We start from the raw sequence: 121,895 nt of genomic DNA, 5'->3' as shown, positions 1-121,895 counted from the left end.
ATTTAAGACCTGTAAGTCGGTTCTATTTGATTATTAGTAAATTGTAAAAGGCAATAAACAAAATAAGAGAATATCGTAAGAACAATTACTATAGATATTAGTGAGCCTGTTATTGTTCCCTTTCCTCTTTTAGATCCTCTTACATAAAAATTAAACTAACTTTGAAATAAATCTAAGCTTGTAAATTCCATAAATTTTAATATTTTTTATTTTCTAAAATGAATTTCTTTGTTTTTATTTTTTTTATCACTTTTTTTAATTATAATTTTTAATAAAAAGTATTTAAGTTCTTAATTATTTAAAAACAAAATAAATAATTAAATTTATTTTGAGATAAGGATTAAATTATTTAAAATTTTTTGACTCAGTTTTAAATACTGAATGTATGATCTATCTTTATTATCTATTTCAAATAATATTTTTTTGACTCTATGTTAGATATCTATTTTTAATAATCGTATTTTTCAAAACAAAATTTTTAATAATTGTATTTTTCAAAACAAAGCACATCAAATTTATTTATATAAATTATTATATTTCATTAATTATTTTTACAAAAATTATTTTATCTATAATATTTAACATTAAATTTTATCTATTATTATTAAGAAATATCAAAAATAGCCAATTTATTTATTAAAGCTCATTATCAAATATTTTTATTATTTAATTAAAGGATAAATGTAAAAAATAAATGGCAAAAAGCTCTTTACATTAATATTTTAATATATATAATAAATTTAAATTTTATTTATTTATTTAAATAATTTTTTTTAAAAAATACAAAATTATAGAAAACCGCATCAAAAAATACTTAGAATAGCTCTTATAATTAATAAATCACAAATAATAAAACATTTTTAATTTTTTATAGATTTAACATATTAAGATTTACCTTATTATGATTTTGTAAAACTAGATAGAATCAATTTTTAGAATAGGTTACTAATCTTTTTATTTTTTTGAGTTATTTTTTGAAATTTAATTAAGATTACAGACGACTACCTTCATAACCCCTATTTTAAGAAGATAAATAAATTTTAATTGCAAAACCAAAGATTCAAGAATATTTTTTAAAAGAAAAAGTAATTGCTTTAATATTTTAAAAAAGTAGTATTTATTAATCTGAATTTATTTTATTTAATGTGATCTTTAAGAAAAATAAAATAAATAAATAATTGTCACCTTAATTCCACTATTAATGCAGTTAACCTAGAGAATTTTACAAGTTAAGAAACTAAAACTTTGATACATTCTTCATCAAAATCGCTGATTCAATAAATAAATATAAATATAATTTTATTTGTCTTATGTTGAATAGTTGTGAATAATAAATAAATAAATCTTTGATTTATTAAATTTTAATATATTTTTTTAATTTGATAGTTATAAATTTACTAGAAAGTGAACTTTAAAGTAGATAATTTTGAGCAATTTGCTAAAGAACCTAAAGAACTTAAACCTGATAATCCGATTTATTTTTTTCTATTTATTTATTAAGTAATAAAAATTATATTAATTTTAAATAAAAAAGTAAATTTAAATTATTTTAAACTTAATTTTTAATTGATAGAAAATAAAAAAAATAGCATTAAATTCTAAAAATTCTTTTACATTCTGTAAAAAAATTAATATAATAATAAATATATTATTTATATTGGAATAAAAAAACTATTTTATATGTCTACTGAAATAAATATCTAAAATTTCTTCTAAAAAAAATTCATCTTGTATATTCTTAAGTTTTATATATTGTTGAACGATTTAATGTAATTTTTATAAAATAGGTTGGTTATCCTGCATAAGAGTATTACTAATTTTGTTATAATATTTGATAGTATTTCAAATTATTTTATCAATTTAATTTATTATTTTTTTGATGTTAATTTTTATCAAAATTTTTATATTTATTAAAATATAGAAATATTTTTTTAGAATATTTAGAAAATTAACTAAAAAATAAGATTTTAAGACTAATTTATATTAATATCACGGTGAATACTTTACTCTAACCAAAATAATAATCTAATATCTGTATTTTTTGAAGCAAAACATCAATATTTTATTACTTTTGATAAAATTAAAAGAAAAACGAACTTAAATATTCTTTAAATTTCTACTTTTTCAATTTGAAAACGTTAGTTATCTTATGAATTAAAAAACCTCTTGATTTGAGAGAAATATTAAGTTATTAATTATCAAAAAAATTTCTTAAATTTTTCATATTTATTGTAAAAAAATTTTAATAATTCTTATTTATCATAGAATAAATTAATAATAAGTTTTTAATCAAAAGCATCTATCGAGCTTTTTTTTTAACAATTTTTTTCAAAATAAATTGATAATTTTTTGTAACTTAATATATTTTTAACCACGGTTTTTCTTTTAAAATCAATAATATAATAATTTTTCAATCAAATTATGTATTTATGAAAGATATTTCAATATTTAAAAAACACATTTTTATTTTTAAAAATCTAAATTATAGTAAAAATAAAAAATTAATATTTCTTTAAAGTAATTAAATAATTATAACAATAAGTAAAATTTATAAAAAAAGTGAATAATTTTTATTTGAGGTTTATTATAAAAAATAAAAAATGCCTTCAGCATTAAATCAATCACCAAAGCTACCACAACTACCACAGCTACGACAGCTTCCACAAGAATCACAACTGTCTCCTTCATTACCACCTTAATCATTATTATTATTGTTTTTACTTTTGCGACAAAAAATAATATAGACAATCCCTATTTGAGATAACAGATACTGCTTGATGAAATTTTATTTCTATGAAAAAACACCTGTCTGCTAGACTAAACAAATAAAAGTGAGTATTGTTATTATTAGAATAATTAGTCCTTAAGTAGAAACTAATTTAATTTTAAAATAGCAAAAATAAATAGCTAAAGCTCCACCTATAGTTTTCAAATTAAGTACTAAACATCCAATAATAGTAGCTTTTTCTTTCATAATTATAATAATTATTATGGAATTTATAACATGCACTATCTAATTAACAAAAAATATTTCTACTGATTCTAGATACAGACAAAGAAGCTAAGTTCTAATTAATTTAAACCCAATAAAAAGTATTAATAAGGCTATTAATATTTTTTATTTTTTAGAACAAATAAAGATTAAGCTGAATAAATATGCGCAAAATTCAAGTCCAATAAATATAAATAAAAGTTCCTCTATGTTTTTTGGGGATATATTATTACTAATTTTTAAACTGGGTATATAGGTTAACAGATCAAGTACCTAAATATTAAAATTCAAATAAATGTAGGATTTTCTTTGAGTTAAATAATAATCCCTATTTTTGTTTGATGAATCAGATTACTATTATTATTAATTTTCTTATGTACTTTTATCTTAATTTGCATTAATTTATATTTCTGGTTAGTTTTTGTCTTATTATTTATGAATAGTTACTATTTCAATCATTTCTTATTTTGCATCTTGACATATGTTAAATTATTTTGAAGACATATCTTAGAAGAAATTATTTTGAATTTTATCATCACATATCCCAATTTAATATGGATGTTATCTTTCATAGGTTTGCGAAAAAGCAGCGCTTTGTTTAGAAAAATCTGAATATTTATTTTGGCTGGTTTGATTTTCAAAACCTTATGACTCTTAGTCAATTATTTTATTATTAATATTATTGTTATTATTATTACTATTCATTTGATATAAAATATGTTTTTTTAGGTATTGAAATCGATATTTTAATTAATATCGTAATTAATTCATTAAATATAATTTGATTTTTAAAGAGCTATTTTTTGACTTAAAACGAGATATTTAATATTATTTATATGATCTCACACTCGAATATAGTTTTCCAATAAATTGAGAAACTAGCTATTTTTTGACTCAAAACAAGATATTTAATATTATTTATATTATCTTACAATTGCTCGAATATCATTTTCGAATAAATTGAGAAACTGCAATAATTATTATAAATATTAGAATTATAAATTGTAATTAGATTTTCAATAACATTGTTTAGATATTAAATATTAGAATTAATTATTTTAAAATGATGCAAATAAATGAATAAATAAAATAATTTATTGTTAATTAATATGATTCAATTAAAGTGAGTTTTTATTTCAGCATGAAAGTTTATGCTTGTTGGATTCTGATATAATTAAATAAAAAATAGACAATTTAAATTTAAATATAAATTTTACTATTTTAAAGTAGAATAATGACAAGTAATTTGATCTTAATATTTCTGAATAGTTTTTAAATAAATTTTCTATTATTTAGATAGTATCATAAAAAAACAATAGAAAATATCATGAATTCGAATTAATCCGTTCTTAGAGTTGTGAAAAATTAAATATTTTAACATTTGATTTTCGAACAATAATATTAAAATATCGCATTTTCTCAAACCCTCAGATATTTCCTAATTCCAGGTATGAAAAATATTATTAAATTTTTTATTTTTCAAAATAAAATCTTTTTTCTGACTTTTTTAAGAGGAAATTTTGAGAAAATTAACATTTTAAACTTAACAGTAATATTATTTTAAATATAAATAGATTATAATAAATAAAAACTAGCTCAATTAAAAAAATGTGTAATTTTAAAACAAATAATTATAAAAGGTGATATTTTTAAAGTGTTAAACAAACAAAAAATATAAAAATAGAAATTTGGCTCAAACATCAATATTAAGTATTATTTATTTTAAATCAAATAAATTATACAATTTACCAAAAATGCTTTTGGGTTGATTGCATTTAATGTATTTTTGAATCAGCAAGATCATGCAAAATGATTTGATTAACTCTATGAAAACCATTTCAGTTAGAAAAGATACTATAAATAGGATTATAAATTAATTAGACTCACTTGGAGTTTTACCACTAGATACTGCTAAAATGACATAGTAATAACCCAAGCTTATTCCTATTTGCAAAATTAGAGATACTGTTTTACCTATTGAGCCTTTTTTGAATGTAAATATAATTCCAAAAAAAACTATCTTCATTAATGAGCTGTTAATAATGGCTATTATTACCTGCTAAATGAGCATATTATAACCTTAGAATAATATTGAAATAACTAATGTGTGTACTGTTTTTAGATAAAGCATAGTGAATCTTAATGGTCGTTAAAGGATTTCATCAAAAATGTAAAAAATACTAAAAAATTAATGAAAAATTGCTACCTTTTTCGCTTTAGGAAGTGACAAATAAACAATGATTTTTTAAGATTCATTTTCATCTTAAACTTCTTTTATTTAGGTTTATGAAGATGTTTGAGTTTTGATTTTTTCATCACTTTTAGAACTTGATTATTATTTAATTACTTGTAATTAATTAGATTCAGCCTTCTCTTTCTTCATTTAAATATTTTGTTCCTCTACTTGCTTCAAGTTTTTTCGGGTTTGCTATATTTATAGGTTGAGGAATTTTTATCTTTTTCTTTTTCTATTAAAATAACTACCTATTTTTTGATCAAATGGTTATAAAACCTATTGATTTTACTAAATTTCTGCTTATATATTTTCATGACTTTTAAGTTAATAAGCAAAAGGAGAGTTCTAGAATATATCGTTATTTATCATTTAAGAATTTTCACAAATGTTTTAGTTAATTTCATTCAATTATTATTACTACTCTTATACAATTTGTTATAATTCATTTTATTATTATTCTTGATTATGAACTTTTGAGTATTATTTTTTTACTGTTTATTTATCTAATAATTTTCCAATTATAAATAAAAAAATTTCAACCAATGTGAACATTAACAATAGCCAAAATACTATATACATATAAAAATTCTCAAAGCTTGCTATATTTAATAACCCTTATTCTCCAAATGCTGTCTACAGATTTTTATTTTTTAAGAGTAAATCATCAATATCTTCAATGATAGTTGTTGGTTTTTAGGATTCACAGAAGCACATGTAATTCTTTTAAGTAATTTTATGGATATCACAATTTGATTTGCTCCATGAGAGATTATTTTATTATATACATGTCATATTATACAACTTACTAGAATTTGTATTATCAAACTAGTAAACAATACTTGACTGGTTTAAAACTGTTTAAGAAGAAGAAGAAAAATTATAAATCTATGGTGATATTAATTCATTCTTAGAGTAAGTGAAGTTTTAACTAACATTTTTGAATTGCTATGTATACACCTAAAAATCTGAAGTATTTTCATAAATATTTTATTTATAATTATTTCTTGAAATACTAAATACACTAGTCTAATTCACAGAATTGTCATTATTTACAGTTAGAACATATTAAAATAGGTTTTTTTATGTTACTTTATCTGATAAAAGTGTGGACAAGCTGCCATCTAGAATAATTTATCCTTAGTTTGGTAAACTAACATTATTAAGCAGATTTCCTATCTAAATTGATATTTTATCGTAGGACTCAAAATCATTCTATGAGTTATTACTTTATAAACTAACACTTGAGTTTAAGATTTTAAAAGAATCTACCATATTTTAAATTTGAACATCATTATTTTATTGTAAATGACTAAGATTACTACTTTGTATGCTTGAATTAGTATTCTGTATTATTGTTTATAGTTAATCAAATATTTTATTTTTCTATGTGGAAACATTATTTTAGTATGATGAGCTAAAGAGTACTTATGATAACTAGGCAGTTACTTTGTTAGCAAAAGTAGATAAAAGAGAGAACTTAGGTATTTATAAAGACAATTGCTATATATTTTATATCAATAGGCTTATTAAATCATTCAATTGATTTGAAAGTTAATAGCTTTTACTGATGTCTTCTGCTATAATACTTAAAGTTACTAGTTAGTTAGTTATTTAAATATTTGAGCTCTATAAAGCTAATGAAGTAAGTTGATTTACCTGTTTATAATATTCGTCAGCTGATTTATTCTAAGCTTAAACTTATATTATAGAAGAGGTATTATAAACTCCTAGGTAAGAGTCCATAACCTGTGCCATAATAACTAGATTTCCTTTAGGTAGTACTGTTTAAATTGAGCTGTTTATTGTCTAATCTTATATTTGTCTTCTTAATATATTCCAAGGAGAAATTAATTCTAGATTGGCATCATCTGCACTATTGTAATAGAAGAACTAGTAAGTTAGAGGAAGATCTTCATCTATACAATTCAAGAATTAAATTTAGAAGATGGTTTCTAGGGCTATACCTTATTAGGGATTTATATTTAGAACACAATTATGAGGGGGAATATTAATTTAAATACTAATTGTAGACAAGCTTGGCATAACAAATAATGGATTATACACAGAAAATCTTATTTAAAGTGTTGGCTTTGAGGGATCTATATTCTAAAAATAGTTCCAAATTCTAAATCTAACTTGGAAATAATCAAATTTGATTGCTGCAACTGGATTATTATCATATAAAATAGCTCCTGCATAAGACAAATAATCTGATGAAATGTTTTCACCATAAACTATTTAAAAATTAAGATCATCATTCAAATTAATTTTTCTGTTAGTGCTTGTTGCTGTTTATAAAACATTTAGTGGTGGAATATCTAATTCTGTGAATATACATGTAGTGGTGAAATTTGATTGCCTATTATCTTTTTATCCAACTACAGTAATCTAAATTGCAGTGTATGGCTAAAATGTTTTAGCAGGAAAAGTAATATTACTGGCTCCTTGTGGCAATTAAATCTATTTATTCTAATAATCATAGCAAATATGGTCAATAGAGGATAGACTAAAACACTTCCAACTAAAGTTGATATTTTATGAGGAATTTTGATCATACATCTCATAATCCCTCGAATCTGTATTTAAGACCATCTTATTTTGATAGCCTAAAACAAGACTTGAGCCTCCTATAATTTGCAAATATAAATCTGTAATTTAAATATTAACTGATATATTTTGGATGGCAGTAATCTTACTATCTGAACTCAAATTCAAAATCAGCTATTTTTTAAATTGAAGAATTAAAACCAAATGAAAAATTAAAATAACATTTGAACATTTTGAAGAAATATATTTTAAATTTGAATATTAAAATTTAATATCATTTTGTTAACAATATGGGAATGTTATTCAATATTTAGAAGGTATTTTTTAAAATTATGTTTTTTATAATAAAAAATAATTTCTTTTATTGCAAAATTAATTAAAAATTTTTAGAAATATTATTTATATCTACCAAAATAAACTTTATTTGATAAATTAGTTTCAAATTTTTAATGATTGTTTCATAAAAATATTTATAAAAAATTTACACTCATATTAAATGTTTAGTTAGATGCTAAGGAGTAAGGAAGAATATCATATTGAAAGCTTGATTAATTATATTGACTTAGGCTTTGATTTTAAAGCTGACTAGAAACTAGTTGTAAATCTACAGGCTCATTAAAATAAGTTATTTGGCCTAACTCACAGATCTCAACATAAAACTAAAAGTAGAAGCTCAAACTCATAGATCTTTTTATTTTTTTAAGAATAAATAATAATTATAAATATAATTCATTCATTATAGAGAAAAATCAACCTATAAATTGGTGGATACTTAGATTGCTAATAGTTGGCTCTTATAAATTTTTATTTTTGATAAATAATGGTGAATGTTTAAGAACCAGTTTAGTTAACCTTAAGTAAATAACTAAACTGTATTGTAATATTAATGTTAGGAGGTATGTATTTAGAATTTATAATTAAAGAAGTATTTTTATTTTAGCTTGCTTTTTATAATATCTACTTTATAGCCTCTTACTGTTCGTTGCTTATAGAGCCTACTATTTGATTTAAAGTCCAATTTAGACTCATAAATTTTCTTCCTGCATCATATTAAAGATTATAAAGAGTTATATTTATAGAATTACAACTGTTTTCTATGTGATTATAGCTAAATAAAAGTTAAGGAACTCCTGGGGGATCTTAGAAAGTAGTATTTCTATAAAACACATTAATGAAATCAGTACTGTAATCTATAAACTGCAGCTTATTTGGTAAAAAAATAATAGAATTATTTTCCATTATTTTTGAAGAGTCGCCTATTTATCAAATTAAATTAAATTTAAAATAAAAATTAAATTAAATTTTTTATAAATTTAATGAGTTGAATTGAATATTTTATAAAATTAAATTACTTAAATTAACCTAAATTTAATTTCCACTTATTTGGCATTAAGAATCTAACCCAAGCATGTCTAAAGTTGATTATTCAAATATCTGTGAGCACAAAGACTAAGGTGTATTTGATATGATACTCACCAAAGGAGATCCAAAATCGATAGTAAGCGATGGAGAATAAGCACTTAACCTTGCATCAATTACGGCAATATTTTTATAGCTGCATTAGTAAAATATATCCCTTTAATCATTTTTATTTTAGCAGATACAATGATTATTTGAATCTAATATTCTTGTTTCTTTATAACAAGTCTTACATTATTTATTTAAAATCTATGATTAATCACATAGTTAACAGCTTGGGTAGCAGGGATTGCATTATAGGCTCCAATAATATTAGCATGAATCACATGTTAGTGAAGTAAAATTACTTTAAAACCCATTCGGACAAGGGTTAATACAATTTTTGTTGTAGAGAAAGCTGTTAGGGTAACAACTTAAGCAATTGTTAGAGTCCTTTCCATAACAACTTGCACAACTATTATCACATAATTCACATTATTGGAGTAATAAATTAGCAAATTAGTTGTTATTACAAGACTATACACACTATTTTGAAGCTTACTAATAATATAATCCAGAGTTACATGTTAAACAATTATATTAAGTAGGACCATCACATGTTTTACAGGTTTAATCGCAAAGGCATTGTTTTGTGGATTAATTATAATAAATTCCAATATTGCATGATAAACAACTATTAGAAGTAGGACCATCACAAGTTTTACAGGTTGGATCACAAATACATTGTTTTGTGGATTAGTTATAATAGAGTCCAATGTTGCAAGATAAACAACTATTAGATGTAGGACCATCACAAGTTTTGCAGGTTGGATCACAAATACATTGTTTTGTGGATTAGTTATAATAAAGTCCAATAATACAAGATAAACAACTATTAGAAGTTGGACCATCACATGTTTTACAGGTTGGATCACAAATACATTGTTTTGTGGATTAGTTATAATAAATTCCAATATCGCAAGATAAACAACTGTTAGATGTTGGACCATCACAAGTTTTACAGGTTGGATCACAGATACATTGTTTTGTGGATTAATTATAATAAATTCCAATATTGCAAGATAAACAACTATTAGATGTTGGACCATCACAAGTTTTGCAGGTTGGGTCACAGATACATTGTTTTGTGGATTAGTTATAATAGAGTCCAATGTTGCAAGATAAACAACTATTAGATGTTGGACCATCACAAGTTTTACAGGTTGGATCACAAATACATTGTTTTGTGGATTAGTTATAATAAAGTCCAATCATACAAGATAAGCAACTATTAGAAGTTGGACCATCACAAGTTTTACAGGTTGGATCACAAATACATTGTTTTGTGGATTAGTTATAATAAAGTCCAATATTGCAAGATAAACAACTATTAGAAGTTGGACCATCACAAGTTTTACAGGTTGGATCACAAATACATTGTTTTGTGGATTAGTTATAATAAAGTCCAATATTGCAAGATAAACAACTATTAGAAGTAGGACCATCACAAGTTTTACAGGTTGGATCGCATATACATTGTTTTGTGGATTAGTTATAATAAATTCCAATATTGCAAGATAAACAACTATTAGAACTTGGACCATCACAAGTTTTACAGGTTGGATCACAGATACATTGTTTTGTGGATTAGTTATAATAAATTCCAATATTGCAAGATAAACAACTGTTAGATGTTGGACCATCACAAGTTTTACAGGTTGGATCACAGATACATTGTTTTGTAGATTAGTTATAATAAATTCCAATATTGCAAGATAAACAATTATTAGAACTTGAACCATCACAAGTTTTACAGGTTGGATCACAAATGATGCATTATTTTAAGGTATTATCAAAATATAATCCTGGATTGCACGTTAAGCAATTACTTGAGCTAGGACCATTACAACTTGCACAGTTCTTATCACAAATTAGACACTAATTTGATGCATGCTAATAATAAAACCCAAGAGAACATTATTAGCATATTTAATTATAATCACATGAGTCACAATTATCTTAGCACTTTTTATAAATTTTAAGTTAATGTTTTTTAGTGTAAATCATATTTATAATTTTTAAAATTTTGCTTGGTTAAAATTTAAAAAATCAGCTCAGATTTTCAGAAAAATATTTTTTTAAAATTAAAATCAAAAAAAATTTATTATGCTTTTTCTAAAAATACTTATTTGGTCTATTAATAATTTTAATTTATATATTATTTATTTTTTAATTAATTAACCAAGGTTATATTATGCCTCATTATATTAATAAATTTAATAATTAAATTTACCAATTATACGCTTAGAAAAAATTAGTTAAGATAAATTTGATATTATTTATCAAAGCTCATATTAAATGGAGTTATTTTAATTGTTAAGCTATTTATATATAAGCCTGCTTAATACACAGATTAATAATTTTAAGAATAAACCTAGTTAAATTAATCAATATATCCCATAGCGCTTAGTTTACTGACATTATTTATTTCGAATATAGATTTTAAATTATCGTTTGGAGGATATTATGTATAAAGGTAATAAAGTAAAAAGTAGGAATATATCTTTCTAGTCCTAATTTATGTATAAAAATTTATAAATATCAAATTAATATCTTAAAAACAATTGTGAATTTTCTTTAATATTAAAAATAAATTAATTTGAAATATTGATTAAGAAAAGATTAATATCTTGCTAAAATAATATATGTTTTATTAATAATTTTTTTACGAGTTATATTGTATTTTTATCTCACTATTTGAAGTACAACTACTACCTGTTAAGTAGTATTGTTAGTCATATGAATATTTTTCTGAATTTAAGCAATACGTATCTTAGAAATATTATTTCATGGTGTTTTAATCAGATTGATTTGCGGGACCTCCGTAATTAATTAAGCAAAGTCTAACTTAAGTTTATAAAAATGAATTAATAATTAAATAAATAATTCATAATAAGTTTACATTGAGGATTCTAATGATCAATATTCACATTAGTTGAGCAATCGTAAATAGGAACAGCATATAAGTGTTTTATGACTAATTAATTATTGAAATAAATAATTTTTTTTACATAAAATATCAATCAAAAATTTCACTTTGTAAAATAATCAAAAGAAACATTCTGATTTTCTAAGTTTTTGTTGTTAATTTCATTTTCAGGAAATTTAGATTAATAATTTTTTTTGATTAACTAAATTTATAAGATTAATTGATCTTTTATACCATTTAAAAGTGAGTATTCTAATATTAGTTACCAAATAATAAAAAATAAACTAATGCCATTTGAATTTATCTTAGCTTAGATTTTAATTTAACTAAATAAACCCCTCTAAAACGGTTTTTAGATGTATGAATCTTAAAAATAACCATATTATTAAGTGAGATATTTATTAGAAATGTTGGAGATTTAAAAGTAGCAGTAAATAGTTGGAAGCCTTCGACTTTAAGCCGCTCATTATTTTCTATAATTACAGAGTATTTTAATTCAAATTAAGATTGTAACAAACTACTTCTACCCAAATTAAAATTAAAAGCCACTCATTATTCCAATCCTTAATCAATCAAAAAATAGTAAATTAATTTGGTTCATTATTAAGATTATTACCCATCATTTCATCTTATGGGATATCTACAAGCTTTTAAACTAGTATACATAAAACATTTTCAATAATTTATAATTTAAATTAATACTTAAAATAACATTTTAATTGCAATTATTTTCAAATAAACCGTATTAGCACCCTAATAGTCATAATATATCTATATTTTAAACCTTCTCATAAAATAATGTGTTAAAAATTGTTACAAACAAAAAAATAAATTTAAGTTATCTATATTAGCTACAAAACCATATAATTCATAGTTCTCATATATTTTGAAAAAATTAATTTTTGGTAAAGAATCTATTATCATCATTAAGAAGAAGAATTTGATGATTACAGATAAAAATCGATTTTCTGATTATTTCTTAAAACCAATCCAACCTTTAATTTTTGAAATAAAGCTGTAGCTATTACATAAAAAATAAATATATTGATTTAAATAATTTCCGCTCATTTTTAAAACATTATTTTATGATTAAAATAATTATAAATCTGCAATTAAGCATTGGTCCTAATATATTATGATAATATGCCATACATATAATTCAATTCTAGTGTTTCTTATTTTTGAGAATTAATATTGATGAATCATTCTATTATTATTACTAAAAATAATTAGATAATTACAGTTAATAATCAATTAATCTGATTATTTCTTAAAACCTAATCCTTCTTTTAATTTTTGAAAAATAAATCAATGCCTATTGTAAAACTAATCAATATATTCATTTAAATATTTTCCTTCAATTTTTAAAATATATCTTATTTTTAACACTTTTATATTATAATTCTTTTATATAATTAGTAAAATTATTAAATAATATCATTTACTTTTTGTCTTTTTATTGTTACTATCATTTTTAACTTAAAGATACAACCATATAGTTTATTTAAATTTTAAAAATATATACTTGACATAAAATCCAACGAAAGATTAATAAAAATGGAGGTAAATAAAGCATACTTATCTAATATAGTAGTAATAGGCATATTTTTTAAATTTCATAAACCTATTTAAAAATTAAAAGCTGAATAAAAAGAATTGTTATTTTTAAATTAGTAAATTAATTATTTAAAGATGATGAATAAAATAGTAGCTTAAAAAGGAATAAAAGCAATTAAACTAACTCTCCACATTAATGAAGATCAAAAAAATCTATTTTAGGCTTTATTTTGATTCCACACTAAATAAATATCCTCTATTTTTAAGCATTAATTTGAGGAAAGGCTAGAGATTTAAAAATGGCTTTAGTTATTTTTATAAACGAATAATTTTAAATGATTGATTAAGTTTTTCTAACTTTTATGCTTGAAATTAAAAAATTATTCAAACAAGAATTATTGATTAAATAGAATAAATATCCATAATTTACACAATAAAAAACCATCCAACTATTTATTAGGAGAAAATTAACATATTTATTTGGTTCTAAATTAGAGATCCAATAAAAAATTTCATATTAAGTGATATTGATATTCTAATCATAAACGCTACCCTATACCCCAGATAAGCGCTAAGGACGGAATTACTGAGTGAGCCTAAATTTTTAAATGTTTAATTTTTATTCCAGACCTTATAACTAAGCATGATAAATTTCTTTACAAAAGATAGAGATATTTTTTTATAATAATTAGATATTAAAGTATTTAAAATTTTCAAAAACTAATATATAAAAAATTTTATAATAGTTATAAAATAACAATTTTTGAGAAACTTGCCAAAAAATAAATATCACCAATAAATAAAAGAAGAAGCTGCTAAATAATCAATTTAATAATAAAAATTACAAGATTATAAGGAGTCTATGAAACTATAGTTAGAAAATAAATTTTAAAATACATTGATTAATATTGAATGAGAGATATTTAATCATGACAAAATATTAAAAAGAGTCCTAAATTTTTATTATTAGAAGATTAAACATATGTTTGTTTGTTATAATTAGCCACTCTAAAAGAATTTAAAATAGTATAGAAAAATTAATGATGTTTTTAATTATTAAACAGAGTTTACTATTATAGTTTATATATTTGTTTTTGCATTACTATCAAACATAATATACACATATATAGAGGGAGTTAAAATAATTATTTATTGATTAAATTCTTTAGTTCTACTTATTTACGTTTAAATAAAAATAAAATATGAATTCACCCTAAAAATATAATTAAGTTCATCATTAATTAAATTTATATACAATTATGCAAATTGAACTCTTTTTTCTTAATCATCTTCTATTAGAATTTAGAAGATTTAAATTTTATAGGGAGTTAGCTTTAAATCTTCTCTTAAATATTGAGAATTATTCCTACATATATATATACCTACAGTAACTGACATCTTCTTATTAATATATTTAGGTTATCACCAAATAATGTTGTTAATTCTTAAAATGCATTTTATTTATCTCTTTTCACTTTATTGATATTAAATTGGATTTCTATTATCTAAATAGGCAGTTAATCTAAATATCTCTACTGTATTATTATTTATCAAAAGATATCTAGATGCTTAGTTATACATGTATTAAATTCTCCTTGCTCTTTATACTAAGGTGGCAAATGATTTTAATTATATTTTTCAATAATTATCTACTTTTTTTAATTTAAATAAGGCTACAGATTTTAACTAATTTTTCAATTTGTTTTATTTTATTTAATAAATACTTAGTTCTTATAATATATAAAACATAATAAATAATATTTACAGGTTTCTTTAATTTAATAGTTTTATATTTTTACATAAAGATTTGAACTAACACCCTAAGACTCATTTTGTTTTTGTACAGACTATATTTAGAAATATTAATAAGTTAATTATTTTTAGAATTTAATCTATTAAAAATGTAAGAATTACTTTATTATAAATCTTTATGATATATATATTTTTTTTTGATCTATCTCTTGAACAAAATATATGATTTTTTAAGAAAAAATATAGTAATTTTTAAAGAAGTAATTTAATTTTCATTAATTTTTAGGATGAGCTTTATTAAAATTTTGAATGAATAAAAATTAAAATATTTTTTATGAAAACCATAAATTATAAAATTAATTTTGTATATTATAAAGTGAATTTATAAAATTGCTTCTTATACAATTAATATTTATTTTTATTATCTTTTCTCAGTTTTCTTCATTTTAGCTAAATTTAACTTTTTTCTTAAATATTCTTAAAACAGAGATTAATCCAATCCCTACATCTAGAATTTATAGAATTGAAGTACATACATGTTATTTGGGAAAGCAGATCTCGCAAGCTATATATTATTTAAAATTATTTTCTAAGTATCGCACTGTAAACTATACTATAGTAGTGAGCTAATAATATATATTTTTAAATATAATTTATTTATTTTTAAAAAAAAATAACACCTTTCCATCAAGTATTTAAATAACTCCATACTTTGATCTAAGTTGGAGTTAAGTAATAAAGTTATAAATTGTTTTAATAAAAACTATTATTGTTATTATATTACTTTATTTAACTCTAAAATTACTACAAGGTCTATAAATCATTATTAGGTTGTTTTTATTTCTGATCAAAAACATTAAATATATTTCTTGTGTAAATTTCTTTTATTAATTTAATAAGGCAATTTAATATATTTAGATTATTATAGATAATATTTCATTTAAACTCTAAGGACATATACATAATATTGAAGGAAAAATATAATATCTAAATAGGAATATTGATGATAAGGATCAAGGATATTGTTAAAATAGTTATAATTCTACTGACTATAATAGCATCAACTCTTTAAAATGGTATTTATTTTTAACCATTTTTGTTACAAATTTAAATAATTTAAAATAAAAAAAAGATAATTGCAATTAAGAAATAGTGGAGAATTTAATAACATAAGGGTTTTAAGTTACATGCGATTCGCAATCAAATATTATAGCAGACTGCAATCACAAGGATATGAATGATATTTAGTTGAATTTAACAAATTTAAACCTAAGAGGTGGAATTTAATTTGTTAATATCAATAACATTTAGTTTTCGCTAATTTAGATTCAAGATACATATATGAGCAATTAGTCAAATTCTATGGGTTTATTTTGTATAGATAATGGTAACATAATCACAATTTAAAACTTTATCATCAAATACACAAAGCTTTCTTATTCTGGTTAAACCTAAATGATATAGATTAAAAACATAAATATATTAACAATATAAAATTATAGTATTACTGAAAATAGTGAAACAAATGCTACATTTAATTTTTTAATTTTAGACATCTAAGATTAAATTAAGATATCTTAATTAAATGTTAATGTTTAAACAAAGTTAGGATCTGTGGATTTAGGTATTAAAAGCACTAATAGTATTGCAATAGATAATTTAAATTTAATATAATAGAATTAAGTGATTTAATTTTTATTTAGTTCTTAAAATATACAGATTGGCTAATTTGATATAAAAGTTATATCTAATACTCTTAGTTATGTAGGTTCTGCTGTAAATATTTTTTAAGACTACAAATCAATTAATATAAAGACAATAAATATAATTTAAGTTAAAGATTTATAGTTATCTCTATTTTAATTTTGTTCTACTTATCAAAGTAAAGATGCAACATAATTTAATAATATTAGTATAGACTCAATTGTAGTTTAAAATTTTTCAAGAGGGAAACAAAAAACATCTATCTAGTCTATTGAGAATGATTATGGTATATTTTTAAAATAAAAAACAAACAAATTAACATTTTAAATATTAAATAGCAGTGGGAAAGCCCGTTCTCTTTGACTTAAGTTGTACTGGCATAAGCAACGCATATAAACAAAATCTAAATATTTAAAGAATTGATGTTTATTAATATAATATCTAAAATGCTTTATTCATGGTCAGTTTCAGCAGTATAAATACAGTTATTAATCAAATTGTTTTTCATTAATAAGATTAAAAAGTATTTAATCTATGGAATTCTAATGGAATGTTCGTTTTTCAGGGTAGCTCATAAACTAATAGCTAATTAGAGATCAATAATATAGATTTCTCTTAAATAAATTTTGTAAGTGCATAGAATGGCCTCATAAGTGTGAGTTAATTTTCTTCTTTGTCGATTTCTAATGTAAATGTCAGTTCATCAGAACACCTTCAATCCTATCAAGGTGGTTTATTTACGATTAACAATGTTGATAATGTTAAAATTAGTAATATTGTTGCTACTATTTATCCATCGTGCTAATTTAAAAGCATGTTTGGAGGTTTGATTTATATAAAAACTTCGCAAAATACAGAAATCACAAATTTATCTTTTAATGATTAAAATTAATTTTCAGATGAGGTTCAACATTAAGGAACATAAGGAGGAATAATATATATTTATACTGATAATTAATCATACTTAGCTCTTTAAGAAGTTAAAGCTTAAGGTGAATTTATTTCTACTGCTGATGGAGCATTTGCATATATATCATGTATAAATGCCTTACTGGAAGATATTTTTATCTCAGAATTTACATCATTAAAAAATGGCGGAGCATTTTTCTTAGATTGTTAAGTTATATTAACTAACGTTTAGCTGATTAGAAATAAAAGCTAATTTGCAGGAGGAGCTATTTTTGGCGGATTAATTGCCTCAGCTTAAGACGTAATTATCAAAGAAAACTAATCATTATTTGGAGGAGGAATTTATTTAGCAAATATGCTTTCTTATTATTAAGATATAAAATTTGAGTCTAATTTGGGATATATTAAAGGAGATGATACATGCAAATATATTGCTGAAATAAAAATAAAGTAATTTTCTGAATATAATTAATATTTAGAACCACCATACCAAATCAGGAATTATACTTTATTATATTAAGATGATGGTGAATCGTATATAGTAAATAGTGTTTATAACGGACTGACTTATTTTGTTGTTTTCTCAATGCGTATATAAGATGAATCTGATTGGATTGAATATACATAAAATGATTTTGTTTTAGAAAATAGACTGAATGACTTAACTCCCTAAATATAAGGTGAAGATATTTTCAATCAAGCACCAATCTAATCTATATAAACGATTCCATTAGAAACAAATGAATTTTTCTATTCTTTTTCTTTTTAATATGATAGCAGCCAAACATAATTTTTTGGACTATTTTTTCCTTTTAACACTACTTAGTAACCTAAAACCTTAATTTTTACAATTTTATCAAATATTACTTCTAATTGTACTAATGGAATGATACAATAGACTTTTAAAGGTTCTCAATATTGTTAATATTGTGTTGATTCTGTTGTATATCAAAATTAAAGTAAAAAAATACCAACAAAATGCCTTTCATGCCCTAAAGATTATTTTGAATCATGCTATGCAGATTTTTCTTCACTAAAATAAGGGTTTTGGAGATAGAACCTTACAGTAGACTCTTCATAAATTTTCCCTTGCTCTATAAATAGATTTAACTGCATAGGAGGAAATTATACAGGTAATTTTTTATTAAATCACTACAAAAATTCATTAAAATATTTTTAATTTATTTTAAATCATATTTATGAAATTTAAATAAAAAATAAATTGGATGAGTTTTATTAATAAATTTTATTTAAGATATCAAAAAAAATAATTGTTAAATTTTAAATAAAAATCTAATAACTATTGAAATATAGCAAATTTAAAAAAGTTTTTCAATTAAATTTATTTAATTTTTAAAGGTGACAATATATGTGCTGAGGGGCATATTGGAGTTGAGTGCTCTGAATGTGACCTATACGATTAAATGGGAAATGGATCATTTTGCAGAAAAAACATCTACTAATGTACTTAGTGCGATGAAATTTCTGGCAATATCATAAAAAGTATCATACTTTTGGTAATCGTATTTATTGTCATATTAATTATTTTCAAAACAAACTTCAGATAGTAAAGGAATTATATTTATAAGAAGTACCTATCTGACATGAAAATAATTTATTTAGGAAAATCTTACTATAGATTAGGTTAAAGTGGTTCTTATATCAAAATTCTTTCCTTTTATTTCTAAATTATCAATATATCTTCTTATTTTTATGGAGAGAAATCATGGGCAAATATTTTTAATTTCTAATATGGATTCTATAATCCAGTGGCAGACTCTGCTTTTTCTTTTGATTGTTTTCTAGCTAAAATAAATGAAAGTACTGATTCAATTATGTATAAAAAGATAACAATAGTAACTATAGCTCCATTTTGCATAGTTTTTATTTGTTTGATTCCAAGTGTTTTGAACATGCTATTTTGCAAATCAAGTATTAAAAATTTCTAATATTCTGCTTCACTAATTATCTCTTATGGTTTTACAAATCTCTTTTGTATTCCAGTAATAGATGTGCTAACTTCAGGAATGCTCTGCCGTACTTTTAATAATGGTCAATCATATTCAATACTTGATTTTAATATTGAATGTAATGATACAGATCGACTAGTCTTTTTATTTAGTTTTGTGATTCCATTTATTTTAGTTTACTCTGTTGTTATTCCAGGAATTTTATTTTACATTCTTTACAAAAATCGTGAGAATCTTGATAAAATCAGTTTCCGCTTTTTGTTAGGTTTCTTGTATGCAGACTTTAAGCAATAGTTTTATTATTGGGAGTATTTAAGGTTTATTTTAAAATTAATATTAATCATGACAGTATATAGTTTCCTATCATTTACTTAACTAATTGGTTTTGTTTCTCTTGCAGCACTTATACTTTACTTAATATTTCTAGTAAGAAAATATCCTTATTGCACCAAAAAGCTAAACGAAATGGAAGTAAAGTCTATTGTAATAGGCAGTCTATTTTTGATAGCTTAAATGACTAATTTTTCACTGTATGAGTAAGATTTAGCTCAAAAACAAAAGAATTAAAGCATGAACTCTTATAACGTCTTCTCATAAGTCTTAATTGTTTGCACAAATATATTGTCCCTCCTATTTATAGCTTATATGGTAGGTTAGATATGTATCTCAATTCTATAACCTCATCTTTATAAACTTTAGGATTATAGATGTTATAAATTTATATAAAAATATTTAAGAGTATTAAGATTCAAGAAATACACTGAAAGAAAAAGAAAAAACATTAAGAAACTTTAAATGGTATTTAAAATAATAATTTAAAATAGTATAAATGATATTCAAATGTAGTGTTTTGTTTCATCAAAGTCTTAAAGTTGCTTTAAAGAATCTGAATCAATTTTATAACAAGAAAAATAATAGTAAAAAGATAATGATGATTAACTACTATACTAATACACATAAAAATAAAATTCTTAAGAATCTAACAGCGATTTAAATAAGTTAATATAAATTGAGGAATAATAATAAAATTATGAATTACTGCAGAAGTAAGATATTTAGTTATGACAAATTATTTAACATTAATATTATCTTATAAATTTTTGTTAAAAATAAAAGAATATATTTATGTCTTCAAAACAATAAATATTAATAATTAATATTTAGATTCATTTATTTTTAACAAATTCATATTTTATGTTTTATGATATAAAAATATTTTTTATTTTTCTAATGTTTAATTTTAAAAAATTAGATTTTTTAAAAGAATTTATTTTTTATTTAATAAAAAAATTATTTTGTTTTATATCCTATCAAAAATTTTCAATTAAATTTTTTTTATAAAATACACAAATTTCTCTTATAAATTGATTAAATTTAATTATTGCCATGTAAATCGATAGAGATAATTTTTCTTTATCTAATCCTATATATTTTTACTGAATTACCATTAGTATCTCTTCTTATTAAAAAAATTAAGTAGATCAATGAATTTATCAATATAAACCAGTAATTAATTATTTTTAGTACGAACTATATATTTTTTATAATTTTAGTTATGTTGTTTTTAAAACCTTATGAACAAACAATAAATAATTTGTAAATTTTATTTAACTATTTATTTGTTGATTAATCTTATTATATTTTCTGTAAATTTTCCAAAAAAAAAAAAGAAATATAATTTAAAAGCCTCTTTTCTTTTATTCGTTTTAAACAAAAATAAGTGATTTACCTTTCCTTTAAATAAATTTAATGTATGATGAATATAGCTATTTTGGCTTATGAATATTTAGTTTTAATTACATAGTGTTTACAGTTTTTAACAAATACTCGTGTCTGATCAAAAATTATATCCAACAAACTGATATCATGTTATTTTTTTTTATTATCAAGTAATTAATTTTTTTTAATTATCTTATTTATTTTCTGAGATGATAAATTTATATAGATAATTAAAAGATAGAAAAAGAAGTAGAAATAGAATATCAATTAATCTTTATCTTGAAAAAGTTGATGAATATAAAAAATATAAATATAATAGCTGTAATTCTACTATCTTTTATTAGATTAGCTCTCTAAGATGGTATTTTAAACTATTTTATATTAGAATATGTAAATTTATTCAATTTTTAAAAAAGATAGTTGTAATAGTTAAGTTGTAAATGCTTTAATAGGATAAGGATTTTTAGTTAAATGCGATGAATAGTTCAATATTATAGCTGATTGCAATCATTAAGATTTAACTGGTATTTGGCTGAATTTAACAAACTTTAGGATGAATGGAGGGATATAATTTGTTAATGTGAATACCATTTAATTTTCCTTAATAATTATTGAAGAAGTATACATCATTAATAATTCCAACTCTAAAAAAATAATTTAGATAGATAATGGAAAATCAATTACAGTACAAAATTTAAAAATTAAATACCAAAAATATGTTGATGTATGGAAATCATAAGAAATAAATATTTAAAATGTAAACTTTTTAACTATTTAGAATTTAGAATTTAGCATAAAAATTGATGTCAACTAATTGATTAAAATATTATTTCAAAATATCATGGATTCAATAAAAATATCTTAATTTTTAGCTAATGTTAAAAATACACAATAAACACTTTACTTAAGTTTATAAAGCAAATAAAATTTGATGATAGACTATTTAGGTTTAAATGAGGAATAAAATAGTATTCCGACGCTAATATTTGAATCTCAAAATATTTCTATTAATTAGTTTGACTTAAGTTATGTGGGAAAGTACAATCAATATAGCTCTCTTACAGTTGTTACTTTTCAAGGCTACAGTCAAGTTTATTTGAAGACTCTGAATCTTATTTAAGTAAAAGATCTGCAACAATCTTTGCTATAATTTTGCTCTTATCAAAATAGCTAAAGATCTCAATAAGTTAATGTTAAAGTTAATATTGATTAAATCAACATCTAAAAAATTTTTGTAGCATAAAAAAAGGTTTCTGCTTCATCAATATTTACTGGACTGGGTATTTATATTAATTTATCAATAAATTCATTAAAATTATTATAATTTATTGATTTATTCTTAAAAAAAATAAATAGAGATAAAACCTGTGCTATTTGATTTAAACTGTGATGATTCCACAGAATTTCTAATGCAAAATGTATAAATTAAAAGAATTGATGTATTTTCTTATAATGTCAGATACGGTTTATTATTAATCAGTAACAGCGGTTAGTCTACACTTATAGATTCAATTGTGTTTCATGACTCAAAAGATTAGAAGGTTTAAAATTTATGGAATTCTTATGGAATGTTTGTTTTTTATGATAGTTAAAATTTAGGCAGTTCCCTCTAAATCAATAATATAGAGCTTCCTTAAATTAATTACATTAGTGGGTAAAATGGAATTATAAGTGTAGATAGATATAAAAGTGTTCTTATTTCTAATATTAATATTACTTCATCACAGTATTTTCAATCATATTAAGGTGGTCTAATAACTGTTAATAATGCTAATAATGTTAGTATTTTTAATATTTCTGCTATTATTTATCCATCATGCTAATTTAAAAGTATGTTTGGAGGTTTAATTCATGTCTAGGCATCACTAAATACTAATATATCTAATTTTTACTTTAATTATTAAAATTAATTTTCTGATGAAGTGTAACATTCAGGAAATCAAGGAGGCATTCTTTATATATATGGTGGTGATCAATCAATAATTAATTTATCTCATATCTACTCATAAGGTTTACTCAGTTCTTCTGCTGATGGTGCCTTTTCATATTTACAATGTTAGAGTGCTTTATTGCAAGATATTTATGTGTCAAATTTTACTTCATTAAAAAATGGTGGAGCATTTTTCTTAGATTGTGCTATTTAAATGAATAGGGTGCTGCTTCTGGGAAATAAAAGCCTTTTTGCAGGAGGAGCTATTTTTGGAGGAAAGATTCTACCTGCTTAAGAAGTTTTTATTAAAGAGAATGAGTCATTATTTGGCGGTGGAATATATTTGATGACTAAGAAAATTATACTTGAAGGTATTATTTTTGAAAATAATTTAGCCTTGATAAAAGGTAACGACGTGTGTAAATTTATTACAGATATTAAAATCACATAAATAGCTGAATATAATTAATATTTAGAACCACCATATCAAATAAAGAAATATACTTTTAAAAATGAGTTTGATCAAGGTGATTATCAAACAGATAGAATGTATAATGGATTAACTTATTTTGCTGCTTTTTCTGTCAAATTAGAGGGTGAGCTTGACTGGATCCTTGATATAAAAAACCCGAACGTCATAATACATAATTTAAATGACCTAACACCAATAGTGATTGGGCAGGATATTTTCAACTAAATCCCAATATAAGCTACATAAACGATTCCATTAAAAATAAACAAGCTTTTTTTTTCTTTTTCTCTATAATATGAAAGTACAGAAACATAATTTTATGGACTTTTTACTCTTTTTAATACCAGTTATATAGATTATCTACCTGGATTTATTATAGAATCAAATATTACTTCCAATTGCTCTAACGGAATGATACAATAGACTTTTAAAAAATCTCAATATTGTTAATATTGCTTAGATTCTGTAATATATTAAAATAACGCAAATAAGATAGCAACCAGATGTCTTTCATGCTCAAAAGATTATTTTGATTCATGCTACGCCGACTATTCCTCATTAAAATAAGGTTTTTGGAGATAAAACCTTACCGTAGATTCATCATAAATCTTCCCTTGTTCTATAAGCAGATCTAACTGTTTAGGAGGAAATAAAACAGGTTATTTTTATTTATAATTAAATATTTTCATTATTCATAACTATTCCTTGTATTTTTTAATAAACTAAATACATCTAAAATTTTTGACAAATAAATAAATAATAATTTATTTGTAAAATCATTACTTAACTAATACCAGTTATTTGTTGAATTTTTATTAAAATCAGTTTTTTTAGTATACCATATTATATTTGAATAATTATTTAAGAACTAATAGGTCAGAAATTTTACTGCAGTTATCATTTTTAAAAATTCCTCATTATTTATGATTATTATTAGCTTCAATTAATGTTGAAATATTTTTTAAAATATAAAGGAGATTTTATATGCGCAGAAGGTCATATTGGAGTTGAGTGTTCTGAATGTGATCTGTATAATAAGTTAGGTAATGGATCATATAGTAGGAAAAATTTATCTTAATGCACTAAATGTGAGAATATTTCGAATAATATTATCAAGATTATATCCCTATTAATTTTAGTATTTATAGTAATATTAATCATTTTCAAAACAAATTTTAGATAGTAAAAAAATTACATTTACAAGAAATATTTATCAGATATGAAAATCATCTATTTAGGAAAATCATACTACAGACTAGGATAAAGCGGTTCTTATATCAAGATTCTTTCCTTTTATTTCTAAATTATCAATATTTCCTCTTATTTTAATAATGATTATGGATGGACAAAAGCTTTTAGCTTTTAGTATGGTTTATACAATCCAGTGGCAGATTCTTTCTTTTCTTTTGATTGTTTTTTATCTAAAATAAATGAAAACCCTGATTCAATCATGTACAAAAAGATGGCAATAGTAACCCTAACACCTTTTTGCATAGTTTTTATTTGCATAATTCCAAGTCTTTTGAAGAAGTTCTTTAGCAAATCAAGCATTAAAAATTTCTAATATTCTGCATCTCTAATTATCTCTTATGGTTTTACGAATCTCTTTTGCATTCCAGTAATAGACGTGCTAACTTCAGGAATGCTCTGCCGTACTTTTAATAATGGCCAATCATATTCAATACTTGATTTTAATATTGAATGTAATAATACAAATCGACTAGTCTTTTTATTTAGCTTTGTGGTTCCGTTTATTTTAGTTTACTCTATAATTATTCCAGGGATTTTGTTTTACCTTCTTTACAAAAATCGTGAGAATCTTGATAAAATCAGTTTTCGCTTTTTGTTAGGTTTCTTGTATGCTGACTTTAAGCAAAAGTTTTATTATTGGGAATATTTAAGGTTTATTTTGAAATTAATATTAATCATGACAGTATATAGTTTCCTATCATTTATTTATCTAATTGGGTTTGTTTCTCTTGCAGCACTGATACTCTATTTAATATTTCTAGTAAAAAAATATCCTTATATTACTAAAAAGCTTAATGAGATGGAAATCAAATCAATTGTAATAGGTAGTCTGTATATGATAGCTTATATGATTCATTATTCTTTACGAAAATAAGATTTAGCTCAAAAATAAAATAATCAAAGCATTGATTATTACAACACATTTTCTTAAATATTAGTAGCTTCTGCAAATTTATTGTCACTAATATTTATAGCTTATATGATAGGTTAGATATGTGTTTCAATTATGCAGCCTTTTCTTTATAAACTTTAAGATTACAAATGCTATTTATGGATATAAAAATATGTGAAAGCGCTAAGGTACAATAAATACACTGAAAAAAAGAGAAAAAATATAAAGAAAGTTTAGCTTGTCTTTAAAAAAATAATTTAGAATAATAATAATGACTTTCAATTGCAATTATCTATTTCTTCAAACACCTTAAGTGATGTTAGAAAAATAAATCTTGAGTAATATAATTAATAATTGTAGTAAAATCAATTAAGTTACAACTAGTAACATGGATATGAGGTACAACAATAGATTCATTAATCATCTTATAGTGATTTAAATTAGTTTTAAGATTAATAATAACAAAATTATGAGTAATTATCAAAATAAAATATTTAACTATGAAATAAAAAACTATAAAAAATGAAGTAATTAATTAATGTTGACCTTATATTTTTGTATAATTTATTTATTTGTTAAATTTCTTTAAAACTACATATGAAACTTATTAAATCTAAAATAAAAAGTAAATAAAAAAATAAATTCTTAAATAAAAATTTTTAAATAAGCTTAAAAAAAATTAATTTTTGAAATAAATAAATATAAATTTCATGATAAGAAATGCTTATTTATTAAAATTACTAGAAATTATTAAATAATTACCCAAAAAAAAATTTTGATTTAAAAAATATTATAACATAATCAAATAATTTTTTAATTAGCTAACATAAAAATAACCCTCCTCTCTTTTATTATATTCTTAATACTTTTTAATTAATTAAATCAATAATTTTTTAAGCACAATAAACATTTTTTTTCCAAATGCAATAAACTTTTAAGACAGTCAATATGGCAAATATGATTCTATTTATCTAAGCATTATTCAGAGTGAGTCATTTGCTCTTCATAAAATATTCTTCTTAGACAAATATAGCATTTAGGAAATTTAAGGCTTTCTTTTTAATTTGCATACACATAAAGAAGCTTCCATTCTACCATATTTGATTATCCGTTTTCTTTTACTGGATCATATGTAGTATATTTATCATTACATGCTTCAAGTATTTTGGATTATACTTTTCTCTCAACTCCATTTTCTATTTTTAAGCCAAACCAGGAATATTGACAGTTTACGAAACCACATGTAATTACTTATGGAAGTATACTACATCCTGGGCAATTTATTTTTTATGATTTATCAGCTACTATTTCTACAAAGATGTAGCCTATTTTTATGATAACTTATTTTTTAAAGTACTTGCAACTAGAATTACGGCAAATAGCTTCAATATTTAATCCATCAGTAGCTTATCTATATTTTGGTGCATGTTCAGAAAATTCTACTTCTTTTTTAGATTTTTCATTTTCAAGGTTAACAAATAGTTTTTTTTCTTCAGGACATCCACCACCTCTCAACCTAAGTACTAAATTTATAATATCCCCATCATCTATTTCATACATATCTAAAGAATAATCGTTTTCAATTTCTTTACCCTAAAAGATTAATCTCTGCTGATCTATAGGAATGCCTTCAGAATCTTAGATGTGGTATTTTAAGATCTCTACTGAATCATACAATTTACACTTCAACTAAATTTATTTTCCAGTGAGAGTTTTTATTTAAATGTTTAAAAATTTATTTTCTTATTTATGTTTTTCTAATGACTTTTATTTAGGCTACTACTATATTTCAACAGTTTTTTTTAATGTCTAAACAAGATGTACAACGCAATCTCTTTATAAATTGTAAAAATACAATTATTAGTCATCTTCTAATTATTATCCTGCATAAATTAACCTCTACTAGGTTGGGGAAATTTCAAGTTATTCTGAAATTTAGTTCTTTAACTACTCTACTTTCTGATTAAGTTTGCATTTTAGTGCTAAAGTTTACCCTGTGAGAGTTTTAATATTTATTGATATCTCACCATCTTATTAAATTGGATTAAATTTTATTTTTGCGCCTGGTTTTAAGACAAGATGTATAATACTGCCATCCTTAATCTCATAATTGTTCAAAGTAAAATTATCTTCTAGCTACCTTCCACAAAATATAAGCTTCATAAATTCACATTCTACTTCTGATAAAGAAGATAATTTTTGTTTTATTTAGTCAATAGTATTATTTCCATCAGCTCCTAGATCATATTATGCTCCTGACAAAGATTTTATTGTAAGAATCATTTCCTCATCATTGTTTAATTTGATATTTAAAGTGTCTCCTATCATCTCAGTGACGATTCTACCTTATTCTTCTGGGTAATATTTATTGTATAAATCTTTTGCTTCTTATTTTGTAAAGTTGCTTTTGATTTAAGTTTGCACATCTTTAATTTGAGCCTTGATAAAATAGTAAGAGTAGAGTTTATCTCCATTTTTCACTCCTGAATGAGCAAACGTTTCATTTTTAGAAATTAATTAATCTCCCAAATAAATGTCTGTCCTATGTGCAAAGTTAAATAATTGAATATTGTCTGTTACTTTCAAATTTAAATCCACATATATTTCTTTATCATCATAAAATATTTTATCATTTGCTACGAAAAGATTAGCTAAAGAATAAGAGGAAAATGGATTCTTCAAAGTCTAAGATTCACTCAGTAAGTAAAGCTGTTTCTCATTTATATTTAATTTTTTTGAGAGATTCTCTAGTAAATTTTTTTGCGTTGTCGCTATTGGTAATTCAAAGTGATAAGTTTCTTCTTAAAATTTAACATCAATTTCAAAAATGTATTTTTAAGGAAAAAAATAAAAAGGGAATAGATTGAAATGTGAACTGATTAACTACTCATTTTCATCTTATTTAGATAGATTTTAAATTTAATTTCTTATTCTCTCCATGCGCCAAAATTTATGGTTAAAGCTATAGACATTATTTGCTTTCTCTAATAGCTCTTTTATAGATAAGCCTTCTAATTCTTCTTGACTCAGTTAAATAGTAAAACTATCATTTGGCTCTTATAGGCATATAAAGAATTTTTTAACTTTATTCTCTTCAACTTATGGTATTTCTAATTCCATCAAAGTTTTTTTAATAACTAATTTAGTGAATTTATTTTTAAATATAGATTATAATTATTTGTAAACATTAGATTAGCTTTTGAAATGTATCTATGAAAGATAGGATGATTTATCTAGCTCTTTATGAATCCGATGAAATATAACAATAAAACATCATGCCCTTTTGAAATTAATAAACATCTTATTTAATAGAGATTTATCTTATTTATTAAGTAAATAAACAATCAAATATGTTGAGTATTCTTCACTAAATGTATAAAAAAAGTATCTTTTTATGAATATAGTAGTTTAAAAATGTATTTTTTCATATTAAAATTTAGTTTAATAATATATTATTTAATTTTTTTTTTTTATTCAATATATTTTAACCATATCTATTTCTTAGTTAAGTTTGAGGTTGTAAGACACTTTAATTTGTTTTTATAATTAATAAGCAACCCTAACCAAATCTTATATTTCAAAAATATCAATAGTGAGCGCAAAGTAAATTTGTTTCTATATTTAATTAAACAACCCTAATAAGATTTTATATTTCAAAAATGCCAACAGTACTTAGTTGATTTGTAAATTTTAATAGTAAAAAATTGCTTATTAAAAAAATAATTATAACAAATAAGAAGCATCATTTATTTTTTAAACAAAAGTAAATTTTAAAATATTACCTTAAAATCAATTGATAATTGAATTAAAATAAAGATATTATATAAATTAACAAATAATATCAATTTTTATTTTGTTTTAATAAAAAATATTTGGTTTTGTATAATACTTTAATTCAAAAGAACTTTATAAATTGTATATACCACAAGATTAAGATTATTTCTTTATTAATTATCTAAAAAAATTTCTAAAAATTAGCTTATAAATTTTTTTTTTGGTAATGTTTTTTTGAAATTATGAATATTTATTTAATGATATATGCACTAAGTAAATATTTGATAAAAGATAATTCATAAAAATCTTCATAATAACTTAATTTCTGATATGATATTAAATATTTATAAATAGAAAACTAGTTTAAATTTAAAAATATTTTATTTTCCTCTAAATTACTTTTATAGAACAATAAAATCAAACTGTAAATTAAACACTTTCAAATATATTATAATCTTCTTCATTCATTATATTCTTAATACATTGTTAATTAAATCAATAATACTTTAAACATAATAAACATTTTTTTTCTAAATGCTATAAACTTTAAAGACAGTCAATATGGTAATTGTGATTTTATTTATCCAAGCATTATTCAGAGTGAGTCATTTCCTCTTCATAAAATATTCTTCTTAGACAAATATAGCATTTAGGAAATGTAAGGGTACTTTAATTTGCAAATACATAAAGAAGCTTCCATTCTACCATATTTGATTATCCGTTTTCTTTTACTGGATCATATGTAGTATATTTATCATAACGTGCTTCAAGTATTTTGGATTATACTTTTCTCTCAACTCCATTTTCTATTTTTAAACCAAACCAGTAATATTGACAGTTTACGAAACCACATGTAATTACTTATGGAAGTATACTACATCCTGGGCAATTTATTTTTTATTAGTTATCAGCTACTATTTCTACAAAGCTGTAGCCTATTTTTATGATAACTTACTTTTTAAAGTACTTGCAACTAGAATTAAGGCAAATAGCTTCAATATTTAATCCCTTAATAGCTTGTCTATATTCTGGTGCATTTTCAGAAAATTCTACTTCTTTTTTAGATTTTTCATTTTCAAGGTTAACAAATAGTTTTTTTTCTTCAGGACATCCACCACCTCTCAACTTAAGTACCAAATGTATAATATCCCCATCATCTATTTCATACATATCTAAAGAATAATCATTTTCAATTTATTTATCCTTAAAGATTAATCTTTGCCAATCTAAAGGTAAGCCTTCATGATCTTAGATGCGGTATTTTAAGATCTCTACTGAATCATACAATTTACACTTCAACTAAAATGATTTAGCGATAGTTTTTATTTAAATGTTTATATATTTATTTTCTTATTTATGTTATTTTTATGATTATTATTTAGGCTACTACTGTATTTCTATATCTTTTTTTAATGTCTAAGCAAGATGTACAACACAATCACTTTATAAATTGTAACAATACAATTATTAGTCATCTTCTAATTATTATTCTGCATAAATTAACTTCTACTAGCTTGGGGAAATTTAAAATTATTCTTAAATTTAGTTTTTTAACTAGTATACTTTTTGATTAAGTTTGCATTTGAAGGCTAAAGTTTAACCTGTGAGAGTTTTAATTTATATTGATATCTCACTTTCTTGCAAAATTGAGTTATCTTTTATTTTTGTTGGTTTTACTAAAATTAAATTTATAGTGCTTTCATCCTTAATCTTATAATTGTTCAAAGTTAAATTATCTTCTAGCTACCTTTCACAAAATATAAGCTTCATAAATTCACATTCTACTCCTGATAAAGGTGATAATTTTTGTTTTATTTAGCCAATAGTATTATTTCCATTAGCTCCTATATCATATTATGCTCCTGATAAAGATTTGATAAAAAGCATCATTTCCACATCATTATTTAATTTGATATGTAAAGTGTCTCCTATCATCTCAGTGATGATTCTACCTTATTCTTTTGGGTAATATTTATTGTATAAATCTTTTGCTTCTTATTTTGTAAAGTTGCTTTTGATTTAAGTTTGCACATCTTTAATTTGAGCCTTGATAAAATAGTAAGAGTAGAGTTTATCTCCACTTTTCACTCCTGAATGAGCAAATGTTTCATTTTTAGAAATTAATTAATCTCCTATATAAATGTCATTTCTATGCGCAAAGTTAAATAATTCGATATTATCTATTACTTTCAAATTTAAATTTACATATATTTCTATTTCATCATAAAATATTTTATCATTAGCTACAAAAAGATTAACTTAAGAATAAGAGGAAAGTTGATTCTTCAAAGTCTAAGATTCACTCAGTAAGTAAAGCTGTTTCACATTTATTTTTAATTCGTTTGAGAGATAATATAGTAATTTTCTTTAATCTGTTGCTTTTGGTAATTCAAAGAGATAACTCTCTTCTTAAATTTAAACATTTATCTTAAAAAATTTTATAGGAACAAAATAAAAAGGGAATAGATTGAAATATGAACTGATTAACTTCTCATTTTTATCATATTCAGATACATTTTAAAATTAATTTCCTATTCTCTCCATGTGACAAAATTTATGGTTAAAGCTATAGACATTATTTGCTTTCTTTAATAGCTCTATTATGGTTATGTTCTGCAATTCTACTTGGCTCAGTTCAATAGCAAAACTGTCACTTGGCTCTTTTAGGTTTATAAAGAATTTTTTAACTTTATTCCCTTAATCTTATGGTTTTTCTGATTCCATCAAATTTTTTTTAATAACTAAATTAGTGTATTTATTTTTAAATAATGATTATAATTTTTTATACGCATCAGATTTGCTTTTGAAATGTATCTATGAAAGATAGGATGATTTTTATAGTTATCTATATATGAATCTGATGAAATATAATAACAAAATATCTATTTCTTTTATAATTAATAAATATCTTTCTTATAAGAGATTTTTCTTTTATAATTAATAAATATCTTTCTTATAAGAGATTTATCTTTTTTATTAAGTAAATAAAGAATCAAATAAGATGAGTATTCTTCTTTAAATGTATAAAAAATGTACTTTTTTATGAATTTAGTTGTTTAAAAATGTATTTTTTCATATTAAAATTTAATTTATTTTATATAATGTTTTAATTTTATATATTCAGAAATTAAATATCATCAACTGTGTTGGTCCAGACGGTGATGTTTTATTTAATTTTTATGATTTTTAGCTAACTAATTTTGTATATTCCCTGATCTGAAAATGTTTAAACTGATTCTAAAATATTGTATATTAATATATAAAATAAGATAAGTCCTCTCTCTATATTGCGCTGATAGCAAAAGAAATAAAATGGAAATTATTTTTTAATTTTAAGAGTTGCTATAATAAATATAATAAAAAATTTTGATAGTCATCAAAATAAAAGAGATAGATGATTACTTGTTTATTTTAAATATCCAATATTACTTAAAGATGTTAAGAAAAAAGATCATTTAAGAAAAGAGAGGAATATATTAAATATTCTAACATGATTATATAAAATATTAAGTATCAAAATTAACTTTCTGTATGATTTGTGTATATTTTAGAAAGCTATTAGACAAGATTTGATAATTAATAAGAATATTAAAATGTTTGAGGACAAATAGGAATTAGAAGATACTTTATGTGAAGCATTTCAAAACAATTACCTTAGGCTAGGTTTGCAAGAAATCTCTAAATATATTTATGCATTAGATGTATTATGTAAATAAAAGGCTTAAGTGAGATTAAGATAGTTAGCTTCAGTCCATTGCAGAATTTGCCTAAATATGATAAGTAAAGATGATTAAGAATAGAATTAGATTATTAAATTAAATTGTTAATGTAATGATTACTGCCATAAACTATGTTTAAAATAATTAATTCTTCAAAATAAAGATGAATTTGAAAGCATAGAAAGAATTGAGGAGATTATAAATTAAAATATTAAATGCAATTATGGATGCGTTAATAATATTTTTAGCGTCTTTATGATTAAACAAGTGCTTTCTGCCAAAGAAATCCAAATTTATTTGTTTAATTACTCTGAAAGTTAGAAGTAAAAGGTGATAAATGAATAAAAAGAGCTAGAATTAGAAAAGTAGAAATAAGTCATTAATTTTGAATGCCTAATTTGTATGGAAGATCTTGATTTAAATGTGAATGGCTATATTTTAAAGTGTGGATGCTAATTTTGTAGAGATTGTTTAAAATAAGGTATAGTAGAAGCATTAAATGGCAATATAAATTTTGTATTTGAAAATATTTTTTGTCCAATGGAGAACTGCAAAAAAGTATTAGACTTTGATGATATTAATTCTATTCTTAAAGATGACAAGCAATTGCTAGAAAAGTTAGAGTATAAAAATATCATTTCTACTTTTTAATAGGCTAAAAGAGAAAACCCAGATATATAGGAAGTACTTATAGTTTGTCCAGGAAAATATAAAATTAATAAAAATGATGATTCTAAAATAATTATAATTCCATAAGATTAAATAGAAAAATAGAGATAAGGAAAAGGTAACATTCCTTTGGAACAAAATGAGATGCTAGTCGATTGTAATTTCACTTTTATCTAAGACAAATCTGTTTAGAAACTCAGGCATAAATGTACTAAGTGCAAATACGAATTCTGTCTCAACAATTGCGACTCAACTCATGAAAATACTAGTTGTAGCAATTACCAAAAATGGAAGATTGAAAATTCTAAAGATTATAGGAAAGAGCTTGAAGCCTAAGGTTTTAGATTTTGTCCAAACGAAAATTGTTGTGTTTTAACTTTTAGAACAGACGGTTGTAATAGAATTACATGTTCGAATTGTAAGATAAGCTATTGTTATCTTTGCTATTTTTCTGCTAAAACTGCAAATGAAGTTTATGCTCATTTAAGAGAAAAGCATGGAGGTTATTGGGGCAATGCATGATCATAAAATTCAACTTATAATAAATAATAATAAAAATAAGAGTTAATTTGATTAATTTATTCTGAAAATTTGTAAATATTTGATTGTAATTATTAGTTTGTTTTTTAATTTATTGTTGAAATGAATTAATATCAAAAGATACTTTAAAGAAATTCTTTATTCACATACAACTTATTCATTAATTTATTTTTTCATTTCTGATTTATTAAAAAAGCAATAGAAATTTATATTTGTTTTTTAAATATTTTAAAAATTATATTATTTAGCAATATTTTTTATTATTCTATAAATTATTAAGAAAATACATTGATTGGTTTATTTTTTCTGAACATTTGCAAATGTTTGTAATTTTTAAGTTTATAGCTTGACTATTTGTAAAAAAGTAAATATTTCAAGCATTTCTTAATATTTGTTTCAATTCATGAGTTATTATAAAAGCAATAGCAATTTATATTTATCTTTTAAATATTTGATAAATTTATTAAAATTTGTGTTTTTATTCATAATATCTTTAATATTCCACATTATTTATCATTTGAAAAAAAATGTATATTTCTTAAGAAGCTGATATAAATATTTTGACTTCTTAATTATGTAGGAACTCTAGAATATTATTTTATCAAGTTAATTTTATATTAATCAATTATCTAGGAGGTATGTAAATTATAAATGTTTAGTGAAATAAGTAAATTAAAAAAATTAAAATTAGTTTACTTATTTTTAAGAAGTTTTTAAGATGTTAGAATATTGCAGCTTATAATTTGTCTAACTTTTTGTTTTTATTTCCACTTAACTAATATTCTGTATATCGATTATTAAAAGAATTTTAGTAAGAATTGTTTGATGATATAAATCATAAAAATTAGTTAAGCAATTTAGAATAAATCAAAACAAATCAAATGTATCAATAATAATTTTAATTAGAAGACATATTAAGCAACGTATTTAAAGGAAACTTTTTAGAACTAAATGAATTAGTATATTTACAATCAATAGATGCCATAAGCTTTCTATGTAAGTAAAAGGCTAAAGTAAAACTAAATCAGTTGACATCAGTGCTTTGTAAAATATGCCACAATATGATTAAAAAAGATGATTACTAATAAAATCAAATTTTTAAATTAAATTGTTAGTGTTGTTTTTTCTGTCATCACGCATGTTTGAGAGAACAAATTCTTCAAAATAAGGATAAATTTGAGAGCTTAGAAAAAGTTGAATAACTATTAAATGAGTGTATTTAATGTGATTAAGGTTGTGCTTCTAATCTTGTGAATATTCAAATGATTAGATAAGCGCTTTCAACTAAAGAAGTTCAAATGTATCAATTTGAATATTTCGAAGCATAATAGTAAAAAGAGAAGAAGTACCAATAAATTTTGGAATTAGAAAAGTAGAATTAAGTGATTGAATTTTAGTGTGCTATTTGTTTAGAAGAGATAGATTTAAATTAAAATGGCTACATTTTAAAATGTGGCTGTAAATTTTGTAGGAGCTGCTTAAAAGATAGTATATAAAACTCGCTGAAAGAAAATATAAATTTAGAACTAGAAAATATTTTTTGTCCAAATGGAGATTGCAAAAAAGTGCTAGATTTTGATGACATCACTTTTATCTTACAAGAGGATAAAGAAATGATAGAAAAGTTAGAATAAAAAAATATCAAATCAATGTTTGAAAGAATGAAAAGAGAGAATCCTAATTCTATGGAGGAACTTATTGTTTGTCCGGGAAAATATAAGATTTAAAAAGGAAGTGAAAAGGTTATATACATCCCTAAAGAATAAATAGAAAAATAAAGGCAAGGCAGTGCAAATATTCCTTTAGAAGATAATGAGATAATTGTAGATTGTAATTTCACTTTTATTCAAGATAGATCAGAAAAGAAACTCAGGCATAAATGCACAAAATGTAAATATGAATTTTGTCTTAATAATTGTGATTCAACTCATGATGGTTTTAGTTGTGAAAATTATTAAAAATGGAAGATGGAAAATAATAAAGATTATAGAAAAGAGCTAGAAGCATAAGGTTTTAAATTTTGTCCAAATTGTTCAATTTTAACGTAAAGAACAGGTGGATGCAATAGAATTATATGCACAAATTGCAAAATAAGTTATTGCTATCTTTGCTACTTTTCAGCCAAAACTGAAAGTGAAGTTTATGGTCATTTAAATAAAGTTCATGGAGGTTATTTTACTAATGCATGAGGTAATTATTTTAATAAAGATGAATATAAAATAAAAATTTTTGGATACTTTCATTTATAAATTAATAAATACAAAAATAATTAATTTTTGTTTGTTTTTAATTCATTTATACAAATTTAAATTATAATTGATTTCTTCTTAATTTAATTCAAATATTTAACAATTTTTGAATGGTCTTTTGATATTCAATCAATAATTTTTTTTATTCCTTTTAATAAAGTATTTCATCCATCGTCTTCTTGATGAGATTCTTTTATAATATTGGTAGAGTCATACTTAGGACCTGGCAGTTGTAATTCTTAGTTTTTAGATGTTCTCTTTCCATCTCTTGACGCTTAATTTTTAGATTACTCAAGCTTAGATTTAGCATTCGTTAGACTCATTTCACTCATTTTATATTTAAATGTATCTCTTTCTACCATGTTTTTATTATGTTATATTTCATAATCACGAATTGTTTGGTGTTATATCTTTCTATCTTCACGAATTTGACGATAAAGTACTTCATTTTCTTTATTAGCTCTCTCCATATTCTCATCATATTGTTCAATAAACTCAAGTTTTTCTTAAACTAACTTTTTACTGTTATCTGCAATGATCTTTCTTTCATGGTATTTTACTCCTAAAACTTATTCTTAATCAAGTAATTTTTGATTTTGTCTATATTTAATTTCTCTTTCAGCACCTTCTTGTTATCCTTTCCAAGCTAACTCTTCAACAACTGCAGCGTTTGCATTCATATACATTCTCTTTAGTTAAATTTCTCTATATTCCTTTGCAAGTCTGTCTTCTTCTTTCTTCTTTGCTCTCTTTTTGTCAACAACTTTTTAGTGTACTTCGAGCAATTACTCTTCTCTAATTTGCTATTTTTTCTGCTCTTCCTCCATTAGCTTCTTTTTCTTTTCTTCTCTTTCTTATTGTTTTTGCTTCTAAAGCTGTTCTCTTTTTAATTCAAAAATATTTTTTAAAAACACTCAAGCAAACAAACAAACAAATCTTGAAAATTAAATAAAATGAAAGAAAGAAAAATACCTATTTTATTTTATTGCTTCTACTTTTTATTAAAGTGAGTTTAACTTCGAGTCTTTAGTTTTCATATTTTCCTATCTTGTTTGTTCTCTTTCTATCTCCCTTTGCCTTTTTACTTGTACTAATCTTTCTCTTAACTGAACTATGCTCATTTCTTCTAACAACCCATAACCCATAGTTTCAGTAGGGTCATAACCTTTTGTTCTTACTTTGGGCTACTTTTCAGCTTCTCTGATTTATCTAATTAAATCCTCCTTTTTTTTTCTTTCTACTTCATCCTCTTCTTTCTTCTTTTATAATAAAATTTCTCTCTCTTTCTTAGATTCATCATGAATAACTTTCTTTTGTTCTTTTAACTGAAATATTTTGCAAATTTTATAAATAAATTCTTTCTCATTATTAATTTAAAAAATTACCTTTTGTATTTCGATTCCAGCGTTTTCACGTGTTGCTAAAACGCCATCAATTAATTTCTACTTTTCTTAGACTTCTTCTTCTATCTTTTTTTATCTTTCTTACTCTTTGACTTTAGAAATTTGTTTCATTTGTACAGCAGTTAATTTATTTTATTAGATTTTTTCATCATATGCTTTCATAGCTGATTCTCTTGCAAGCTCCATTTCAATTTTCTTTCTTTGCTAATATTCTATATTCTCAAGTTTTTCTTTATATTTTTGTTCTTCTTTCCAATTCTCAAACTCTGCTGAATCTCTCATGTTCCACTCTAGTTCCTTGATTCTTTTATTCTCATCATCTTATTTCTTTTAGAGGTGCTTGTCTTCCCTTAAAATAGCTGCAACGTTCATTTTAATTTCAGCAGCTTCATCAAATGTAGGAGGAGGTCTGCATTTTAATTTTTTATATTTTATCAAATAGAATACTAATAAAATTATACCTAAAGTATGTGTTATCGAATTGTAATTGTTTATTCTTTTCTTCCTCAACTTCTTTCTTTATTTTTTCAAATTTATTTGGACGGTTATCAAGTTAAAATTTGAATTAGTTCTTTGTTGCATCCTCTAACTCTTTTTGTTTCTAAAATATTAAATAAATAAAATAATTAATTTATTTATTCATAGAAAATCTATGCAAAAATATTTTAAAATATACCTATTTTTTAATTTCATCCCTTCTTTATTTTCCTTTATCAACAATTTCATTCAGATTTGTTTAAAATATTGTTTGAGGAACGGGGTTTGCTTTTACTATTTTAGGAATTTTTATTGGCTCAGGAATAGCTTTAGGCTTTGGCTTAGTCAACTTAAATGGTTAAGGAACAGTTGGCTCGAATTTCTTTTGCTATTTATCATCTCCTTTATCAGTTACTGAAAGAGTTTACTCAATAGTGTTTACCAAATCACTTTTTTTGCCTGTAGCCTTTTGAGAGAGTTGAGCAAGTAAATCTGCAACAACTGGTAGCTTTTCTTAAAGATTTTGTGTGATAATTTAATTATCTATGTAACCAGGATCATAAATTTCAATCCAGCCATCCCTGACATATTTATTTACTTTTTCAATGTCAAACAGAAACTAAAGAAAAACATTCATTTTGACAGCATCCTGCGAAAAAACCATTTTCTTAAATTCATTAAAAGGTAATTCATCTAATCTAAAACAAATCAAGTAGCCAAAAATATGATAGAGAGTTGAATCATTACGATTCGTAATGCTTGGAAAATTATTAAACAACGAGTTAGTCAACACTTTTAGGAATTCCTCATACCTAAAAGTACCATAAAATACTTGCTTAATAAAAACTATCTCCGTGTCTTCCAATTTCTTTTTATTTTTTGCAATGAATTCCTCTGAGTGGGAATCCACAGTCAAAATTACAGGATTGAATGTCTTAATGATTTGTATACAATACTCAATCAATTCCTCATATTTAACCATTTCCTTTCACTTTATTAACTGCTTAAAATAGATTTCCTTTTTGATTTAATCTTAAAGTAACTCCTAATATGACTGCGCAATGTTGTATTTTTCTATTAAAGCTCCTTTTATTTAATTTATGAAGAAACTTTGAAAGTTTTATAAAAAATAATACAAAGCATTTTGATATAAAAAAAAGAACTTAATTAATTGATTAAATAATAAAAAAATAAATGAATGAATTAATATGAATGAATTTCAATCTATATCTGTCAATCAAAATCATTTATTTTAATTAATTATTAATTTAATTAGCTAATTATTTAGTTAATTATTACCCTATATTTTGAGTTGCACTTTTTGCTCTATTCATAAATTCGTTGATTAATAAATCTTATTAATCCAAATTTAGAAGCGTTTCTACAAATAAATAAATACCTCTACATATTTAAATTATTTTTTAAAATAATTTCATATATTTACAATCTTGTTGGTTATTTATTTTCTAATAATAATAAAAATATTATAATTTTAAATCTACATTTAAATAATCTTTTTATTAACAGTATTTGTTTTTTATTTCATTCAAATATTTTTATCAATATAATTTTTCATGCAAAAATGTTTTTTAAAAACGAATTTATTTCTAATAGAATCAATCTATTATTCAAAGCAAATTAAATGTTAATAAAATTTATTTTATTTTTATATGAATTTTAATAATGTAATTCAAACAGGGTTGTAAATAAATGGTTTAATTATTATATTTTATGCTTATTTAGAGCTTACATTTAGATTGCAAAGAAGCGATAAAATTGAAGATAAAATTTTGATCCCTGCTTATATTTATTTAAAAATTTAAATAAAACAATTTATAATTTATTAGGGATTTTTTAATTTTTTAGCAATTTATTTTTTTATTCAATAAATGTTATTAAGAAATGTTTAAAACTATTCAATGAATATTTACAAAATAAAACATGCTTAAAACTATTCAATAAATATTTACAAAAAATATAGACAAGTAGAAAGAAAGTTAATTAATTTATTCGTTCATGTAAGAGTAAACTCTTTTTTAACATAACTGATAATAAATGGATTATCTATTATAAAGTCATAAGAAAAAACTCCTAATATCGATTTAGTTTAGAACATTAATTTAGCTAGATGCTTATAAAAAGCCTACCAAACAAATAGTAAAATGCAGGAGTTAAGTATAAAGGCAAAAATGAAAATTTGCAGAAGGAAATTTTATCTTTCGTTGTAATAGTTTGTGCTGGATGTTATCATGAAATTTCCAAGCAAATCCGGAATACTTTAACAGTAATAATATAATTCTTAGAAAGAATTGAGATCATAATTTTAATCAAATGCTTATATTTTTTAAATAAAAGCTTAAGGATCTTAAATATCTAAGAGAGCTCGAATCTCTTTGAACTTTTCCTAAATAGCTTTCACTCCAATAATAAAGCCATTTGACCATATTTGATTATAGACAGAAAGGCAATTTTATAAATTAAATAGAGTAGAGTTAGAACTATATTGTATGTTATTTTTAAATGTTTAGCAAACCTCTTTATCTAATATCTACCTTACAATACTTTAGTATAAGTTATAATCATACCTTCCTTAGACTTGCAAGTATTTATTTAGCCCAACTAAATCTTTGGTGGCTTAATTGGTAATATTAGACAATTTATCAAGCTATAATTTTAGCTTTTAAGTATAATCTGTCCTTTATTACGCTATTGCTTTAATTGTAAGATAATTCAATGCATATGTCTCAGGCATTAATCCCCTAAACTAGTAAATTTTTTACAATTCTTGGATATTCATATCGAATTCATTTATAAATTCTTATGACGTAAAGTAATTTGTAAAGGGAGAGATAGAAAGAAGACAAAAAATAACAAAAGTTGCTATGATTAAGCTAATGTTATATTTTTTTAAATTATTGCTATTTGATGTTGTTCTTTTTTTAGGGTGGTTTGGTCTTTTATTATGATTTACTTCATTTTTATTTATCATATTGCCATAAATTGCAATACTTTCTAGCATATTATGCTGAGAATAAGAAAAGCACTAGTCTATTTTTTCAATGAGTTTGTTGCCTTGAAAAGTACAAAATAGCTTTAATATTTCTTCTCTTTATTTCTATACAAAGTAAAACATAGGAAATGAAACTATTACAGTTAAAATGCAAATAATTTCTAAAGACACCAACGATAAAACTAAAATGTTATCAATTTAAGTAATGATTCTATTAGATTAATTCAACGTCTAATCAGTAATACCTTCAAACACCCCATAAGCATTCTCTTCATTTTCAAGTCTATTATTTTTTTTAAGTTTAATATCAAAGTTAAATTTATTTTTTAAGATTTATTTAAAATTTATTTATAAATATTTTAATTCATTAAATTTTTTAAATAAAATTAATCATTATTTTCTATAAATTATGTTTAAGAATTTAATTTATTATTCATAACAATAATATTTTTTTTAATTTGAGAAATAATTAAAAATATTATGAAAGACTGATTAAAAATTAAAAATAAATTTTTTTTAACAATAAAAATGTTTAATTTACACGTATCTTAAGAAAGCTTCTTTTTCAGTTTTAGCATAAAAATAGAGGTTCTCTGAAGTTATAATTAAAGAATAAATCTGGTAAAAATAGACTACGGAGGACATGTTTCTTTAATTAAATAGAGTTGTTGCAAGATATGTTTAAGTTAAATATTTAGCAAAGTCAATATCTTAGTCTTCTTCTTAGAATTTATAAATTTATTCTCTAAATTTTGTCACTGAAAACATTTTTTCATTGTAGTATTCCAAGCTTTTTTGATCTGAAAGCTAGGTTTATAAAATTTTCATAGAGTGTAATTCTAGTAATTCGCTGTAAGTAATCACACTTGAGAATATTTTTTTTGTTTCATCTCCTATTTAAAATTGAAATAAATTTATTTTGTATTTAATTCTTTATCATAAATGTATAAAAATTTACCTTTAACAATTAATTTGTATGAAGCTATTTCTTCTTCGAAATAATTTCTTATGCTTACGAAGAATAATGTTGTGATTGAAATAAGAATAGCAATTGCTAAGTAGCCTGCTATTAGCATAGATTTCATAGCTTTTGAAGTTTTTTTAGACTGAATTCCAGTTCTTAACATTGTTTTGAAAGAATGAAATTCTGTTTTGCCACTATTCACAGAACTAACTTCTTATTTATTGATAAAGTTCATGATATCTCTATTTCCTTCGATATCATCGTTAAATTACTTAAGCTAAGAGCCTGCCATATTACTATCACTGCTCACTTCGAGTTGTATTTCTTCCAATGTCATTTTCCTATTCTTCTTCCTTCCTTTTGGTATATCCACAAAGCTTTTCAATACATCTAACTGAGTTTTAATGTTGCTTTGAAATTTGTAATTTAATCCTTAATCTTATTCTTTATTTTTATCATTATTAGATCCTTCTTAATCAGAATCATCAAATTCATCACTATCAGTTAAAAATGAAGAAGAATTTTCACTTTTTAAATCTATTTAAATTTCATTTGTATTATTTTGTTATTCTGAATTCTTATTCTAACCATTATTATTATTATTTTCATTCACATTTTATTTTTCCTATTTGGCACCAAATGTCTGATCAGTTCCTTATTCTTTAAGTCTATTTTGAAATAAAAAAGTTTATTTTAAATAAAATAATTTAATTATTTTAATATTTACTCTTTTTATTTATATCGATTTATTTTATCAGTAGCAATATTTGCTTGAATGACTTTATTTTCAAAATCCAAATCGTTATGCTTGGAATCATTAGAGTCTTCTTTATCTTTGGTTTTCTTATTACTGTTAATTTTTTCTTCACTAGATGTAGAATGCTTTTCAGCAGCCCTTTGCTTTAAATTCTATTAATTCAATAAGTTTTATTTTTTAGGAGAAATAACTGAATCTTAAATCATATATTGTCCATGTTAATTTTGCTCTAATCCTCCTAATTTCTTTCTCTATTCATCAAAGTTATAACTATCAAAAATATCAAATTCTGTTTGCTTAAAAAAAGCAGTCAAATTATTTTTATTTTAATCTGTAAAGTTATCATGCTAAAAGCTGGTTTCAAGATGAATAACTGTGTCATTATTATTAATGCTATTCATATTCAAGTTATTTTGAGTAGTTATCAAGTGATTTTAAGTTTAATTTAGCTCCATATGATTATCTGTGGTTGATTGATATTATTGCTAGCTATCTATTAAAAAAAATTCGAGTTAATAATTTTTTATAATCAAAATTAAAATACTTTTGCTTAAGTTAATATAAATGATATCATTTTCTGTGACATTATTATTATATGTATCCAAATTATGTTACGAAATTGCTTTTTTGCTCGTGTGTTTACTCATTACATCATTTAATTGAGAATCTCCATTTTATTAACTTTCAACTTTATTTTATTTTGTAAAATTTATTTTAAATTAAAACAAAAAATTCATTTTTAAAATTATTTTAGAAAAACTTATTAAATAATTAAACCAAGTCATTAATTTTGTTACTTAAATAATAAAATTATACTATAATTTCTTATTTAAAAAGACCAGCAGCTTAAAAAACATTTTTATTCTAATTTAAAATAATACTTAAAAGCACATATTTAATATATTAATATAATATTATTGAAAATCATAAATCAATTTCTTAATCTGGTAATAAAAATGGTAGTTTAAAATCATCTATTTTTTTTTTCTCTTTTTGATAAACAATAAAGTATTGCAATTTTTCAATAATTATTTCTTGAGTAGAAAATAAAAAAAACTATTCCTGATTTTAAAATTACCTGGGTCTTAATAATTTTTCAAAATTTAATACATCGGTTTAATAGATGAGAATTTACTCTATATAATATTGTATAAAATAAATTTACTCTCTTTCATTGTGGTTTTAAGAGTCTTTTTAAAGTTCATCATGATACTCTTTCTCTAGGGACTTTATTCTTAGGCCTGTTTGTGGAAAAATGATGGCTAACGTAGAGAAATGGATTTAACACTTTTATCGTTTGTATTATTCATAATTGATTTTTACTAATCCAGTGCATTTTCGTTTAGTATATTGTTTGCAATGTCTAAATATTTTTTTCTTTCTTTTAGATTAGAAATTAGAATTTCGATTTCTTCTAAGCATTAATATTTATCTAAAATTTTTTTATGCTTTTCGATTTGTATAAAGCCTATTTTAAGAGGTGTGTATGAGTTAGATAGCCTTCCAATTCTAAATGAAATACTTAGAAATCCACATTTTCTTGATTTGATTGTCTTGGAAAAGTTTTTAAATTGTGTTAAACTGTTAAAAAAATAGCTCTAGTCATATTCAAAGACTTTTGCTTTATCTTTGACAAGAGGATAAATAAATATTGTGTTGAAGTCGAACTTCTGCATATCTACATTAGAATCTCTGATTTGTTCAATGTATCCTCCTAAAAGAGGGAGCATCTTAATAATGTCTAAGTCTCTTACTTTCTTAAAGTTACTCTCTCCGAAAATATCTTAAAAGTAAAATTTAAAAAATTTCTCTGAAATATTTGTGATCCTGCCTGTTAAATCAAAGAGTATATGCTCTGAACCCTGTTTTTATTTTATAATTAAATTGAATTTTCCATATAATAAAAATATAATTTTACTGAATTAGACATTTGGAAAAACCCACTCACTCCAAAATCATTTGAAAAAGATGGATCTAACCTGATTCTGAATTTAAGAGGAAAAATAAAGCCTGATTTCTTAACTCCAAACATTTTGATTTCTCCAGCACTAATGACTTTAAGCTATCCTCCTTCAACGAATCTGTTCAAGATTTCATCATGTATTTTGTTTATTTCATTTGGTATGAAGATATTACAGTTCTATTAAATTCAAATAAAAATATTCTACTTACACTTTTTTTTAAAATTAATTAGCGAATTCATTACTTTTCCTATGCACTCCTTTGCTTGCATGCCAAATACTCTAAATGTAGACTGACTTATTCGCTTGATTGTTCCAATAGGATCTAATAGACTTACATATATCACGCACGCTTCTTATGAGAATAAATTTATTTCTTTTTCTGGGTTTTAGTAATTCTTTTGAATTTGGATCTTTCTTGCTCTAAATTATGCCTTAATTTTTTGTTTTAGTATGAATTTTTTTGTTCACTGGTCTAAATATAAATATAAATAAATAATTTACTTCTATTTTATACTATTTAGGTTTTTTCTTCATCAGATCAAGAGTTTCGCTGTAAATTTGACTCATTTCAAAAGCTCTTTAACTATTTGGATTATACTGAAAGAGAGTCATTAAATCGTTATAAATTAATTCTTTGAATTTGATAATTTTAGTGCCAAGATCAAGTAATTTGTTTAAATTGATGTAATCTTCCATCATCATGACATACATATCTCTTAGCAGCAAAATACATGTTTTTATTCTCATTGATAATTCTTTGTAAATATCATCAAACTCCATAACTTTATTTAATTGCAATCTTTGGTTGAACACAGAAGGATTGTTGAAAAAGTTGTAAAAAGTTTGATTAGCTTTGTATTCCATCGATTTAAATATCATTTATTCTTTTATATTACTCTACTTCATCAACTAATTGATCATCGATACTACTTAAACGTACGAACTTGTTGGAACATTCACAACCTCTATCAAAAACGATAAAAAACTGAATCTTAGTTTATGAAATTCTTCACTCTGTTTTGAAATTATAAATTTAAAATGTATTTTTACTGGATATAAATAAGTTACTGATTTTAATAGCCTTGTTTTATCTGTTATAAACTCCGAAAATATTTAGGTTAAATATGAAGTTAAAAATCTATCTCTGTATTTGTGGCCATGAAGTTCTTCCCATGAAAAACCATTTTCTCTAATCAGATCATGACAAAAGCACTGCTTTCGAGCACATTAATCATAATGATTTTCATAAATACTCTCATAAAGAACACCCTTCTAAATAATTGTGTAGTCATGCATATCAAGATTTCTAAGCAGAGTAAATACATTCCTTATGTAAAGATTGAGTATTTAAGGATCTGAGTAATCTTAATATTTTTTTAAATTAATTAATTTTGAAATTTTTTACAGTTAAAATTGATAAAAAACTACAACAAATAATTTGAAAAATATTCATGAAACTTTTCATAGAATATTTTTTAATTTAATTATTTTAAATAAAGCAAACAAATAAAAATTGTAACTAACCTGTTTCTCTGAGTAATAAACTTGTTACTCTTAAGGACCTCACTATCAAGGCGAATCTGGCCAATATTGGCAAACTAACTAAAAGAGTCAGCTAAATATCACAATAATTTTATAAGGCAGGAGCCAATATAAATAGCAAAAGAATTAATGAGAGTCCCAAATGACAAAATCTGAATACAATAAATATACATTAAATGATGCGATTGTAAAAGTAGAGTCTCACAATAAAAGAATATATTTAGTAGAGTGTTAAAATTGAGTGGGCAATTAAAACTATCTTAGAATTTATAGAAGTTGCATAGAATATTGAAAACATATAAATAATGACTAGGTCCAGTTAATTCTCAAATGAATCCCTCTTAGCAAGAAAATCCTTGAGTATAAAACTGTAGCTAAATTCGTGAATAGTCTGAAAAATTGAAATAATGCTTGTAGATATCAAACAATACCAAGACAATATAAGAACGTTATCATTAAAAAGTTCATAAATGCTGACCTAAATAAAAGGTATTAATAGCAAATAAGAATACCACTTCATAAGAAAAGAACAAATTAAATCTAAAGTTTTGTATATCTACTTTCTCTTCTAAAGCAACTAAAGTAAAATAGGTCTAATAAGCAAATAAAAAATAAGGTAGCTATTCACTATAGCCTAAAATATTAAAAAATTGTAATTCACAGAAAGTTCCAAGTCATTTTTATTATTGGAATTTTATGTTTTTGTAGTGTTTTATGCATTAGTTGATTCGGTTTTATTATTAGATTAAAGCGAGAACTATAAAGGAACTAATCTAAAGTAGTGCGTTGTAGTAATTAATGTGTCAATTAGGCTATTCTCAAAATAACTTTTAAAAGATAGAACATCATCAGTAACGATTTTAGTGAATATTAAACTAATAAATTGTATTTATCTAACTAAAAGTAGAAGAATTGCAACATATTAGCTCCTGTCATATGCAAATTAAAGTAAGAAAAAGCTATTCACATAGTATTCTTTAAGATATTATTTGGTCTTCTTCATTTGTATTTGCTCAAATTTCGCTTCCTATTAAGCTACTCCTTCTACAATATTCCCGTTTAATCAGTCCGTTTTTTTACTCGGTTGTCAAATTGAAAATCTAAAATAAATAAATCACCTTTGTTTTATCTTGTCAGTATTCGTATATTAAAAAATTAAGAAATTAATTTGTGGTTAATTAAATTAATATAGAGATTTATTTTTTAAAGAAATTTAATTTACACTTACTAAACTCAAAGAACAATTTTAAATTTGTTAGTAATATTTACTAGCTCATATCTAATTTTTTTAAATAAATCAATATGATCTTCTAATTATTCAAGACAAAGTAAATAATAAATAAATAAAAGAAATGTTTTTTCGTATTTTATTACTGAAAGTCTCCTCAAAATTTTGATTTATCATAAAATTTATCAAGAAAGACAAAGAAAATATTTTATATTTTAATTTTTAAATAGAATTTATAATGCCATATTTAAATTAATTAAAATTATTTATCAATAAAAAATTTAAAAATATTCATAAAATATTTTTTATTAATATTTATTTCTAATGAAAATTTATTGTAGAAAAGTTCGATTTTATTTATTTAATTAAACAAATTTACAAACCAATCTACCTACAAATTTATTTCTTCTCAAAAATCAAATTTAAATTAAGCTAATTTTTAATTAAAAGACATTTTTAGCTAATTAACTTTGAAATTTCTCAAATTTTTAACTGATAAATAAATTTATTTGAATTTAATTTAGGAGAAATAAATATTAAATTAGCAATACATATATGCAATTTATATATAATTACAGGAAAGAAAAATTAAAATTAACTTCAGTAAATAAATTAATTATATAATTAAATTATGAGAGGGAATTTTTTTATAGTTATTAGTATATTTTAAATAGTTTTTTATTATTAATTTTAATGAAAAATTTAAATTTGTTGTGTGGAATTAAAATATTACCCTCTTTTATGATATTTATAATACTAGATTACAGGTTTAAATAGTTAAAGTGAGATGGAGTATTTAAATATAGGTTTAGATTAATTTAATTATTATGGTTTAAATATTATGAGATGGTTTATTATTATTATTTATTTCTTTAAATGTTATAGATTAATTTGGTTTAGATTTAAATATTATTTATTTATTTATTTTTAGTATTTATTATTTGATATCAATATTATGGATGACATCATTTAGCTAGTTTTATTACTATTTTACTTAATATTATATATTCTTTGTGAGCACTCTTTTATGTTTGGATGATAATTCTTATTACGATTTATAGCTTTGCTATTTTGGAGTAGAAAAGCAGAATAAATTAGCTTTTTGATTTGATTATAATATATTCTTGTGAGTATCATATAGATAGATTGATTGATTGATAATAACCTTCCTCCTTTTCCTTTTGTTCCTTCCTTATGGAGGAGGGGTCTTACTTAATAACTTAAGCTCTTTTTGAAGCTAATGTTTAATATTCAAATAATTTATTGATTGATCAATCCTCGGTTTACCATTCATCAGATTTTTTGAATTTAAATAATTTAAATTTTCAATGATTAGCTTATTTTTTTCTTTCCTTCATATTTATTTTGTTGTTTATTTATTAATTTATTTTAAAATTGCAAAAAATGGTTTGATAATAATTTAGCTATATTTTTTATTATTTTGCTAGCTAAAGACAATCATTTAGTTTTGTATTTTTTTTCATTTGTTTTGCGAAAAAAAATTTCTAACTTACTTAAATCTGAAGTTTTAGTTAATTTAGAATACCAATCCGTAATTTGTTTATTCAAGTGCAATCCAGTTGGTAAAAATTTTTAGCAAGTCCTAAAAGAGAAGGTCAACTTATTATTTGTTTATGAAGTATTTTTTGTTCATTTATTCAGTCGTTTATTCTAAGAAGATTTCATAAGATTTACAAGTAATTTTTTCATGCTTGCTGATTGTGTAGATAATTCTGCAGAGCCACTCGAGTTCTTCTTTATTTTTGGAAACTCTGTCTTTCATTTCTTCAGAGCTGCTTATAATGGAATCGTCAAGAAAGCGAAGAACTCTGTTAATTTTAATTTGTTATTTCAAATATTAGGATAATTTGCTTGAAGGTTTGTTCTAAGTTGAACAAGTGTGTCTTGTGGATTGGTCTTCAAAATATGGAGTAGAGCTAGTAGATTCACTTTGTCTTAATTTTTCTAATTTGGAGATTTCATTGTCAAGTTTATTGATTAAATCCATATTTTACTCATTTATTCTGCTCATTCTTTCCTTCTTGATCACCTTCTTGTCCTAGAATATTTTTTTAAGATATCTTTTCTTTTTGTCATTATTAGTTTCGGATCCTTCAAGGAAGATCTAAGCTCTAAGTTCTACCTTAAGCTATTCAAGGTTGGATAGTTATGGCTCTCTTTTAAGTTCAATAGGATAGCTTTGCTCTGTTTAGTCAATAACTGAGGTTTGTTATCTATTCTATTATTATTATGATAATGACATTTAGTCTTGTTCAAGATCCTTTTCTTATTGCACTGTTTAGAGTTATCTATATTCTTATGATTGATTAGTAGAGAGGGGGGACTGTTGATTGAAGTTAAGCAAGCAGTTTTTATTAGGTTTTAAATATGAGGTTTCAATTTGTGATAGAGTTGTTTTCATCAATTCGGAATCACTTCCAAGGAAATCTGGATTGTCACTAAATGCGAAATTGAAATTAAAATTTTAAAAGATACATTCACCTTTTAATTTACGATTGCTGTCACCACCAAATTTGAGTAAATTAGAATTTTTTTGGACAAGCATTTAATTTTCTTCAATTTCTTGGGTAAAAAGGTTTTTGTTTTTCTAAGCGAAAATCAAATCAGACTAATCTTAATCCATTGATAAGAATTATTATTACTAATCCTTCAGTTAATTAAATTTGTTATTTTAGCTTGGACATTTAGCTTTGCTGCTAATATCTATTTCTTCAATAAATTTTTCGTATGAGATTTCGATTTTTTCAGCGCTAAGGAGAGGAGATAGCAAGTATGATGGATTCGAAGAGGATGATGAAGAGTGATTCCTTGCTCTATTTTCAACTTAATTTTTTGTGTTAGATGATTTTTTAAAATTGTTGATAGGTATTTGCTCTTTGTGAATATTATTGCTATTTGAAATTGGATCTTAATTAAGTTTGACTCTTTTTTATAACATACCTTCAAATTAGTTTAAGCATTATTTTTATTCTTTGGAGCATTTTTATTTTGAATTTTTGTACTCTTCTTGAATCATTTCTTCTGCTTCTTCTACTTCAACCGATGCTGATTCAGTGTTAGAGAAGACGAGGCTCACATCGGTGCTGTTAGGGCAGAAACTTACATGAGATGAAAAATCTTAGTTGTTGTGAACTCTGGCGTTGTTTATTAGGCTAGAAGAATTACTAAGGTGAGAATTATAGCCTTTCATGAGATTATTTTCTTTTTTCGAGGATGAGCGAGTCGATAATTGCTAAGGATTGAGCTACTAATCCAAGATCTCACCCTTTCTGTAGTGATCTGCTAAGGAGATATCTTCATCTTGAATAGGCTAAGAGCAATAAAGGCGATTTTGCACAGGGAGTGCCTCATAAAATTGGTTATTATTATCAATATCATAATCAATAGTATTATCATCGATAGCAAAGAAATTAAGCTCCTGCTCGTTAAATTGCTATGAGGAAGCAGCAGAAGGTATGCTAGAATAAACTACAGAGGAAGCTAACGCAGCTACAAACGAACGGAAGCATGACGGCAAAGGCTTTAGATGCACGTAGACGTGCTGCATGTCTTGCAACTAAATGATGTTATTTAGATTTGAGCGTTTAATAGTTATATTTGTTTCAGTTTTACTGTTTGGAAAGGACATAGAAGTTATTACAATTCTCTTTTAAATTTCATTAATGACATCTTCATGGGAGGAAATTTTATTTGGAGATGTTGTAAGGGGGTCACAATAATAACACATTTATTTTTATTTACTGATAATGTTATTTGTATTGGGGTAGTTATAGGTTGATTTACAGGTTTTATTATAATTATAACAAGAACAGATTTGGTGTGAAGTGGAACATGACGAAGAAGTTGATATGGATGTCACAGTTTACTTTTACACTTATAAAGTAATACATTAAGAACAAAATTATAATAGCTGCATGTGATTTTGCTGGCTGCCGCTGCTGCTACTGCTGCTGTCTACTATATTTGAAAAAAATTATTCAGCAAACAGGTTGTTGTCGCCCTCGCAAAGCTGACTGGCAACGGTATTCACAAATTTATTCACGATCTCACCTAATGTAATGCGAGTAAATTTAAATTTTGAATTGGATGAGAGATGAGTAAAACTCACCAGCAATGGCTCTGTCTTCATTTTTTAGTTACAGTTGTTGCGAATGTGGAAAGCAACTCTTATGAGTTTCTTAGACTCTTTGAGTTTATTTGCAATCCCCATCTGCATTGCACATCTGTTACTACTGCTAACATTATTTGTATTTTATAAAAACAAATGTTTTTTAAGCAAGTGCAGCCCCTTTTATTAACCTGAAGTCAAGTATTAAAGAAAGGCAGCACTGCTGGGAGCATTTCTGCTCTTACACCGCAAAAAACTATTGTAGTTTAAATAATAATTGTTATGATGTGAAATAATCATTCGTTATTATTATTATTCTTTATTTTTCTTTAAATCAATTTTTTTGATAAATTTTTATATTATTTCATTCTCCTTCCTTCTCAATCACTTTTGTTATTTTGATTATTTTTTCATTCCCCAATTCTCCTCTCTTTCTCTCTTTGATATTTTGTTCTCCTTATTCCTTGTATAATTCATATCTTTAAATCAAACCTTCAATTAATCCTTTATTTATTCCTCAATCCTTTTTTCTATCCTTCTCTCCTCAATAAATCACATTCTTTCTACTCATCCATTCACTCATTTATATATTCGTTTATAATTGTTTAAATTCTTAGCGTATTTCTTCCTAAATATTTATCAAAGCAAGCATGTAGTCATGTCTCAATTAATAACCTAAAGAGTATATTATACTTTATCTATATTAACAATTCTTCTCATATTTCAAATAATAAATTCTTCATTCCTTTCACTTTTTAATAACAAATTCTTTTAATTATATATTCTAAATACTTCTTAATAAAATTTTAGCCTAAATCCATTCAATTTCAAAATTAATCTATGCTAATTTTAAATTAAAGCGATAATTGTCTATTAAATATTTTGGTTCAGCAACAAAACAAGATAATATTCATTCCGCTAAACAAGCTCATGAAATAGAATAAATGTATTTTATCAAAATTAAATATGTGCACAACCCAAGAAAATAATATATTGATCAATCAATCGATCTATAGATTGAGTGATTGATAATTTGACTGATTGATAAATTGATTAAACAATGTTAATATTATTTGAGAAAATTTGATTCTTAAATAAATAAAATTTACTTCTTCCCCTTTAAAATTTAGTTAAAAGTATTACATTCAAGTTCCAAAAAAGAAATAACATAAATAGATAAATAAATGTTTATTAATTAACAAAGATTTGATGATATACAAATAAAATTCTCTCTCTTATTTACCAGATGAGCTTTAATTTCTAAGTTTCATAAATTAATTTAAAATAAGATATATCATTCAAATTACTTTTGCGAGAAGGATATTTTAGAAAACATTTGTTTCTATTGTATAAATGTTAATAATGCATTTCTAATAAATAAACACACATTAAAATTCTATCTATATCATTTTAATTATAATATTACTAACTTAATTCCTTTTGATTGAAAATACCTATACCTAATTTAATTATAATTATTATATAGTTGCCAATTATTATCATGCTTGAATAACTATGTGAATTAACTGAATCAAAAAGTTCAGAATTTATTAGAATTTTTTTACTGACAATAATATAGAATTTAAATAATCTAATTTTTTTTAATACATCAAATCTTTGAAATAGTATAAATTTCTAAAATTAAGTCTAATAAACAAACTAAATATTTATATAGAACCAAGCTTTTTTTAATTTTTAATTTTATACTAAACAAAATTAACTATAATAAATAAATAAATAAATAAATAAATGTTTTGAAGCTTACCACCAAAAAAACCAAATTTTAAATTCTTACACAAAACCAGCCAAATTTATGCAAATTTTTTAGTCATCTAAAAAAAGTTAAATTTATTATTTTTAACATTTTCAATAATAAATAATAAATTTGTTTGACTAACTGGCTGGTGATTGAACGAAATAGAAATATCTTTAAATAAATTTTTCAGGAAGTAAAATAGCTATTTTTAATTATTACTTAATAAAAATTTAATTTTATTAATAAGAATTATTCAAAATTTAACAGAAAAATTGTAAATAAATATTATTACAAAGTTTAAAAATCTTTTATAAATAAAAAGTTTTTAATTTTTCAGATTGCCAAATTTGATTTTTCTTCTTAATTTTAACTATTTTATAATTCTATATCACTTGGATCTTTCTTTTATATTTATTAATTATCAGTTTATTGCTGTTAACTTGATGTAGATTTTGATTGTTAGCATATATGTGAGGTAATTAGTTTTTCAAACTCTTCGAACGATATTTCACCATCACTGTTTATGTCTATCTATGAAAAAATATCTTCGAATACACTTTGATATGCTGCATTTACTCTTTAGTCAGGAGACCCTAATATATTTTTGAGTTCATTAAGTGAAATACTTCCATTCTTATCGAGATCAATCAATTTGAATACTTTTTTCAAGTAATTTTAATTGGATATGAGTTCATGACTTATAGTGCTGGCAAGAAATTCATTGTAATCAATGAATCCATTTTTGTCAGTATCTATTTGATCAAAAATTTGATCCAAGTCTTATTAGTTTAGCTCAACTTCCATTTCTTCGAATCCTTGTTTGATCTCTTCTTTACTAAGAGTTCCACTGTTGTCTTTATCTAACTTTTTAAATATCAATTCCAACTCCTTTTTTTCATTATCTTCTACTAAATGAGAAGATATATACATCCAAACGGCCATTTAAAATTCATTTTCGTAAGTAAAATTTTTTAACTTTTACAGATTTTCTTTTATTTTTTCATTTTCCACATTCATATTGTAGCTATTCTAAAACCATGGGTGTCTCAACAGATCCTTAGCTGATGGTCTTTATGATTAGTTTTTATTGAGCATTTTCCTTAATAAATCAATTGCTTCTCCACTTAATATGTTGTCATCATAGCTAGGTTCCTCATCTTTATTATTTATTTAAATAAATATTAAATAAATTAATATAAAATTTAACTCTTAAGTCATACTGATTTGTTATAATCAACAAGTTGAAAAAAATGATAAAATAAAGAACATATTTTATTCTTTTCTTTTAGTTAGCAAATTATCAAAATAACTATATAAAATTAATAAAATTTTAAATTAAACTTACTTAAAATTTTATCGAAAATATCCTCAGATTTTTCATTTTCAAATTTAATTTTCGCTTGATGTAAAATATTTAGCATTTATGATTTAGTCAATTTTGGTTTCTAGTCTTTTTATTCAGCTTAAGTCTGATTAACAGTGGACTATGAATTTGAATGCTAATTTTATTGATTATTTTAGTTTTATTCTGAAGTTGAACCAGATATAGTCTGTGCACTAATTTATATAGCAGCAGAACATTCATTTTCATTTTAGCTCTGTGTATCTGCTAATTGCATATTCCTATGAAATTAAGAGAGTGAAACTTGCTAATATTCCATAAATCTATCTTAAAACTTTAAGTTACTGAAAAAAGGGAATTGCTTATTTAGCAAGCAATACATAACTACTCCTGCAGCCCATATATCGCATTTTGAATTATATTTTTACTTTTAAATTTACTCTGGAGATATATAGTAGTAAGTGCCCATAAGAGATTTGCTTTCAATATATTCTTAATTCATCAGTCCTAAATTATATGAAAAACCCCAATCAATAAGTTTAACTTTAAAATTCTACTCATTTTAAGCATTCTAATTGCTATTTTCTTAACTTGAATTTTCAGATTTTTATGTTTCACCTTATTTGATTATCATAATATTTTCACATTTAATATCGCGATGAACTATTTTCTTATCATGAGTGTAAGCTAAAGCTTCTAAAAGTTGTTTCATAATCGTAGCTGCAACTTTTTCTGAAATAGATGTGCTGTCTTTTTGGATGAAATCAATCATATCAAGTCCTTCAATATACTCCAAAACTAAAAAGATATTCTTTTGGTTTTCAAAGTACTCATAAAATTTCAAGATATTTGGGTGTGATAATATCTTAAGAGAGTTTATTTCGTTTAAAGCTTAAGACCTATCTTACTAGCTAACTTTTTTTAAACATTACATTTTAGATTAATCTTGATTTTATGTTTTTTCAACTATCCTAAAAATCTCTCCAAATCCTCCTGCTCCTAATCTTTTATCATCGGCTCTACAGTATTGCTAAGCTATATAGCCACTATTTTTAACCTAAAATGATTTTTGTAATATTTTTAATTTTAAATTTTTCTATGCTTGACTCATTAATTAGCTTTATATTTTATTGATGAATGAGTGGATCTATGAATTTTTATTTTAAAAATTTTTAGATTTTCCTAATAATCTTTATAAAATTTAATATTCAATTTTATTTGTATAAAGCGCTAATAATAATTTAATAGAAAAACCAATAGTTTATATTTATGATCGCAATCTTAAAAGTAATTTATTTAGTAATTTATTTTACTTAATGTAAACTTAAATTATAAAATTATTAGTAGATAGTGGAGACATTAATTCATTGAACTTATTATTTTTTATATAAAAAAAATATTTTAATAAAATTAACGAATAAAATATGTGAGTGAATAAATTTATATTTAATAAAAGTTGAATTTTTAAAAATAATTAAAAAACTCTTAAATATATTCTAAGAAATCTTTAAGTGTTCTCATTGAAATAAGATTAAGTAAATCTTTTGTAAATAAATGCTTAAATAATTAACTAAAAATAGTTATTTGTAATTTATCATAAGTATTTATGAAAAAAAAATGAAATTTTTATACAAATTTAGATAGTAAATTTACAACCATTAATAACGAAATACTTACACAAAACATATTTTTACAACTTTTATTTAATAAAAGATAGCAATTTAAGATATTTTTATTCATTATTCTTTCTTTTTTTTCTCTTAATCAACCTTTTATTTAGAATCAGAATAGAGATTATATTAAGACACTAACATTTCTTAAGCAATTATTGCTCCAAATTAAACACATGCTTATAAGAAAGGAAAGTGTAAGATATCTCCTTCAATGTTTTGAATAGCATTGAAGAAGAATCCAACTATATGGAAAATTCCAAGTAATCTGTTAAATGTAGGTGGTGGTCTAGTTTTCTAATCCTCAATAGTTCTTTTAAACTGCAAATAAGATCTTAAAACATAGATGACATTTAAAATGCTAGAAAATACTCCTACATAGAAATGATGAAATTACAAGAGAACAAATATCAAAGCAGCAAATCCGAATATATTAAAAATAACTGCAGATAGTTTATTTTGTTAGAAATTATAAACCAAGAACCAGAGCGCAAAAGTGATGAACTGATATATATGATTGTATATGTAGAGAGGAGGACAATTTAAAACTATAGTAAAACAAGCCCAAGAGCAAACTAAATAAGAAAGCAGCATTGAAGATTATTACTTGCAATCAATCTTTCCAGTTTTAAGATACTTAGTAAAAACATCATAATTTGCACTGCTTATTAAATAAAATATGAACATATTTGCAATTAGCGAGGGATATGGTAAGTATGAGTTTATGAAATACATTTTTATTTTTTATTTTTTTCAAATTAGATTTTTAAGATTTCAAATTCTGTTCTATTGGTTATATTTATGATTTCCCTTAATTAATTAATTGTTTTTATCTTTTCTTTTATCTTAAAATAATAAAAAGATAAAAATAATAAATGAATAAGCTAGCTATTCAATAAAAAATAAATACGTTTTTGGTCTTATTTTTTTGCTATAAATTGAAAATTTTCACAATTGTTTGTTTTTTTTAAGGGAAAATGATTGGAAGGAAGTAAATCAATTCAATATTTGATTTTTTAGCTTTTTCTCAAGTTTTTGAAATCGATTAATTTTTCAATATTTATGAATGGAGATTGTTTTTAACATAATGAATGATGATAATAATAATTGATAGAAAATTTATAAATATTTACTAGAAAAGTAAATAAATATCCTTTGTTAATTAACTTGTATATTTATTTATAAATTACAAACATTTCAATCTTTTATTTAAAGAAAGTAGATTCTAATAAAATAAAATTAAATATTCCACTCAAATTAGATGAATTTTTTATGATAAAATAATTTTCAAAAATCAACAAACAAATAATAAAATAAATGAAAATTCTTGATTTAAAAATAAAAGAAATTTTATGAGATATTAATTTTAGAGAAAAATATTTTGATGCAGAAAGAAATACGATGATAAAAGATTACAAAGGAAAGAAAGAAATAGAGTATTTATTAATTGATTATTATAAAAATATTATTTAGTACAATACTATTTGTTTATTTGTTTATTTATTTATATATTTATTTTATTTTGAACAATTAGAAAATTTATTTGGGTTTAAGCAAAAATAAATATCAAGCTTCGAGGAAGGTGTGGATTTGTTTGACGATTTCAAGATATTGGTAGTAGTCACCTGATTTCTTGTTGAATGTAATTACTGAAATGTTAGATTCTTCATTCTTTTTAATTTCAATATTAAATTCAACTAGCTCTCCGTTTTAGTCAGTCTTGCAACACTTAAGCTTATAGGTATCGTTGGAAAGAGCTATTTTTTAACTGAATTCGTTTTGGTGTTTTAACAAAGTCAAAAGAATTTAGTCAGGTTGTAAATTTAAGAAGATATCATTTTGCTTGAAGTCTTCTTGCTCATTATATGGGGCAACAAATCTCTCTACCTTTAAGTTATAAGTGGCAATCAAGTTGTCTATTTCAGCTTGGGAGCTATCTTCAACAGATCTGAATTTATTTTTGGCTGCATAAATTATGTTGTTACCTCCTTATTTAACTATTTATAGTAAAAAATTATTGATTAATTTGTGTGATTTATTTAGGTTTTATTTTATAATTAAAAAGTAATAGATTGATTTATTAATAATAATTACGCTTATCCTTGTTTTCGTTGTCGTTTGTTTCAATTGAAATTTCTTAATTGTCCTTATTTTACTTTTCAGCTTGCTTCTTTTTCTTTTCTTCGTCCATCTTTTCTACAACTTGTTTGTGTCTGGTGGCGAATGCAGCCTTGATTTCGGCATTGCTGGAGCACTTTCCCTTCATCCAAGGATGAGAAATCAACTCAGCCAAAGTAATACGATTTTAAGGTTCATAGGCAAGGATGGAGTTGATTAAGTTCATGAAATCATTTGAGAAGAAACCCTTTTCTTTGTTTCTTGAATGAGCCTCCCAGAAGGTTGAGTTACGATCAGTAATAAGTAATTTGTAATAAGGATCGCTATCAAGAGCTTTGTGGAAGGGAGGATGTCCAGTGAACATAATGAACAAAATGATACCTGCAGAGAATAAATCGACAGCTGAACCTATGTAAGCCTTTTTCTCATTGATTTCAGGAGCCATGTAGCCTTCAGTTCCCAAAGAAGATTTCAAGAAACCAGAGCCATCCTTTCCGTCTAAACGAGCAGAAAAACCAAAATCAGCAATTTTCAAGTTGAAATTTTCATCAAGAAGAATGTTTTCTGGCTTCAAATCTCTGTGACAAACATTGTTAGTATGAAGATATTGTAAACCGCTGATCAATTGCTTGAAGTAGTAGCGAGTTTGCTCTTCGGTGAATTTTCCTGAATGAAGTAAGTAATCGAAAAGTTCTCCCTTGGTGCACAATTCCAACACAATACCCATAGTGTAGTATGTTTCACCATTCTTTTTGATGTATTATTCCTTCTTTAAAATTTCTACAAGATTGACCAAATTTTCGTGCTTAAGTTAAGTTAAGTGACCAGCTTCTTGAATTAAAGCTTTGGTGTTCTTCTCTTCAGAGTGGGTTCTCTTAAAAATTTTTACAGCGTAAACCTTATTGTTGGGAGCGTAGCAGATTTTGACCTAAATATTTGAAATTTAAGATTAATTGATAAATTATTTTTTTATAACAAAAATCAGTTTGCGCCGCCATTCAAAGTTTGGCAAATAATTGATTGACTGCTTAATGATGAATAAATAAATAAAAATGCTTGCTACCTTTGCTTGATATCCCTTTCCGAGTGTTTTTCCTAAACGGTACTTACCGAATGTTTGTTCCTTTCTTTGCATTTTATTTATGACTTATTAAATTATATTGTTTTATATTCTTGTTTTCTGATAAAGAATCTATCTATTAATGAAAAAATTTTATGAGTTGATTAAGCAGAGTTTTCTGATTTAATTTATAATATATTTTTTACTTAGCTGTCTTACAGAGAATTTAAATCAGAGGAGAGAATTTAAATCAGAGGAGAGAATTTAATAAAATAGACATTATACAAACAATACAATAGATAAATACACTACTGTATTCATTCACTCGCTAATAGATTGAATTTTGTTATGTAAGAAGCAAAGCAAATAATAAATTATGATACTTTTTTTAGGTATTATATGCGTTTATAAAAAATCTTAAAAATGTCTATTCCTTCCTCAAACCAAAAACTTTTTCTTTTCTTTTTTGAATTAGAGTAAACTGGAATTTATCGGAAATAAATTCTAAAACATTTTCTAAATTACCAAATCTAGATACAATAAAAAATACATTTCTACTCCAAATCTTAAACAAATAATAAAATCAAAGCATTCAATCAGACAAAATTCATATTCGATTAAAATTACTTTGGAAAATTCGCACTGAATTTTATCTAGCTAAATAGACATACAATAAAACTTTACTAAAGAGTTTTCATACTTTAAATAGAATAAATAAACAATTTAAATTAATTCAGTAAAAATAATTTAATTATCACGAATTAAATAAATGAGTAGACACAGACTTTTTAATTAAAAATAGAGAGAAATTAAAATTATTTTATTTTAAGCTTTTTGATATTAACAATATAATTTAAAAAATTAAAAAAAAACCAATAAAATAGAAAATAAAATACAATTATTCAATAGAGTATTTTCTTAAATACTAAGGTTAGATCGAATAGATTTTTTTTGAAAATGGCAGAGTTTATATATGTATGTCTAACCTTATAAAATACTACAAAAACTGGATTTTCATATAAATTAGCATACATTTATTATTTAATCATATAATAAATATCAAATAACATCTAAAATGATTAATCTTTTCATCTTTAGAATATTTCTTTTGTAAAGCATTTGCTTATATTCATCAAATTAACTTATTAAATTAGAAAATAGATTATTAGGGAAAATTATTTTGAATGTTTGATCAAACGAATTAATTGTGGTAAAATAATGCCATAAGAGTTAATATTAAATATTTTATGTTTGAAATTGGCTAAAATTAAAGCCTTGTTATATATTAATTATTTCAAGAAAGAAATTATTTAATCAACTAGTTTCATCCTTATAAACTAAATAAAAATACTAAAAAATATTACCACGAAGTATAATAGAAAAAGATGATATTTTTATTTTTCCTTACTGAAGAAAGGAAATCACATTCTCCATCAAAGCTCATTTGGTTATTTCTTTGAATTAAAATTGAAATTAATGTATTGATTTATCATTTTAAAAGAAATTTTTACTAAAAATCAAGTTCCAAACTTTACAAATTAGTAAGATTCTTAATAGTTATTCCTAAATTTTGAACACCTAAATCATTGATCTAATTATTACTGAAGACAATTTAGTATTTTTGATTTTATTATTTGTTTAAAGTAAAATTATTTTTATGAAGAATAATATATTTACTCAAAAATTAGTTTTAGTTTGGAAACATTTGCGCATTGAGATAAAGCACTTCCTAAATCTTATGCTCCTTTTTCTTCGATTTAATTTTTACTTTTAAAAAAATTAATATAATAAAACTTTTGATTGCTAACATATAATACATACATTTTATTGTTATTGTTAAAAATTATTTTTAAGAAAATTAATATTTTAATTTAAACTGCATTTACGAGAGATTTAGAGATATATTATCAAGTTTCGTGCACATGGTAAAAAAAGATCTTAAATATTAGAGACAATCATGACCTAAACAAGAGTCCCTTTTTAAAACAAATAATATTATATTTATTATTTAAATTGGCTCAAATATCTTACGTTGATTCGAATTCAAAACTTTGAAGATTTGAAAATTTTGCAAAGGCATTACAAATAGATTCAAAATCTTATGCACAAGCTCTGCTAATTATTATGTCGCTAATTAAAAAAATAATTCATAAAAAAAGAGAAATAAATAATAAATTCTAAATTTTAGTAAGATAAATTAATAATCAATAAATATTCTCTATAAAATCTTTTTTACTTAATACAAAGACGCAAATGTGAAAGATTAATACATTTCTCTGATATTTTCCTACTTAAACTTTCTAAATCAAAACTATTTAGCTCTGTATTACGGCTTTAAACATAAAAAATATAAATAGATTTTTTAAGAATAAAATTAATAATTTTTAATTTATTAAAAAATATTACTCAACATTTGTTTCTACTTTGATAAAATATTTTATAAATAATCTTATATATAATATATTCTTATTTAATAAATCAATGTAGCAAATATAAAAAAGTTGAATTATTAAACAAAATAAATTATATTTCACAAAATTAATAAATTTTAAACATTTTTACCTCAAATCTATGTCCAATTTTTTTAAGTTCGCGGATTCTACTAATTCTATTAACTCTGGTTCTTCATTTAAGATATTATAGTTGTCACTTTTATTATATTTTTAGTCATAAATTATTTTTTGAAAAAATATTTAAAAGTTAAATAGTAAATTTAAAAAAATAAAAAATAATTCGTATTAAGCAAAATAAAAATAATTAATAAAACTAAAGTAAGATTATTTTTACCTTACGTTAATTTTCAATTCTTAGCAAAAATTACTAAAAGACATCAATTATTGTATTATATCTCTAAACTATCCACAATTACTTAGATTATTCAATAAATATTAAATTGAAATATGTTGATTTAAAAGCTATTTATTTTTCTCAAAAATATATCTGAATAAAATAAATACCTAACATTTATACTCACAGTGTATAAATTTTCGCACTATCTAATTGCATCAATTGATTGCCAAATGTTACCAATATTATTAAAACTTAAGTTTTATAAGATAATTAATTTTTAAATAAAAGAATTTATTTTTTAATTTATTAATGAATGAAATAAAAAATTTAATAAAAATAATTATTTTTGAAAGGCAAATTCAAAATATTTTTACCATAAATCCAAATTCAAAGATGTAAGATTTTGACATTTTCCTATTGCTTAGCCTAATTTTGTACACCCTTCATTACCAATTTCGTTAAGACTTAGTTTTAATTAGAAAATAAATAAAAGTTATCTTGTTTTCTATCATATATTTTATTTAAAAGAAGAAATAGTAAAAGTTATCAATGTAATTTGCTGATATTTTCATTCAAATTAAATTATTTTTCTATTTTTTCTTTTATAAAAAGTATAAATACAGACACAAACATAATTACCTCAAATTAAATTCTAATGATTTAAGATTTTATAAATTTTGTATTGCTTAGGCTATTCTTGAGCATCCTTCATCGCCAACTTAATTATTACTTTTTGTTATAAATTTCAGATATATTAATTAATGCAAAAAAAACACATTAAAAGTTAATTTTTAATAAATAATTTCCAAAAAATATTAATTACCTCAAACATAGTTATAAAGATGTAAGATTTTACATATTTTCTATAGCCAAGGATAGTTTTTAGCATCCTTTATCAGCAAGTTTATCACCTCTTAATGTTATAAATTTTAAATTTCGTTGTTCCATTATTGAATTAAGTATTTAATTTTATTAAAGCTATTTTTACTAATCAAGATGGATTTCTAAAACCTATAGATTTACACATTTTCCTAGGCCAGAAAAAAAATCAAAAGCACTTTCTTAACCAAATCTTCCCTTTCTATTATATTTTACAAAATTATTATAAAAAGCTTATCATTTTAATCATACTTGATGACTAACAAAATAATAAAAGAAAGTAATCAATTAAAAAATTTGTTTACAAAGAAAAATTGTAATAAAATTAGAAATTTGTAATTATTCTTATTAGAATTATTTATTAATTAAAAATACTGAATTAGTTAAAGTGTTATCCAGTATTCAATTTATAAAAATTACAAAGACCCTCCTCAAAATAGGAATCAAATTTCAAGCATGAAAGTCCCAAAAAAATATTTTTTAAAGGGAGTGTTAATGATAAATTATAGATTTTTAAAAAATGAAAAATCTTTTACTTTGCATCTATTTTAAGTCTTGAAAGATGAGAACAATTTTCTAAAAAAACGCTTAATCCAGGCTCAATAATGGTGTCATCTGGAATTCTAGAAATAAATTTTACTTGAAGAAAATATCAGATTATTTTAAAAAATATTTTTTACACTCCTATTACTTATATTTCTACATTTTGCAGATTTTTAATATTCTTGAAACCAGAGCTTATGTAATATCCAACTTATCTTTGAATCAGTGCTTCAATACTAAAATATAAATTTAATATTTTTATCAAATATGTTGATAAAATGTAAATTAAATACTTTTAAACATATTATTTTAAATCTATCTATTTAATTAAACATAAAATAAATAATAAATATATTTTTTACTCAAGCAAAAGCCTTAGAGATGAAAGATTGAAACACTTCTGCAAATCAAGGCTTATTTCTTCGGCATCTTCTTTATCAAGTTCATAATTTCTTTTTTAAGAATAAAATGCATATTAATATTTTAGAATTTTTAATTTCATTAAACATTTTAAAAATGAAAGAATTTATTTTCTTTCGTTTTATTTACTTTAAAAGTTTTATTTTAAAATTTTAGTAAATAAATAAATTAATATTAATCAACATATAAACAAAAAAATTATAAATTATCTAATTTAATATGAGCAAATTATCCAATCATTTTAATTTTTACTCTAAATCAGATTCACAAAACTTTTATTTTGAAAAAATTAAATATTTGATTGGATGAGTTAATTAATTTAATCAAATACTTTTTCACAATCATCAAAATATTTTTCTTTCATTTCTTATTTTTCTTGTTATTTAATTTTTAATTTGAATTGTATTTTTCTTTATTTAAAAAAAATTAATTTCAATATTTCCTTTATGAAGATTTATACCCTTTTTAAAATTATATTTGAGATCAAATAAAAAATAAATTACTTTTCTTAATCAAATCTGATGAGATGGAAATAAACCGCTAAAGAATAAATTTCTTTTTTTTATGCGTACGAAGTTAAAAATGCTTTTTAAGAATATATTTTATTAAATATAGCTAAAATAAATTTAATCTTTAATTCTTGAGATAAGTAAATAAACAATTTTGTATATAAAAATATAATGTATTTTTGCATGAATTAAATTGTAAAATTATTTGTTTTAAATTTATGAAAATACTATTTTAAGAAACATCCTTATAAAAAAATAATCCCTCAGCTAAAATTTCCTTACATTATAGAATTGAGGGTATTTATAAATAAAAAAAAATAATAAATCTATCTATTTTTTAGGTTTAAGTATTACAAAATATTATAAAATAAAACAGATTATATTAAATTATTCAAATATTTTTATTTTTATTCTTCCTTTTTTCTCCACTTTTTATCACCACTAATTAAATTTAAAGGCAACTAATCTTTATGATTTGAGAATCTTGTTTTTAACTTTCAATTATTATTTTTTATTGATTTCGTTTTGACTTTTAATAAAAATAAGTGAAATTACTAAAAAAATAAATAGAATAAAATTAATTCTTAAATAAATTTTATATTTAATATCAAATAATAAAAAAAATAATTAATAAAAAAATTATACTGTTAACATTCATTTATATAATAAAAAATATCACAATCCAAAATAAAAAAACTGTTTTACTAAAGATTAAGTGTCAAATTTAGCATGTTAGTGCACTTTAATAAACTACAACCTAAGTTTGATGAACCTTCATCATTAATTTAATTATAACTTTTTAAATATCGAAGATAAAATATATAGTTAATTAGTTAGTTAGATGTAAAAAATGAAAAAAAATATAAAAAATATAACAATCTAAAACAAGTAAATTTTTTTTACTGAAGATGAAGTGTCAAATTTTAGATATTAGTGCACTTTACTAAAACAAAACCTATTACTGATGTACCTTCATCATCAATTTAATTGTTACTTTTTAATTATTGAAGAAAAATTAAAGAGTTAATTAATTACTTAAATGGAAAAAATGATGAAAAAATATTACTAACATGAAGTTAATAAATTAGTTAATAATAAAAACAAAGGTTGGAAAATTAAATTAACAAACAAAAAATAAACAGAAAAATATTAAAAAAAAGAAAAATATATTAAATTAAAGGCTAATAAATAAATTAAAAGAGTTAGTTATATTGCTTTTAATTCATTTTTATATTAGAAAATATAACAATCCAAAAAAATAAATTTACCCAAGTAAAAGTGTCAAATTTTAGAGATTAGTGCATTTTTCTAAACCAAATGAACCTAATGCACCAGTTTAATTGTTACTTTTTAAATATTGAATAAAAATTATATGATTATTTAGTTAATTAGTAGGAGAAAATAAAGAAAAAGAATGAAATTAATTAATAATAAAAGCAAAATTTGAAATGAAAAAATACATTAAATTAACAAAAAGAAAAAAAACACGCAGTATATAAAAAAAAATATTAAATAAATAAATAAATTAAATGAGTTAATTAAATTGTTTTAAATTCATTTTAATATTAAAAATATCACAATCCAAAGGAAATAAACTGTTTTTACTTAAGATCAAGAGTCAAATCTGAGAGATTAGTGCACTTTCCTAAACCAGAGCATAATCCTGATGCACCTTCTGTGCCAATTTAATTTTAACTTTTAAATATTAAAGAAAGAATATATAGTTAATGAGAAGGAAAAAATGTAAATATATAGCAAATAACGAACAGAAAATGAGTATGTGCTTATACCTGTTTAAATCATTTTAAGCATTTTGCTTTGATTAAATTAAGAAATGAATTAATTAATCAAAAAGAAAAATAAAATTTTAAAATTAAAAAATGAATTAAATTAATAAAGAAAGAAAAAATACAAGCAGAATAAAAAATAAAATAAAAAGATTATAAATAAATAAATTGAAGAAATTAGTTTTATTTATTGCTTTTAATTAATTTTTACATTAAAAATATCACAATCTAAAACAAATAAACTGTTTTTACTGAAGATAAAGTGTTAAAATTGAGAGATTAGTCCACTTATTAAAAACAAAACCTAAGCCTAATGCACCTTTGTCACCAATTTAATTTTCACTTTTTAAATATTGTAGAAAAAATATAAAGTTAATTAGTTAGAAGTAGTTAGTTAGTTAGAAAGAAAGAAAGAAAAAAAATAAAATGAAGAATTAATTAAATAATAATAATAATAGCAAAATTTGAAAATAAAAAATGCGTTAAATTAATATAAAAAGAAAGAAAAAATACAAGCAGAATAAAAAATAAACCAAATAAAAGGCTAATAAGTTAGTTTTTTTATATTAAATTCATTTTTTTATTAAAAAATATCACAATCCAAAACAAGTAAACTATTTTTACCTAAAATTAAATGTCAAATTAGAGAGGTTAGTGCACTTTGCTAAACCAGAACCTAAACCTTATATACCTTCATCACCAATTTAATTAGACCTTTTTAAATATTGAAAATAAATATTAAATTAATTAGTTAATTACAAAAGAAAAAATTAAGTAAAAATATGAAATAATAAGAAATGAGTTAATTAATTAAATAATAATAACAAAAGTTGAAAAAATGAGTTTAATTAACAAATAAAGAAAAAACACATTCAGAATAAAAAAACAATAATAAATCAAAGAAAAAATAAGTAAGTAAATAAATAAAGAGATATTTATATTATTTTAAATTAATTTTTATATTAAAAATATCAATCCAAAACAAATAAGTTATTTTTACCCAAGATAAAGTTTTAAATTTTAGAGATTAGTGCAATTTCCTAAACCAAAACCTAAGGCTGATGCGCCTTCTGCACCAATTTAATTTTAACTTTTTAAATATTTAAGAAAAAATATCAAGAAAATTAGTTAGTAAGAAAGAAAAAATAAGGAAAAATTATGAAATATAGTAAAAGCAAGTGTTTAAAATGAAAAAATGGGTTTTATTAACAAAAAAAGAAATAACACAAGGATAATAAAAAATAAAGAAAAATAAATCAAATGAAAAGCTAATAAATGAATTAAAAGAGTTTGTTAGATGTTTAGTTTTAAATTCATTTTTATTTTCAAAAATATTACAACCAAAAACAAATAAAGTGCTTTTACTGAAGATCAAGTGTTAAATTTGAGAGATTAGTGCACTTTCCTAAACCAGAAAATAATCCTAATGCACCTTCTGCACCAATTTAGTTTTTGCCTATTTAGGTATCTCCTTTATATATAAGCATTTTGGACTCCTATATAGATCTGCTTTTTTTCTTGCCGCAAATATCTTTGAAAGCACCAAGAAGTTCATAAAGTCTGATACTTTTTTTTTAATTTTTTTGCCAAAAAAAAGATTTTAAGAAAAAAGTAATATAAACTTCAAAAATTTATAAAGGAATAAACAAATGATAAATAGAACAGTAAAAATTAAATCTATATTTTTAATTTTAAGAATACTTTCTGAGTGTATAAATACATGTAATTATGTATGAGTAAATTATTAAATGCACTAATTTAATTTTTACTTTTAAAATATTGAAGAAAAATATAAAGTTAGCTAGTTAGTGAGTAGAAAAAAATAAATAAAAATATTAAATTAATTAATTTATAATAAAAGCTGAAGTTGAAATAAACGAGTTAAGTTAACAAAGAAAGATAGAATGAAAAAAAGAAAAATAAATCATATAATAAGATAATAAATAAATTTAAAGAGTTAGTAAGTTATATTGTTTTAAATTTACTTAATTAAAATATATGACAATCCAAAACAAAAAAACGATTTTTACCTAAAATAAAGTTTCAAATTTGAGAAATTAGTGCACTTTTCTAAACCAGAACCTAAGTCTAATGAACTTTAATCACTAATTTAATTCTAACTTTTTAAATATTAAAGAAATAATAATTTTAATTAGTTAATTAAAAGGAAAAAAAAAATATCAATCCAAAACAAATAAAATTTTTTACCCAAGATAAAGTTACAAATTTGAGAGATCAATGCACTTTCCTAAACCGAGACCTAAAACTGATGCACCTTCTGCACCAATTTAATTTAAACTTTTTATAAATTGAAGAAAAAATATAAAATTAATTAAAAGTAATAAGAAAAAAATGAAGAAAAAATATATAGTTAATTTGTAAACTAGAATCAAAGAATGATGAAAAAATATCAAATAAAAAAAATGAATAATAAATAATAAAATAAAAATTGAGTTAAAATTAACTTAAATAATTAAAAAAATATTTGCATTTATAAAAATAAGTGAAAAAAGATGAACATTTCTATTAGAAAAATAATATTTTAATTAACTTGAAAATTAAATATAAAAAAATATTTATAAATTTAATATACCTCAGAGTTATATGAAGAGCCTAATGTGATTAAAGTGAAGAGTTTAAAAACTTGTTTTATTAATAGGAATAAATTTATAGAATATTTATTAATAAAAAAATAAATATTTACTTTTTCTAGATCTTTGAAATAATTAATCTATTGTATCATTTATTTATTTCTTTCTTTATTTTATAGCAATTTAAGGAAATTTAATTAATTAAAAGTTTTTTAATAAATTTATTGATTTTAATGTCAAATGAATTAGGATAAAAAGAACCAATAAATTATAATAATTATCAAATAAAATTTTTAAATTTGTTTTTAGTAAAAGAATTTCACAAAATAGTTAATCTAAAATTAATTATTAAAAATTTATATTTCTATTTAAAACATATACTTAAAAATATAGTAAGAATCTAAGAAAGGTAGTCAGTCATATGTTAATAAAATTCTAATAGTTAAAGTACCTAAATTTTAATAAAATAATTTTTATTTCATAAATTGTTCTGTTTTATTCCAGTAATAAACGGAAGGAAATATATTATCTTTCCAAAAAAAGTAGTCTTACTGTATTGAGATAATTTATAGAGTTGATTTTTTATTTTAAATTATTTGGGAAAGGGGTGATTATAAATAAAACTACTAAATAAACTATCTTGTTATTATTCGTGTATGTAGCCTCCTAGATAATATATATATAATTATTTTAAATTGTTATTTCTAAGGTAATAAACTATTTTTAGTTATTTATTTTTATGATCAAATAAGAAATTTATTTTTTTTTCTTAATTAAATCTGATAGAAAAAAAACCGCCAAAGTATGACTTTCTATTTTTGATACATATGCAAATTTAAAAATACTTTTTAAGAATATATTTTATCAAATACATCTAAAATTAATTTAATATCTTATTCAAATATAACTTATGAAGACATTAGCAAATTAATAGTTTTATGAATTAAATTTTTGATCTAATAATAAATAAATACTCTTCTTACCAAAATATTTAAATTACTCAAACAAAATATTCGAGAAATTATCACTTAAATTTTAAAATAGTTTTTCAAGGTTATTTTTAATAATATCTTAATAATTAGTTAATACTTTCCCAGTAACATTAATAATAATTATGATTATTTAGTTGTTATTTTTTATACAACGAATTCAAAATATAATAATAATTAAAAGAGGCATTTGGAGGATAAATTTCAGAAAGATTCTTTGCAATTATTGAATGTTAAAATTTCAAAGCGAAATAGTTAATTGTTAATAAATTATTTGAGTGAAGTATTTATAATTTTTGTTAGATCCCTCCAATTGCAAATAATCAAAAATAGTAAGTAATATTAAGATTAAAAGACAATAGAGGAAAGATTAAAAAATTTATTATAAAATATTGATTGATCGATAAAGATCAAAAAATTCAGACTATTATTCAATTTTAACAAATACCATTTCAAAACAAAACTTAAGTAGATTATTTATCAAATAGTAAGTTAGTTATTTAAGCAGCAAGTAGCGAGTAAGGTAGTTTGGCAATCAGGTTTTAAGCAAAAGTAGTTTAGAGTTATGGAAATGGAAGAGGATACTAGTTAAAGCGGTTATTTGGATGGCAGAGAAAGTTAATCTCGCAATTAAGGGGTATTTTAAGAATATAATTGTCTAAATTATAATTATGAATTTGGGGAAGAGAATGAAATTTAATTGTATTATTAAACCTCCTAACAGGATGAACAAAAAATGCAAGAAAGCAGCTACTCAGAATTGTACGATAACATAATAATAGCTATTATAGATGAGCACAACAAGATATAAAATTTAGCTGATTTGTATGATATAGTGTTGGTATTAATTTTAACAATTAATAATTTTTTTTGCAATAAGATTTCTAAAATAACTTAATATTAGTCTAAAATAGATGAGAGTTTGTAAGATACAGAATCATATGAAGATATTGATTTGGATGAGCTTGCAGATGAGTGTTTTAAGCAATTAAAAGTTAAATTGTATGACTCATTTTCAAAACAAATTTGGCAAGATAAAAATACACAAAATGTATCAGAATACCAAAAGATAGAATTCATTGATGATAAACTAAATGAAAGCTTTGATTTTTTCCATACAGTATCAAATCTTATAGTATATCTTGAGCAATTATAAAAGCAGTTAATGATAGGAAACAAATAGCAGAATGTAGAAATAAATATTAGATCTTTCTTTCTTTTTTTTAAATTTATTATAAAATAAAGAATAAAGAAAACTCTTCAATGTAGAATTCATCAGAAAAAGAAAATCCTACCGAGTCTATTAATCTCCGATAAAGAAAGAGTGCGGCAGCTACACCTAATTCTTCAGTGGCAAATGGGAATTATGAAGGTAAGTAAATAGGAGATAGATAAAAGCAAAAGGATAATATTGTAAATTTTAGCGAAAATAAAGCAGCATCAGCTTCAATAAGCAGTAGCAGTAGAACTACATCTAAAAGAGGAGAAACAAAGTAAAAAAATCCTCCATAGTCTTTTGGTTTATAGCAATCTTTTTGCAGTAATGAGAGTTTAGGTGTGAAAGGAAACAATTTATTAGGAGGAGATTTCAGAAACACCATATAAGGTGAATAAAAGATCTTTGTTAGATTGAATCCCTTGAATGTGCAAACTCATTAAATTTAGCTTTATTTGCAGAACTTTCCTCGACTTGAAGTTAAGTAATAATAAGCAAAAATAATATTTAAAATATTTAAAATTAAATTCATTATTTTTTTTATGTCTAATTTTACTTTTTAAAATGTTGATGTAATTATTTATTAAGATAATTTTTGATTGAAATTAATTGTTGTAATTAAATATAAAACTGCACAAAGGATAGGTACCAACTAGTGTCTTAGTTATCTCCTTGAGTATTTGCATCGTAAGTGGCTTTAGAAGCAACAGAATAATGGAATGCAGAATAATAATTGTATTTTTGGAATCTTTTTATATCCTGATAGCGAAAGCTGGCTCATCGAATTTAAAGGCCAAGAAAAGCCTAAACTAAGTGAATAATTGATGATTAATGATATTTATTAAGGTTTCAACTATCCTAAAGATCAGGTAGTCAATCTACTTTACGAAATAACAAAAGACCAACCACCTTAGCCAGCTCCTTCTATGCTGTAAGCTTCAGAATGGGAAAATCATATTTAAAATACTATGCCTTCCCCAAGATTACATATCCCGCTAAGTCCGTCACGATTAGGTGTTGATCATGAAGATAATTACCACTTTTTGTAGCAATTCAGCTAAGATTCTGATTTTAAGTTCTTTAACTACTACGAAAATCTGTTTAATGAAGACGATGATGAAGACTATGTTGTGAATGAAGACGAAGAAGAAGAGGAGGAGGAAGAAGAGGATGATGAAGACGATGAAGAAGATTTTGAAGAAGAAGAGGAAGCTATAGAAGAAGATTAAGATAAATAAGAATAAGGAACAAATACCTAAAAAGATGATTTTCAAAATTAAAATAAAAATGATTTAAATGAAAAAACATAAGAGTATTAATAAAATTAAACAAAACAAAATAATAAAATTTAGACTGAAGGAGAAGTTCAAAATAATAAATTAGGATAAGCAGAAAATTAAAATGGGAATTAAAAAAAGAAAAGCAATAAAAATAATAAAGAAGATGGACACGATCAAAGATAAAAATCTTAGAACTAATAACAAAGTAATAGAAAAAGCAACGAAAAAAAATAAAAATAGAGCAATAGCAATTTATTTTATTAAAATTAGCAAAAAATGCTCTAAGAAAATTAAGATTTAAACAATAATCAATATGGTAATTATGGTGGTAATAATGATTTAAATTATAATGAATATCAATAGAACTTGATGGATGATTGTAAAGATGCTCAATTAATGTCTAATTTTGAAATAAATAATTTCGAAAATGTAAACCAGCTAAATGATTTTTATAGTAATTAATACAAAGTATAAATGAATAATCGGTACAGAAGCTAAGAAGATGTAGACAATATTAATCAAAACGATTTATAAGAGTAACATCATCTTCATAACTCATCAATTAATATAGATAACAGCATGCTTAAGTAAAGCAGTATTAGAGGTAATAATTTGATGACTAGTGAAAACCTCAATAACATGGGAAATAACATGAGCAACATGATAGGTTTGGGTAATCTAGAGTCTTAAAATTTCCAAAAATAAATAAGTTAGACAAATTGCTATGATGGTTTCATTGACTTTAACAATGATACGAGCAATAATTTGAACAATAATAATATGAGCAATAATTTAGCTGATAGCAATAATGGTAAAAACAACAATAATAATTTGAACATTTAAAGTAATAATACAAACGACGGATTTAACAGCTTCTCCAACATAATGAATTAGATGAATCAAGAGAGCAATAACATAAGAAATGCTCAAGACCATCAGTTGGAAAATGAAAACAATGATAACAATTCAATTAGTTTGATGATTAATTAGTAGTAAAGCTTATAAAACTAAATGCAATAACAATAGATTTAAAGTAGCTTAGATAATTAGAATGCTAATCTGTTATTAAAATCCCCTTAAACAAATAGAGATAAAAAAAAAAATAAATTGTAAGATAAACAAGCTGAAAAAATAAAGAGATAAAAGCAATCTTCTACTGTAGATCAGAATCCTGATGAATAAATTATATCTTTGATTAAACCAAATCCTTACAAAGATGTAGAAATGTTTTAAAAGATGAAATCTAAAGGCAATCCCAACCAAAACTAATCTGAATAATTAGAGTACTAAATAGAGGATGGAAAATTAAATAGTCTTGACTAAGAAAATGAAAGCGAATAAAAAAAACAACAACTTAATTTACTAAAGAACAATATTCGCCCTCCTAGTTTCTAACTGAATCAAACTTAAAAGTAGAGGGATGAAAGTGAAAAAGAGCCAAAGCTGCAAAAATTTGTTAAGTAGAATAGCACTGGAGATATCAATGATGATTAATAAGGATAATCAAATTAAAAAGGATAAATAAACTAAAATAACAACCAATAAATAAATACAGAGAATATATTAAATAAATAAAATGAAAAGGCTCAACAGCAGCAATTAATCAATCTCCAGGAATAGCAACAGCTAAGTAACTGTTATAATGATAATAAAGATTAAGGAGAACGAGAAGAGGAAGAAGAAGAGTTTGATGAAGATAATGAAGATGATGATGAAGAAGAAGAAGACGAAGAGGAGGATGAAGAAGAATTTGATGAATAATACTCTAATAATAACCAAGACGAAAACAATTAATAAAATGAGAAAAAAGATTAAACTGATAAACAAAATAATTAAAATTAATACAACGAACAAAGCTAAAATCTTATTAAAAATACTTCGCCATTGCAATATAAACATAATTTTAGCAATTTCAATTTATTTAATTAAGACAGCTATCAATTCCATAACAATTAAAGCTATAACTTCAACTCATTAAATAACATATTCAACACAACTTCAAATGCTAACATTTAGAATACTTTATTCAACTAGCAGTTGCATAGCACTAATTCAAATTTAATAAATAAATCTCTTCTTAAAAGTCCCATCAACCCTTCTCAAAAGAAAGGTTATACTTTTAAACAAAATATTTTTGGAGATAAAAATTTTAATTCAAATAATTTCCAAAATGATAACAGCATTATGAATATTAATAGCATGGCTATGCGATTTGAGGATCCTTCTTCCAATTTTAAGCATTTTGATTTTCCTTTTTCAAATATGAACTATGCTAGTAATTCTAGACCATTTTTGAATGATAAATATACTAACACATTCACAATGTCTAAATTTAATTAGAATTCTAACTTGAATTCTATTCCTTTATATAAAAATTACCAGCATAGCAATTAATTGAACTTTGCTCATCATCAATTTAATCATCCCTTTAACTCTAGAAGGGATATTTTTGCAGATAAAACTCTTAGTTCTGAAATGGATAAAGATAATTTGTAAAATACTGAAAAGGCTATTAATGAAGAATTATAAAATAAAAATGAGGATAAAAATTTCCCACAAATAAATATCATAAAATCAGAAAGCACTCCTTCTTTAGGATTAAAAAACGAGTAAGACTAGAAAATTATTAAAATAGATGCTACTGAGAAGTAATTTTCAGACTAAAAGCAGTAAAACTAATCTTAATAGATAACTTAAAACGAAGCAAACAAAAGTGAAGTTATGGGATTCAGGAAGATAAATGTAATAAAAAAGGAAGATGCTTCATCAGCAGGTGGCAGTCTTCTTGGAAAAAGATTCCTCTCTGAGTAGGGAGAAATCAAAAGTTCATCAAAATAAGATCAAGGCAGCAGTGATAATCAAATTCCATTATCTGTTTTAAATACAGAAAAAATAGAAAACCTTGTAAAACAAATTGTCGGAAACTAGTAAAATTAAGATAGTGTTTAAGACAATAATAATAAGAATCAAAATGATAGCTAGTCATAGCAAGATTCACTGAAGTACTTATAAATGAATGAAAGTAATCAAGACATATTGGGTAAGAATACAAGCAACAATAATAATTCAAGCAATATTTTCAAAGTGAGGAAACTTTCAGCTAATTAAATATAGAACTAAAATTCTTTGAACCAAGTAGCCAAGCCAACAAATAACAACTCTAATAGTAATTTTAGTAAAAATGTTTAAGAAGTACATAATGCCATAACAAATTTACTAAACAACTAAAGTCTTACATCTTCTGTAAATCCAATTAATACAAATAACAGTGAATTGTCAAAAGAAAGTTTAAATTCTAATAACCACTCAAACACAGAAATTAAAGAAAACTATAAATTCCTTAAATTTTAGAATGAATTTGCTAAATATTACAGTGAAAACCTTTGCAAAACTGAAGATTAAAAAATAAACAGCTCTTTATAATCAAACAGCACATAACAGGCTCTTAAAGCTTAGTTGATGAGAATCGATTCAACAAAAGCTGTCTCAGCTATTTTAGAAAATGTTATTGCATCATAATAACTTAAGTAAACTCAGTAAACTTCTTAAACAGGATTATCGTCAACATAGAAGTTAGAAGAAAACAATAACACGTTACAAAATTCTCTTAACAATATAGAAAAGTAAAAAAGTTTAGGAGCTTCTTCAAACCAAATGGAAAGTATCAAGTAAATAATACAAGTAAAGACTGCACCAAAAATAATATCACCAAATTATTAGAGCAACTTGAGCGAAAGCAATAATAACAATAATTAATCTAATGATTAATCAAAAGATTCATCAAAGCAAGCAGCTATAAATTTATCCTAAAATTAATAATAACAATAAAATTAATAACAAGGAGTTGTTCGTACAGATCTATAATTTCTAGAGAATCTAGTCGAATTAGTAGGATTAAAGAAAAATTAAGTGTAGGGTGCTCAACAATTTATTAATTAAGTGAAAGATGTGTAAACAAATAACAGTAAATAGCAAAACAACGAAGCTTAACCTAATAAAAATGTTCTTGTCAAAAGTGTTTCAGTGGTAAGAAAATATAATAATAGCACTTCCCTCACAAATTAGCAACAAGCTAATTAAAAATCTGACGAAAGCAACAATAAAAATTCTCCAGATTCATCTATAAACCAATAAATGTAGAACGATTAAAATGTTGAAGTAGAAAATAAAATGGAATCTTCTACTATCTAAAAATGCAACAATTCAAACTCTGACTAAACTGAATGAGAGCTTTTTTAAAAATAAATGTTAATTAAAATTTGTTTAAAATTTAGTAAAATTGTGAATAAATATCACCCAATTTTAATGAAATAAAAACTTATATATAATATAATTATTTTAATTGCTAGATCAATTAAATAAAATTCAACCAACCTAACAAACAACAAACGAAGTAGTAATTTATTTATTGTCTTGTTCATATCCGAAATATCTTTTAAATGTAATTAAAAAATACATTTTAAAATTATTGTAAATTGTTCAAAACAGCTAATTCATTTTACAATAATTATTCCTTAAAACAACCCATATAGAAACAACATCAATTTCAATTAATATTTTAAATGGATTTAATCAAAACCCTTTTTTTTAAGAAATAATTAATTGAAAATTTTTATATATATTTATTTGTACTTTGATGGATGAATTGAATCTATTAAATCCTTTATTATTTATTTGACAATCTTAATTTGTTTATTCAATGTATTAATTTAAGATTATTGTTTGTTACAATGAAAATATCTATTTGATGATATATTAGCAGCTAACTTGACTTGATGTTTTATCTTTGTTTGTTTTTGCTGTATTCGAAACTTAAAGTTTTAATTAAAATATTCAAATATAATTTGTTAAAATTTTAATTATTTCAAAAAAAAAAATAAATTAATAAATTACTTAATTAAGAAGTTTGACAACCATCAAAAAAATCAAACAGCATTAGATACATATACTAAACACAATAAATATACAAAAAGGCAAAAGCATATATAAAGGATACGATTTAGGAAGCGATAATGGGAGATTTAAGTGCAAGTATTGAAGAGTTGGACGATTACATTTCATCATATTATGAAGATGATATCGATCTTAAGATTAGCACAGCTAAGAAGATTCTTCTTTTAACGTTAGATATGAAGAATATGGAACATATTGTCACCAATGGTAATAAAAATTAGTTGATTAATAAATAATAAATTATTTTGTAGTCTTCATGATAATGATTACATATTTGCTTTACTTAGATTGATGATAATTTAAGAAATTTGAATAGAATTTTAACTCATTTTTAAATAATTTGTAGATTCTTTATTAAGTTTACTGAGTCGTACATTGCAAGAAGAATACGAAAAAAGTTCTAAAAGCACTGAGCTTTGCATAAATATATTGTGCATTTTCTTCGTTCTATCTAATTATTAGGAATTCCATAGTTACCTTACCCAGCATAAGGTTGGTGATGCCACATTTAAAGTTATTGAATATCAGATTCGTCGTTTTGACTTCAGTTATGCCGCATATATGGAAATTGATCCATCTAACAAAGCTCAATAAGAAAGAGAGCTTAGAAAATTAAATTTAATGATAGCAAAGCAAGACAAATTATTCTACATTTCGTTTACTATTTTGTTGAATTTGGCAGAAGATTACTAAATCGAAAAAAAGATGAAAAACAGAAAGATTGTTTCTATTCTTGTCCGTATGCTTGAAAGAAATGATTTTCATTTGTTAATTGTCGTTTTACTCTTCCTCAGAAAGCTCTCAATTATCACCGAAAACAAAAACTAGATGGTAAAACTTAATTATTTATTGTCGTTCTATTTACTTTGAAGTTAAAAATTTTATTTTTAAAAAATAAAACTCTCAAAGTTAGAAGAAGGTATTGTAGAAAAGCTAGGTAGATTTTTCAGTTGCTAGAATAACTTGTTGCTCAAATTATCTTCAGGTCTCTTGAAAAACGTTGCATTCGACAAGTCAGCAAGAGAGCAAATTGAAAAAGAAAATTACATCCCTAAAATTATTGATCTACTCAAAGTGCCAAACTTCCGTTTTGACTCATTAGTTTTGTTGTATATTCTTTCTTTTGATGATAAAATTAGGAACACTTTTGCATACACAGATTGCATGTCACTTGTAAACAATTAAACACAATATTTTTCATTTTGATGTTCATCTTATTACTTTAAAAATAAATTGTTATGCCAAATATAAATTAAATATATATAAAAACATTATAGGTAATTAAGTTAATTGCTCATTTCCCTGAATAACTAGTAGGTAAAGAGCTCGTTGCTTTGGCTATCAACTTGGCAGCTAATTAAAAGAATGCAGAGCTTGTTTCTGAAGAAGAATTATAGGTTGTTATTGATAGAGCTTTAAAAAACGTAGACATTAATTTATTTAAGTTTATAAAAAATATTGCAATCTATTCCTAAGACTAAGAAACCCATGACTGCTTACAAGTAAATTCTTAAAATAATAATTCAAATTCAATAAATATCAAACACTCTTCTTTCTTTATTTAATTCTTCTAATCTTTCTCAAAAAAAAAAATATTTATGAGCCTTATTTAAAATTTTGAATTAAAAAGACAAAAATTTAATTCTAAAATTATGTTATTTCATTTATAAATTAAATTCATTCATTTATTTATAGTGCTTTTTAATATTTAAATTGTTGTTTAAAGAATAATTTAGGCAAATTCTTGAAGTTGATTATAAGTAAAAGTAAGATTCAAGATCCTAAAATTGAAGATTTGAAATTTGAAGTAATTGGAATACTAGCTAATGTTAAATATATGGGAGATAAATGGGAAAACTATTTAAATAATACATTTATGGAGTTTTTACATGCAAATATCTCTCAATAGATAGTTGAAGATGATATTATTTTGGAAACTGTTTAGCTCATATAATCTATTTGCAATTCACCTAAGAGTGCAGAAACCTTAGCAAGTAAAATGAATTAATTAATTCTTTTATTAAAATTAAAATTTTCAAATTAAGAAAATAAGTTTATGATTTTCATTGCCGAGCTACTAATTTCTAAGCATGAAGACGAAGAGTTTTTGTCATAAAATATATATGCTTTGTATTAGTTTTTGCATCATAAAATTGGTATCTAGTTCATATTAGAATAGCAAGAAATTCTAATGGTACTTCTCAATATAATCGGCTCAACTAATTAAGTTTTAAAATAAGTTAATGATGATGTTCTTGATATCTTAAGAGTAATTATTTATTTTATTATTTTAGTGTATTTTTTATACCTTTAAATTGTTTAAAATGTTTAGGAATACCATCCAGATCTATCAGAGAACATCAAAGAGAGAAAATATTATGAATATAACAGAGAATGGATAGAGAGTGTTGAGGAATATGACAAGAATGTTTTAGGACAAGACCGTTACGATTTTGGAGATGACATTAAGTAAACAATTTATACAAAATTCTCAAAAATTATCAAAACTTAAACAAATATTGCATCAACTAATAAATAAATAAATAAATAAATAAATAAATAAATAAATAAATAAATAAATAACCAAAAAAAGTAAAAGAATAGGTAATTTTACAAGCAAATTAAGATAGATATTATTGCAAATTCAATAAAGCAAAAATTCATCAAAATAAGAAATTAAATTTAACTAAATAAATAACTAAGCGTGTATATTTAATATGGGAATTATGCATACAAACTAAAATAATATCAGGATTATAAGTTAGATAAAGCAAAAATTGATTTAATAAGCAATATAGTTTTAAAAAAATAAATAATTTGTAAATTGATGCTATTTTATTTACTAAAATTGGCAATTTGAAACTAAAAAAAATTTTTAAATTTAAAATTAATAATTTTATTATAAAAAGTGGCGAATACTTTGGATTTTATGATAAGGATGACAACGATTTAGATCCTAGGTAATTTTATATTTAATTGAAATTAACAAATTAATTTTAAATTTTTGTAAATAGAATGTGGGATTCTGATTTAGATATGTGAAACAGACTTGAATATACATACATGCATATTTACATACATAAATTAATTAAATAATTTTAATTGTTTTATATAATAAAGTTTTTATTCATGTAAATCAATTTTAATTTAAACTATTACAAAAAATTCAAAAATTATAAAAATGCAAAAATTTAATTATTTCAAAAATAATTCAGAAAAACAACATTATTATTTTTTATTTGATTAAATTTGTTTTCTGTAAAAATTGTTTTGTTCTACTTAAATTATTAAATTTTGAATTTACAAAACTCAGACATTTTTTATGAAATGTTTTGAAAATTTGCTTTTTATATAAAATTTTTTGTTAAATTGCTTGACTTTAAAAAAATTAAATTAAAAATAAGGAGATTAATCGTTATGATACTATAAAAAGATTTATAAATCAAATATTTTGAATGTATTTTAATCAAAGAGTAAAACAAGAATGGAATTAAATAGTAGCGATAAAAGCGGTTTACCTTAGTCTTTTCCTAGCTAATAAAAGCAGTTTTTAACATCAAATATGAATATCAATGATGTTTACTTATTCTCTTCTTAAAAAAATATAGATGCAGACATTAAATGCTCTTCAAATTAAATTGAAAAAGATAATTTTCCTACAAGACCTTCTTATTTTACTATTGATGAAAAAAATAGCTCATTTACTAAAGAAATAAACCCTTCATTCAAATGCAACATACTAATTTGTAGGGGATGCTAGCTACTTTTGGGATATAAAACATTTATTTAAAAAAAGGAAAAACATTTCATGATTTTGAGTGGTTTACTCAATTATAAAATAGATCCTGAAGCTGAAGATGATCACTTTCTTTATGTGTTCTGCATGAGTTGTAATGAGTAGTTAGGAATCAAAATAAACAACAATTTCTTCATATACAATGCAATGATTTGTGAAAAAAATAGAATTATGACTGCTGCCATTATCTCCCTTAAGAAAGATTTAAATGATGAATTCGAAAAGCTTTTGAATATCATTAATTAGTAGCTTAATTTATAAATAACTATTCATCACTTTCACTTGTAAAAATCTCAACTCTAAAATTTTAAATTATAATTTAATTACGATATTTGCATAATCATTCATAAAGAAGAAGGCAGACTACTTCTTTTTGATGAAAATGGAATTTACAATCATGTTTACAGAGAATGCTTTAAAAACACTAAGGGTAATGTGTTGTTTATTTTGCTCTTGAATGACTATTTTCACTAGTAAAGCAGTTAAAAATATTTTTCCCAAAGTAAAACACACGAAAACAGCAGCTAAGATTGTGGCAGTAGTAAAGTAATCAATAATGAAAATAAATCTTAACTAAATGGGGATATATTCTCTATTTAAAATCCAATTTATGATAAAAATCTCATTAAAGATATTTCTGAGAATGGCAAACAGCCTCTCCTTCAACTACTAAGTAAAAACTAACTTGTAATGACTATTATAGAACAAATAAATATTTTACAGATAAATTTCCTAATGAATTTTGTACATAACTCACAATACAAACCGTTAGTCCCTAGTGAACTTAACTACAATCTAGGTTTTACTAAAATATACCTCAAAATCAACATTGAAAAAAGCTAAAATGCTGTCTTATCATATTTTATCTAGGAATCCCAAACAAAAAGTGAGTTTAATATTGTAATTCAGCAGTTATAGCAATAGAGTTTAAAAGTTTAAAAAATAAAAGATTCTCAAGACTCAGATACAAATCTTGAAAATTAAGTAAACGACGTTACTTATGAAAAAGAAAAAAATCAGAAATGTTCTATATTTTGAATAATAATTAATCATATTTTATTTTCTAAATAATAGATAAATGTCATATTAATTAAATATCATTTTAATGAAATTTTCTTATAAATATGTTTTAGATATTTATAATCAAATTTAATTAATTTATTCTATAAATGTAATAATAAATATCTAAATCATTTATTTCTTTACAATAAATAATTAAAAAAATGAATTACCTATTTCCTCATATGGAAAATAAAAATTAATAATTATTTTAATAGCTTAATCTAATTAATTAAGTTAATTCTAAAATGTATTCAAATAAATTGTTTAAATGAAAATTTGTATTTAATATTTTATTAATTTATAATGGTTTTAATTTTATATAGCATGTTAAATTAACTGATAATTTTATGTTTTTTAAATTTTTTATTAAAAATAATTAGAATTAATTAAGTGTAAATACCTCTAAAATTTTTTATATTATTGAGTTCATATTCTCATTATCCCTTATATCAAATTCTAGATAGTTAATATTGTATTTATAAGTACGCATTTTAAATAGAAATATTAACATTTAAAAATGAATTTTAAACTAACTTTCTTTTTTATGATATCTCTTTCTAGAAGTGAGTTTATAAATTGATATAATTAATTTTTCTTTTTATCTACTTATAAAAAATTTATTTAATTTGGATAAATTGCTATTGTATATTTTTGAAAGAAAAATATAAATGATATAATAGATTAAATACTATTACCAATTAAGTGATGTAATTATTTATTTTTTTATCAACATACTTTAAATTAATTTTTTCTAACATAAAAAGTTTTTTAACTCTTCACTTTAATCTCATTAGGTTCTCCATATTGATCTAAAGTATATTTAATTTATAATTATTATTATTATTATCATTCTCTTTTTATTTAACATTCAGTTTATTTAAAATATTATTTAATGTTTTTTATATATTTAATTTTCAATTTATTAAAAAAATAATTTTCTAATTGAAATTCTCATCAATATTTATCAAATATTTTTTATCAATTTTAACTTAATGTTAATTTCAATTTTTAATTATTTATTATTTGATATTTTTTCTTGATTTTTTGCTCTTTATGTCAGTCAATATTTTATCAAAGGAGTTATTTTATTTTTGATTATCATATTTTAAATTATAAAAACTTATTTAAAACAATAAACTTCTTTTAATTTATTTCTTTTATTTTTATTTGATTTTTTTCCTTCATTTTTTGTTATTTTAACTCATTCATTCATTATTTATTTTCAATTTTAACTTTTACTATTATTTTTAATTATTAATGAATATTTTTCTTCAATATTTATAAAGTTCCAGTTATATGTATGACGAAGATGTATCATTCTTAAGTTCTGCTTTAGCAAATTGTGTTAATCTCTCAAATTTGACACTTAACCTTTTGTAAAAAGAGTTTATTTAATTTTAATTGTGTATTTTTAATTTTAAAAACTAATTTTAAACAAACAATTAAGATCTTTTAATTTATTTCATTTATTTTTATTTTTCTTTTTATTGTGTTTGCTTTCTTTTTTTATTTACTAATTTAAATCTTTATTTTATTTTATTTATTACTTCTTCATTTTTTTCTTCTAATTAACAATTATTTATTTGTTTTTTCTTCAATATTTAAAAAGTAACAATTAAATTGGCGCAATTGGTGCATCAGGCTTAGGTTCTGCTTTAGCAAATTGCACTAATCTTTCAAATTTGACAATTAACATTAGGTAAAAATAGTTTATTTGCATTGGATTGTGATATTTTTAATTATAAAAATTAATTTTAAACAAAAAAGATCTTTTAATTTATTTGGTTTATTTTTCTTTTTCTTTTTATAATGATTGATTGATTGCTTTTTCTTTTTATTTACAAATTTAAATTTTATTTTAAATGTTTACTTTATTATAAATTAATCTTGTTATTTCTTTTTTTCTTCATTTTTTTCCTCTAATTAACTAATTTATTTTACATTTTTACTTCAAATAAAAAGGACTAATTAAATTGGCGATTAGGGTACATCAGGCTTAGGTTCTGGTTTAGCAAATTGCACTAATCTCTCAAATTTGACACTTAATCTTAAGTAAAAAGAGTTTATTTGTTTTGGATTGTGATTTTTTAATTTAAATATTAATTTAAAAAAATAAATATCTTTTAATTTATTTGATTTATTTTTCTTTTTCTTTATATTGATTGCACTTGATTGCTTTATCTCCTTTTTTTATTAATTTACCTCTTTATTTTATTTTCAATTTTCCTTTTATTATTAATTCATTTTTATTTATTTCTTCATTTTATCCTTATAATTAACTAATTAATAATATATTTGTTCTTCAATTAAAAAGTAAGAATTAAATTTCTGCGACTGGGGCATCAGGTTTAGGTTCTGCTTTAGCAAATTGCACTAATCTCTCAAATTTGACACTTAGTTTAAGGTAAAAAGAGTTTATTTGCTTTTGATTGTGATATTTTTAATTATAAAAGCTAATTTAAAACAATAAATATCTTTTAATTTATTTAATTTACTATTATAATTTTTATTTTTAATTTACTAACTTAAATTTTTGTTTTATTTTCAATTTTTACTTTATTTTTATTTATTATTTATTTTCTTCATTTTTTTCTTCTAAAAAACTAATTAATGATATATTTTTTCTTCAATTTTTAAAAAGTGACAATTAAATTGGTGATACATACATACATACTCGCACATGGTGACATGCACTCGGGATAGGGGCCCTATATATAATTACTTATACATTATTATTATACGTATACCAATTTATTTATATATAATTGTGGGTAATATATTAGAAGGGAAGGGTCACCTACACCCTAATGGCATTTCTACTAATCTTCCATGATTTGACTACGCATTATGCTCGCTTCCCATTTGTATTCCAGATCTTCTGTTCAGAATGGGGCCTCCTCTTTACCACCTATCAGATTTGGCCCTTCCCTCCTACCAAGGAGACCGCTGGTAACATTCACATTTTTACATGGAATTTTTCGAAATAAAGGGGGCGGTATAGGATTCGAACCCCCGATATCACTGCTAAGACCCTCCGACTCGCCCACTCGAGTCGCTTAGCCCTTCTTTAAATTGGTGATCAAGGTGCATCAGGCTTAAGTTCTACTTTAGCAAATTGTACTAATCTCTCAAATTTGGCAATTAACATTAGGTAAAAAGAGCTTATTTGTTTTGGGTAGTGATATTTTTAATTTTAAATAAAAACTAATTTAACAATAAAGATCCTTTAATTTATTTGATTTATTTTCTATTTATTTATATTCTGCTTGATTGCTTTTTATTTTTTCTTTGATAATTTAACTCTTTATTTTATTTTCAATTTTTACTTTTATAATTAATTAATCTAATTATTTCATATTTTTTCTTTATTACTTCATCTAATTAACTAATTAATTATAAATTTCAATATATTTTTTTTCTATATTTAAAAGTAACAATTAAATTGGTGATCAAGGTGGATCAGGCTTTGGTTCTGGTTTAGCAAATTGCACTAATCTCTCAAATTTAATAGTTGATCTTAGGTAAAAAGATTTATTTGTTTTGGATTGTGATATTTTTAATTATTAAAACTAATTTTAAACAATAAAGATTTTTTAATTTAATTGATTTATTTTTCTTTTCTTTTTATTGTGCTTACTTGCTTTTATTTCAATCTTTTTTAATTTAAATTATTAATTAATATACAACTTTTACTTCATTTTCTCCTTCTAATTAACAAATTAATTATATTTTTTTTCTTCAATATTTAAAAAGTAGCAATTAAATTGGTGCAATAGGTGCATCAGGCTTAGGTACTGCTTTAGCAAATTGCAATAATCTCTCAAATTTGACACTTGACATTAAGTAAAAAGAATTTATAAGTTTTGGATAGCAATATTTTTAATTAGAAATACTAATTTAAAACAATAAAGATCTTTTAATTTATTTGAATTATCTTTCTTTTTATTGTGCTTACTTGCTTTATTTTTTTATTTACTATTTAATTTTTTTTAAATGTTAGCTTTTATTATTAATTAATTAATCTTATTATTTCATATTTTTTCTTAATTTTTTACCTCTAATTAATTATTTTAATTATATATTTTTTCTTCATTTAAATAGTAGAAATTAAATTCGTGATGATGGTGGATCAGGCTTAGGTTTTGGTTTAGCAAATTGCACTAATCTTTCAAGTTTGACACTTGACCTTAGGTAAAAGAATTTATATGTTTTGGATTACAATATTTTTAATTATAAAAACTAATTTAAAACAATAAAGATCTTTTAATTATATGAATTATTTTTCTTTTTATCTTGCTTGCTTTCCTTTTATTCAATCTTTGTTAATTTAACTCATTATATTATTTTCAACTTTTACTTTTGTTAATAATTAATCTTATCATTTCATATTTTCTCTTAATTATATCTTTCTTATTAAAAACTTAACAATATATTTTTTCTTCAATTAAAAAGCTGGAATGAAATTGGTGATGCAGGTTCGTCAGGCTTATGTTCTGCTTTAGCAAATAGCACTACTCTCTCAAATTTGGCACTTAACTTTAAGTAAAAAGAGTTTATTTTTTTTTAATTGTGATATTCAAAAATATAAAAATTAATTTAAAACAAAAAAGATTTTTTATTGTTTAAAATTTTTTCTTCATTTTATCCTTCTAATTAATTATTTATTTTTTCTTCAATTAAAAAGTAGGAATGAAATCGGTGACGACGGTGCATAAGGCTTAGGTTCTGGTTTAGCAAAATGCATTAATCTCTCAAATTTAACACTTAACCTTAGGTAAAAAGAGTTTATTTGTTTTTGATTGCAATATTTTTAATTATAAATATTAATTTAAAACAATAAAGATCTTTTAATTTAATTTATTTATATTTCTTTTTTGTTTTTATCATGCTTTGTTGTTTTTATTTTTTCTTTGCTAATTTAAATCTTTATTTTATTTTCAATTTTTACTTTTATTATTAATTAATCTTATTATTTCATATTTTTTCTTCAATTTAAAAAGTTCTAATTCAATTGGTGCAACTGGTGCATCAGGCTTGGGTTCTACTTTGGCAAATTGCCTTAATCTCTCAAATTTAACACTTAACCTTAGGTAAATAGATTTTATTTGTTTTTGATTATGATATTTTTATTTTTAAAAACTAATTTAAAACAATCAAAATATTTTAATTTATATGATTTATTTTCATTTTCTTTTAATTATGCTTTTTTGCTTTTTTATTTACTAATTTAAGGGAGGGGGGGAGGGGTACGAATATTTTTTTTTAAATTTTAAAAATTTTAACATTGCTTAAAATTTAGCTTTTATTAATGAAATATTTTTTCTTCAATATTTAAAAAGTAACATTTAAATTGGTGATGATGGTGCATCAGGCTTAGGTTCTGTTTTAGCAAATTGCACTAATCTCTCAAATTTGGCACTTGACCTTAGGTAAAAAGAGTTTATTTATTTTGAGTTATGATATTTTTAATTATAAAAACTAATATTAAAAAATAAAGATCTTTTAATTTATTTGATTTATTTTTATTGAGCTTGTTTGCTTTTCTTTCCTTTTTTATTTACTAATTTAAATTCAATTTTATTTTCAATTTTTACTTTTATAATTAATTAATCTTATTATTTAATATTTATTCTTCTAATTAGCTAATTAATTGTATATTTTTTATTCAACATTTAAAAAGTGACTCTAAAATTAGTTATCAAGGTGCAACAGGCTTAGGTTCTGCTTTGATAAACTGCGTTAATCTCTCAAATTTGACACTTGACCTTAGGTAAGAAGAGTTTATTTATTTGGGATTGTGATATTTTTAATAATAAAAACTTATTTAAAACAATAGAGTTCTTTTAATTTATTTGAATTATTTTTCTTTTTGTTTTTATTGTGCTTGATTGATAATCTTATTTCTTTATTACTTTAACTAATTATTTTATTTTCAACTTTTGCTTTTATTATTTATTTCTTATTATTTCATATTTTTTCTTCATTTTTTCCTTCTAATTAACTAATTAAATTTATATTTTTTCTTCAATATTTAAAAAGTTACAATAAAATTGGCGAAATTGGTGCATCAGGCTTAGGTTCTGCTTTAGCAAATAGCATTAATCTTTCAAATTTGACACTTAACCTTAGGTAAAAAGAATTTATTTGTTTTGGATTGTGATATATTTAATTATAAAAAATAATTTAAAACAATAAATTCTTTTTGATTTATTTGATTTATTTTTCTTTATCTTTTTATTTTGCTTGTTTGTTTTTTCTTTTTTTACTAATTTAAATTTTTATTTAATTTTAAATATTTACTTTTATTATTAATTAATTAATCTTATTATTTTATATTTTTTCTTTATTTTTTTCTTCTAATAAACTTATTAATTTTATATTTTATCTTCAAAATTAAAAAGTGAGAATAGAATTGGTAATCAAGGCGCATCAGGCTTATGTTCTGCTTTAGCAAATTGCATTAATCTCTCAAAATTGGAACTTAAACTTTGGTAAAAAGAGTTTATTTCTTTTAGATTGCAATATTTTTATTATAAAATCTAATTTAAAACAATAAAGATTTTTAATTTATTTGATTTAGTTTTCTTTTTCTTTAATTATACTTGATTGCTTGTTCTTTTTTCTTTATTAATTTAACTCTTTATTTTATTTTATTTTCTTTACAATTTTTACTTTTATTATTTATTAATCTTACTATTTCATATTATTTTTATTCTTCAATTAAAAAGTTCTAATTACATTGGTGAAATTGGTGCATCAGGCTTAGGTTCTGGTTTAGTAAAATGCACTAATCTCTCAAATTTGACACTTAATCTTAGGTAAAAACAGTTTATTTGTTTTGGATTGTGATATTTTTAATTATAAAAACTAATTTGATTGTGCTTACTTGCTTTTTCTTCAATCTTTATTACTTTAACTCATTATTTACTTTCAACTTTTGTTTTTATTATTAATTCATCTTATTATTTAGTATTTTCTCTTCATTTTTTCCTTCTAATTAACTAATTAATTATATATTTTTTATAAATATTTAAAAAGCAGCAATAAAATTGGCGATCAAGGTACATTACTCTTAGGTTCTGCTTTAGGAAATTGCACTAATCTCACAAATTTAACTCTAAACCTTTGGTAAAAACAGCTTATTTATTTTGGATTATGATATACTTGATTATAAAAATTAATTTAAAACAATAAAGATCTTTTAATTTAATTTAATTTCTTTAAATTTCATTTTCTTTTTATTATGCTTGGTTGCTTTTATTTTTCTTTGCTAATTTAAATCTTTATTTTATTTTATTTTATTTTTAATTTTTACTTTTATTATGAATTAATTAATCTTATTATTTCATATTTGTCCTTCTAATTAATGATATATTTTTTATTCAATATTTAAAAAGTGACAACAAAATTGGTTATCAAGGTGCATCAGGCTTAGGTTCTGCTTTGACTAATTGCATTAATCTCTCAAATTTGACACTTGACCTTAGGTAAATAGAGTTTATTTATTTTGGATTGTGATATTTTTAATTATAAAAATTAATTTAAAATAATAAAAATTCCTTAACTTATTTTATTTATTTGTTTTTTTATTTTTATTGTGTAATTTACTTTTTCTATTTTTTCTAAGCTAATTTAAATTATTATTTTATTTTTAATATTTACTTTTATTATTTTTAATCTAATTATTTTTTCTTCATTTTTTCTTTCTAATTAACTATTTATTGATAAATTTTTCTTCAATATTTAAATAAAAAAAGTTCTAATGATATAGGGCCATCAAGCTTAGGTTCTAGTTTAGCAAATTGTATTAATCTCTTAAATTTGACACTTAACCTTCGGTAAAAAGAATTCATTTGTTTTGGATTGTGATATTTTAAATTATAGAAACTAATTTAAAATAATAAAGATCTTATTTTTAATTTACTTGATTTACTTTTCTTTATCTTTTTATTTTTCTAAGTTCATTTTATTTATTAATTTAAGAAATAATTTTTAATTAATTTTAAAAGTTATTTTACTTAATATTTATTTGAAATTTACATTAATTTATAATAAAAGTTATAACCGAATTAGTGGATCATTAAAATATATATGGTAAAATAAGAAGTCTATCCCATAGGGGTATTTTTGACACTCATTTTTCAAAATTTTAAATCAGGTTTTACTCCTTACTGTATTAAAATTTAATTCTTTTCTCTTTTTATTATTATTGTTAGTATGTATATATTTTTAATTTAACAAAATTTTATGTAAAGATAAAATATATTATCAGATTAATTAAATATGTGAAGATATTTTTTAGTAAAAGATACTTTATATTTAAAGATTTAATTATTCATAAAATAAACAAATGATTTACTTTTATTAAATAGAAAAAATTCAATTTTTTTCATTTCCCTAAATTCTATTTAAATCTGTATATTTATTAGCAAATAAGGGTTATTAACATTTTATTATTTTATGTATACTTTATATTCACTTTCTTTTTTGTAAATTTTTAATTATTTTCAGCAACACATGCATTCATTCATACATACATAAATAGACAAATGTGAAAATGTGCTTTGAAATAAAAAATAATTTTTATTATTTTTAGTAAAATTATTTTTGATAATTTGTTATTATTTACTTGTATTTTTATTTAATAACTACTTTTAATTTTTAAATCATTCATTAAAATCTTTACATATAGATGTAAATATTCTATAATCTATTTCACTTAGACTTTAATTATTTTAGCATCTTGATAAAAATTACTAAATATGCTGATTCTGTAGCTGTGATGATTAGGATATAGAAAACTGCTACTCGTAGTAGCTTAAATTTTGTTAATCTTTATAAGAATAAAAATAATTTTTAAAGTAAAATTAAAATAACATTCAAATTAAATAAATACCTTCAACAGATAAACAGCCACAATGACTTAAATTGGAGTTTAAATAATCAGATGAACAACCAATAAGTTGCAAAGAAGCCAACTAGTCTTTTGTTAAAATCATCATTATTGCTTTTTTCAATAAAATGATGTCTTGATATACCTATAATATGTCAAGTCCTTTATTCACTTGATTTTCGACTAGTTTTACCATTTACTAATTGATTCCCTTTGACTTTAAATATTCTTTTTTATTGCAACACCTTTTTAGTATTCAAAAATAGTCATTCATTTTTTAATTAATAAAAAAATAATTTAATTACTTGTATCCAAAAATTATTCTTCGAATTTTTTCTGAAAAATTAAAATTATTCACTAAATTGAATTTTTATAACTAATTGGAATTATTTTAATTAGTTTCTGTATTAATTTCTTTAGTCTAATTAGGTTTAATATTAGAGAACATTTTTTAGATTGAATTAACTGAAAGTGCTTTATCAGAGAAAGATAAAATATTAGACTCTGATTTCTTTAAACATTCTTAATTATCTTAAAATTGATTTGGCAAGGATTAATTTTCCACCAATAAATTAGTTTAAGATTTTCTATTAGATTTCTCAAACAAAAATTATTCTTGCTGCATAACAATTAAACTGTTTTTTGCATTCTATTTTATAGGAGAACTACTCATCGTATTAGAAACATTGTTCAAATTTTGGCAGGATCCATGATGATTTACTTTTTAATTAGAAGCTTATCTCATAAATCCAAATAATTTTTATTTTTGAAAGAAAGATGGTATTTTGTTTGTTTCGCCTTCTATTTTCTCTTCAATTTCATCCAAGCTAGACTTTTTTTCTACTTTTTTAACTTCTTTTTTTCTAGCTTCTATTTAATCTACATTTTTATTTTATAATGTTTAGCTAATACCTTGATGTAAATTCATTGATTTTAGCATTTTTAGGTAAGAGCCTGGATAAATACTTTACAAAAAAAGCATCATAAAATCTTTTTTTATTGATCTTTTTGAAATAGCTCTGCACAGAACTCCAGAAATCATTAAAAGAGTAAAAACACCGTTAACAAGAGCTAGAACTTAGGGCAGGGTTGGATATTAAATTTAAATTTCTTAATACATTTCATCAACTAAGAAGGCTACCTAGCTGTAATAGCTAACACCTGCATATGCTATACAATCGCTTCTGCTTAAAGTCTGATTTTGCAAATCATACTCTAAAGGAGAAGAAAAAGCCTCTACATCTTGAATTAACATTCCTTAGGTCACAGAAGTAACCTACTTTTAGGCTTTAAAAGTTGAAAGTATTTAAGCACTATACATTGTGTAAATAAAGAAAGTTCTATAATTAGTTTAAATTTTTCTGGTTTATGTGTTAAATTAAGAAGTGTACAATCTAAATTTTATACCTCCATCTACTGCATTTATTATATAATCTATTTCTGCTTAGCTTGCGCAATTATCTGGAACATATTTTTTTTATGCATCAATATCTAAACAACCATAAGTAAAGATCTTGATTTAAGATAATACACCTTGATTAGAATTAAGAGTGAGTGCAATATCTGATACTTTGGTAAAATCTAAGCAATAATATCCTTTCAGATTTTTACTTGAGCACTTTATAATATCAAGCGGAATCATTGTATTCTCATTCTCATCTTAATTTAAGAAATAAGCAAGAAATACAACATAAGTTTTACCATTCTCCTTTTCTAATATATCAATACTCTTGTTCAAACTGTGTTCAAATCTAAATCCAATTAAGTCTGAATTCAAATCAATTGTTATTGTTTCTTCTGTAATAAAATTTTGGGATTTGTAGTTAGGTTATATTTAATTCAGATCATATTACCTAAATAAATAGATTGAGTAAGAAACCATTGCTATAACAATTAAAATGGAAGTAAATGATCCAAAAAGGGTTCCCTTTTTATGGTGTTATCCTCCTACGTTAAAAGTGAATTAAGACGAAAATAAATCTAGTTTTGAGCAAATCATCATTTTGTTTTATTTGTTTTTGTTCGTTTATTTCTAAGTGCTTATCTGCTGTTATTATGTATAAATAAGTAGATGTTTGTTTGTTTGTTTGTCTGTTTATTGATTGATTGATGCTTAATTTTTTTATTTAATAAATAACAAAAGTTTTTTGCTTATTTTTGTTAGTTTTCAATAAAACAAAAGTATATTTTCTTTTCTTTACTTTTCTAGTGATGGTTAAGTAAGTTTTTTATGATAATTAATAAGTTTAAAATTATCAAAATATGCTTTTTAAATTAAAAGCATTTGTTTGCATTTTTTAGTTGTAAATTTAACTCTATCTAATATAAAAACTGATATATAATGTCTTATAATTAGTTATTGTTGATTAATTTGCCTAAAAAAAGTTTCGATTAAGAAGTAGAACCATTTAATTAATCACAGTTTCTTATTATAAGTTAAATTTCGTCATAAATTACTTTAGATTCTTATGAAATTTATTATTCTCTTTAGCAAGAAATCTAGTTAAGAAATTTCATCTAAAAATATTTAGGCTAAAAAAAAGATGCCTATTTCTTTTTTAAAATTTTTATAATGAATCAAAGTATTTTATTTAGGATATTTTAGTAATAGAAAAAGGATATAAAGTGAAATAAGTAGTGCTTAAAATAAGGAGGGATTTACCAATCTGATTCCTTAAAAAATTAATTCTGGAACAAAACTTTTTTTCAAAAAAATTTTTAATAAATATTTTGATGGACTTTATTTTTTGTCTTATATTTACATTATTTTATTTAAATTTTTTATATTTGTTTATATTTCTTATATAGCTATTTTTAGTAATTAAATTGATGTATCAGTACAATAAATAATATTTATTAATGTTTTTATTACACTAAAATATTTGTTTATGTATTTATCTTATCTTGAGCTTTCAATTGCTTTCAATTAACGATATATATGAAAAATTAATAGTAAAAAATTAATTAAGTTATTTATGAGGTTTCCTAACGCTTTTAAACTACTGATGCCAAATTTTTTCTATTACTTTTATGTAAATTATAATTTCGTTAAAATTATCAAAAAAAAATGATGTTTATGAGCTTGAGTTTGTTTAAAACAAACAAAAAGATACTTTTAAATAAAAAGATATCATCAAGAAAAATAGTTTTTTAGAAAATCACACATTTTATCCTTAAAATAAGGGATTAATTAATTGTTTAATCTTTTAATATCAGTTATTAATCTAACTTTATAAAAATTCTGCTAAATCTATTTTTTTTCAGTATTTAATTAACATGTATTTGAATCAATTATTTATTTTGAACAATTTTATTTTCAAATATTTTAATTTTTAATTAAACATTTTTTGAAATAAAATAATTATTTTTGAGACAAATGTTTATAATTCTATTTAATTTTTTGTGAAATTAATTTAAAAAAGCATATAATTTATTTAACAAAAACTAGGATTGTTAAAATAATACATTTAAAACTTAATTTTAGATTTATTTTTAAATTCTTAACAATTTTGATAAATTAGTATTTATATTTATAAATTAATTTATAAATAGATTGATAGAAAAATAAAAAATAAATAAACAAAGCAATATTTTAATATGTTTTACTATTAACCTATTTCTTGAATAAAAAAATAAGTTAACAAAAATTGTTTATAAAAGAATATAAATAAAAGTGACAAACACTTCAAAATATTATCTATTCAAGTATGAAATTTAAAAATTAAACTCAAAGTAATGTTTTGATAATTTCTGATGTTAAAATTAAATTTGAATTATTTGTTCTAAAATACATATTTCGAAATATCTTTTATCAGAAAAAAGATATTTTTGCTACTTAATTGAGCAAAACATTTTCAAATTATTTTATTAAACGACTTTTAAAAATTGAATAGCTTTTCACAGCTAATCATTACTTAGATCTGAGTGCATTTATTTTAATTTAACGATTGATTTCTAGTGAGAAATAGCTATATTTCTACTATTTTATTAATAAATTGGAATTTAATTGCTTTACAAATCATAATTACAGTTTACACTAACAAAATTAAAAAGCATTAATAAAAATAATCAAAAATATTTATATGCTTACTTAATACATTTAATTTTAAAGATATATTTAAGCAAAATAATAAATTCAAATTATTTCAATCTTATCTTTCTTTTTTATGAGATATTCTTATTCAATTTTAACAAAAATAAAGAATGAGTAACGAAAGAATGATTTTATGAATTTAGATATAAATTAATAAAATAAATACAAAAATATATTAAATAATAAATAGATAAAATAAGAAAATATTTTTTTTATAAGATTGTTAAATGATCGATTGATATACATGGTTTTAGTTTTAAGTTTATATTAAATTCATTGATTATTATGCTTTATTATTAAATAAATTAATCAATAATGAGCGGCCTATAAATATTGCTAACTAGAGTACTGTAAATTATCTGATGTTCTTGGAATGTGATGAATATGATTTTCTTCATCTGCATCTACTATGTTACCTATGCTGGGTTAAGGGTTGTATATTTATCCTTCTTCTTAATTTTCGTTTTGATTATGGATATCAGAGTGGCCAATTTAGATAATTTGCTAGTCAATCAAATCACCGTTTTACCTCATAATTTGCTAGAAAAGCTAATCATTATTATTAGTATTGCTATTGGTTGAAATGGAAATATCAGAATCTTCCAAGCTTTAAATTACTAGCTAACTCCTTTAAATGACTTTTGACCTACAGTTTGGACAGCTATTTTTATTTTTTAGCCAAGTATCTAAACACTCAGAATGAAACATGTGTTTACACTCCAATTCATATATAGAACTTTTATTTTCGATTTCTAAAAAGCAGATAGAGCATGTTTGGCTTGGTTAACTCTGCTTAGGCTCTAATTAGATGGCTTCAAACTATGTCTTTTTTAGAGTTTGTAGCTCAACTTCGTTCAAGCCATCTGTAGATTTTGCTCTTTATCTAATATTGTTACTGGAAATATCAACAGCTCGTCTTTAAGGATTATGACCTAAATTTCTGTCAGAAAAAATGTTGTATAATTCAAGATACTTCCAAGCTTTATAAACTTTATACATGGAGAAGCATAAGATTGAGAAGGTAATTGCAGCCAAAATTAGTAAAAATTAAGTTTTTTAAGTGTTATTATTATTATATAGAGAGTTATTAGTCGAGTTATTTTATTAGCTTTACTTTGATTAATCAATTAAATTATTATCAATGTCTTAGAGTGAACTTTTTATTTCTAGTAAAAGCATTACAGAGTAGCAGACTTTTCCAATGTCGCCGGCCAGAGGCATACTCAAAATAATGAAAAATTTACAAAAAACAAGCTAGAAGAGCAACTTTTAAAGTAATTTGTATTAGTTGTCTGAGTAAGAGAGCTAATTTATGACTAAGTAGGATAAAAAGCTGATAAATGAGTTAGAGTAATGTAGGAAATGGAATATGCAGGCTGTAGAAGTTTGTGAAAACATTTAAGTAAAGCTGACAACTTAGTAGTGTAAGCTGTAGTGTATGTAAGTAGAGAAGAACATAGAGAAAACATAAATCCAGTCTTCAGTAGAGTCTGTTAAAACAAACAGTTTTCTAGAAAAGTTGTTGACTATCATCGCGATGTTAAGCAATATGTTTAAAAGCCAAAACAAATGAAAGTAATTATAACCTTGGATATTGTAAAATAGAATGTCATCATCATCGAAAAAAAAATCTCTTTATTTTTTTTAAAAGAATAAGAAAGCACTTATCAATGTATTTAGCATAAAAGCACGAGTCAATATGTAGCTAATGTCATTTTAAAAGTTGTTTTTGACTTCATTAACGAAGAAGTATAGACCAACCAAAACTAGAAGTTATGCAAATATTGAAAATTTTTTATTCATCTTCGCTGTTTATAAATTTATAAGAAAATAGTCGTCAGGCTGCTATAAATGAGATTCAAAAGTATTCCTTATTATGAGTAGTGTCTTAGTATATAATGTATTTTATGCTTTAGAGAGAGCTTTAAAAATAATTACTTAAGTCTACTATTTTGCTATTTGGCTATATTAATGCTTTTTTGCTTATTTATTTAGAACAACTGTAAAAAGCTAAACAATTTTTTTAATACTAAATAGTATGTATGTAGTCTTAATTAAGTTTTTGTGATTATTATTTTTTTGTTTGAATTTTTTTTTATTGAAAAATGAATTATATTTTTTTAATAAATTAAATTAAAAAATAATTCACAAATCTTCATTGAATAATTAATTAATTATCCTTATTATTCTATCTATCTATCTTACGGTGTTTTTTTCATCGCTTATTTAACAAAATTTTTGATTTTCATACAAATTCCCATTTATATTAAATAGCTATTTTGGTGTTTATAAATCTATATTACTGACTTATCATTTATTACAAAGAATACAATCATTTGTTAAAAAAAATAAGCATAAAGTCTAAATAAAAATAATCTTATTTCAAGCTAAATTTACTTTTTTTCTATTTTTATGTATCTACTTTATAAAACCATCATAATAAATAGCAAAAAGAGACAAAAAGTTGTTTGATTCAAGGAGGCATAAAAAAAATATATCCGAATTTTATTCTTTAACTTAATTCAAAATTTTAATAGATAAATTTTTCAAATCCTAGAAGATCTTTAAAGAAAATAGGATAAAGAAATATTAGAAAAAATTGTTTTTAATTAAAAATAAATCATAACCACAATTTTTGGATTAACTAGTCAATTTTTGTGCATAATTTATATAAAAAGAGAGTAATTCAAAATGTTTATTAAAACGCTTAATCTTTAGTGTATATTTTCTACTAAAGAAATTTATTTCAATCATTCACTCCTTACTTCCTTCATCCTTTTATGATTTCCAAATTAATCAGATTATCTTTTTACGTGATAATTTATTCAGATTACATTAATAAATAACAAGTACTTGAGAATTATATTTTTACATCTCCAAAAAAATTTTATTAAATACAGATCAACCTTACAATAAATACGGAAATAAAGTTTTAATCAAAACTATTAATACCAAAAATAGTCATAAGATATTTAAGAAAACACTTAAAACTTAATTTGTTTTCTTAATCATTCAAAAAAAAAAATATGTTTGGAAAGGAAAATAGAGTGACTGCATTAAAAAAATTGAAATTTTTAATAAAATTGAAATTTGATTAATTTTATATGAATTTAATCTTCGTGTTATTAGCAAAATTATAAATTTATCTAAGAAAGTCTATTTTTTGAGAATAAATAAATGATTAATTTATTTGTGAAAAATGATAAAAATTTAGGTTAACTTGGAATGAATCTTTTAATAAACTAACAAATCTCATAAGAAATCAAAAAAAAATTAGTTAAATCAAGAACTCACTCATTAGATTTTACACAAAATAGAAAACCAAAATAAAAAAGTAACACTTTTCCCTTTTATTTTAATATAACCAAATTAATACTCTAAAATATTTATTTCTTTTTCAAAAGATAAATAAATTTAAATGATAAATATTATTCTAAATTTATTTAAATAATCTATATTATTTTTTAAATCAGCTTAAACCCTATAAAAATCTTTAGAAAATCAACTATTATTTCAATCTTTGAACCTATTTTTTGTCATTTGATTATGTTAATTTTTCGATGGTTTGTAATTTTTGCAAATTTGACTGATTAAAAAGTATTTTATTAGCTACGATGAAATAGATATGAATTTAATTAAAAGAAAAGGTAGCAAATGTTTAAAAATGTCTAAATATTTAATTAATATATGTATGTATATATGGAATAATATAAAATATTCAAAATAGAATTAAATTAATAACACATACTTTAAAGATATATTATATTTATTTATTTATTTGTTTGTTTATTGAATTTAATTTATAATTTGCGTTTAACTTTCATTTTTGACATAGTTATTGTAAAATTAAATTATTTTTGGTCAATAAATTAAAATTTTTGCCAAAAAGAAGTCCAATATTCCTATTGTTTTACTAGTTATTTAGTTTTTAATTAACAAAAGAAATAAATAGCATAATGTTATTTATTTAAGGTTTATTTTATTTATTTATTTATTTACTTATTTATTGGTTTTTGGTAATCAAATGATTTACTTAATAAAATGCTAAAAGCAAAAATATATTTATAAGTTATATTTATATAAATTTATTTATTTATTTGTTTGATTGATTGTTTGCTTGTAGGTATGTAGGTAGGTAGGTTGGTATATATGTAAGTAAGTTTATTATTTTGCAGAGAATAGTTCACTTTTCTTGAGCTAGCAGTTAAATATTCTATGTCTCTTTTAATAAGTTATTTATTTATTGATTGATTTAATTAGTTGGGTATTATTAAAGTAATGTAAATTTGAAGAAGTTATTGTTTTAATTATTTATGTAAGAAAGTAAGAGAAAGATGGAAAGAAGTTTATTTGTTTGTTTATTTATTTATGTATTTACTATTTTTATTATAAAATCATTTTTATTCATCAATTGATGAAATTTCGTTCATAGCAACGTTCATGCTGGAGAACTTTTTTCTTTGAAGAGGAATCAATATTTTTTTGGCTTTGACGGGCTTTTCTGTTTCTTTTTCTTTCTCCTCTTCTTCGGCAGAAAAGACTTTCTTTTGGTTTTGAATTTCTATTTATTTTTTGATGTTCTTTTGAATGCTGTTTTAATATTCGTCAAGATTAATCATAACACTCTTTTATTCCATGTAGGCTCTACTTTTACAGAGAAAAGCTCTGCGGATGTTATGGGCTTTTTCTTACTCGCATTCTTTTTAATCTTATGTACTGTGGGAGGAGCTGTAGGATAATTAGGACTGAGAGTTAGGATTTGACGATTACTGGAGAGATATTTTTTGCTTCAAAGCTTCTAAGCATTCTTCTAAATCTTTTTAGAGATTAGCAAGAGCTTTTTGGATTGAAACCTTTGATTTCTACAACTATTCTAATGCTTTATTAATAATCGATTAACTTTCATTAAATTCATTTTTTAGGGCGGAATTCATTGCCTCTTACAAGGCCTGAGCGCATTGCACTCTAAGGTAATTAATTTCAACATCTTCGTTGCTCATGTGGATTTCTTCATTTAATTCTTCATTTTCTTCCAAAATTATAACTTCCAAGTGAGCAGTTTTCTCAACATTTTATCCATGTAAATCCTTAACTTTTAGTTTTCCTGTTGCTAAAACTTAATTTTTAAAGCATTCACTAAATTTCTTAAATTATCCATACTGTTCTTTTGTGCCTTGCGAATCATTTTCGAAATTATTGTTTATAGAATCGCTTTATTAAAGATTGTTAGGGAAATTCAACTAGGAGGGAATAGTTATTTCAAGCAAAATTTGTTTAGATACTCCGAAATAAATTTAATTTAGATTAAATGAGCGATTCTTAACGATTGCGTTAACAGGAGTGAAATCAGCTGTTAAATTGACTGATTTTTTATTAAAGCTGCTTTAATTAGCAAAGTGGGATGTTTAGGAGTTATTACTATCAGATTGTAATCTATTACAGTTTTAATTAATAATATTTTGATTATTATTAATATTAGTTATAAACTAATCTGCAGAATGCTGTTCACTGCGGTGATTTACCTAATCTAAGATACTTTTAGCGATTTTTGAAGGCGATTCACTTCTAAAACTATACTTATTGCTTTAGTTAGAACTATATTTGCTAAATGATTGCTCATTAGCATTATTAAAACCACCACTGGTCTAGTTCCACATATCTCCATACACTTTAGAAATTGTAATGTTTTCAAGAAGAGCTTGGCTGCACAAAGAAAAATCGAATTCGAGCTAATTACCTACTACAGAGAAAAGTCCGCCTAGTGCGTCAGCGAAATATAAATCAGTTTTGTCAATATCCTCTATGTAGTAGAAATTACCTTCTTTGTAACTTGCAATTTCGTTCATGAGATAAGCATCGTGCTACTCACCATAACCAAATGTATTCAAGCTAAATTATATAGGAACTGATTGAATTCTGACTTTGAGCATTTCAAGACTCTTATCGCATCTGTCATCCAATCCATCGCTCAGTAGAAAGATGCTCTTCACACGCTCTTCTTTTTTCTAACCAAAGTTTATACACGAATTACTTAAATCATAATCGATAGCGTTTTGAGGTTTAATAACCTCACTTCTTGAGAGTAGATCTTTGTATTTTTCTTTATTCTCTTCAGTTTACATTTCTTACTGCATGCGCTTTTCCTTTTGAGCATGAGTATCTTTTTCATCTTCTTCACCTTCACCTGTTTCAGCAACTGTACTTATGTTAATCAAAGACGATTCTAACTACTTAATAGCCTCCATCATTCCCGCTGTGATATTTGTTAGACCCATGGGGAGGATGCTATTTAAAATTTGAGTAACTTTCTTTTTGTTTTGCTGAGTAAGATGGGAAAGAGGAAATAAATTTTAAGCACTGTTGTTAAACCCGATGAGAGCCATTCTGTCGTTCTCGTTAAGAAAATTTATAAGATTGCAGATAGTTTTCTTCAACTGATTCATCTTTTTGCCCCTCATCGATATGGACAAATCAATAACAAAAATCAAATCGAGTGGTTACCTATCAATATCGATATTACAAGAAGCTTGAGATGAAGTAGGTGTACAACTTTTAGTCAAGTCATCATCATTCTAAATATGTTAATTAGAAAGGGGCTTTTCAGTTTGAGTACGGATATCAATCATGACCGGCATAACGATATCACTTTGCTGATTAATTTAGATATAACTATGCATAGGTTTTATTTTCACCTGAAGTATATCTTTCAGATTAGTATGATTGCGGAATCCTTCTAAGTTATTCATTTAAATTTAATAAATATTTTTTTTTGCTTAATTATTCTAATTAGATATATTTTTTTTAGAGCTTTGTCAAAGTAGCCAATTATAAATGTATAGATACTCCCTTATTAAATGTAATTTCCTTTTTGATTTTAGACTTCCGTTAAATCGACTTCTACTTTAGCGCCGATAATTTTCAATATGGCCTTTTACCTTCTTTAAAATTGTTTTGACTGACACTCCAATCAATTAATTTATTTATTTATTATCTCTCTTAATGTTTAAATTAAAAATATACTATTAATTCAAATGATAGATAGATAAGCATAAAAACAAACAAGCTTATAAGTATATATACATATGTATATATTCTCTTATTCACTAATTCATGTATTTATTAAATAATTGATCATTACATACAAACAAACAAATATCAAAAACCAATCTAATTCTTTAATCAGCACTTAAGAAACTTTATAGCGAGTTACCTGATTTTTAATTTCCATTTAATCAATCGATTTTACTTTTTTTTGTTTGATTGTTTTATTCATCATATCAAAATTTTAGTTTTTGTTCTTGATTACTATTTATTTTATAATGAACTAAATAAAACAAGCAAACAAACAAACAAAAAAGTGGGGGTTATTTAATTATTTATGGGCAGCAGTCTTTCTTTCATTTTTTTGAGAGAATTAGAACTTACCTGTCCTAATTAAATATTGTTTTTGCACCTTAATTAATTTTTTTGTTAATAAAAGTAAATAAATTAACTAACTAACTATATTTCTAACTATTTTGCTTTATTTTATTAAAACAAAAAAATTCTATATGAATATTTTAATCACTTCATTTATGGGTTTACTCTGCATGGATTGTATTTCAAATGCCCTAAAGTTGATCTATCTATTTACAAAATAAATTTTCTTAATACTAAATAACTAGTTGTACTGACTGACTGGCTAATTGATATTAAATTTGCAAGTTTTACTAAGAGAGCTCGAAAGCATTTTCTTCTATAATTTACCTTTCATTTATTTATCTTGCATATAATCAATTCATTGCTATCACTCTGCAATAAACCTTTTTCTCAACTATTTTCCCATTAATTTATTAATTTTTGATTATTTGATTCGAGTAATTTATTATAACATATCTCTAATTCAAGTAAGTATTTTTTTTGCCATCAATTTTCATGGTATTCTTTCCATATTTACAATAAGTACATTAAATATTATAATCCGAATTCTACTAATAATTTAATGCGCTCTCTAATTACATTTTTTAATTTTCCTAAGACTGCAAGCAGACTATTCTTAAATAAATTTCTATGACTTAGCAAATAATAGTTAGAAAATACTTGTTTACAAAGTTCAAGATTAAAATTATCCAAAAAAATTTATTAAAAATTAAACAGTAAACTAATTTACTTATTTTAATTACATCATTAAAATAATTAGATATTTAATGTAATTCTACTAGAACCCATTATATTTTGGTATTTAAATCAACCTAGATTATCTCCTTACTTAATAATTTAATCCAGCAGGTTATTTTAAAATATTTAAAAAAATTCTAATATTTTTTTATTATTGTTGAAAAAACTTTTTTATTTAGAAATTTTAAAAATGAAATTTATTCTTTATTGTATTTTTCGGTTTTAAATCCTTTGTATTTTGGTTTTAGTTTACATAAATTAACTCGCCATCGATAAAGCACTTAAATCTGGCAAATATTTAACTAAACGAATTTTGAATATTTTTTCTACTGGGTACAATTAAATTATAATTTTTTTTCATTATAAATTAAAAAATTTTTAATTAAAATAAATCTATTCTCATAAATATCTGTCATTTGGAAAATCTAATAAACCACACCTGAATTATAAAATCAGATATGTTAATTTATTTGAACTAACTTATTTTGTTACCAGTAATAGTTTTTAATAACAACAGTTAAGCAAGATTAAACCTCAAATTTTATATCTAAATAAAGTATTTCTATTAAATTAAATCATATTTGCGTCAATTGTAAGCTTAAGTAGAAATACTTCCCTCAACAATTATAACATAAAATACTTCCTTTAAAATAATTTATAAATCTCGCTTATTATAAAATATTTATTAATTAAATTATTTAAATATTGTTGATTATTATTTTTATGGTATTTTGAATACTTCTTAAATAATTACTTCTTATATTTTTTAAAATATTTTCATGTAAAAATTTTCTTTGATATTGAGTAATTGCTAATTGAATTATCTAAATTTTTCTTTTTCTTTTCCAATTAATAGATAATAATTTCCTTTTAATTTACTGAAGAGCTTTTAAAAAAGAATCAGTATTCTAAATATCTGTAACATTCATTTGCAGGATTAAATATCTTTTGTAACAAAAGTTAAATAAAATATTTAACATTAAACATACTGGGCGACTCACTAGAAATTTCGTTTACAATTTTATAAATTGTTAAAAGTTAGAAATTTGGGTTAATTTTTTTTCTTATTTAATAAATTAGTTTAATATGACAATTTATGTGTTAAAAATATTACTAAATACTTAAACAGTTTTTATTTTGAGAGATATCATTACATTTTATCTCATGATTAAAATTAATAACTTAAGTCAATAAATTTATAAATGTAACCTTATTAAAAGTAATTTTTCTATTTGTATTTAATAAATTACTTCAAAAAATATAAACTGATTTTGAATGAAAACTAGAAAGAAGCTCTACAAAGTTAGTCATTTAAAACTTTTTAGCAACTTATCATATCTCTGATACAGATAATCTATTAAATTTGTAACTTATGACTAATATAAATTGCATGAATTATTTATAAACTATATTTCCTTAGTAATAATAAACAATATGAAAATATGTATTTTAATTGAAAAATAAAATTTAACGATGAACTGATGAGTAGTGCAATAATTTTTAAAAATAATAGTACCCTTTTTTATAAATTAGAATATATATAATCTAAGTGAAATGTATCAAATATGTTATATAGATAATTAGTTAGATTGCTAACTTATAAATTTTCAAGAAAAATTGTAAAAGAAATAAGCTTCTTTAACTTTCTCAGTGAGTTAATTATTTTATCATTTAAGATTGCAAATTAATATTTTATGTGAAAGGTTTTTTTACAAATTTAAAATAAACAAAATTAATTATTACAAATATGGAAGTTGATTCTTATCAGTTTAATAAAGAATAAAGAAAAATGATGAACTTATTTTTACAGTATGAAGCTGCTTATTGAAAATGATTATTTATTGAACTTATTAAATTAAATTAAATTATCTTGCAAAAGTAAAATATTCAATTATAAAAAAAAGCATAAATTAGTTTTTTCAATCAAGTTTTTTAACATTAATTATTAATTTTATTAATTATTAAACATAGAATAGATTTAATGATAGTTTAGATATATTTATTACAGATTAACAATTATCTGATTATATTTTTGAGTTATTATATTTATTTGTTACTCAAAATAAATTATAATTGATTTTCTCAATTTATTATGTTATTTTAAAAGTTTTACAGAATAAAATGTTTTTTCTAAAAATTAAAAAATATATTATAAAAAATCAAATTTAGATGATATTAGTCTATACTAATAAAGGGATTTAATAAGGCACATAAAATAAATATTCACATTGTTTATGAATAAGAAAGATAGATAAAATCCTTCGTTCATTATTTAACTTACTGAATGGAATTATGTACAAAATCATTATATTTATCTTATTAAATAGTTTTTTGAATTAGCCATGCTATGTTTATAAAAATTGAATTTTTTTGATATATATGAATTATTTATTAATTTTATATGTTTTAACACATAAAATAATTAATGACATAAAACAAAACAAAGTTATCTGTAATAATATATATCTGAAAGCTTTAGAAATTATCTTAGTGAGTGATGCTCATTATATAAAGTAGATAGATATTTGAGTGAAAAATTTAAAGAATTATATATCAAGTCTATTTCAATCAATATTTTACGAAGCTGCCATTTTATTAAATTATAATCAATTTTTATAAGCTTTAATTCTTTTTTTTATTTATTGCTATTTAAGTATGAATTATTTTATCAGTCACATGATGCACATCCTCTGCATCCACATGCTTAACATTATACGACCTTGCCTTCTTCTAACGAACCCTTGGGAACTCTGCAAATGCAAGTTCCTCCATAATTATGATCTTTGGGTTGGATGCATTATAGACAACATAATTTCTCATAACCTTTCTTCTTCCATTTGGCAATTAAATCTGCGTCAGCCCACTTTTCACGTAAGCAATATTCATATAATTCTCTAGAAATCTTATCTTCAGGCTTCGCTTTATAGAACATTTCGTAAACATATCTTGATCTTTCATGATGAATTTAATATATTGGCCATAAAGCTTCTACTTTTCTTTTGCCTTCATGAGGTTCGTTTTCAACGTCTCTCATCTTATTTGTTAACTCTAATAACTTTTATTCTATTCTATCCCATCCAGGTGGAGTTTTCTTTGTTTTATTATTCTAAATTCTAGGCATTTTAAAATGCTTATTACCTATTTTAAATTCTTCTTATTGATATAATTTAGTTATCAAATAATTAATTAATTATTAACTAACAATTTTCACAATTTCTCTATCAAATAAATAAATACATCAAATTAAAAGACTTATAAAAATTTTAGTTATGGTGTCTATCATTAATTCAAAAAAAAAAATTGTTTAGTATAAATTAAATTCCACAGATTAAACAAATGCTAAAAAATATCCAAAATGAATGAAAGAATATTTGCTCAATGAAATTTATTATATAAATTTTAATTTAAAATTAGGTTTTTATTTATGGTAATATGTACAAAGGCAATTAATATTTTAATTTATTTATATTCATAATTTTTAGTATCATCAATCATCAAGTCACTTAAAAAAAGAGCTTGGGAGTCGAAGATGAACTTATTTTATATTTTCTTTTTGTTTCTTTTGTTACATTTTTTTGTTTTTTTAAATGAAACTATTTTAATTAGTCAAATCTTTTGAATCTCTTTGCTGAGTTGTTTATTATTAAAACAATTTATTTTATGAGGAGCTATTTTTTCTATAAATATTTTATACTATTGGAGAAAAATTGTTATTAGATTTTTGCTTAGTTCTAAGTGGTGAGACCTGTTTTGAAGTACTCCTACTCCTGTTGTTTTATTATTAATTATAAGAAGTGTTGTAGCTCTAAAAAGGAGAAATGCTTCTTTTACTGATACTTTCATTTGTGGTCTAAAATCTAATAGGTTAGGCAAGTTCTCTTTAAGAAATCTACTATTGTTGCATATTTTATGTCATCTGATTTAAACTGCTTTTAGGTCTATTGAAAATTTTGCTCTTAGGAATATATTGGTTGCTCATTTGGTTTTTTGTCTCATTCAAATTGTTGTTTTAATTAATTGAAGAATAACTTGTATTATGAGTCACATTAATTTAGCTTTTAAATGGATTTTAAATAGAAGAATATTATTAATTCTTCATTTGAATGTTGGGTTGATGATTATTTTTTTGATAAAAACCATTTTTTTAATTATTAAAACTATTCAAAGAGTTATTTTAAATATAGCTTTAACTTAAATTTTGACTTTAATTATTCGACATGTTTCTTTCAACTACTGTATCAATAGAATGAATATTGATTGTGTTATTATTACTAATATTATTTCTGTCATCGTTGTATCTCAAATTAGGAGTATTACTTCGAGCTCTTATTTGCTCATAGAGCCAATTCCCTTATTTTTTTGTCGTCTTTGTATTATAAAAAGGATTTTAAAGCTTCATTGGATTTTCCTATGATTTTTTATAATTTATTAATAAAATTCATTCAAATAATTAAAATTAAATATCAAAATATCAAAATTCCCATTTAAAATTTATTAATTAAATTAAAAAAATTAATTATTTCTTTTTTTATTTTCATTTAAAAATTGAATTTGTTTTGTATTAATTTTTTAGTTTGAAAAGTTATTCTGAAAATCAATAGAAACTTATCAATAAATTTAATTTCTAAATCATATCCATCATAGCTATCAATTAAATATTTTTAAATAAAATCCTAGCTTCTTTAATTAATTTAAATCACAAAATACTCATTTTTTATTAAAAACTATTTTTATTTTCTAAGTAAATTGATTTTTAAAAAGAAAAGAATGACTTTTGAAAAAGAAAATAAAAAAATTTTACATAATTTTTATCTGAAGAATTTTGGTTTTAATTTTTTTTTAATGATGAATTTCTCTAGCTTTCTATATTTTCTTGGTTTTGTGGTATTATTTGAAAATATGGATTTTTTTATGAAAACTGCGAAACTGAATTGTGATTTGATCCTTGAGTGTTTGAAAACATTTGTTTTTTTTCTAGAGAGCTATTTTCAATTGAATATTTTTTTTATAGAGGGGTTTTTCTTTAAGGAGTTTAGGCTTGTAAATCATTGAAGTAAGAGACGTAGCTTTCTGGAGTTTTTTCTAAGGGAGAAGAAGTCTTTGTATTCATTTGATTAGAATTTATTGCAGATTAGAGGTTCCTATTCTATCCAGGGGAAGAGTAATTCTTTTATTATCTAAGATATATATTGCTACGAAGGTTTAGGATGCTATTTGTGCTAGTATTGCTAAAATTATTTTGAGGATTATTAATTTTTTCTTCAAATTTTTAGTTTTCTGCCATTATTGTGCTCAATCTAGGTTTTTCCAATTATCTTTGAAATTCATGAAGAGAAAACTCATATTCTTCATACGGATAAGAATTTATTTATAAACCTTGATGAGAAGAAAGAGAAGAAGTATTAAATAACTATCTATTAACTATTTAATTTGGATAAAAAAAGCAATTGTGTCTTTTATTTTCTATGTATTCTTTGTTAGCTTAAATAAAACTGTAAATAGGGTTATTATCTGCTTACACTATAGATTAAACTTCCTCAGTGTTAAAGGATTTGCTGTTTCTAAAAAGATTTAATAATGGCATTTAACCATTTAATATTTGACATATCTCCAAAACAAGTATTTAATTTCTAAAGCAGCAACCTTATTTATGCTAATTTTACCTTTGCTTTATAATAGTTTCTATTTGAAAGCCTTTTGATTTTTTAAACAATTTATTGCACTCGTTTTCATAGAAAAGTCCTTCATAAAATATATTTGTTTCACTGTTATACAAATACCCTAATCCACTTAAATGTCCTTTTTCAAAGTTTCCATCAAAAATTAATCCATTTTCACTGTAAATTCTCCCGATACCTTGCATTATTGATTACTTCAAAAAGAATTCATTATTTTAAATAATATTAAAATATTTTTTTTAAACATTACTTTGAAAGTTCCAATGTTTTTCAGAATATCTCCTGATAAAGTCACACCTAGCCCTTCAGGTATTCCATTTTAAATTAAACCAAAATAATTCAGCTCTTCTCCAAGATTTATGAAAGCTAATTATTTTTGTCCCTGTGTAATAACAAAATTAATAGATAAATAAATACAGAAAGAAGTTAGAAATGTTTAGAAAGCGAAAATATTAATTTACTATGATAGTGTTTTAAGAAATATTAGTGATTCTCTAGAGAATGCTGCTCAATGAAAATAACTCAAAATCTCTTCTTGAAAATTGAGGGAAAAGAGGAATTGGAATATCTGTATTCAGAATATAATTATAAGGACTACTTGCAGAAAAAAACTAAGACTATTAACCCATTGGTGAATTTTCTTGTATTTCAAGTATTCTAAAAAGAACTCCTTACTTAAATTCACACATTTTCCACTCTCTTTTTTCGTGGTCGTAAAAGAAACAAATTCCTCTTAACTGGTTCTATCTCCATTGTCCAAAAATCCTGCTTTCATTTGCAAATTTTACCATAGCCTTACCATTCAATTTTCCACCTTCAAAAGAACCGAATGCATAGCAGCCATGGTTCAAAAACAGAATACCTTCTCCGTGAGGCTGATCGTTAAGCCAATCACCTAATTAATATAAATATGTTTGATGTTAAATGTGAGAATAAAAATTATGAATTCTTCTAAAATATAAATTAAAACTGTTAGTAAATACCTACATATACTGAAGAGTCATCCCAAATAAAAATCCCTTTTCCTTATCTTTTATTTTGAACTAATTATCCCTCATAAATTCCATTTCTCACTTCTGTGTAAATCACATCTAATTATTTTCAATTTTAAAATAAAATAAGTTTTTTCATCATGTCTTTTCTTAGATATGAACAAGTTTCTAAATGATAACTCGTTGAATTCATTTTAATTGCATTTTACCTTGCTCAGGCGGGATAATTTCGAAAAAACTTTTGGATATAAATAAAGGGTTTCTTGAAGTCATTTATTTATTTAACTTTTTAACGACTATAATTTATTTGACAGGTATATTTTCAATATTAATCTAAATAGTATAAATATCAAAACAAATCTACCCACACTCTTACCCAAATCATATGATATTATAAATTCTTTGATTTTCATTCATTTATTTATTTACTTATTATTAAGTAATTCAATCAATCAATTTTACATCAAAAATGTTAACCAAAAATATAAAAATATATTTTATTATTTCAAAATAGAAATATTCAAACAAAATTGAATTAAATTTATTGTTATTTCTGCATAATATTTTAAACATATTAAACAAACTATTTAATCTAATAGAATAGATAAGGGATATTGTTTATCTGATATATTTTAACAAAAAATCTATATTCAATAATCAATTATAATAAAAAAAATTTATATTATACAAAAATTTGCAATAAATTAAGGAATATATATATCCAACCAGGAACATTCATTAAATTCAATATGCTAAAACCAATTTCTACAACTCCGATAAAATTGCTTGAAATCAAAACAGAATTCTATGATTTGCTAAGAACGTCACTTTATTTAGCAACCAGAATTAACGATAATACAAAAAGAAATAACTACATAAAATCCTTAAATAATATTTACCATGTAAAAAATCAATGAAATTTTAAACAATTTTAATTAAATTTTTCAAGAAAATTCTCTTAAATTTTAATTGTTTTAATTTTAAAAAGCTTTATCAATCAGAAGGTGGAGCGAAATAAGTCGACCAAATGTATTACTACCAATCACAATGCTACAAAATTTTAATGAAAATGGAAAACAATCACTTCAATTTCGAAGGGCAAAGAAATTTCACATAAAATTAAAGCATCTAAAATTTAGTAAGTCAAAATACTATTTATTTTGAATGATATATCTTTATTAGTTAGTTAATTAACTCAATATACAATCTCTGTCTTTAAGTTAATAAATTTTTTTATTTTTTTATGTACGTTTAAAGATTAAAAACATTGAGGCAAGATTTCTTTGGATCCACTTTCCAAGCATTGAAAATGACGAAATTAAGCTGGCTAACAAACAAAAATACTCTGTTGATTTCTTGGATTCAATAATAGGAGAAGAAAAGTCTTCTCATTCCACTTCTTATTGACAAAAATAATATATAAATAAATCTCGAAACCCTTTTAACAAATGAGAATTCATAATTTTAAATATTTAAAATTATTTTGTATATATTCAATATTATTAATCAATATAAATATATTTCTAATGAGTTGTATTTTGCCTTTGTAAATACAAAATGTTCTAATTTTCATATTTTTCATTACCTTTCTTAATAAGCCTTTGTTTTATTTTGAATGATTCTCCCTAAATCTCGCTTATTTGCTTACAACCTAAAATAATTTTCTAAAAATCTAGGCAACCATAAAATATAACCAGAATTAAAACTATTTGATGAATTAATTTTATTTTAGATTAGCAGGAATGTCTGATGGACATAAAAATGGCACTTTGAATAAATTTTGTATTGTTTTATTTTAAATTTGCTTCGCTTTATTTTGTTTATTAAAAGATAATTCATAAATATATTGGATTTTATTTAGTTATTTTGAATTATAAGACAAGAGCCTTCTTTGGATAGAAGAAGATTGATAAGAAGATTAATTGATAGAGAAAGCGAGAAATACTTAAAGAAAAAGTGAGAAAGAAAGTTAAATAAAAAACTAAAGAGATAATAATTAATTATATCAAAAGATAGAAAGAAGAAAAATAAATTAAAAATATTTATAGGTTAAAATGGCTCCCGTCTTCCTTAAGGCTTTAAGATACGTTATTTATTCTTACCCCCTTTACGTCTGCTATTTAATTAGATAGGCTTAAATTAACGCCCAAGGTTCTGAAGAAGAGGAAGAACATCATTGATTTGTTCTTTGTTTCGACAATAGCGAAGGAAATTTCTTCCTCAATAGCTAAAAAAATCAATTGATAATTAATTGGCTCTTGAGGTTGAATATCGCGTTATAATGTGATTTAAAATCATTATGGAAAATGCAATTATATAGATTAGATTAAATGTATTAACCCTATTATCCATTTATCTATCATTTGTGTTTTTGTATCATTTTCTACTTGCCAAAATGCATTATCCATCCACTCATTCATTTATTCTCTGCTTTAAAAACCTCCTTATATAAAATACAATCAATTAAGCAAGCAATCAAAAAAAATATTAAGAACCTCTTTCAATTTCTTTATAATTTAATATTTTTACTTATCTATATAATTTTACATTCATTCTATTGGATCTTTCTCATTTTACGCCCAAGGATATTTGCCACGCTTCACAATGAACACTCTAATTCGATGCAAACAGAACTGTTTCATCTCATTTATTAAGAAATTTAAAGATCATCAAATAAAATCTTTTGAATAAAAAGCAATAAATCAGCAAAATAAATATATTATTTTCGCTGGGTTGAGCTAAAAATTTTTGATTAAAATATAAATTGTGATAATTGATTGATTTGAATTTTTAATGAGCAATATTTTTTTATTTTTTTTAACATGAAATATCTTTTTTATATTTGCATTATTTTTCGTCATTCTTCAATAAAAAAAATTACAAAAAATAAATAATATTTTATTTTTCTATTTTTTTAGAATTTAATTTGTAAGAAAATGTTAAAAATTCAATAAATTTAAAGGAAATAATATATATATTATTTAAAGCCAGATAGATATTTTATATTTATATGTAATATTAAAATAAATATTTATATGTAATATTAAAATAAATATTTATAAATTTAGGGAAGCAGATAAATTAATATTATAGATAATATATCTTCATATAAATTTAATACAATCTATTTGCTCCATAGTTAAATATTTAAAAAGTGAGTTAATTAATACCATTTAAAATCAAAATTATTGAAGAAAGACATGTTGTTATAAAATAAAATTTGATTTTAAAATATAAGGAATCACATTATAATTATGTATTAATTAATTAATATATATAAATTTAAAATAAGATATAATGAGAAGATAAGCTATCCAGAAAATAAAATATAAACATATAGAAGAATATTAATATTTAATTTAACTAATATTTGATGAGATTTTATTTCTAAAGTTTTATATATTTTTATGAATTATTTATTGTTCGTTCAAGGCAAATAATTTTAATTGCATGAAAGATTTTATTATTTAATTAATTTCAATTTAAAAAGGCTATTTATTTTATTTACTACAAGCCTAGCTAATCATCTCTATCTATTTGCATTTAAAACTTAAAACAAGTTTACAGATTTTAATTAGGATATCTTAATTACTATTAATTTGTAAAAAGTATGTGCATTAATTAGTACTTAAAGTTATATTTTGATTATGTAAATTTCAATTTTTGAACTTTTCCATTTTCTTTAAGACATCTCTTCTAACAATTTCTAACGAATTTATATCTAAATCTTTAATTAAACTCAATATTGCACATACTATATTTTGATTTTGCTTTTCAAACTATTAACTATTATTTGTCATTTCGTTTTCTATCATCTAGGATTAATTCTCTTGAATTTCATTCAAGCCATTCTTTTGTTTTTCGTTATCATTTAAATATACTTGACTAAAGTTATTGTTAGAACCCTAAATTTTCTTATAATAAATTCATTAAAAATCAAAATGTCAAAAAGATTAAAATTATCAATAAAAATGTTCTTTTACTAAAATAAATTACCTGGGCTTCTTGCTTTTCTTAAGGAGTTATTTATGAATTATCCAGTTTGCTTAAATTTGGTAAATAACTGATAACGATTTTACGATAATCAGGATTTTCTGCGCATGGATTATCTTGTAGCCATAAAACTTTCAAATTTTGTAAACCACTTAAATATTTCAATTCCTTTAAATCTGAAATGTTATTTTTTCTTAGATAAAGTTCTTATAAGTTTTTGCAATACTAAAAATCTTTCAAAGAATTAATCTTATTTACAGAGAGTGAAAGCACCTCTGCGTTAGGAATCTATTTAAGGATGGAAATATCATCAATATCGCTTCCCCATAAATTCAAATTTTTAATTTATGATAAAGATGAGCATTTAGTTTTTTAAATGATAAGCTCTTCTGTGAGTGGTTTGCCCATTTCAAATGTATATTTTATACTTTCTGCTTGCTTTAACGGATGAATAATGTTTCTAACCTAGTCGTGTCAAATAACGTTCAAATTTGTCTGCTAAAAATAAACAAGGAATATCTTATTTTTTGAATTAACTTAATTATTTTTTGAAAGGAATTTAACTAAAATTAAATAATTTGTATATATAGAACAGAAGTTCTATCTTTTCTATCTAATTTTCTTTTAAACACATTATTTACTGATGGTCTTTATTAACTTGATTTTAAATGACAAAAATATCCAATGGAAATTATTTAATTACTAAATTTTCATTGGAATATTTTATGGTATGCTATCTATCTATCTATCAATAAAGGGTATTAGTGGTTTAAATATCACAACCTAAATACTTTTTGAATTAATATTACCATTTTTTAGTATTTATTGTATTTTTAAAAATTTAAAACCCAAAGAAAAAAGGTATCCAATTTTTGTAAACACTCTTTTTTATAGTATAATTATTAATATTTATTTATATCATTGAAATAACTTTACTTTTTACATCAATAACTATTACTATTAGTGTATATTTTTTAATATAAGTACTAATCCTAATTTAAGATCTCTCCTTTATTTAAGATCATTTTTAGATAAATTTTTTACTTTTTCAAATAATATTGCCAAATGCCATTCAAAAATTTAATAATTTGAGATCACTATTTTTTTGAATGGCTGAAATATTTGAATAAAATTTATATAAAAATAAATAATTTTTTAATAGAATTTAATAAATAATATTTATAAGTAATATAAGAGAAACATTCTATTATAATTATTAGATCACTTAATTAAAAGAATAATAAAAAGTGTTTTACCTAGAGAGCAATTAATGACTTAAAACTCTCTACTTTGAAGAAAACAATTTCTCATTAAAAGGAAAGGTGATATTCCTTTTATTTTTTGTTTTTAATATTTAGCAATTCTATCCAATAGTTTTTTTATAATTTAATTTAGTTCTATAATTATACTATTTCACCTATTACAAACAACTTACTTCCTGTTCAATTCTCAGGTTTTTAGTTATTCTTTTAGCTTTATTAATTTCTATTCATTTCATGAAGTGTTCAATGTTCAAGGAGTTATTATTGGTTCTTCAATATCTTTAACATCCATTTATTATCTATTAATAAATCTGAACTTTACTCAAATGTAGATTCAAATTAGAACTCATATCGTAATGCTAAGAAATTATTATTCTTATAATTCAGACAGAATCTATTTATATATTATTTTTTTTATTTTGATTTAATGATATTTTTTAATTTATATTAATTGTATTTTTATTTGTGATATTAGGAAAAATATACCTTAATTTTGGATTTTTAATTATAATTATACACCAGTTTTTCTTTAAATTAGAAGTATCAAAAAGAGTTTGAAATAAAAGTGAATTAATTTTTAAAAATATTTATTATTTATTAAATTGCATTACATATTTTTTTATTCAATATTTTTGAAAAATATAAAATAAATGATAAATTAAAAAAAATATTTCGACAATCTAGAAAACGTAATTATTTATTTTAAATCAATATCCTTTAAAATTATTTTTATTATTAAAAAAGTTTTTAAACTCTTCACTTTAATCTCATTAGTTTCTCCATATTTATTTGAGGTAAATTTAATTTAATAATATTATTAATGTTTTTTTTTTAACATATAATTTTATTTAAATTTATTAATAATATTATTTTCCTAATGGAAATTCTCATCAATATTCATTCAATTTAATTTATAATAATATTTTTTAATTACTTTAAACTTTGCTTTCATTTTATTTAATTTGATTTTTAATTATTTATTTTTAATGTTTCATATTTTAAATTTCATTGTAACTAACTAACTAACTAACAAACTAACTAATTATTATATTTTTTTCTTCAATATCTAAAAAGTGAAAATTTTTTTGGTGATGAAGGAACAACAAGCTTAGGTATTGCTTTAGCGAAGTGTACTAATCTCTCAATTTTAACACTTACTCTTCTGTAAATAGAGTTTATTTTTCTTTGGATTGTTATTTTTTCATATAAAAATAATTTATTTTTCTTTTCTTTTTCTCATTGTATTTTTTTTTTTTTGATTAATTTAACTCGTTATTTTAATTTCAACTTTTGCTTCTATTATGTATTTATTTCTTTTTATTTCATATTTTTTCCTTCTAAATAACTAATTAATTATATTTTTTTCTTAAATATTTAAAAGTTCCTATTAAATTGGTGATGTAGGTGTATCAAGCTTAGGTTCTGGTTTAGAAAATTGCATTTATCTTTCAAATTTGGAATTTAATCTTTCGTAAAAACAGTTTATTTATTTTGGATTGCGATATTTTTTAATTTTAAAATTAATTTAAAGCAAAGTAACTATTTTTATCTGATATATTTTATGTTTGTGTAATTTTTCTTTTGTTAATTTAGCTATTTTTTTGATTTTTAACCTTTAATTTTATTATGAATTAATCGATTACTTATTATTTCATATTTTTTCTTTATTTTTTCACTCTAACTAGTTAACTAACTAATTAATTTCTTTTTCAATACTTAAAAAGTAACAATTAAATTGGTGATGAAGGTGCATCAAGCTTAGGTTTCAGTTTAGGAAAGTGCACCAATCTCTCAAATTTGATACTTAATTTTATGTAAAAAAACAGTTTGTTTATTCTGAATTGTGATATTTTTTAATAGAAAAATGAGCTTAAAATGATATCATTTTTTTAATTTTTTAGTTTTTTATTTGAATTATTTTGCTTTTTTTTTTTTCTTTCATAATTTAACTAATTTTTTCTTTTTCTTCGAGCTATGATTATTTATTAATTCATTTTTAACTATTTCATATTTTTCTTCATTTTTTCCTTCTTACTAACTAACTAATTAATTATATTTTTCTCTTCAATATTTAAATAGTGATAATAAAATTGGTGCAATTGGTGCATCAGGCTTAGGTTGTGGTTTAGCAAATTGCACTAATCTCTCAAATTTATCACTTTTTCTTGGGTAAAAACAGTTTAAATTTTTTAATATTAAATGAATTTAAAGTAATATAACTAATTCTTTTAATTTAATAATTTTATTTGATTTATTTTTCTTTATTGTTTTTATAAAACTCTGTATTTTTCTTTCTTTCTTTCTTTCTTTTTTAATTTAATTTATTTTTTCATTTTAAACTTTTACTTTTATATTTTTAGCTTATTTAATATTATTTCTTCGTTTTTTCCTTATTCTAACTAATTAAAATATACATTTTTCTTCAATATTTAAAAAGGTGGAATTAAATTGGCGAGGAAGGTGCATCAGGCTTAGGTTCTAGTTTAGCAAATTGCACTAATATCTCAAATTTGAGACTTGATCTTGAGTAAAAATACTTTATTTGTTTTGGAATGTGGTATTTTTAATATAAAAATAAATTTATTTATTCATTTTAATTTGATTTATTTTTATTTTTGTTTTTTATTGTTAATTTTGCTTTTTTTCTTTCTTTGTTAATTTAACTACTTTTTACATTTTAAGCTTTTTCTTTTATATGAATTAATTCATTTCAAGTAACTAATTATTAATATATATTTTTCTTTAATATTTAAATAGTCACAATAAAATTGGTGCATTTGGCGTATCAGGTTTAGGTTCTGGTTTAGTAAAGTGCACTAATCTCATAAATATGATACTGATCTTTCAGTAAAAATAGTTTATTTGTTTTGGATTATGATATTTTTTCATATCAAATATAACTAACTCTTTTAATTTATTTATCAGAATTCTATTTTATTTATTTATTTTTATCTTTTCCTTTGTACAGTGTGCTATTTTGTTTTTTTGTTAATAGCTAATTTTTTCATTTTTAATTATTTTTATTATTATGAATTAAATAAATTCTTATTATTTAATATTTTTTCGTTCTAATTAACTTATTAATTATAATTTTTCTTCAATATTGAAAAAGTAGCAATTAAATTGGTGATGATGGTGTATTAGGCTTAAGTTTTGCTTTAGGAAAGTGCACTAATCTCTCAAATTTAACACTTAATCTTTAGTAAAAATAGTTTATTTGTTTTGGATTGTAATATAATAATAAATTTAAAATATTGCAACTCTTTTAATTTATTTATTTACTTTACATCTATTTTTCTTTTGTTTTGTTTTTTCTTTGTTGATTTAACTCATTTTTTTATTTTAAAGTTTTTTCTTTTATTTTTTATTAATATATTTCTTATTATTTTATAATTTGTCTTCAAATTTTCCTTATAACTAACTGATTAATTTTAATCTTCTTCAATATTTAAAAAGTAACAATTAAATTGGTGCAATTGGTGCATAAGGATTAGGTTCTGGTTTATTAAATTGTTCTAACCTCTCAAATTTGATAGTTAATCTTCGGTAAATATATTTTTTTTGTTTTGAATTGCAATATTTTTAATATAAAAATGAATTTAAAACAATATTCTTCTTTTAATTTATTAGTATTATTTTAATAATTTTTCCCATTATTTTTTTACTTTCTTTGTTAATCTAACTAATTTTTTCATTTTCAAATATTTCTTATATTATTTATTAATTTAGTTCTTATTAATTAATATTTTTTCTTCATTTTCCTTTACACTAAGTAATTAATTTTTATTTTTTCTACTAATTTTATAAAGTAAAAATAAAATTGATGCAATTGGTGTATCAGGCTTAGGCTAAGGTTTAGTAAATTGCACTAATCTCTCAAATTTGGCACTTATTCTTCCGTAAAAATAGTTTTTTTGTTTTGGATTGTGATTAATATAAAAATGAATTTAAAACAAAACAATACTTTTAATTTAAATTTCAGTCTTTTTCTTTTTTTTATTTTAGCTGTATTTATTTTTTCTTTTTTTGTTAATTTAACTAATTAATTTTTGTTTTTTTTGCTTATTAATATATTTCATATTTTTTCTCCATTTTTTTTTTCCTTCTAATTATTTTTTTTACTATATTTCTATCTTCGATATTTAAAAAGTTACAATTAAATTTGTGCAATTGGTGCATCAGATTTAGGTTCTGATATAAGAGGAAAAGTGAGGTCTGGGGCAACATTTTTTTAGACTAGCTTTTTTTAACACATTTATATAATAATAATTTAGAATATTTTTACTGAGAAAATAAATACTGAATAAAAATTCATTTTCAAAATTGCACTTAACATTTTAGAATGGTTTTTGATGAGAAAATAAATACTGAATAAAAATTCATATTCAAAATTGCACATAATTGACATTTTAGAATAATTTTTACTGAGAAAATAAATACTGAATAAAATTCATATTCAAAATTGCACTTGATTAATATTTTAGAATAATCTTTGATGAGAAAATAAAAACTGAATAAAAATGCATATTCAAAATTTCATGTAATTAAAATTTTAGAATGATCTTTGATGAGAAAATAAATACTGAATAAAAATTCATATTCAAAATTGCACTTAATTAACATTTTAGAATGATAGAATGATTTTTGATTAGAAATAAATTCTGAAATAATTGAGTAATTCAAATAAAATATATAAAAAAATAATAAAATATGTTAAAATACCTAATAAAGTAGATAATAAATTTACTAATATTCGAATCAATAAATATTATCTACCTAAATAGAAAGTAAACTATTATAAACAATATTTATTTATTTTCACATAAATTTAATTGTTAGAAAGTAGTTAATGCTTTAAATAACATTATTTATCATTTTCATTAACTCTAAAATATTTTAAATCTATCTTATACAAATAATTTTTGTTTTAAAAGAATGTTGCAGCTCGCAATATTTTTTAAAATTAGGTGATACAATTAATTTAAGAAATCTGAGATTCTTTTTTTAATTGTTATTTTTTTATGTATTGTTATCACTAAATTAATAATCTTATTAATAAACAAATATTAAAAATAACATTATTTTTTTAAATATCTTTACATTATTTTATATGAAGTATTAATTTTAAATATTTTTTTTGTAAGCAAAAATAAAAATAAAAAACTGTGTTTTTAATTATCTTTTGTAAATTTAGGTAGATTACTTGCTCAATAAATATTTAATATGTTTTTGAATTAAATTAAACTGATAAGTAAAAATAAAAAAATTATTTTTAAAAATTTATGTAGCTTCAAATTCTCTCAAAAAATAGTAGAGTCAGTCA

The 121,895-nt window shown here is 22.4% G+C and overlaps 28 protein-coding genes across 28 annotated transcripts; 10 read left to right on the top strand and 18 right to left on the bottom strand. All coding sequences in view use genetic code 6, as the record gives it.

The window, feature by feature from the left end:
• Positions 1-2,617: 2,617 nt before the first annotated feature.
• TTHERM_00633090 (hypothetical protein) lies at positions 2,618-3,697 on the bottom strand (the record flags this gene model as incomplete). The annotated part of the gene is made up of 2 exons (XM_001010047.2): positions 2,618-2,720; positions 3,348-3,697. The coding sequence occupies 2 exons, from the start codon at positions 3,695-3,697 to the stop codon at positions 2,618-2,620; spliced, it is 453 nt and encodes a 150-aa protein (XP_001010047.2).
• A 1,317-nt stretch (positions 3,698-5,014) lies between these two features.
• Positions 5,015-12,294, bottom strand: TTHERM_00633070 (REJ domain protein; the record flags this gene model as incomplete). The annotated part of the gene is made up of 9 exons (XM_001010045.4): positions 5,015-5,104; positions 5,199-7,949; positions 8,261-8,462; positions 8,530-9,031; positions 9,128-11,198; positions 11,608-11,746; positions 11,903-12,080; positions 12,136-12,210; positions 12,270-12,294. 9 exons carry the CDS (start codon positions 12,292-12,294, stop codon positions 5,015-5,017), a joined length of 6,033 nt encoding a protein of 2,010 aa, XP_001010045.4.
• A 4,180-nt stretch (positions 12,295-16,474) lies between these two features.
• On the top strand, positions 16,475-21,158 carry TTHERM_000633041 (transmembrane protein, putative; the record flags this gene model as incomplete). Its single annotated transcript, XM_012796110.1, has 4 exons — positions 16,475-16,547; positions 16,604-17,461; positions 17,514-19,217; positions 19,444-21,158. The coding sequence occupies 4 exons, from the start codon at positions 16,475-16,477 to the stop codon at positions 21,117-21,119; spliced, it is 4,311 nt and encodes a 1,436-aa protein (XP_012651564.1). The 3' UTR covers positions 21,120-21,158.
• A 1,546-nt stretch (positions 21,159-22,704) lies between these two features.
• On the top strand, positions 22,705-26,524 carry TTHERM_00633040 (transmembrane protein, putative; the record flags this gene model as incomplete). The annotated part of the gene is made up of 4 exons (XM_001010042.2): positions 22,705-23,053; positions 23,130-24,833; positions 25,150-26,257; positions 26,413-26,524. The coding sequence occupies 4 exons, from the start codon at positions 22,705-22,707 to the stop codon at positions 26,522-26,524; spliced, it is 3,273 nt and encodes a 1,090-aa protein (XP_001010042.2).
• A 676-nt stretch (positions 26,525-27,200) lies between these two features.
• On the bottom strand, positions 27,201-29,438 carry TTHERM_00633030 (ubiquitin; the record flags this gene model as incomplete). The annotated part of the gene is made up of 1 exon (XM_001010041.1): positions 27,201-29,438. One exon carries the CDS (start codon positions 29,436-29,438, stop codon positions 27,201-27,203), a length of 2,238 nt encoding a protein of 745 aa, XP_001010041.1.
• A 1,149-nt stretch (positions 29,439-30,587) lies between these two features.
• Positions 30,588-32,816, bottom strand: TTHERM_00633020 (ubiquitin; the record flags this gene model as incomplete). The annotated part of the gene is made up of 1 exon (XM_001010040.2): positions 30,588-32,816. One exon carries the CDS (start codon positions 32,814-32,816, stop codon positions 30,588-30,590), a length of 2,229 nt encoding a protein of 742 aa, XP_001010040.2.
• Positions 32,817-33,685: 869 nt separating this feature from the next.
• TTHERM_00633010 (hypothetical protein) lies at positions 33,686-35,002 on the top strand (the record flags this gene model as incomplete). Its single annotated transcript, XM_001010039.3, has 1 exon — positions 33,686-35,002. One exon carries the CDS (start codon positions 33,686-33,688, stop codon positions 35,000-35,002), a length of 1,317 nt encoding a protein of 438 aa, XP_001010039.1.
• An 838-nt stretch (positions 35,003-35,840) lies between these two features.
• On the top strand, positions 35,841-37,769 carry TTHERM_00633000 (RING finger protein). The gene is made up of 2 exons (XM_001010038.2): positions 35,841-37,210; positions 37,430-37,769. Exon 1 carries the CDS (start codon positions 35,902-35,904, stop codon positions 37,207-37,209), a length of 1,308 nt encoding a protein of 435 aa, XP_001010038.2. The 5' UTR covers positions 35,841-35,901; the 3' UTR covers position 37,210; positions 37,430-37,769.
• Positions 37,434-40,131, bottom strand: TTHERM_00632990 (hypothetical protein; the record flags this gene model as incomplete). Its single annotated transcript, XM_001010037.1, has 5 exons — positions 37,434-38,151; positions 38,242-38,594; positions 38,655-39,081; positions 39,134-39,273; positions 39,349-40,131. 5 exons carry the CDS (start codon positions 40,129-40,131, stop codon positions 37,434-37,436), a joined length of 2,421 nt encoding a protein of 806 aa, XP_001010037.1.
• A 1,032-nt stretch (positions 40,132-41,163) lies between these two features.
• Positions 41,164-48,389, bottom strand: TTHERM_00632980 (transmembrane protein, putative; the record flags this gene model as incomplete). The annotated part of the gene is made up of 11 exons (XM_001010036.2): positions 41,164-42,442; positions 42,701-43,052; positions 43,118-43,791; positions 43,851-44,373; positions 44,425-44,568; positions 45,046-45,742; positions 45,799-46,020; positions 46,087-46,275; positions 46,346-46,858; positions 46,913-47,208; positions 47,369-48,389. 11 exons carry the CDS (start codon positions 48,387-48,389, stop codon positions 41,164-41,166), a joined length of 5,910 nt encoding a protein of 1,969 aa, XP_001010036.2.
• A 1,705-nt stretch (positions 48,390-50,094) lies between these two features.
• TTHERM_00632960 (hypothetical protein) lies at positions 50,095-52,851 on the bottom strand (the record flags this gene model as incomplete). Its single annotated transcript, XM_001010034.2, has 1 exon — positions 50,095-52,851. The coding sequence occupies one exon, from the start codon at positions 52,849-52,851 to the stop codon at positions 50,095-50,097; it is 2,757 nt and encodes a 918-aa protein (XP_001010034.2).
• A 1,981-nt stretch (positions 52,852-54,832) lies between these two features.
• Positions 54,833-57,078, bottom strand: TTHERM_00632950 (kinase domain protein; the record flags this gene model as incomplete). The annotated part of the gene is made up of 2 exons (XM_001010033.2): positions 55,845-57,078; positions 54,833-55,656 (listed from the first exon to the last, which is right to left on the bottom strand). Exons 1-2 carry the CDS (start codon positions 56,950-56,952, stop codon positions 54,833-54,835), a joined length of 1,932 nt encoding a protein of 643 aa, XP_001010033.1. The 5' UTR covers positions 56,953-57,078.
• A 499-nt stretch (positions 57,079-57,577) lies between these two features.
• On the bottom strand, positions 57,578-58,246 carry TTHERM_00632940 (transmembrane protein, putative; the record flags this gene model as incomplete). Its single annotated transcript, XM_001010032.1, has 1 exon — positions 57,578-58,246. One exon carries the CDS (start codon positions 58,244-58,246, stop codon positions 57,578-57,580), a length of 669 nt encoding a protein of 222 aa, XP_001010032.1.
• Positions 58,247-59,077: 831 nt separating this feature from the next.
• TTHERM_00632930 (Serine/Threonine kinase domain protein) lies at positions 59,078-60,764 on the bottom strand (the record flags this gene model as incomplete). Its single annotated transcript, XM_001010031.3, has 3 exons — positions 59,078-59,508; positions 59,606-60,557; positions 60,693-60,764. The coding sequence occupies 3 exons, from the start codon at positions 60,762-60,764 to the stop codon at positions 59,078-59,080; spliced, it is 1,455 nt and encodes a 484-aa protein (XP_001010031.1).
• A 1,442-nt stretch (positions 60,765-62,206) lies between these two features.
• On the bottom strand, positions 62,207-65,685 carry TTHERM_00632920 (kinase domain protein; the record flags this gene model as incomplete). Its single annotated transcript, XM_001010030.2, has 11 exons — positions 62,207-62,267; positions 62,367-62,456; positions 63,854-63,943; positions 64,119-64,208; positions 64,303-64,392; positions 64,468-64,560; positions 64,895-64,981; positions 65,039-65,137; positions 65,264-65,353; positions 65,574-65,593; positions 65,653-65,685. 11 exons carry the CDS (start codon positions 65,683-65,685, stop codon positions 62,207-62,209), a joined length of 843 nt encoding a protein of 280 aa, XP_001010030.2.
• Positions 65,686-66,265: 580 nt separating this feature from the next.
• On the bottom strand, positions 66,266-70,629 carry TTHERM_000632901 (cyclic nucleotide-binding domain protein; the record flags this gene model as incomplete). The annotated part of the gene is made up of 14 exons (XM_012796109.1): positions 66,266-66,359; positions 66,536-66,625; positions 66,734-66,823; positions 67,099-67,176; positions 67,436-67,525; positions 67,870-67,959; positions 68,242-68,331; positions 68,618-68,707; positions 68,983-69,183; positions 69,648-69,737; positions 69,826-69,915; positions 70,211-70,260; positions 70,322-70,374; positions 70,590-70,629. 14 exons carry the CDS (start codon positions 70,627-70,629, stop codon positions 66,266-66,268), a joined length of 1,236 nt encoding a protein of 411 aa, XP_012651563.1.
• Positions 70,630-71,591: 962 nt separating this feature from the next.
• TTHERM_00632900 (hypothetical protein) lies at positions 71,592-77,920 on the top strand (the record flags this gene model as incomplete). The annotated part of the gene is made up of 5 exons (XM_001010028.2): positions 71,592-71,834; positions 71,922-72,038; positions 72,102-72,386; positions 72,443-72,897; positions 73,054-77,920. Exons 1-5 carry the CDS (start codon positions 71,763-71,765, stop codon positions 77,918-77,920), a joined length of 5,796 nt encoding a protein of 1,931 aa, XP_001010028.2. The 5' UTR covers positions 71,592-71,762.
• Positions 77,921-78,705: 785 nt separating this feature from the next.
• On the top strand, positions 78,706-81,688 carry TTHERM_00632890 (kinesin-associated protein; the record flags this gene model as incomplete). The annotated part of the gene is made up of 9 exons (XM_001010027.2): positions 78,706-78,853; positions 78,993-79,477; positions 79,556-79,819; positions 79,924-80,148; positions 80,373-80,640; positions 80,692-80,915; positions 80,979-81,115; positions 81,556-81,606; positions 81,661-81,688. The coding sequence occupies 9 exons, from the start codon at positions 78,706-78,708 to the stop codon at positions 81,686-81,688; spliced, it is 1,830 nt and encodes a 609-aa protein (XP_001010027.2).
• A 442-nt stretch (positions 81,689-82,130) lies between these two features.
• TTHERM_000632871 (hypothetical protein) lies at positions 82,131-83,480 on the top strand (the record flags this gene model as incomplete). Its single annotated transcript, XM_012796108.1, has 1 exon — positions 82,131-83,480. The coding sequence occupies one exon, from the start codon at positions 82,131-82,133 to the stop codon at positions 83,478-83,480; it is 1,350 nt and encodes a 449-aa protein (XP_012651562.1).
• A 653-nt stretch (positions 83,481-84,133) lies between these two features.
• TTHERM_00632870 (hypothetical protein) lies at positions 84,134-91,708 on the top strand. Its single transcript, XM_001010025.3, has 15 exons — positions 84,134-84,211; positions 84,269-84,318; positions 84,791-84,880; positions 85,114-85,203; positions 85,467-85,556; positions 85,819-85,856; positions 87,644-87,695; positions 87,957-88,046; positions 88,189-88,278; positions 88,505-88,594; positions 90,233-90,322; positions 90,543-90,632; positions 90,902-90,991; positions 91,262-91,342; positions 91,563-91,708. Exons 1-15 carry the CDS (start codon positions 84,173-84,175, stop codon positions 91,633-91,635), a joined length of 1,143 nt encoding a protein of 380 aa, XP_001010025.3. The 5' UTR covers positions 84,134-84,172; the 3' UTR covers positions 91,636-91,708.
• Positions 91,709-92,170: 462 nt separating this feature from the next.
• TTHERM_00632850 (AMP-binding enzyme family protein) lies at positions 92,171-94,399 on the bottom strand (the record flags this gene model as incomplete). The annotated part of the gene is made up of 3 exons (XM_001010023.2): positions 92,171-92,337; positions 92,401-92,642; positions 92,703-94,399. The coding sequence occupies 3 exons, from the start codon at positions 94,397-94,399 to the stop codon at positions 92,171-92,173; spliced, it is 2,106 nt and encodes a 701-aa protein (XP_001010023.2).
• Positions 94,400-96,799: 2,400 nt separating this feature from the next.
• Positions 96,800-97,711, bottom strand: TTHERM_00632840 (zinc finger, C3HC4 type (RING finger) protein; the record flags this gene model as incomplete). The annotated part of the gene is made up of 1 exon (XM_001010022.2): positions 96,800-97,711. One exon carries the CDS (start codon positions 97,709-97,711, stop codon positions 96,800-96,802), a length of 912 nt encoding a protein of 303 aa, XP_001010022.2.
• A 3,173-nt stretch (positions 97,712-100,884) lies between these two features.
• On the bottom strand, positions 100,885-103,236 carry TTHERM_00632830 (Von willebrand factor type A domain protein; the record flags this gene model as incomplete). Its single annotated transcript, XM_001010021.2, has 1 exon — positions 100,885-103,236. The coding sequence occupies one exon, from the start codon at positions 103,234-103,236 to the stop codon at positions 100,885-100,887; it is 2,352 nt and encodes a 783-aa protein (XP_001010021.2).
• A 4,079-nt stretch (positions 103,237-107,315) lies between these two features.
• On the bottom strand, positions 107,316-107,768 carry TTHERM_00632821 (cell cycle control protein, G10 family protein; the record flags this gene model as incomplete). The annotated part of the gene is made up of 1 exon (XM_001471151.2): positions 107,316-107,768. The coding sequence occupies one exon, from the start codon at positions 107,766-107,768 to the stop codon at positions 107,316-107,318; it is 453 nt and encodes a 150-aa protein (XP_001471201.1).
• Positions 107,769-108,146: 378 nt separating this feature from the next.
• TTHERM_00632820 (G10 protein) lies at positions 108,147-111,590 on the bottom strand (the record flags this gene model as incomplete). The annotated part of the gene is made up of 6 exons (XM_001010020.3): positions 108,147-109,055; positions 109,449-110,519; positions 110,576-110,707; positions 110,787-111,220; positions 111,309-111,401; positions 111,527-111,590. The coding sequence occupies 6 exons, from the start codon at positions 111,588-111,590 to the stop codon at positions 108,147-108,149; spliced, it is 2,703 nt and encodes a 900-aa protein (XP_001010020.3).
• A 476-nt stretch (positions 111,591-112,066) lies between these two features.
• On the top strand, positions 112,067-112,724 carry TTHERM_00632810 (hypothetical protein; the record flags this gene model as incomplete). Its single annotated transcript, XM_001010019.1, has 3 exons — positions 112,067-112,219; positions 112,306-112,455; positions 112,575-112,724. The coding sequence occupies 3 exons, from the start codon at positions 112,067-112,069 to the stop codon at positions 112,722-112,724; spliced, it is 453 nt and encodes a 150-aa protein (XP_001010019.1).
• Positions 112,725-114,973: 2,249 nt separating this feature from the next.
• On the bottom strand, positions 114,974-115,718 carry TTHERM_00632790 (C21orf2; the record flags this gene model as incomplete). The annotated part of the gene is made up of 2 exons (XM_001010017.1): positions 114,974-115,231; positions 115,314-115,718. The coding sequence occupies 2 exons, from the start codon at positions 115,716-115,718 to the stop codon at positions 114,974-114,976; spliced, it is 663 nt and encodes a 220-aa protein (XP_001010017.1).
• A 1,504-nt stretch (positions 115,719-117,222) lies between these two features.
• Positions 117,223-121,044, top strand: TTHERM_000632789 (hypothetical protein; the record flags this gene model as incomplete). The annotated part of the gene is made up of 12 exons (XM_012796107.1): positions 117,223-117,261; positions 117,317-117,366; positions 117,647-117,736; positions 117,954-118,043; positions 118,297-118,386; positions 118,652-118,741; positions 119,010-119,099; positions 119,330-119,419; positions 119,685-119,774; positions 120,029-120,118; positions 120,382-120,471; positions 120,723-121,044. 12 exons carry the CDS (start codon positions 117,223-117,225, stop codon positions 121,042-121,044), a joined length of 1,221 nt encoding a protein of 406 aa, XP_012651561.1.
• Between the last annotated feature and the right edge of the window lie 851 nt (positions 121,045-121,895).

This window comes from Tetrahymena thermophila (assembly GCF_000189635.1).
Source record: "Tetrahymena thermophila SB210 genomic scaffold scf_8254764, whole genome shotgun sequence".
NCBI lineage: Eukaryota > Ciliophora > Oligohymenophorea > Hymenostomatida > Tetrahymenidae > Tetrahymena > Tetrahymena thermophila.
The sequence above is the reverse complement of the archived record's forward strand: the minus strand, read 5'-3'. Positions and strand labels throughout refer to the sequence as shown.